This window comes from Tubulanus polymorphus, chromosome 4, assembly GCF_964204645.1.
Source record: "Tubulanus polymorphus chromosome 4, tnTubPoly1.2, whole genome shotgun sequence".
Classification (NCBI taxonomy): domain Eukaryota; kingdom Metazoa; phylum Nemertea; class Palaeonemertea; order Tubulaniformes; family Tubulanidae; genus Tubulanus; species Tubulanus polymorphus.
The window spans coordinates 6,491,656-6,635,834 of record NC_134028.1 but is presented as its reverse complement, the minus strand read 5'-3'; the positions used below and the strand labels follow the sequence as shown (position 1 = coordinate 6,635,834).

General features: G+C 38.7%; 10 protein-coding genes across 15 annotated transcripts in view; 4 read left to right on the top strand and 6 right to left on the bottom strand.

Annotated features, from left to right (window-relative positions):
• Positions 1 to 10,627, bottom strand: part of LOC141904633 (cAMP-dependent protein kinase regulatory subunit-like) — an 80,527-nt gene extending 69,900 nt beyond the window's left edge. The window contains exon 1 of one of the 2 annotated variants that reach the window (XM_074793256.1): positions 10,453 to 10,627. In XM_074793256.1, the coding sequence (XP_074649357.1) occupies positions 10,453 to 10,620 (168 nt within the window). In that variant the 5' untranslated portion in view covers positions 10,621 to 10,627. Of the gene's footprint in view, positions 1 to 5,564; positions 6,479 to 10,452 lie in introns of those variants that run through there. The other variant, XM_074793255.1, reaches the window with a different exon arrangement.
• Positions 10,628 to 11,751: 1,124 nt separating this feature from the next.
• LOC141903682 (leukocyte receptor cluster member 8 homolog) lies at positions 11,752 to 21,226 on the bottom strand. The gene is made up of 12 exons (XM_074791909.1): positions 21,096 to 21,226; positions 19,847 to 20,162; positions 19,132 to 19,360; positions 18,717 to 18,999; positions 18,367 to 18,510; positions 18,071 to 18,262; positions 17,433 to 17,687; positions 16,452 to 16,707; positions 15,887 to 16,021; positions 15,609 to 15,807; positions 14,861 to 15,068; positions 11,752 to 13,845 (listed from the first exon to the last, which is right to left on the bottom strand). The coding sequence occupies exons 1-12, from the start codon at positions 21,143 to 21,145 to the stop codon at positions 13,686 to 13,688; spliced, it is 2,427 nt and encodes an 808-aa protein (XP_074648010.1). The 5' UTR covers positions 21,146 to 21,226; the 3' UTR covers positions 11,752 to 13,685.
• A 2,285-nt stretch (positions 21,227 to 23,511) lies between these two features.
• On the top strand, positions 23,512 to 27,307 carry LOC141903487 (uncharacterized). Its single transcript, XM_074791609.1, has 13 exons — positions 23,512 to 23,583; positions 23,686 to 23,801; positions 23,909 to 24,063; positions 24,159 to 24,237; positions 24,360 to 24,514; positions 24,619 to 24,662; positions 25,274 to 25,375; positions 25,502 to 25,579; positions 25,797 to 25,905; positions 26,022 to 26,212; positions 26,547 to 26,875; positions 27,008 to 27,165; positions 27,269 to 27,307. The coding sequence occupies exons 1-13, from the start codon at positions 23,512 to 23,514 to the stop codon at positions 27,298 to 27,300; spliced, it is 1,620 nt and encodes a 539-aa protein (XP_074647710.1). The 3' UTR covers positions 27,301 to 27,307.
• Positions 27,308 to 27,795: 488 nt separating this feature from the next.
• Positions 27,796 to 30,922, top strand: LOC141904597 (plasma kallikrein-like). Its single transcript, XM_074793210.1, has 7 exons — positions 27,796 to 27,889; positions 28,548 to 28,663; positions 29,250 to 29,347; positions 29,453 to 29,739; positions 30,192 to 30,334; positions 30,415 to 30,478; positions 30,731 to 30,922. The coding sequence occupies exons 1-7, from the start codon at positions 27,796 to 27,798 to the stop codon at positions 30,886 to 30,888; spliced, it is 960 nt and encodes a 319-aa protein (XP_074649311.1). The 3' UTR covers positions 30,889 to 30,922.
• Positions 30,923 to 32,534: 1,612 nt separating this feature from the next.
• LOC141904546 (QRFP-like peptide receptor) lies at positions 32,535 to 66,591 on the top strand. 2 transcript variants are annotated; one of them, XM_074793143.1, is made up of 7 exons: positions 32,535 to 32,581; positions 44,911 to 45,513; positions 60,298 to 60,728; positions 61,331 to 61,429; positions 61,684 to 61,795; positions 64,257 to 64,382; positions 65,485 to 65,619. In XM_074793143.1, the coding sequence occupies exons 2-6, from the start codon at positions 45,090 to 45,092 to the stop codon at positions 64,355 to 64,357; spliced, it is 1,167 nt and encodes a 388-aa protein (XP_074649244.1). In that variant the 5' UTR covers positions 32,535 to 32,581; positions 44,911 to 45,089; the 3' UTR covers positions 64,358 to 64,382; positions 65,485 to 65,619. The 2 variants fall into 2 exon arrangements, with proteins under 2 accessions (XP_074649244.1, XP_074649243.1); XM_074793142.1 differs by lacking the exon at positions 64,257 to 64,382 and having other exon boundaries at positions 65,485 to 66,591.
• A 2,567-nt stretch (positions 66,592 to 69,158) lies between these two features.
• Positions 69,159 to 102,771, bottom strand: LOC141904547 (uncharacterized). Its single transcript, XM_074793144.1, has 4 exons — positions 102,325 to 102,771; positions 76,117 to 76,233; positions 71,743 to 71,880; positions 69,159 to 70,785 (listed from the first exon to the last, which is right to left on the bottom strand). Exons 1-4 carry the CDS (start codon positions 102,731 to 102,733, stop codon positions 70,493 to 70,495), a joined length of 957 nt encoding a protein of 318 aa, XP_074649245.1. The 5' UTR covers positions 102,734 to 102,771; the 3' UTR covers positions 69,159 to 70,492.
• Positions 102,772 to 105,683: 2,912 nt separating this feature from the next.
• LOC141904034 (eukaryotic translation initiation factor 4E-binding protein 1-like) lies at positions 105,684 to 109,473 on the top strand. Its single transcript, XM_074792476.1, has 3 exons — positions 105,684 to 105,946; positions 106,882 to 107,040; positions 107,434 to 109,473. The coding sequence occupies exons 1-3, from the start codon at positions 105,814 to 105,816 to the stop codon at positions 107,496 to 107,498; spliced, it is 357 nt and encodes a 118-aa protein (XP_074648577.1). The 5' UTR covers positions 105,684 to 105,813; the 3' UTR covers positions 107,499 to 109,473.
• Positions 109,474 to 110,849: 1,376 nt separating this feature from the next.
• On the bottom strand, positions 110,850 to 119,873 carry LOC141903541 (coiled-coil domain-containing protein 6-like). Its single transcript, XM_074791682.1, has 9 exons — positions 119,652 to 119,873; positions 118,796 to 118,945; positions 117,962 to 118,090; positions 117,733 to 117,836; positions 117,137 to 117,297; positions 116,463 to 116,619; positions 116,104 to 116,231; positions 115,833 to 115,972; positions 110,850 to 115,263 (listed from the first exon to the last, which is right to left on the bottom strand). The coding sequence occupies exons 1-9, from the start codon at positions 119,871 to 119,873 to the stop codon at positions 115,180 to 115,182; spliced, it is 1,275 nt and encodes a 424-aa protein (XP_074647783.1). The 3' UTR covers positions 110,850 to 115,179.
• A 292-nt stretch (positions 119,874 to 120,165) lies between these two features.
• LOC141903786 ((E3-independent) E2 ubiquitin-conjugating enzyme UBE2O-like) lies at positions 120,166 to 133,111 on the bottom strand. Its single transcript, XM_074792100.1, has 19 exons — positions 132,899 to 133,111; positions 131,240 to 131,413; positions 130,146 to 130,246; positions 129,750 to 129,819; positions 129,391 to 129,564; positions 129,161 to 129,276; positions 127,923 to 128,713; positions 127,419 to 127,530; positions 127,183 to 127,291; positions 126,825 to 126,956; positions 126,351 to 126,484; positions 124,981 to 126,005; positions 124,138 to 124,238; positions 123,961 to 124,023; positions 123,269 to 123,472; positions 123,067 to 123,124; positions 122,858 to 122,979; positions 122,692 to 122,771; positions 120,166 to 122,271 (listed from the first exon to the last, which is right to left on the bottom strand). The coding sequence occupies exons 1-19, from the start codon at positions 133,106 to 133,108 to the stop codon at positions 122,004 to 122,006; spliced, it is 4,044 nt and encodes a 1,347-aa protein (XP_074648201.1). The 5' UTR covers positions 133,109 to 133,111; the 3' UTR covers positions 120,166 to 122,003.
• A 2,689-nt stretch (positions 133,112 to 135,800) lies between these two features.
• Positions 135,801 to 140,390, bottom strand: LOC141903558 (aladin-like). Of its 4 annotated transcripts, none has more exons than XM_074791725.1 (14): positions 140,373 to 140,390; positions 139,870 to 139,986; positions 139,410 to 139,534; positions 138,943 to 139,078; positions 138,805 to 138,851; positions 138,520 to 138,678; positions 138,349 to 138,432; positions 138,147 to 138,267; positions 137,562 to 137,747; positions 136,879 to 137,066; positions 136,446 to 136,513; positions 136,290 to 136,365; positions 136,117 to 136,201; positions 135,801 to 136,038 (listed from the first exon to the last, which is right to left on the bottom strand). In XM_074791725.1, the coding sequence occupies exons 2-14, from the start codon at positions 139,981 to 139,983 to the stop codon at positions 135,883 to 135,885; spliced, it is 1,545 nt and encodes a 514-aa protein (XP_074647826.1). In that variant the 5' UTR covers positions 139,984 to 139,986; positions 140,373 to 140,390; the 3' UTR covers positions 135,801 to 135,882. The 4 variants fall into 4 exon arrangements, with proteins under 4 accessions (XP_074647826.1, XP_074647827.1, XP_074647825.1 ...); XM_074791726.1 differs by lacking the exon at positions 140,373 to 140,390 and adding an exon at positions 140,192 to 140,355; XM_074791724.1 differs by lacking the exon at positions 140,373 to 140,390 and adding an exon at positions 140,211 to 140,355.
• Positions 140,391 to 144,179: the final 3,789 nt, after the last annotated feature.

Below are 144,179 nucleotides of genomic sequence, written 5' to 3'. Positions count from 1 at the left end.
GTTTTGCTTGATTTTTTCTCAATTTTTCTGACTCCCTGAGTTTTCCAGGACAAGATGCCACCCAGAAAAATGAGATATGATAATACAAGATAGGCCTATGATAAGATCATTTAATTACTCTCCAACCATTTGCTTGGTGCGTGGAGAAAAATACATAACAGACTGACTGTACTGCCATCTACAGAGGAACTCTAGAACTAATGCCCATTGATTACTAGATACCCAATCGCTGATCTACATTTAGGTCGAATAGCCGAGGGTTGAAAAATGTCTTCCACGGTTTTTCCATATATGGAACATTTTGTAAAGAAGCAAACAAAAACTTAGCAGGAGAGTTGATTCCCCCAGTAGGACAGACGCCGCAATAATTAGCATTCCTGTCATAGTCACGCAATATCTCAACGTCTGATAATTGCATTCAAAAATTCAACGAACTCGTGAAAAATGTCGCCGTCGTCGCTGCCGCCGGCGAGAAATACATTTCAAAACCGGAATCCCGTAGGAAATCAGAGCCGGCTCCGCTGCGTGCCAAGGTCGACTTATCGCATACATATTAATGTATGGTAAGCGCGACGAATTCAAATGCCGACTACAACACAGTGATAACACAATTTACCATCAAACATGGAACAATTTTTTTATTGCCGACAATTTTTTTCTAAGTCGCCATCTGACTTCGGAACGGACTGAACGTAGCCGGAGCTAGGTCGATGTGTGTCGATGAATTCAAATATGGACGTAATGTGTCCATGTTCTTAAAGTCTTAAAAACACTCTCGTTTCATGCATCGTTACATCCTCCGGACAAGCGCATTCAAATTGGTTATTATCAAATCGAAAATAACTTCATCGATCCTCGATATCATATCATTGTTTGTCGAGAACATCGAGCGATATACGTGCTATTTTTAAGGTGCCAGTTTCTGGTTGAGTAATAATGCATATGCATCGGCAAGGAAAGCAGTGTAGCAAAGCGCACTGGAGTTCCCCTGCGCACACTTGGATGTACTTCGAGTTGTTTCGATAATTTTCAAACAGTCAGATATTTGGCAAAACATGCTAAACTAGGGACATTTTTTTGCCATAGCAGTTACTGGATGACCTCGACAATCTTGATTTCAATTCCTCAAATTCATCGTTAAACGTAACAATTACTAGGCCTATACAAACGGAAGTAACTACAGCTTTCCACTAAAATCACCGACGCAAGCGAATCCACATCTAAGAGGGATCAACTAAATTAAGACAAATTTATTCACCGAATATACCTAAACGGAGATTTGATTTTCACTCGTAGACAATCAAAGCGTATGCCTGGGTGTAGGCACGTCAATATAGGTTTATATATAAAATACACTAAACAAACGTCTAAATTTAGATACAAACAAACTCAGTTCGGTGGTACACCGTATCGACTAATGAAACTAGTATTGTATCGATTCGGCAATACCTGGAAAATGTAGTCTAATAACTCAAATATCCGTGGTGCTTTTAGGGTTTCGAACGCTGTAAATCTCCTCGCTAGTGGATAAGATTTAATTACTTGCTAACCGTGATTCAGAGAGGCAAGTTTGCCAACCCGGTTCATTCGAACCAGTTAGGCGGTTCCAAACTGGGCTAAAATATTGTAGCCGAGCAAGCTAATATATGAATAACCTAAAATTAGGAATATCAACATGAAAATAGGCCTCGTTTATGTGAGATCAAAGTAAAAAATGGCTTGTATCCTCAAGCAGGGTAAGGTCCCTATGGATCAGTCATTCCTGGATATAAGGAGTTAACAAGGATTCAGTTACTAACTTGGTAACCGCCTAATTGGGTAAAAAAAATTACCGCAGGTGCCTAAGTATCAATTTAGGCATAGTCTACTGTACAACTATAACCAGACAAAAAATTTTCATAGTTTTTGGCATTTTGTTCAAATCAAAGGAGTATCAAGCACCTTTAAAGCATTAATACCATTTTGAAGGAGTTTTTAAGATCAAGGAATCATTGGGATCGTGTCAAGCTGGATAACGTTTCTTATACACCCAGTTGTTTGTCAGACCAAACAGTGCGTGCGTAGGCTTATATAAATCAATTCGTTAGTATTTTACGCGGGTAATTCCGGTACGACGGGCGATAAAACACCTCAGTACGAATAACATTAGCATTTCAACTACGTCGGTCGAAGTGGTTTTAAAATCTCGCCGACTACTACGACGTCAGATCGTAAATAAATCTACAACGAAACCGCCACCGTTTCTGTATTTGCGAGTCTGTATTCATTAATTTTGCTGATCCGGCGCGACGAAAATCTTCTTAAAAGCCGTCATTTTAAGTCACCTGATTATGAGACCTGTATTCGGTAATAAGAGCTCGCCGGTGACAGTGTGAGAGAGGGAAAGCAGATCGTCGCAATAATTACGACGTAGAAATGGAAGCCGCCGATAATAAGAAGCTTTCAGCGGTAGTTGTAACAACAACTAATCAAACTCCTGTAAATTCGCGCAGCGTAAGTATCTATTTCTAGAGAAAAATTGATATGAAATGAAGAAACCTATTTTCGTTGTCAGGACAATTCCCCCCACCCCATTTTTTCTCATAATCTTTATCAAAGTAAAACCACACTATCAACTAATTCCAATGAATTTGGGAAGATTTTGATTTATTCTGGGTTCAGTTTCTGAACATTTTGGTTTAGTTGCTGTCGCTAACCTGGATCTGCTAAAACGAACTATTGCAGCTTATAACTAATTGTAAATTTTCCTTAGATTAGGAGAACTTTCCTTAGATTATGAAATACAATCTTGACAAGGCATTGAAAAATCGGGACAGTTCTCTTGGGGGCACTTGTTTCAGAGTGGTTATCAGAAACAAGATTCGGGATTTCATAAGGCGGGGATCAAAGCTAAGATACGAACACATTTCCCATAGGGCCTACAGACCACAACAGGCTAAGATTATGATAAGTATATAAATGAAGAAGTCCCAAAATTCAAATTCATACAATAGAATTTATCAAAATGAAACCACAACTTTTCGGCTGTTGACTAATAGCCATCATCAGTTGGAACAAAAATACATAAAGTATATTATGTATTTTGGGTTGGAATGATAAGTATATTTCACTGTATATTTTCAGACAAATTGGTGTGAAGAAAATTCACTAGAAGAACCACAAATAGTTAGAAATATTACCTACATCTAAATCCATGTCGAATGTCGAGAGAATAGTAGCGTTATCCCGTATTACAGACAATTTAACAACAAAACATCGTGGTATTCCAAAATGATAAAATTGAAACCGCGCGATAAGCTGACCACAGGTATGTTTAACGCTACAGCCGGATAGATACTGTCGCTAAGTCTTACCAAGTCTTACCCTTACATCACATGCCGGCTAAATTCGATAAACCTATATGGAATAATCGAATTACCGATCGACTAATGGTTTCGACAGAATCCAGATTCCCATAAACTCAACATCATAAGCCTATTCAATTGTACGAATCCATAATCACCTGTATTTGACCGATCGATAATATTGAGGAGAGAAAAAACAACAACCAGAAAATATGACAGCTACGTTTTATCGAGTATAAGATGATTATACGCCTGAAGTCCGTATAGCGTAAAAACATCAAATTCGAAACCGGAATTGCGAATACGCTTCCGAAACTGGTGCCGTACGTCCACTCGGGGAACGCTCCCCGAGAACCAGCATACGACGACGACGCACTTGTTGACGGGTTCGTAAGGACCGCAGTAAATACTTTACATGCGTGTGATACGGATAGAAGACGAGAAGACTTAGAAAATGTCATCCGAAGAGACGAGACTCGGATGATTACGGCGCGAGTGGATGGAAATCAAAGGCGTAAGTCGACGAACAGAAAGAGACACGAAGAATTTTGTGGGTTTCTTCTTAAAGACAAATACGGGATGCCCGTCCTCGGAACGAGCGGGTTCATTACGTTCATCAAAGACACGTTGAGATGAAAATTACGAATTCAAAGAGTTCAGTTTATCCAGTAACGCCGAGGTTCACATTTATACTTTGTAAATCTAAGACTTGAAAAAGTCAGGTAATCTACCTTTCGGATCTTAAGGCCTTAAATCTTCTGGGCGATTTCGTCGGCTGATTTCATCCGATCGTCGTAAGAAATAGAACATGTCCGATTGCAGCTTACGACTGGTCGCCATCAGTTTTAACGATCTTAACTAGGCCCTACGCTCACGTCGCAAATATTCCCTGACTGAAAAATTAGCGTCTGGTTCCCGATTCCCTATGACCCGAAGATCAGGTCGGATCTTAAGCCTAGCATACACCGACACTGCGATTGGAGACAATAGTTGCCGGGCAGTTTTCGGCGCATGAGAGCAACTGGCTGCATACAATGAGTTGCTCGAACGTGCTGATGTGAGCTAGCTTACGAATGGTTAGCGTCAACTGGTTAGCGTCCATCTATCTCCAGTTCCAGCCAGTTGCCCATGTTCTACTTTTGAGCAACTAGTTGTACTCAGTTACTGTCATATCAGTGATGTGGGCGCTCTATAATCAAAAACACATGGTTGCAACTGAGTATAAGCAATTTGTCATGTGACTCGTGACTCGAGATGCCTTTGAGAATATTTGCTAGATAACACATCTCAGTTGCTGTCGATGTGTGCGCTATGGACCTAGCCACCGCGGAATTTTATTAAGGACCCAGACACTTGACGGCCACTATGTGACCATCATCGCATAAACGGCATTAACATTCCATCTGAGCACAATCGAAGAGAATCGTCGAAGGAATATACAGCAGTCGACTATAAATTAGTTATCACATCGCTGACTGGTGCCGATATAAAACCATAATGGGTTTACGTGTATATACACACACAGTGAATACATGGGAATTCCTGCATATACAACACATATAACAAACAGGCCGTTGGTCTCTTACTGCAGCCGGAATATCAATAGACCCATCATACTGTATTAACAACATCACATCTATTAGATTGAAGAATTAGCCGGGATCTCGTCGACCGAGACGATAGTCTGGAAAGGCGCGTCACCAATCAACCGTAAATACCGGGGGCCATTAATTAGATCATGAACTCTCGACTGAACTGTTCAGACCGCACTTAATACCACGTCAAAGGCAGTGTTCGAATGATATTCAGGCCTGTGCCGTTAATTACGCGCCGCCGAATTCGCGAGAACCCCGCCACGCTAACAGAACCAGTTGGCATTCCTACGGTGGAGTCGGCGGCTTTAGTAAGCTTGCGTTAGCCGTTATTCGCTACGCCAATATGGGAAGTTTTTAAACGGGTAGAAGGCAGTTAAGCAGGACCCCAGCATCGTTACTATTAGTCTCCTTGACCCAGTTACACATTTTTGAGTTAAACTTAACTCTGAGTTAAAACCAGTTCATTTTCAATGAGTTAACCCAGAGTCAAATCTTAACTCACAACTGTAGAACTGGGTCCTTAACTTTCAAACATTGGCAATTTACTATCTCATTCAATCATTTCCCCCGACTTATTTCACCGAGTATAGAGTGTACCCTCTTCTTACTAACAAACTTAAGATACCTTTTGTTCATCAGCAGTACCGGTTGATATGGCAGGAATAGTCAAGGTCGCGACGCCGCTGGTATTCCCATCTTTATTCTCCTTGTCGTCTTCCTCTTCGACACCTGTCGTATTAGCAGCAGTCGCGGCAGCGCCGTCGTTTTTACTGGTGCGTCGAAAAACGACCGGAATTTGCAATTTATTTCCCATTGTTCGCTAGATCTGGTCGAAACGATAACGAATAATCCTCAACGCCCTGAAGCTCTCTCTCTCAGTCGTTGCGTTGGAATAGATCCGATGGTGGTAAACCCCGCGCGCGTGCGTAGTTACAATATACGGAATCAACAATCAACAAACCAAGACAAGAGCCTAGTTTATGCCAGCGATGTCCGCGATGCCGACACGACCACCACCACCACTACCGATACAGCGATAGAGGAGGAGATATTAGCCAAGATGTGTGTATGCGCACTAGTTACTTTTACTCCAGCGTCACGAACAACGACGACGGCCACGTTCGAGCTGCAGCAGTGTAAGCAACACTCACTCTCGAGGAGAATAAAGACGGCGAGGTTTTTAATCAATTTTTTCGTAGCCGATACGCACTTCGCACACGGTACGTACGCAGAGTGCGAGTAGAGCTTACTTACGCGTCGATAATACAGGCGCAATAGATCACGGGCGTGTTCTACTCTACTAAACGCGTGTGTTGACCTGAGAGCGATGCGACGTGACGGCGCTGATAATCCCTTATCGAACTGCGGATATGATTTCTAATATCTATCTTCTATCCGGTCCTACTCGCCTAGCGGTTACTACTACTTGGCTATATACGAATAACGACAACTTGTTCACGCTCGGAGCGTCTTTAGAAGTGTGAATGAATACCACACCGACAGTTCAACGCTTTCAACTGTTTCCTACACTTGCGTCATAATCGCCGGATTCAAATTATCACTTTCCAGCACTGCTGACGATGATTGTATATAGAGATGAATAAAAGATGACCTGAATAAATCGGCAGCCAGAGTTAAACGCTCCGCTCCAATTACACGAAAAACAATCGGCAACTTCGTCGATTACCACAAACGGTGCTGCCATCTTTGCAATACACAGTGAACTAAACATCCAGCTATTTCAACCAAGAGAGCGTCAATTTAAATCAGTACACTTACTGAATAGCCTAGATATTTCCTGCAAAACTCATCAACAATGAATCATAATGCATGGTTAGTGGCAGTCAGCCTGAAGCAAGAACTTGATAAAGAACAATTCTAAGAGAATTTTTTTTCACAAAGAACATTAGATATCAACACTAAGAGCCCTGTCTGCATACAGGTATAAGGCTTATGGCCTTCTTTGATGGTAAAACAATCATTAGTCAGTACTTTTGAACATAATTCAAAAGTAAAAAGATAGCACTCTCCCCGTAATCCATGGACGATGCCAGTATTTTTCAGAATCAAAAAGTATAAGGCCTATGGCCTTCGTTGATGGTAAAACAATCATTAGTCAGTACTTTTGAACATAATTCATAAGTTAAAAGATAGCACTCTCCCCGGAATCCATAGACGATGCCAGTATTTTTTAGAATCAAAAAGTAGAAATTTCTTGTGATGGCATAGTCTCCAAATATTGATCACTTTTCCACATTTTCAGGATCATATCTGAAAAGTAAGCACTTACCAGGACCTACACGAAATTTTCCACACAAAAAAACTACTTTTCAGGCCATTGTCAGATTCGCTATAAACCCTATCATTTATGAAATGATTCATTCAGAAACTTTGCCTGAAAAAAACTACAGGGTGGCTTACAAAAAATTCACAAATTTCTGTCAAGTACCTTCTCGAGCTAGGTAAGAGGTGACCAGATTTCATACCGTTTTGAAAACTATACCTGAACTGAAAACACTTAACACAGTTCTATCTATTGTTACGGGGAATACTGAAACACAGGTTGTCGAAAATGTATTTGAAATCAGTGGCTTTAATCACGTTTCACAGAATGCCACACGGCTCTGTGAGGCTTCTCGTCTTTGTAAAAAGCATCCGAGTCCACACACACACACACTTCATGGCTTCTTCAATATTAAATGAAATTCAACGCAAGTTTTGCGTTCAAATTCTCGTTAATGTCAAATCCGATAACTGAAAAGTCCATGATGTCATTCGTCGACTGCAACACTTGGAATCTAAATGTCGCGTCGAGATTTCAGCAATAAAGACGAACGCTTACAACAAATTCTCACCGACTCATTCTAAGAAACTGTTGACACATAAGCTCTCGAAATATGTTTTCCATCCAGACGATACTACGCGAAGTGTTATAGGCCTATGGAAATATTGCCTTACTCAGCAATGTATATTATGAAAAATATTCAAACTTCCACTGAAACTTGTCATCTAGGGAAAGGATCTAACTTTTGCGATGAATTTTTTTTAGACGCCATAAAAACTGTTACGATAACGTTGATTCCTACTATGCATTATTTGAGCGGTTCTGATTGAGTCCATGTTTGCACTCTGTCATCAACGTAATTCATATAACATCATTTATTATCGGCAATATTAAGCGATACACGTATTTTTTATCAAGGCGTCTATAAGTTAGTTTTCTAGTTATTATTCACACGTCTCAGAGTCCGCAGCGAGAGGGGATATATTGTAATCAATTCATACATAGGCAGCACATCTAAGGCAGTTCTGGTATAAGTTTGAAAGGGTTAAAGTAACTTTCTTTTTAGCAGAGACGCCGTATTCCTTACATACAAATAATATCCCGGAATACCAGTTGAAGGCTTACACCAGGTTGTATAACGCGAGAGTGAGAGAAAGAATGAGACGAGAGAAAGAGAGAGAGGGTGGAGAGGAGAGAGAGCTCTGAAGCGAGTTCGATTTTTCTTTCCAAGAAGCAGCATCCTTTGACTTTTTAAAAGTCATTAGCATATAGCTGCAGGAACCAATTTATTGTGTTTCATGTCGAAAATCGAAGCAGTTGACGCCAGGCTATAGGAGGCCTATATAAAACATATTCATTTCTTAGCTACAATTGAAACTGATATAGGCCTGCCTACATTCAAAGAAGCCATCGTTAAGTAAATACCGGTAGATATTGTCTAGGTAACTGATTCTTTCATTTGTAAGACTGTAAGGGGCTTTAATTTCAAACATCACACCACACATATATATATATATATATATATATATATATATATATATATATATATATATATATATATATATATATATATATAGCTGCCTAAGTGACGTTCTACCTCCTGGTTAGCGATAAACAGACAACAAATGACCCCCTGGACGGTGAACAAAATCCCCCCAGGACCAAATAGCACTTCTAAAAATAGCTTTGACTTATTCTAATCAGCAATTAAGCATAGAGGACAAATTTGCCACAGTATTAAAGAGCTATTTTTTTCCACTGTCATATACAGTCATATAAATCGATAGAAATACTCATATATACTGCGTGAAAAATGCAGATAGAAGTGACAGATGGTACTAGAAAAACTATGCGAATATAGATTTTAGACCAGCCCCACCGTGTACGCATAGACGCATAGCTCATTCATAAAATTCTGAAGTACAAGCACTGTAGCATTTTAGGCACAGATACCTTGACTTCGTTATTCCAGCGGCTAATTTTTTTCCTATTCATACAATTTCTGATTTTTACTAGGTTCATAGCAAATTTCGCGAAAATTTCCCGAGGGCTTTTCTGAAAAAGTGTCGATACAATAAAAATATGCTTCGGGGTGCAAGTAAGATTGCTTCTTCTGGCTCGCACAGCACGGCAGCATACAAAATGCTTTTCCAGCTGAATGTGTCGAACATATCACCAGCTTATCGTGAGAATTACCACGTTAATTTACTGCTTACCAGTGCAGTTGAAGATTTACGCATAGCCCGCATTCTTCTATCAACAGCAGTTGAAATCATTGTTTGATCGAATATATCAAATCTTTCAAAATAACTTTTCTGGTAGCAAAATAGCCATACTCAGGGGTGGAGAATAGATACCAAGATTAAATAAAAATCGACTATGGGTTAAAAAGATCGCAAACTAACTCTATATCACAATCAGGAGATACAACTTTTCGAACTCTACCTAGAGACCAAATAGGCCCTATTTTAAAAATATCTAATGACCTTTTCTAGTGTTAATTACCCTAATAACAAAATTGGTGGCATCTCATAGTTACTATATCAACACAAAATGTGTGTGACATTTCACTTTTGTGGGTCTCTGGACTGTCCTACATACAGTTATCTAGGCTAAATGCCTGGGACTAGTCTTACACGCCTGATTAGACTACCAAACTGATTTCGTTTGAAGTAGGAGTTTACACATTTCAGTAGATTATTTTAAAATAACAAAATATATTGTACATGGCTGTCGTGTCACTGATTTGGTCATGCTGATAGGTCAAATCAGATCTTGGCAGGAAAAAATTGTCCAAGTTCTAGGTCATGTTTTTGAGATACACAACTATAGGCCTACATTAAATTTTCTAATGTACCACTTATAAAGACCTTAGTCATATTCGCTGATCAACAGAAGCCTTTTTGTTTTTATGTCATTACATTAGTAGTCATGCTAACTAATTAAAGTCCAGTGATAAATTAAAACAGACCTATCTATCTTGATTTGTTTGAGTCAGTAAGTCAATCAACAGTTAATTAAGTCATGTCATCATGCAAATTAATACACCATTAACCTTTAAAGTCCATAGTTCATTTCATTGCCATTTCAAGTTAAAGAGGTAGCTAGATTTGAGAATACTTTTAACGGTTTTTTAGTCGAACATGATAACATCAACAAAACTTCAACAATAAATTCATTGAATTTCTTTTCAAGACTTGACAACCAGAGATATCGTAAATTTGTTTACCTTTTCGAGTCGTTCGAAGTATTCCCGTAGAAATTTCAGCGGCTGGTCGGGCCGACTGACGCATAACTGCACGATACATTCTTTCAGAATTTGTTGAATGTCGTGTTTCTTGACGTAAGATTCGACTTCTTTCAGACTATGTTCATCATCAGTGTTAGTAGCCGCCATCTTGATGCTCGCAGTTTTCCGGTCGCACTACTTTCTCTCCATTAATCAATGCGCTACTCGCTTGCCACTGTAAGCGATTTTTATTGCCTCACCTGCCAGGGCACAGTTTGACAATTAATTATCAAAAATGTCCACCGCGACCATAGCTATTCGGTCACAGCTACTGCTTACATATCTACCAACTTATCTAACAGCCCCAAAACGTATGGAGAATAAGATAAAAACCCACAATGTACAAATTAAGAGAATTGTAAAATCGAGAATTTATTTATTGAAACAATCTAAGATATAAGAACACACGTTTCGAAGACACCTGACGATGATCTCTAGGGTGAAATCGAAACGTCGTGTTCTTATATTTTAGATTGTTTCAATAAATAAATTCTCGATTTTAGAATTCTCTTAATTTGTACATTGTGGGTTTTTATCTTATTATCAGTTCACCACGTTAGGCGTGGTTATCGTAATACTACGGCCGTATGGGGAAGCCTACCAATCAACAAATTACATCAATTTCATAATTGTCTAACTTTAGAAATCTAACTTACCATCTTCAGTTCATGAATGTAATTACCTAGTCAGTGCTCCACAATTTGTTAAAACTGCTATCTGAATAGGGGGTGCTTGATCTCAATTTCCTCTTTTTGTTAAATTCAATAACTCAATAATCTGTAACTTCCAAGTGCTACCCACACTACTTTTCTGTATTTTCCCTTTTGTAAGGTACAAACGTCATGCAGGCCGATTCAGCTGTGCTTTGGACCTGCATAAGCCTATAATCCGTATATTGTATTGCACATAACATTTACTATGTAAATAAAGCCTATTGTATTGTAGTCTCAATAATCAAAATTAGAGTCATAGCAACTAATTTCTACCAGGTACCCAATATGGTAAATACTTTGTTGTCAGGGATAAAAAGACTTCAACAACAATTTCAACCTAAACTTCCATGCCAGGAGTTCACGCACCTTAAATTCAGTCATCTGTTAAACATAATCCTCGATCCCACATGTCCGAAGTAAAAAATTAGAGTCTGTCAAATTTCCAATGCTGGATTATCTTCAAGCCGATAAACAATAAACTAAAAGATCGATAAATACTGAGACTATTATAATATTTATTTGTTTATATATACACGTTTTCTAACTAGTCAAATAAGGAAAACAATGGTCAAAATACATGGGCAATTTACATTTTATAGATAATATTACCTTGGTTCAGAACCTGCTTTTGGATTTTACAACAAATTCTATAAAGACTTAAATCATCATCCAAAAATGTGTGTGAAAGCAAATAATGCACGTACATGTGAAATACCGGTAATAAAGATACGCAACCATTCAATGGCCGACAATGATTGTTTTTTTTTTTGTTTTTCGAAAAACTGTTTCCTGAAAAAAAGAGAAATTCATCCACTACGAAAGAAAAATTTCGAAAAAATATATATATCGGTAATCAAAAACTGGAAGAAAAATTTTCATTAACATCATCAATTTCCGATGGCGAAAGACATAAATAACTACATCTATCAATGGCTGGGATGAGCTGGCTTTCGACTGTAGAGGCCGACTCGGAACTTTCTGTTTTACCAAGGCGAGGAAGTCGACCGGGCTCCTGGAAATTCACCGAGTGGTACACACGCACACATGTGAAAGCTTACACTGGCAGGTGAGTGAACACATTCACGCCGTCACACACAACTACACTACGTATATCATCATCATCATCATCATCATCATCATCATCATCATCATCATCATCATCATCATCATCGACGAAAACGATAAGACGATTTTTCTCTGCAACTGAAGAAATCAAACGAATCAAACGTTTCACATATCACAGTCTCAATCCATACATGCGTAAAGTTAAATGAACATAATCGAACTTGTAGAGAACACGCGCAGAAAAAGTTATTTGCCGATCCACAGCGGTGTATCCGTCAATAATATTACACATCGACTTATGAGTCTTCAAGTTCATCGAAAACTAATATATAATCCCCAATAAAATGTCCAGCAGTAATTCAGCGCAACAATTTGCAACAATTCGAAGTCCGATTTTCCATTCGCGCAACAATTCACAAAGTCCATGATTCGTCGGTAAAAAAGAACCGACGACCCACCCCTGACCAAATATTCACATCTAACAAACATCCATAGCTAATAATTTACTGATTGAAACTGGTGTCGTAGCTGATCAACACGAAATCCGATGATGCTTATGTTTTTCGAAATGAAACGGAATATTCAAACCGTACATCTGGTATCACGACAGCCAGTTTCAATCATTACAATCGATAATACATTTCTCGTAATATATAAATATCAACATTAACAGGAAATTTCATCTATTCATCTATTTCATCCCAATTCATCTATTATCAGTTCCCACTAAATCACAAAATCCAATATTCATCAGCAACAGTTTGTATCCAATGACGTAGCAAGTTCCTAGTCACCATTAGACACAACTCAGTAATACACTTAAATCTAATCCGATGTCATTATCACGCAATCCAGAATGATGTATTGTAGCACAATATCAAAAGTTATCAACACTATTGTATTAGGAGCATTGTAAGTCCGGTACAATGTTTCATCACAAAGTCTAAGTCATCACAACATCCAGTAATCGCTAGCCGTATCAGAAACATTCTGCAGATTCAGTTTAGGCACAATATCATCAGCGTTACTCGCACAATGAAACGTAATAGGCGCACGATACGGTCGTAATTTCTTTTTCTGAAATCTTCACACATGATAATAAAGAACAACATCAAACAGAAGGCGGAGATATTGACCGATGCCGAAGTGATAACGAATTATTAAAACAGGTGACAATATATTAGTTCAATCATAGCCAGAAGAACTACTCATTCAAAAACCCGGCCAATTGACGCGGCAATGAATGACGTTTATCATACACATGGATGACCATCATTATGGATAGAGGAGTGGTACGAGACGTTTGGTGGCAGGGCGATACGTTCGACCATCTCGGCATAACAACGACTCACGAGTGAGCGGTCGTTATCGCGGCAGTCGCCGAGCCGATTTTTTTTACGAGGCCATCACCCCGGAGACGCTGAGCTTGCAATCGACTTTCAGACCGTCGGGCGTCAACAGCGAACCTTTTTCCTTGAGGAATTTTATGCACAATTCCGTCGACTCAAATGCAAGCTCTTTACAGACGTAACTGACCGGTACCGTTGGTCGAAACCTTGAATATCAGATAAAACAATATCGTATTAATACACCTTAACACAAATATATACATACACACATAAATATACACCGGCAATCCATCTTCAGATGAAAACCACCCAGATACTTACCGCGGCTAGAAATTCTTAAATAAACGATTTTCAATTTTAGCAAGCGTCAATACAAAGCATTTCGGATTACAGAGCGCAAATTTTTCGGAATTATTTGAAGAAAAAAAATGTATTGGTTAAGCGAAGATGAATTTTTGCTATTTCTAATTCGAATTATTTGAGTTATTTTAGTCGAATAAGATTTGAAATTTGATATTTGTGGCTGAAAGAAACAATTTTTTAATTCAATATCTCAATTGACGATACAGACACACCCCCACCCCCACACACACCCCCACCCCCACACCCCACACACACACACTTTCAAACAGCAGAGCACAGAATACCCACTTATCACCCAACAATTAATTCAAATTAATGTAGCACCCAATATGGTAAATACTTTGTTGTCGGTGACAAAAAGACTTCAACAACAATGTCAACCTAAACTTCCATGCCAACCATTTCTTTACGGGAATCAGAACAAAACGATGCAAGGAAGGACACAGTAAGAACAAAATGAAGCTTCATTCTATGTATTCTATTTAAATGCACTACCAGTACCTTGGATACAGATAATAAATGAAAGTATCAGCCGAATAGCTTTTATCTCATCATAGTACATGTACTTCAAAGAAATGCTAATCAATGACCCAATAATAGTAGAACACAACTCCCCTCCGGAGATGAATACAAGGAAATCAATACATCCATTTATCTGGAATTCTGTAAATGGCATATTTAGGGAGGGGCGAAATTCAATAAACCTACATTCACGCTAACATGCATGCATTCGTTCGCTGATACCAGGGCTGCCACCACCGATCGATCCAAGCGACGAAGAGACGGCCCTGGTAAGCGAGGAATAAATGAATAAATGAAACGATAAAGACAGAAAAGAAATACGCGGGAAATACATACGATTTGACGATGAGTTTCAGGGCTAGAATTCGTTCTCGGTCGACGAACCAATCGACGAGGAAACCGGACATTTTGGGCGCTATCGTGTAGAGTTTGAAAAACTTATGATAATTACTGAGCTGCCACGCCGAACGCAAGGCGAGGGCGTGAGCGATACAGATATCCTCGTGATCGCTCTCCGATAATGATCGTAACACCGTGATCATATCTATAGTACATTGAGTTAACGACGAATAACATTCATGGCTCGGTCAATCGAAAAAACATACCCAGAGTGGCCAATTTTATTTGATTAGCTTTATCCCTGACTATTCCCTGTCACGTTCGTTGTTTTCTCTGACTTGATCTGCTAAGATCCCAATCAATTAACGCAGTCAAATATGAAAGATATACCCGGTTGACGGAATTACTGTATATACAAACAATCCAATTATCTCATCAATCTTCCCTGATTTTTAGCTTATTTAAAAAAATTCCCAAACTTTTTTTGAAGAAAATTAAATTCCCTGACTTTTCCCCAATTTCCAGGAAAGTAGCAACCCTTATACTGCATAAACATGATAGTAAAGTTTTCTCTTGTAAAAGTCAACCCCGAAAAAAGTACTCATTTTCAAGTCTAGAAATTCAACTTTTATACGAGTATAGGGTCATAAACATTGAAATCATCAGTTAATGGAATTGTTGCAAAAATCAAATAGGAAGGCAAAATCTCTTAATAATTGTGCCTCTCTTTTTTTCAAAAGGATACCTAAACTGTTCTTGGTGAAGATGTAATATAATATTCTATAGGCTGTAAATTCCGTTCGATTTCCACTGAGGCCCTCGCTGTATAACGCTTTTAACTGCGTCTGACATTGATTGTACTCTTCGTGGTCGCCTTTCTCCATGGCGACGCGAGCGTGAGTCTCGTAAACTATCACCGTGAAATCATTTCTTATACACTGAACCTGAAATAACCGAAATGAAAAACTTGCAAAAAAAATTCTCGCTTCGACTCTACTCGAAAATGTGATCTCTTTAACTTACCGTTAGATCTTGTCTGATAGATTTAAGCTGTTCACACGCGTAGAAATAGTCCTGATTTTGTTTCCAATGTTCTTTCACCATGTTTAAAGATTGACGTAGAATATGAACGGGCCGAACCGTAGATGCGTCCGGAGCCTGTAGTAAATAAACAATCGAATATCAGTGAGGGTGAAAAAGAACTATAAGCATCAATTCCATTAACGGCACTATAGGGTTCACCGTAGGAAGGCTCAAAGTATTTTTTAACTATTTTGTAAGGCAAAAAAGCGACACTGTCTTAGATGATGTCATTATTAGCCCGTCAAATATCCTGCTTTAATTTAGCCCAAGTTTTTTACATTTATAGTTTATCCATGAAATTTGCAAGAGCGATTAAACAAAAAGCTATCTGATTGGAGCCACAAGTTTCCGTGCGGTCTAGTGTGGCAGGGTTCCATGCCGTGGCTGAGTCTAGCGACGCCATCAGGTTAGAATCCATGTCGAGGGGAGGATGCGTCTACGGGACTGGCAGAGCTCTCTTATAAGACAAGCTTCGAATTAAAATCTGTTAAGTCGATTCACTTACGGTGGTGAGCCTGAGGTATTTTTTCGTTAACGACGTACACGTTCCGACGATGTGAATCCGTTCCCAATCCAACTCATCGTCGCCGCCGCTTCTCATCGCGTTTCGATTGGCCCCCAACGACAACCGCTGTTTGCGCTTGACGACGGGCTTGTCGTCCGGTTCGTCGTCGTCGTGGAGATGATCGACGAATCGCGCGGCTCGTTTTTTCAACAACTGCTGTTTTATATGCTCCGAATAATCGACTGTGAATTTATTTCTGAAACGAAACAATTATTAAGAAAATACCATTTTACAGATCAATTCCTAAATCATTGGTGATTTAGAGAAAAGCCAGGCTCGCACTCGAACCTATCATAACTAATGTATGCATGAGCTGAGGCAATGAAATTCACATGCGTTAGTTCCCATGTACCGGTATTTTGAAAGTTGTATCTAGGGCCAATAGCTAAATTTTGTCAAGCCAACCTGAGACCATATTCAGGCCACTGTCACTGAAAAACAGTTTTCAGTGCTAGTTCACCTGCTGGGTGATGCACTGGGCCCATTCTTTGCACAACTAGACCCCTCGATCGACACATTATTAACGAAACTTAGTTGCTGAAAGACAGACTCATAGGCTGACAGACAGTATGAAAACAAGGGTCTCGCAACGGAAGCCCAAGAACCAAGCTTCATTACCGGTACTTTTTTCTCCGAAAATTTCTCTTAATTGACACACACCTACGGCGATTAATTTTCACTAAATAGTATTAAGAACATTAAGCACGGCGGTTAAGCCCAATGCCATGACGCAGGGAAACACGGAAACATGAGACGGAAACGTGTTCCCTAGTCTTTCCATGCATCATGCATCATGAGGAATGAGAAACATGGTTTTGGGAACGATCCCAGGGCAAGATAATTAGTAGGTTCAACAATTCTGTCTGTAACACTCATTCAACATATACAACAAAATCTTCAATCGCTCACACTAATACTTACTCGTTTTGATTCTTTTTCTTGTTTTTCTGCATTTTTTTATTCGGAGTGAATTTATCCTTCTCGCCGTCGAAGTCGGCGTCGTTGTCGATATCGTTATAACTCTGACCCCGACCGCCCCGACCCTTACCACCCCGACCTCCTCCTCGTCCCCGGCCGCCACGATTACCCCTACCCCGACCTCGAACCCTGTCATGGTCAAACTTTGAAGGCGTTGCTTCCCGGTCCTCGTCGTCGCTGTAAGATGAACTCGTTCCGCTGAAAAGATATCATCAAAATTGCGTGAATTTCAAATGAAGAAATCATTCCTCATCCATTTGAATATGTTTCGTTGGTTCTTAAAGCAAATCTTAAAATATATTTTAATCTTATCCAGAATTTAGTAAGAGCGTACTTATACATTAACATATAAATCATGTAGGCTTAAATAGAATACAATTTTCAAGCTGGATTTCTCTTAAAAAACCAGATTCAATAAAAATATCTTCTTCAATCCAAAAATGAACTGCATTAAGTAGGTTATACTAATAACTCATATATTTTGTAGATTTTTGAGTCGTAAGAAACCTATTCATCCCAGGTGATCCAACAGTAATTCACCATCAGATATTTTTGCTTTGATTCATCACTCGTCAACCTACCTACTTCTCCTACGTCTGTGCCGATCATCTTTCCGACGATTCAACGGCGACCTCGACTTCGAGCGATCTCTCGACCTTGACCTCGATCGAGTGAAAACGTTACGCCCGCTGATGAATCCACCCGAGTCCCAACGTCCCGCCTTCTTACGCGGTGACTTACCTAAATCTTGCGAAGGCGGAGCTTTCCTTTTACTGTCAATTAAAATTGAAGAGAAGCATTCAGTTTTACGCATTTATCCGGAGTATGATATAGATCAAAATCTCTGATCCTGATTAAGCCGGTTTGATGAACTTACAATGGCATCGGGTGATTCGCCCAGTCAATAGTATGAACTGAACCGTTGTTAAATGCTAGCGTTAATTTTTCGCGTAAGAAATTTTCGATGTCGTCTTTTTCGGAATCGTTCGACGCCATCGAAAACGCGCGCTGCACGAACTCCCTGAAAAGGCCAAACGTTTACGCATTAATTTTTCCACCAGTGCCCTAAAATCGTCGAACCACTATTTCAACTTTCTTTTTTAGGAATTGAAATGGATTGACTTGTGTATTTTCATGCTTTGAACAGCCTGGCTATAGTATAAGCGTCACTATATAATTATCAAGTTGCAAAATATATGGACTAGTCCCAGATAGGATTACACTTACTTGAGATCTTGAGGCCATTCACCGGCTACCCCTCCACTAGAACTACTACTAGTCGCATTTGAATTCTTTTGCGTTTGTTCATTGTTAGTATTCTGTGCCGTCTGATGCCCCGTCGAGCCTAACAGTCCTCGAGTATTGTTATCATTCGTAAATTTATTGTTATTTTTGGGACTTTGTTGTTGAATTTGACTCCATCTACTCTGATACCCGCTACCCCCCGAGCCTCCCCCTCGTGGACTGTTCCCGAACCCACCGCGGTTATTGAATCTGAACCCTGGCCCTCCTGAAAAAAAAAGAAGAAAGTGTTCTATTTACAATCAGAGTTTTTAAGGAATTCACATTGCTTTCTTCGCGATACATATAATCTCTCTCTTCAGCAATAGCACCCACAGTCCGCAAATTCAAACCAGCTTACCCGGAGACCTCTGCCCAAATCGTGGCGGACGATTCCCGAATCCGAAGCGCATTTGCCCTGCACCAGCCACTCCCCCGGTCGATTTTTCCTCTGGTGGCAAGGGAGGGGGAGGTGGTGGTGGACCCTGTGGTACCGGGACTGTCTCATTGTTTTTCCCGGCATTCTGATCGTGGTGTTTTTTTTGCTGTTGTTGTTGTTGTTGCTGCTGCTGCATCCCAAATCCCCACGCCTGAAATCAATCGAAAAATTCCTGTATGAGATTTTAACTGCCACTGAAAAGCTAATAGGCCTGTAATATCATCAAATTTCAGGGCCCAGTCGTATACAGCTCAATTGCTCAAAGGTCGCTTAAACAGGGTGACCACAGGTGATGACTTTCCTCTGCTAAGTATCCATCAATTAAATGCAAAAAATCTTCAAACATATACGGAAACTGTTTGATTATCTCAATAGGCCAAAATTTCCCAAACTTCTTACTTCTTTACAAAATTCCCCGACTTTTCCAGGTCCGAATCATAAATTCATAAAGACTAGTTTTTGTCGACATTTATCGGCAGGTGAACTTCAAACAATTGAGCAACAGACGGCCAAATAGTGTTTCATAACCGATCCAACAAATCGAGACCGGGCTATATTTCACTGCTCCCAACTAAGACCACAATCTTTCCTTGAAAAAGTATTCATTTCAGCATAATCATCAGTTTTGTAGACTTACATTATTAGGGGGTGGATATTGACCGGGATACATCGGATATCCTCTCGGTGAATAAGGATGGTATCCCGGATAACCCGGTGGATATCTCTGTTGTTGGAATCCGCCCGGGTATCCACCCATCATTCGTTGTTGTTGTTGTTGAAATAGTTTCGCCTCGGCCGTGCTTTTTTCGTCCTGCGAAACTTTACCCATTTGTTTTTGCACGGCCTCGAGGGCTTTCTGCGCTTTCTTCCACGCGTCTCCGCCGTCCGCCGATGACGAAACGCTTCCTTCCGCATTGTTCAGCATATTTCCACCGTTGTTGAACTGTTGCGCCCTGAAAGAAAAGTTTAATCTGCATGATATGATGATTCTGCAGTGGAAGTACATACCGGGATTCTCTTCTTAAACTATAGGAAAAGGCTATCAAAGTGTCAGAATAGGAGACCAAATTATGGTTAAAATTTTCATATTCTTTAATTGTTTCGAGCAAAATGATGAGGTTTACAAATGTATAGGGCTGACTATGGATCAGAGTTTAGCCCAAACAAAAGGGTCATCCTTATTACCGAGATGATGTAATTTACTGAGATGAAATGAAATATAACATTTATTTATTCCTTATCGATTTTAACACTTGAAATCATGTTATATCAGTAATAAATACCTTCTAGAGTCATATTTTACATATTTTTCCAGATATTTTGTAAAAAAAATTTTGACTTTAAATACGTCATCTCGGTTAGCAATAAAATTTCATTGAATTTGATTGATCGACGATCTCATCTCGGTTAAGTTAAAAGTTATTTTTCTAAAAAAATATTCGACAAAATATGTAAAATATGACTCCAGCAGGCATTAATTACTGATATAATATGATTTCAAGAGTTAAAATCGATGTTATATTTCATGTCAGCTCGGTAAATTACGTCATTTCGGTAATAAATAAGGAGGACCGAAACAAAATGTGAAATAGATCCTACACACTCCAAGTGCAACTGATTTGGATCGGCGGTAGACATATGGTGGATGGCTTAAGGCTGAATAAATATCATATCATCAAAAATAGAATCAGTTCCCCTAAAACTGATTTATTATTGCAGCTGGAGTCAATTTTCTTTGATGATTTTCGAGAATATTCGAATCGTACGAATGCGAAACGTCATCGACTTCGTTCGATACGACGATAGCCTATTCAATTATTGCAAAACATACATTTTTATCATTAATCATCTATGTTAAAAAAAGATACGGATTAATGATCACGTACCATTGTGCAGCTGCAGCTGCAGGAGGGGCTGGCTGCTGTTGCGCCCACATACTTCACTTCGAGATGTTCTGTATAGAAATTTCAAAAAATTATTTCTTTTAATCGTCAATGAAAACTGAAGCAATGGCGACTAAACCTAACTACATTCGATATATATACGCGTACTCGGGAAAAATAGTTCTAGGATATGGTGGCAGCACCGGTCGGTTGTAATAATTTGTCATAATTTCTGTAGTATCTCATTATTCCTGAAGATGACTATTAGGATATAGTCGAAACGTTGAATAAACTACTATCTCGAAGTTTCATTTTCGGAATTTTTATTATCATTGTGGGATTCTCTCCTCATCGCGTCAACACGGATATTGTGTTTTACCTATCGTGACCGGTCGGTTATGACGCACTTGCCAGTGGTAGAATTGTGCGGAACGCGGTCTAGCAGCCGGCGGTCGGCGACGAATGTGTGACCGACTAAAACGCAATTGGCTCACGCAAATCCTCATATTTTGGCCATATATAATTTTCGATCAACATATTAACTGCACATTCGGACTTTTTGAAATATCGATCATTTTCCGGTGGATGATGGCCATATGGCAAGGCCCGGAGTCGGGTAGAAGCGAGCTAAATTTACAAATTGGTACCAGCTTTTCTACGTGGCCTACCGGGAACATAGCCGTTGATCGAGAGCCAAAACACCCCCCCCCCCCCCGATTGTAGTTGCGCAAATATCACCGATACGAACCGCCGAATAATTCTATTTCACATATTTACGGGGCAATTTAGCGTATATTTTCTATATTTTCCACGATAAAATGAAGATTTATGATCATTTGTTCCCCGTGAAGCGACTTTAATTTGTTCACCTAAGCACATATTGTATCGAAGGTGAGAACAACAACAGTATTTAGTGTGATAGAGATCTACGGGTATCCATGGTTCCTGTGTTCTTGGTTACGACGACGACTTCATTCGTCATCCTACAATCTCATCAAATATTATCTTATTATTCGCGCGTGCATCTATAAACAAATATCATGTGATCAACCGATTCGCGTCATCACTTGGAGGGGTTTGGGTCCGGTAAACAGACATTACGTTTATTGGAGTACTGTGTATTCGTGTAAATATGTCCTCGGTTTTAATGAACAATTTACTGAAATCGCGATGGACCGACTTGTACGGGTCGCAGCGAAAGGAAGATTTCAAATCGCTGAAGGATATTTTGACAAAAAGTCACGTATTCAGGAATGGTCAGTATAACATTGGCGAAAATACAGCGCGCGAATTTTACGAACCGATTTTGGATTTTCCGGTAAGACTTTTATAGTAGTTTTCGACGATTTTCTGTTTACGATAAGAGTGGATATCATTTTCCGAGTAATTCTATTCCGAGAAAAAAAGGAACGTCACAACCAATGCCATCGTATCAATGTAACCGAAGACGTTTTTTTCTAATACTAAGAATTCATTGATATTTCTAATCATATTTTCTAGACGGGGAAATATGGCCACATTCCAACGCTGACAGCTTCGTCTGGCAATACTTGTGTAAGTGCTCCTAACCATATTTTCGAACACACAAAACCACCTTGACAATAACTTCTATTTGATACCTATTTCCTCATTTCTCTTACGATTGCAGCTCGAAAGCCATTTCAAATTTGACGATGGAGTCGAAAACGATGCCCGCTACAAAAAGTCTGTTACTAATAGCGACTTCGCGAAACACGAATCGAAAAGGGTAATTTTGACGCAAGCAAAATTGATTATAGTTCTTAGCAAAACCTGATAAAATCATTAGAATCAAATAATAAGTCGTTGATCTTCAATCTCGTAACTACTTTTTGCCTGGAAGTTTAAAATTTGTTTTTTGGCCAATACCAGATACCTGTGAAATTTTTCGCATATCATTTGCATATTAATGAATTGAGCATTTATGTCATTGTAGCCGTACGTGTTCCGGGCAGACAACGCCATCAACTGGTCGGTACGTATAGCCAGGCCGTATAGTCTGAATAATTCAATAATTTCTTCGCTATAACATCCTTTCTTCCGTCAGCAAGTTTAGTGTAAATTATTCACAATGCGATAAGTCCGTTATCCGCGGCCTGTGAACGTGGTGAAATCAGCCATCAATTGACACCTAGCTTTAGCATCTCTGCAAACCAACTAGCCAGTGCCTTGTCGCTAGCGAACCCGTTATTAGGTTAAACCATAGACTCTAAAACAATTGAAAACGATTCGTTCCAAAGCTTATTGGTAAAAGCGTAAAAACGTACTCGAACTTATGAATTTTACGTTTTCTTTTCGCCAGTCCCTTAGGTTTTATTCTAAGATCGTTGGGAAAAGCGCAAAAACATGCTAAAGTACCGTACTTATGTATCCTCCATCATTTTTTGTCATCCTAAAGGATATGTCCCCGCATTACAACAATACGGAACAAACAAGAAAATCAGAATATTCTTCAAATTACGAAGAAAATCAGGTAAAAAATCTTAAAATCTAAATACTGAAATCACCCTCCACAAAATAACGAAAGACATTTTTCGTTAAAATCTAAGCGATTTTTCTCTTTTTTTCATCGTAGCTATTGGCAGCCGGCAACGGTCCTTTATTCCCGCGTATCAATACATGTAGAGTTAAACTGCCCATTACGACGTCATGTCCGGTAAACCACGTATCACTGGGCACTGATACGACTAGGTAATCATCTACAAACATAAATACGATGACATATCGATTCACCCGAACTAAATTATATCGATTGGTGATTTTATTTTTTCCCATTGTATCTTATCAATTATTCGTAGTTTTGAAACCGAAACTGGACAAGCTTACTGTCAACTGCCAAGATATGGAAGGCGTGCCGCGACCGACAACAGCGATATCTCTAATCTTCAGGCAAAAATGAAGGAATACGAATTGAGTTCGAGCGTTTTTCGCGATGGAGATTACAACGACAAAGGTATGAAATTATTACAGATAAATCTATCTGACAGATTTCTTGCAAAAATTAAACAAGCAACGATTAGTTATGAGTTGCGATTTGGTTCGTTGTAGGGTTAAACAAATTGAACAGTACGTTTATGCGTGATTTTGGACGGCCCAGTAACTCGGACACTGACATAGCGATCAACAGGTAGAGAAATGCGTTGTAGCCGATGATGTTCTCCATAACTCAAGTATTTCATGCATCCTTTATCATGCCTGTCATTTCTCGTGTTAATATCTATCAGTCTCGTGTTAATATCTATGGTTTAGAAATGTCCGCAAAGCGATGTTGATAAAGGCCGCAACATCATCTAGTGATACGTCGTTAACTTCTAATGCGGCTGACGATGATGGTGATAAGGATGCCGAAAACGATGGTGACGATGTACCCGGATTGATACAGTACTCGTTACAAAACAAAGAAGGTTGGTCTCTCGACGAGAAATTATCAGAGTTAACTTTTTAGCTGTATCTATGATACAGCTGTATAGAATTAGCATCATTTGTCTGAATCGACGTTTCGTTACAGAAAAGACCCCCGAGAACCAGGATCATACAGTAGCTCATATCAAAGTAAGTATTATGCCAGTAATCGGATTACGTGATGGGATAGTACAAAGCGTATGGAATTAAGTGAATTTTATAAGCCCACTGCGCGCACTTACGTCGCCATTATTTTGAAAATATTCGATCCAATTACATTCCTGTACGATATACCCGTGATCCTCGTATCCGGAGATTTAGCAGGCTTTAAAAGGTCAAACAATGCTCGTATTTTGGAAAAAAGCAGGAGCGTTCCTGGGTCATCTATTGAGACAATTCAGAAACTAAAATTAGTGCTTCTTACTGCGTACTGTCACCGATAGAAATATCAATTATTTGTCATGTTTTCTCTTTTCTTTGTTAATTTCGCTTGTTGTTAAATAAACCACCCTTGATTTCCATTACTATTGTGATCTTGAGTTAAAGTTAAAGTTAAGTTAACCAACATTCGATTACAATAACGCGCCAGAATACATCTAAAAGAGTAATACATCTAACAGAGTAATCAATGCTAAGTTTGAACTACCCAATTACTGTCTCTATTTATTTCGAATTTGCTTCGTTGTTTTTTTATGATAAGAATGGCTTTTAGTTCACATTATGATAACTCCATATATCCATCAATCTACGATCTATTTCAGTTAGGTAACGAGGAAGGAACACCTGCTAGTATTTATTCAAACGACTTCTACCCGACGGTAAACGTTAAACCGTTTATTCAACCACCACCGGAAGATTCACAGGTGAAAAACGCCTATTAACAGCAGATTCGCGTTGGCTGATTCGTGCAATATAGAACAAAATCTGTCTGGCCATATTTCCTAATATTCCTTTTTGTATATTTTTTCTACCTTCTTTTAAAATCGCAGGTTTTACAACGCGATTTAACAAGTAGTAATGACGCTAAATCGGTTTATACACAACATCACTGTTTACACGGGCTTAAGGTAAGAATTTTGATAAAATCTTCTACTCGGTATTTTTCGACCTCGTGTAATACCGATCCTGCACTTGCGGATGGGGTGAAATTTACTGTATCACATGGGCGGGACGCAAAGGGGTCAAAAACACTTGGCCCTTGTGTACTGTATATAATTTGTGCCTTCCTTATTCAAAGGTTTTTTAATATGAAATATTCTCACACGGTGTAACCTTTTTCATCAGATGAACGCGCCGAAAAATACGGCTAAAGAAAATATGATCCGTCGACACGCAGTGAACGTAGCGATTACTCTAGATCCTCAGCAATACAGCAAAGATCGTCAGAAATCCCGTTAGTATTAATTTCAAAGTTAGAAATACGACATTCACCCACAGCGCTTCGGAAATCGTATCTTACTCCGAGTTGCTGAATTAACTGAGTTTGTGCGTAATTCTTTTTCTATGTAGTTTCTCAAGATGTGTACAGGCAACCTCCGATTACGTTCCGACCACTTCCGCCGCAGAGAGCTCAAATTACTAAATACAATCCCTTAACGTCTGATGACGTGTATGCCAGGTCACATAGCAGAAAACTGAGTTCGGAAAATCAGGTACACAATAAACCGTTTTACAGTTGTTGTAGCAGCTATTTCGTTCGGGTAATTTTGTTCTGCGTTGTTGGGTAATTTTTTTCGCTTTTTCAACTACTTGTGATGCGTGTTTTATTATATTTCATTGGTTCTATTAATGGATTTTGACGGATAACACTTCAAAGAATTCAAACATTTTAGGAACTGTTCACATAAACGCCCTCTTTCAAGCGAAATGTATACTTTCAAATAAGTTATTTTCTATAAGAATCTAATGCTGGCTAGAGTTCAATTTTATGAACCTTGATTTTAAAATCTACTGATGATGTAAGTTTTGGTAGGTTCTAACGGACATAAATCATCAGATCCCTAAAAATTAAATGTTTTATTCTTTCATTTACAGAACAATTTCGTCGGTGCATTCATTGACCCATCGATCTCGAGGACAGGAAGACAGCAATGTTGTGATCGACGCTCTGACGCCAGATCCACACATTTCATACTCGGCTACGATTCATCCGGCGAATCACGCTTCCGCACGGAAGCTAAAGAAAACTTCTCCGGCGAAAGTAGTTCCGGCGTTCATTCACCACCAGCGGCAGGAAAAGCAGAAGAAGTAGCGCCGTTTCGATTCGAACATTTTGGGATTAGTGACAATATAAGTGACGTTGGGAATAAATCCCAGCAACAGTCGCTAATGGGTTCCGACTATAGACCCCTGGAGAAGCGCAAGTAAGACATCAACCATAAGTCAGGGGGCCAGGGTAATTTCGGAGCCCAAGAGCCGTTATCACGGCTGTTTGTTTTAATTCACGATGGACTTTTATTGTCATAAAGATTTTGGATTTCTTTTCTATTGTTCAGATTTACGAATTCGCAGTTATTGGTGATGCAACAAAACGCTAGAATAGAAAGTCAAAAGATAGAATCATCGCACCTATTCCATACTGATAATTCCGGTTTGAACAACTACGTTTCCATGTCGATGGTCGACTATTTACCTCCGATCTATTCCGACACTGGTAAGTGAGGAAGACTTATGGCAGTTCAGTTTTTAGATGCAAGTATAAACTAAACTATGATTACGGTCCTCGTGATGTTTGAATAAAATCCTAACCGTTTTAGGTCGAAAATTCAACATGATACAAGTGCGTTGAACGGTCTGTGTATTCTGCACTGAATCAAATAAATGTATTATGAATTGTTATTTTCAATCGTTCAAACTAATAAAAGCTGTTGATAAAGAATTATCACTTGTTCAGACTTTTTATTCGGATGATGAATGTTTTAAATGTTCGCCGATGAACAGAATTTGATGAACAAACATTGTCAGACGTCAGCGATTGGCCTTGGTTAGACCCTGAAAAGTTATCGGCGTTCTGACTACAAAGTTAACGGACATTAAACTGACAAATAAATCGCCGCAAATAATATTGGAATTTACCCTTTTGCCCGGCTTGAAATTCAATTTTGTAGAATACACAATGATTTCATTGATATAGACCTTACATTTAGAATTTTGACAGCTGTTTTGCTATTTGCCAATGAATTTACTATCTGAGTTTGCCATCGGTTGATAAAGTAACCCGAGTTTCCCTTTATAGTATAACGTTGTCAGCCGAAATATTACAATATCAGTTCTGATTCGTGACATGAATATAAATCAATGTCGACATGACAGCGCTCCAGTCACATGGATATGTTTCGTTTTGTTTTGTTTATCCTGCGTAGCCGTTAAAAATATCGGTAAGTTTCCGAACCTTTAGAAAACACTCCAATGGCCGGTTTATGAATGCACCTAGAATATTTTGCTCATTTCGTCACTGCCCATCCGTGCAAAAAATATTCATAGTCAGTGTTGATACGTTTTGCCTGATACCGTGCCAGCGATGTATGAAAAAGGTGTGTATTGTTCTTAACATCAAATAACAAAACAATAGGCTTAATTTTTGCCTGGTAAGAAAAATTACACTATTATCAAATCATGTATCTGTATATGGAGGGGGTTAATAGGTCTCGACCCTCGGAAATTTAGTGAAAGTGAAATCAATCATATTGATGGTGAAACTAACCGCGATTCAAATCTTTATCGATTGTTGTTTTGGCGTCTGCCAGCAATTACTGTATGAAATACCCAAATTTTTATGAATGAAATTCTTTTCTCTCGCATCCAAAAAATTATATCTGGGAAAACAATGCGCTTGACCCCCTCCGCTCAGATTTCTGGATTCGCCCCTGATTTGGTATATATTACAACTGAAGGATTTAACGACATTTAACATTTGTTTTATCCCATGACCGAAATTTTCAAAGACTAACGTATCGGAAACAGTCATTAACCTATAGGTGATAAATACAAGACATACATTGTTTTCCTCGGAGTGTATGAAACCGTATATTTCAGATGGTTACAATCTTCGGCCGAAATGTGGAGATGCGGCCATACCGTCGAACCTAGAAAACGGCCGTTTTAGAATAGTAGGAGGAAACGAATCTATTCCAGGAAGTTGGCCATGGATGGTAAGTTCAAGTTGTACAGCCATCTGGTGAGAGTGTCTGCCGGTCGCGTGACGTCACAATCACCCTATGCATATTGTGAAAAACCATACCTGATAAACCTCAATTACGGGTTATTTCAATAAGTAGCACCAACACTGACCTATTCCACTGACGATAAGGAATTTACCCGCAAATAGTAGCTCAAAATTGAATTGAACAAATTGAACGTTGCAGGTATACGCAGCAATCCTTATATATTATTTTGGTTTAAAGTCCATTTTCATAGCCATTCGAAAACACGGTAGTGCTCAGCCATGGATTGGCTTATCGTTGCATTTCAATATTCCATCCTCGAGTAAACATTCAGATCTACCCCCAAAAAAGTAATTTCAATTATTATTAATGAATGATTAGTCTAAAAGCTTCGGTAACACATTTTCTGAGACACCTGTAGTGTATACGTGATGTCAAGTATTTAGATACCAGCGAAACCGTACGTTCCAAAATTTAACCTCACCGATTCAGGTTTAAAGTTTCGGATTTAATCGTTTCAAGTGTTAATAAACGTTGTAAATTATTAGATAATAATCACGAATATCTTACGCAGGTGTCATTGTTATTTAAACCTTGGTATGATACCCATCGATGCGGCGGGACTCTGATTAACGCCAATTACATTTTGACTGCTGCACATTGTTTTAACGGGTAAAAACATCAGAATTCATGTTTAGAATTATCAAATGTTTTAATACATCGCTAAATTGTTTTCGTTTTTTTTAAATTTTTACTTGATTTTTACTTGATTTTTAGATCGTCGTTAATGTTCGACTATAGCAATGCTAGTTTATATACTGCCGTATTAGGAAACCACGACACCAGGAACACGAGCGGACCCATGACGCAGATGATCGCGGTGGAAAACGTGACGATTCACCCAGAATTTGGACTCGGGGGAAATGATTATAATAACGATATAGCGATAGTGAAATTGAAATCGCCGGTAACGTTTACAGATTACGTTTCGCCGATATGCGTGTCATGGAAAAAGCCCATACCACGACAAAGCTGCGTTATAGCGGGTTGGGGATTCACTCTTGGTATGTACGAACACCATGTTGGGATTATATAGAGAATCCCACAGTAATACAACGAGAAAAAATGAAGCCTGAATCGTTTTCTTTGAGCTCATACATTTTAGTTTATTGCAAAAAATGTCCGAAATATTTTTTTCGTTGTATTGGTGTCGGATTCTCTATATGTTATCGTCACTATAGTGTTTCATCAATGGTTAACGTTTTACTATCTAGCTTATCGATTGAACGTGTCGATAATAAACAAAATAAGTTCAAAGAACACGTTTTTGATTTCATTTTAGCTCAAAGAAAAGAAAATTATTGCGGACTTCATTTTTGCGTTATATTAGTGTATATGTTATCATCGCAACACGGATACGAATTTACAATGTTTGTTTCATTACCGGTAACCATTTTGGTATGTTCTTCATAATGATTTTTGATATATAACTAATCAACTCGTCGGTGTGTTACAGGTACTAGTCGGGATGGAGTTCTTAATGAAGCTACAGTGCCCGTGATAGGCGGTCAAACATGTCGAAAATATTACGGGGATAAGTTGGAACCTAAGTTGATGACATGTGCTGGATTTAACAATGGAGGTGTGGACACCTGCCACGTAAGTCAATCACCCAATAACTATAATCCTGTTTGAGATATATAGCCGAACGGTAAGAAATGTTCAAAATTGTTTTGTAGTATGATAGCGGAGGACCTCTAATGTGTAAGCATCCCAGGACAGGCTCAAAATGGGTTTTACAAGGTAATCTAAATGTGACAATAGCAATCCCTATGATAATCATGACCTTCTTTGAAACTAGTAAGTCCCGTTAGAAATCAACTTTTTACGAGCTATTAGAAATGCTACAATCATATTAAAGATAAGTATTCGACATCGATGTTAGTATTCAAAGTAACCCAAAATGCAGTGAAGTAGGTCTTGGGGAGCATTTCAAAGTGCAAGAAGATTCGAAAAAATGACATTTGAATTCTACCATTTCTTTTTTAATTCTAGGTATAACTAGTTGGGGCGATGGATGTGCCTTGCCTCGCCGCCCGGGTGTCTACACGACCGTATCGCGATATGTGCCGTGGATTCTGGCTGAACTATGTCAGCCGCGCAAGATAACGCGAAACAAGTCGTTAGTCAGCGTCTGCAGATCTATCAAATAAATCCGCGCCGTAAAAGAAAACGATATCTCATATTCTCTCACGAAATACAATAATACCTCAAGATTTTTGAAATGCTTTCTCGTATTCATTTGTTCTATCAAACGCGTTTACACACGGCTGTAAGACAAACCTGACGACACTTCCGGGAGATCTCGGAGCTCGCAGAAACTGCCGATACCCACCGCAGGCTAAAATGCTTTTATGAAAAATGAAAACTCTTGATCTCATTCCATAAAACTCTCATAATATCAGGAGATGGTGTATTTATCTTATATTTGTTATGGTGGGTGGCGTAAACAAACCTATTTGCCGGTAGTACGACGTACTGTACGTACTGTAACTATACGTTTGGATTATCTATAAATTTGCTATACTAAATAGACAATCTCCTTCGTTCATCTTTTTCATTCGTACCATAAAACATATTCGTCGATCATTTCCGTCGGCGAGCGAAATCATTTTGTTGAAGATTTTCGTAATAAAATCACAATTATCAAGGCGAATAGTAGTCATAACTACTGCGAATGAGTCGTAGAAATTCCTGAACGGCCAGCAATACGCTTCCAGTTCATAAACAAACCTATAAAGCTTATATTCAAATGGTCTTCGCGATATGTTCAGAAATATCTAGATAGTGCGGTTTTGTCTACGAAACTGTGAACCAAATATTGTCGCAGTGGAGAAGAATTGGTCCTTGAAATTAGGTGTGGTAGCCGATCATGCAACCGCTATAAACGGGTGTGAATATGTCTATAGGGGCCAAACGGGGCAAACAAAATTTCATACGCTGTATCAAAACAAATTCACAGTAGGCTGCACTACTCATGTGGTCACAATTTTCTTCGCCCCCGATAGCTCCGGTCTCCACGAGTACAGGACGCAGTTCCACAGTTCTGCGTTAAGATTTGACCCAGAGTTAGCTCATCGAAAATGAACTAAATCTTAACTCGGAGTTAACTTCTAGTTCACAACTGTGGAACCGGGTCCAGGGTCCAGTTCCACAGTTCAGAGTCAGTTCATTCATTGAAAATGAACTAACTTTAACTCAGAGTTAACTCTAACTTACAAATGTGGAACCGAATCCAGATTATCAAAGTTCATATGGTCTCCACGGGCATGGGCATATACCACATCATTTTTGATTGGTCTGACTAAATTCCATGGCCAATAAATCGAAAAGTTCTGGGCTAAAAAATCACTGATGGTTTCCACGGGTATTACTCTAGTATATACTGATTTGCAAACATTATTAACCGGGGAATGAGAAAATTCTCTTTCGAAGAAATATTACTCACATGATTCCTGGATTTGTTAATGTATGAAAAACGATAGGTTCACTAGGAAATTAACACGGTAGCAAGAAACACTCTCGGGAAATACAAAATGACCTTTCTAGATTCATTAGGCCGATGCTAAGGATTTCGGGGTTTCTTTTGATTTTCGACACGATAACTTCGTGATAAAAGCGAAAAACTATAGAATAGTCGTTAGAAAAAATTTTCATCCCATATCGTAATGTTTTTGTTCAGTAATCATACGGGTACTAAAAAAATTGCAGGCCTGTATTTCCTGTATGTTTTCCACACTTCTCAATATATACATACTGACTGGTGCTATATACGTTACACAAATTATGTAAACCTACGCTTTAACCATTCCTTGATCAACACTGGCCTATCTTCCGAACATAAGGGTAAGTGCGTAAATCAGAATCGACAGCAAACATACTGACATCGGTTCCATTTAGGTTTTACATCTGTGCATAAAAAGAAAAAATGGCGTATTTCTAATTCGATTGTCCGGATACTAGTTAATATATGTGAAGAAATACCGTTAACTGCGATGTAATCGATATCGATAACACTTAAACGGGATTTCTATGAAGGTAAATCCCATTGACATTGACTTGTGGTGCAGTGCTGTGTGCTTGAGCCATTTGTGTATCACAAGTTGATGAAATCGACGGGGAAAGAAAATATTCAATTCATATTTATACCGGTTTGATAACATACAGGGAATGACGACCAGGAAATATATTACCGGTTATCAGGTTACGCATCTATACATATTTCCGCCGGTCCAGCGTATAGACATCCATCCCATAAATAGCCGTTTTTTACCAGTTTTTATCGCTGTTTGATGTGGCGTTTAACATACGGCAATAAATCCCACTGTTTTTACCGCAGATTGTGAAATGTAGTTAGAATGCCGTAGAAACATCAATATTCAAACGGCAACAAAGAAAGCGCAGACGATTCCCATTTATTTTCTTTCCTCAGATATTTAAGTTCTTTCTTACCGAACTAAGTTCTCACGTTCATTTTCGCGTTCTATTTCCTTTTTAAACAGAATAATGTATCGATGAATTAAGCCTAACACACACGGCGCAGGGAAACGCGGAAACGCTGAAACGCGGAATCAAACGTGTTTGATCTCGGAGACATTGTTTTCCGAAACCATGTTTCTCGTATCTGGTAAACGCACACGACACTTACGAAACACTCGGAAACGTGTTTCTATCTTCTTGTTTCCGTGTTTTCCCTGTACCGCGTGCGTTTGGCTTTATACATTAGATAAATAGATAAAAAATATATAGATAAATCGTATCAAGACGGGATTCAGATTCTTCGAACGTTGGTGTCTTCTGATCCGAGGGACCGCAATGTTCTAAAACCGGGTTTTTACAGCTAGTAAACAACCAGTTTATATCAAAATTGATTTATCTAAGTCGACCGCGACGGCATTGTGAGGCTGACTGCCCATACGGACATTGACCGGCTCGTTGGTCGAAGTTTGATAAGTATTTGGCCGTAACGCCCTCAAACGTTTTCAGCAGATATCAGCTCTCGATGACGCTGCTAACGGTAATTGTGGGAATAACCGCACTTTGCAGAAGCAACACATCCTTCAAGAGGCTCTCCAAAACAGAAGCAATTCGGGCAATTTACAGCTCGGTTTTGAGAGCACCGGTGGTAATCTGCGTCTAACTCATTCAGATGCGCGCGGCTAAATTGAGTCGAGAGGTTGGTTTTATTTGATTAAATTCGCTGACATCGATAGACCCGGAGTTTGATGGCAACAGTTTCCGATTGTCAAGAGGTGTCTGTCGGTGACATTTTTCTGCAACTCGATTATCCAAAATACGGGATTCAAAACAGGAAAACGCCAACTGGCGCTACTTTATCGATCAGTTCCGGCGTAGGAAATTGACGATCTATCAACCGCACACAGGACGAAGAGAAATGTCTGCCACTACAGAGGTAGTCGCACAAACAAACACAGCCTCCGGTGCGTGGAAAATCTTTCAAATGGCTGCATTACGTTACAATCCAATGATGCTCTGGAACAAAAATTATCATAACTAATGGCAGACGCTTCCCATCAAGTGGAACGTTGATAAAGCCTTTATATATTCGATGTCCCATTTGCACTCAGAAAAAAATCATCTATTACTTTCGGCAAGGGGAATATTGTTTTATCATTCATAGGATAATATTTGTGAATATGGACGAATCCATTAGTACGACGTGAAACAGTCATCGGGCAGCTTGTGGAGGCTAACTGTAACCCTCTTCCTAAGGCGGCGACAGTGAAGACACACGGACAGATAGAAGTCAACTGTGAAACTGATTTTATCATAGAATATTCTGACTTTTATAAACCATCCCGTGAATTGTACAGTTACAAATTGATAGGCACTACACTGAAAATAAATATATTCAGTCCTGAAAACTTTGAAAACATTTGTCAATATTGGATAAAAGGCTCTAGTTGATTGTTGAATAAGTTTATACTGTCACAGGTTTGTTCTGTTGTACAAGTCTGAATATAAATTGAGATTCAAAATCACGGAATTAATATCAACAGTAATTCCCGACATTCTCCTTTTTAGGGAAACATGTGAAAGTCTATCATTTTCGAGGTTCGTTCGAAAATACCAAAGGCTATACACTTGGTATCAATAACGAGAGGTATTCGTAACTTTCAACAGAGAAACCAGAGAGATTATAAACAACCACTGTTCAAACATCCTAGAATCGTCCGCAGTTTTGTTAATTAGTCTGTGTAATTAGCCCAACGTGTGAACGCGCGGTGGGAGCCTTGCGTTGAAACATGTTTTCCTGACAGAATACAAGCCAACAGAAACTCAACGGTAATCAACGAGTTTATGATATGCTAAGTTGATATAGTCAGTCTTAAGTAACTCGGCGTGAAGATTCGTTTATTTTAAAAGAATATCGAAACTCATTGTAAGAATATAGAAAGCACTTGCCCTATAATCTGGAACAAGGATCTTCTGTTGGCCCACGAGGAATGCCTTGGTGCAATTTCATTTTCGAACTGACTTGTACCAAGAATTTAGTTCAATTGTATGAAATCAAATTCTAGATTAATGCAAGAGTTGGTGAATAATTGGCTTGGGTGATTTTTTATTGCTTACAATCGGTTTTTGATGCGAGTATTCCAAAGACACTTTCCCCGTATAAAAAAATTCACCAATTTACTGCCGCTCAGCGCATCGAATGGAATAGCTAAGCTCGATGAAAGCTAAAATCTATATTCTGATGTCTTTAACAGAACGAATTTTTCCCACTACGCAAGAAAAACACATTTTCACTGATTACTCGTTTGGATTATAAGCTGTTTACTGGTTACCGCCGCCCCGGACGAAGGGCTCTCACATTTCCCCAACTGTCTCCACTGTATATATTCTCTATTCAGTCCTCTTTAACGCTTTTTAGATGAAGACCGAAAATTCACAGTTTTGAATAGAATTATTTGTGTTTTCTTCGAATTCTTTTTCGTCATTCTCTCCATTTGTCTATGAAGATAGTGAACGATTTGTTCCTGTTTCGTTTCACAAATCACATTAATATGTAGAGCATTTGCTGGACTTTCTTTTTTTGGCCAAGAATCACTACAAAAGCAGGGAAAACGGTCAAACTGAAATACTGCAGCGCTAATTAGCTTTATGGTTACCCAATTGAACAATCACAGAAAGTTCTCGGACATTGTTTTCTCTGAAAAAGTAACTTTCCGAATCAGTTCAATCACCTAATTCGCGATTGTTCAAATTAACTAGACCAGGCGAATAACGATCAATTTCCAAATCCGCAAAAGTGTTTAATTACAGAAGCCCAGATCCGACTCGATATCGTCGATCCCGGGCAGAATTAGGGATTAAATTTCGCGAGATTTCTTCAATTTGCTGGGATCGTTTCATGTCTGGACAGTAGACATAAATCCGCCATGTTGATTCGCTACATCTTAACAAACTAATCCGGCGCGATAGCTTGTTGGGATATGTTGTCGATGAAGCGGACGCGTTTTTATTCGTGGATTTATTGATCTGATTGACCACACGATACTAATGCTTATCTTGCTTGCGACAACTGATTACACGGAACTACCCCTTCTTTTACTACCACTACACGAATGTTTACGTGGAAGCAAATCCTTAGTTTCACCGTCGATGATTGGTTGGCGATATCTGTCTTTTTAAGCTTCAATATTCCTTCGAAACCCCTCAAAAGCACCCTACAATAGTTCAAGGAAGAGACTACCCGAAAGGAACAAACTGCGATCGTGGCGAACCTGGTGTCAAACCAAATTTGTAAATGATTCGCCGATGGACTCGTAATAAAAATGATTCGTCCCAAAAGCGCTTCTACAAAAAAAATGAATCGTAGTAACTTCTGGTCTGGCCTCAACGATTAACCGCGCTAATGTTAAAAGCCACGAAGCGAAGATGTGAACTGTGGTCCGGACTGATGGATGGGCCAGATCTGATATGTATTATCCATCGTTAGTAAGAGATGCAGAAATGGCCAGATTTCCAATTTGTTTATCAGCGTGTATAGCAAACCTCTCCTCTCTTCCTCCCCCACTCTCTCCGCATAGCTAGATAATCAGATATCTATCGCATATTAGTCTTTATGCATTTTGCTAAATAGACTTACCAACAGCGCCATTCGACCATCAATGGCGAATCCATTTCAGGACAAAATTACAATATTGTTAGTAAGTGGACCGTCATTAGATAAATTGATATCGCTAACCAACTTTCGAAGGCTTCATTCATTGATTGACCTGCTTTTCTCAAGTTTAAACGATAAGGGCAAGTCTTGGAGATCGAAATGACCAGTGTTCAATTTTGTACTTGCTCAAATAACCGATAAAATCGACCACGGATTCTGCTTGTTAGAACGGTCGATTGTTTGTTTTCTCTGTACCCTACATGGCATTAATTGCTTTATCGTTTTATTTGTCCGGAATTGGCGGGTTTTTTTCCAACGGTTGCCTCAGCATCTGCGGTCGCCCGCAGGATTCTTCAGCGTCCGTCCCCCTCATCAGGTTTCCAATAATGATATTGGACGGGTTTCGTTGCTCAAAAAAAGCGAAAGCCACGCCGCGGATGGTTTAAACGATGCCGTATGGCAAACGTTAGTAACGAAGCGACATCTTGGTGAAAGATAAGCTTATCTTCCAAGCGAATTATTGAATTTGCGTCTTTGGAATTTTCATAAATCATCGGTAGAAATCACGAATCAAACAGACAGTCAGTCGAACGATTGAAGTTTAATACATTAACAATTGATACGGAATACAGACGTATGTTTGATGTAAAACCACACGGCGGCTCCGATGTAAATCTATCCGTCGAAATCTGTATTCATTTTTATAAGCATAATATTGAATATGAAAAACGTTAGGCTACTTTCACCTTAAAAAACTGTAAGGAACGCTAATCATCGGAATGAATGACGGTTGATATATCAGATTTCAAATGTTTTCAGCATGGTTTTTCGATTTCACATTGAAGATAGTCTGCAGGGTACGAAAAAGTAAACAATCTATACGGATGACGTGAAACCATGCGAATGGACCATGAAACTTCAATGAAAACCACAGCAACCTCTTCTGGAGAGGAAGGACTTTTGTGCAATCTCCACCGAAAATACGGCACCCATATTTAATAATTTTGATGGGATTTTTTCAACTGATTTGATACGTGGAAAGGTTCTTTGGATTGACTTGCAACTGTAATTTTTGATAGTTCGCTTGTTGTCATATAGTCGACTATATCCATAAAAGTTTTCTCCAAATTAAAATATTCGGGGTAACTCGAACCGGTTGACATTGGACGCATTATTTCCTTTAGGAACAACGATTTCGTGACATTTCGAAGGTATGCGTTTTCACGGTAAAATAACCCGTGACAGCAGACGTGTGGTCCAGTGTGTGTCCGCATTAACCATTCACGCGGCGTTGTAAGTGGACACCATTTCGGCAATATTTCGAGGGCCTTTTCGCCGACATCGGACATTTCATGTCAAAATCACCACTTCACATCGCGGTTTCATTGTGCGCAATTTTCTGTCGTAGTGTTTTAGGAGTTACTGGACAACTGTTATTAAGAGGTGATATTCACTCGAGTCAGTTCTGCGTATATTGCGAATCGGTAGCAATTCTGAGCGCGACCAATAAAAGCGAGGACTATATAGCAGCTAAAGAAGAATGTGACCAGAATCGCGAATCGATGCTGCACAGCTTCCACGCAATCTACCTACGATATTTGCAAGAATTGCTTAAACGAGTACTGAATGAAGGTCCTCGAGCATATATGCTCAATGCACTTTGTTTTTCTTATCTCTTCGACATCGCAGATGAATATATACTTGGACTCGAGCATCGCGCAACAAAAATACAACTTCAAATCGACGTACTCACGCGCAAGAACAACGCAACCGCCTAATTTGGGCTCGTCCGAAACTTATGTGGTAAAGGAAGCTGTTTCATTTTTTAGGCGACCCGAATATGTTATATATTACGATATAGTAAATCATTTGTTATTATATCATGTATTACTTTATTCCAAAAAAGTTCATCGGACCGATCTAATGGATACCAGTTTGTGATGTAACCTCTTAATATCTATTCAAGTATTTTTCAATTGGGTCAACTAACCCAGAGCTTAAAACTGGGTAGAGAAGCACATTAACCGGTTTCGGTTTTTCTCAATTTGTGATATTCCTAGTTTTAGGGGTTAGTTTCATGCAAGATGATTATCCAGAATGCCTTGTCAATGACAACATTTTTTAATCTAACAACAAACCCTACAACATCAAGGATAGAAGTTATGATCTGAAACTGGCATATCGCTCAGAAACCGTAAATCAGTGAGTGATGTCCACTTGTATTTTACGCATAGGGCCTGGTTCGTCTGCTTTCTGTAGTAAATTCCTCAAATTCTTCAGGGAGAGCCGTACAGAGAGAAAAAAGCAGAGAATATTTATCGCCTGTTTTAAATCATGGTGTTCTCACACGGCTCGGTAATCGTCGACTCGTAAACTTTCTGTTGAGCGCGAGAATTTTCCGAAAGCTATTCGCCGTCGCTGAATCTACTTTCATTAGGAATAGGTCGTTATCATACTTCTCCTATCTCGGTCCCATATCTAATAATTGATATTTACCGCGGTTCGTTGGAAACTAATCGAATCAACCCCGAGCCTGCGACATTTTTATAGATTACAGATAAATTTCAAATAATCCCGGTGGAACTATGAATTCATTTTTGTTGATAGTGTGTTCATAATTATAGCCAAAAGGCTCACCATTTTTATCGGAGATTTAGACGGTATCAACAATGGCGCTGATATCGCTGCCGAATCAAAACGATATAACACCATAGAAGAAAAATAGCGAAAGAAAAGAACGTCGAGTAAGACTATCGACCAAAGAGAATGAAAGGAACAAACGTCTGCGGCATCCGTATTGACAAAAAAGCATTCTGCGGCAGGTGAGCATTTCGGCCATCGTCAAACGTGATCACCGCTCGGTTAAGAAAAAACTGATATAAAAAGATCTCGTAACGTCAACAGTAGCATATGGCAAAACGGAAATAGATGCTTTAATAGTCGACTAGTTGGCTTTATGCGGAATCGTTAAGCCATCAACAAAAGCAACTATCATCCGCCTATAGACACACGCTCGTCGTAGGAATATGATGCACAGAATATCCCTCTCATCTTTACTAGGATTTATGACGGGCGAGGTGACGTCAGAATGCAAAGTATGGATAGATATCCAGGGTCCACTTGCTGCTAATAGTCCAGATGACCTGACTGACAGGCGTGGCGGAGTCGGCGAAAGCGAGGCGGTTTTTGGTCGAAAGCAAAGAACGAAATTTGAAAAGAAAATCCATTGATGTCACTGTTTTGTAATTTGAATGACGATTCATCGAAGATTGTATACATTCAGGGAAATCCCTTTCCTCCATTGAACACAACAACATTCGAGAAGACTCTTATAGTTGAGACAAGAAAACTCAACTTAAAGTTTATTGATGCCTTGAAAGATATATCGCTTAATATTGTCAACAATAGATAATACATGCATCATATTAATAAGTTATTTCGGATTTGAATATTGACTTGACCGGCAATCAGTCTAGGCCCGATATATTGATGACGTTGTGCATAATCATTGTAATTCATCAAAAATAAAATGAGTCATGAAATATATTCAATTACCGCATAAAATAAACGCCAAAATCCTATTGTTATTTGGAAACGCAAATAATGATGACGTAGCGCACATCGACTTACACAGACCACTAGGGCGTACTCCTTTATGACCTCCGAAGTCTCCATCCGAAATCTCCGGTTGGCTCCACTCAAAATCCAAATCACACCACTAATATATATGACCAATAATAGAGTACGATTGGAGGCAAACGGATTCTCCGATCTGATACAAGCGTACACATGACGCATACTAGGTGTCAATGTATATAAACATTATTGTAACGGTTTTTACGGCGTCAAAAATGTTCAAATTACTTGTAACAGACTGAAATTCTTCAATGAAGTAAAGATTTGACATGCGATCATTAATCAGATATGAAATAATTCGAACTATTTGAAAGTACGCACAGTTAAAACGCGCGTGAATAGTGCGCACCAATTCACCGGATATTGAAAATTGATTCATGTTTGATACGGATGAAGTTTGAGACATTTTGATCGATAGAAATCGAAGCGAGCCTTCGGTGGCGTGAAAGTCGTTTCGACGAGAAACAATCATTACGGAGCTTCTGTTATACACCCAGCGTCCCATAAACGACCGGGTCGGTTTGATTTATTGCGCGGTCGCTGTAATAGTTATAGTAATTACCTCGACAGTAGTCGGTAGCAAATCGCTCGCGACAGCTGTATTAAATGACCCGTCCTTCATTAAGAGTCAAGTGGTAAAAACAATAAAGTTCACTATAGCGAATTCTACTTTCTAGGGTACAGCGGTAATGCGGTACGAAGTCGCAGGATTTCTTTGGATCGATTTTATTTGTTCTAGTTCTGAGTTATTTCAGTTTGCTGTCAATATTCGTTCATTTTCATTTATCGTTTTTCTTCAAATTTCAACTTACAACCATAAAAATGCTCTCTCGCTCACTTGTAAATCCCAACTTTCCCCGGAAAAAATGTCAATTAAGCCTAACGCACACGAATCAGGGAAAGACTGAAAGACTAAATCAAACATGTTTGATCTCGGAAACATTGTTTCCCGAACCAATGATTCTCGTTTCCCGTAATAAACAACACCCAAGGAAACGCCCGGAAACATGTTTCGACCCTTGTTTCTGGGAAACAAGAATCATGGTTTCGGGAAACATTGTTTCCGAGATCAAACATGCTTGATTGTTTCTGCGTTTCCCTGAGTCGTATGGCTTTAACAGGCTTTATGGAGATATTCTGAGCGAAATAAACATTCAAAACTTATAGAGATGAACCCGGTACGTAGAGATGAACCCGGTAAGTCAATACGAAATTAAATGCTCTAATTAGCCCAATTCACATTTATTTGCTCATTTGCATCGGCGAAATTCTAAAATTGCCACTCGACACCAGGTGTTTGGCAGTAACGTTAACAAGTCATCGATTACGATCATACAAGAACTCGCGTCGACGTCGTATGCCGACGAAGACAACTCATCGCCGTGTTTAGATTTCGTCAGTCCGATAATCATTGTAAATATTAATTATATCCATGCGAAGCTATTCGGAGATGTTGTGGCAAATACGGTCACCAGTGCGATCCTAAATAGTCCACGAATTGCAAACACTCATAGATGAGAGCGGATTGATTTACAGTCTAATGAAAATGAGTCTAGAGGGCATTCGATGGTTACCAACATCATATTTCATGTTTGCTGATCGCCGAATAGACGGCTAAAGCATCGGCGATCCTTCCTGCTTGTATGTTTCTTTCGTCGGCTCGGTGAAAGTTTTATGAATCCCGCACCTGCTCGCTCCTCGGGACGCACTGCGCTAACTCGCGCGCGCGGTAGCGGCAGCTTTATCGGCGATTACTTCTTGAGCGGTACTACGGAAATTACTTCATTCGATCGCAGTCGACATCGAAGGGAAATCGGCCAATCAGCTCGTTTGTTTTACGATGTTAACCTGACGTCGTTCGCGTGGTAATCACGATAGTTTGAACTCGCAAACGCCGACCGTCGCCAGGCGTTCAGAATAAGACCTTTATCAGAGAGTTTGAAAGATATTTCAGAAATCGGATTATCTGCCGACCGGCCGACGAATCATAAATTTGACCGGAGCCATAATTAGAATGTAACATGCATCGAAGTCGAACGTGAGGTAAGTCACTTTAAAGGAGTTTCGTCTTCAGGGTATTTGATTTCAACACCCACGGAAAACACGTTTCTAAAAGCAATACTTGTCTGATATCCTTCGAAATTCATTGACTGTATATTTGGTTTAGTACCGTCGACTTCTTGACCATATAGACACAACATTGATGGCCTTATTTGTTCAGTGAACGTAAGAAAAACTTTCTCAATGGAATACTTCACTGATTCGCAATATTTCAAAGGCACTGTTTATATAAACTTGTTAATATTTAAATGTTTCTGCAGTGTACTACCCTTCGCGATGATTTAGCCACAGAATCTGAGAAGATCGCGGTCATTGCGAATAAGTGACCGTCTATAATTGAAGCTTTGGGTCACAGAGTGCCACAATCATCTCACACCCTGCCCCTGTAATCTATAACGGCTGATTCTAGCGATGTCGCAATCCCCCAGAGTCTCACAATCCAGTCAGCACCGACCAATCAATGCATACCCTTATATTCGGTGCTCTACTTATTCAGACTGGGCAAAAAACGGAAATAAAAAGCCTTTTGCTTTCGAAGAGACTCGGTATCAAAAGACTCTTCATATGTTTACGTGGTTTCAGCGTATTCCCGACGCCAAAAACCAGAATACAATTTTTAATTCTTGCAAATCTCAAATAACATTGTTTTATCCCGACAAACGGATGGTTTCATTTTCTATTCGTTATCACAATTAGCAATTTAGACTTGCACTCGACTTGCCAACAAACGGAGTTTGAATATTAAAAGAATTTGATCGCAACAAGTTGAATTATGATTAGCCTTGATTGCATTATTTTGCATCTGATAAATTCGGTCTGTGTAGTGTACATCTTCGACGAGTAACTGAATGTAGTATCGCAAATCTGCATTTCATGAAGAAATATATATTCTTCCCCTTACACAAGAAGCACGCTTCTTCATCAAGGGCCTTTATATGTTCTTGCGCTATTTGCAAGATTCATGAAACAGAATTTGAGGCCCTTAAGAATGCACAGCACTCGGCCTGCAAACGAAGGAGTCCCAGTCAAGAATGTGTATCTACACCACTTGAAGACAACTTAACTCCAAGAATTGGGAGGTCTAGCAATCAGATCTAAACCAATGAATATCGGTAAATTTGTATGTATAGGAATACGAAAATAAGATGAATATACAGATGGTATATACAACATGGTTATCATGTCGGGGAAGTTATATATTGCATTATACCAACAACTTAATATATTCTCCTAGAAATCAGGAACATTTTGTCTGACTATCATACGGACAACCTATCCGTTCACGAATTCGTCTGCCAAGGAACAACTACCAAAATTAATATGAAAAATTAGGATGCACTAAAATAGTTAAACGTAGAAAGTTCCTTTTCAGGGCCATCGAACCCTATCTATCTAAAATTGAATCTTCATTCTATAACTTGGACAGATCTGGGAAAATTGGTAGGCCGGGCTCAAGAAGAAAAGAAAAGTCATTTCTTTGGTTAAAGCAGCCATACAAATGGCCATTAGTGGTGTTCCATCATTGGTATTCGATATTTTTAAAGAAAAATGCAACTTTCGAAAGGATGAGTGTAAAATTCATAGGTTTCCACGATCTCTGTCTGACGAAAAGGGCAACCTCGATGGTATATAAGGCAGGGTCCGGACCCTGAGACCAACGCCTAGATCCGCCCCTGCCATCCGTCTTTAGTAGACTGCTACATTTTTTTGTAAAAAGTTATGTTTCCCACCAGATCCAGACCAACTTGTATAACTGTGAGGAGTAAAAAACTTATCCTATACTACTACTTTATTGACGAAAGAAAGATCTTTCAAATTCATATCAATTATCAATATTTCCCAGTAAACATAGCAAAAAGTAAAGGCCAACATCTTGATTTTAACGGTTTGTGACACAGCCGAAACATGTCGCGTAAATAAACTGTTAAAATCAAGATGTTGACCTTGGCTTCTTTGCTATCAATATTTTCATATAATGCAACGCTAAATTTCTTAAAAATCTGCCATCGCTGTTACAAACAGATCAGTGTTAATTCGATTTGAAGAAAGCGGCAATGTTAACCTGGTAATCGTTGCCAGTTATGCAATTCTTGTCTAAAACTAGTCAAGATAGGAAGACGTTATATCGGCCCAGGGCTTAAGAATGCATTATGTCATTTCAACTCGGTGTTGTTGCAAAATGTTGTTTTTTTAAATTATTTGATTGATTTTTAGAGAAAGTGAATTGAGCAATGAACGCTTGATTGCGAACGGCATACACAATTCCTATCCATAAAATAAAGTGTCACTTCAAATCGTGCCGAGTATCGCAGTTCATTAATGATATCGGATATTTCGTACTTTGTAGATTTCATCGTGGATATGGGAGCCGAACGGACGCGACGTCGCCGCACCTGGTGAATATACTGTCGTAAAGGTGTCACAAACAACTATCCCGTGTTAAACTTAGCAGACAATATTTACGAAAACAATATATTTACGAAAACAAATATGGATCATGTAATCTATTTGTGATCTTTGACCAGAATGGATCTTCTATCAACTGTGTCGCCGTTGTACGCCGGAGATATGATCGGCATCTCACCAAAAGCCGATCAACTATATGAAATTAGTCAGCAGAACGATACGAATAGTGCTGATTTCGAGGGCGAATACTTCTACGCCAATATATCGTTTGGCGACATTAAAACTGTGCCCCCGTGGAAGGCGGCGTTGAAGATATTTTTCACCGCGGTTATCATGTTGGTGTCACTTGTGGGCAATTTCATGGTGGTATTCGTGGTGATGCGCAACAAACGGATGCGAACGACGACGAATTTCTATATCGTGAATTTGGCGGTCGCCGATCTTTTGATAACGTTGTGTTGCACGTGGGTTAAATTGGTGGACGATCTAACTCCGATTTGGGGTTTAGGATCGTTCTTCTGTCGTTTCAACAGCTTCGCTCAGAGTAAGTATTAACTATTGCTTATATTCTAGTATACGTACGTGTGTTTTCCCTAGATTTTTCTTTGCGCATTCAAATCTATAAACTTCGGAGGAGAAAAACTAAACCGCGATCACACGAGCACTTTTTGCCCGGAAACTGCTCACACGGGTGCCAAATGGGCTTGTGTGGCGCAGCCAAAAACGTCGGACCAAGCCCTAGCCAGATTTTAGCACGGGTCAAATGATTGCGTGTGAATTGCAACTGGTTCCGGAGTGACTCACTTCACTTTGTTTAAGCATCGCTTAGTTTCGAGTGAGTGGTTTGTTTGTGTGTGTGAACGCGCTCTCGAATTAAAGCACAAGCCAAATATAAATGTGAAAAAAATATATAAATACGTTTGTTACATCACCACATTGAAATACGCCGCTGCGCAGACCCTTTCTAGATAATTATCGAGCTATAACCGATATCTTTCGTATTGCGTCTCCATCCGATCGCCATCAACGCGACTGCCACGGATGATTTATTCTGCTTTAGTCAATCGGTAGCGTGGCACGGTCGGAAAAGTGGTCGGAAGAAAACGCGTCTCGCTATTTCTATAGTATAAGCTTGAAAAGCATTCCGATGTTGTAAAAATCAAAATGATAAAAAGTTTTAAAAAACATTTTTTTTATAATATCTGTGACTATCTGTACTTTAAGTTATTTTCCTATCCCAGTCATATTCAGAATATTTATATGAATATATACTTTCTGAATTAATAACAGCGCTTCACTGATGAGTTTTAAAATTATGAAAATAGGTAAATAGCCTGCACGTATTGATCCCTGTTTTATTTTATTACCATCGCGGGTCCCGGGGGTATTTTTTCAATGTTTATTATCATCCGGATAGTATGGTGGCTGACCCGGGCCATGTATGATAATCCCGCAAATTACAATTTTTCAGCTTAACCTTAAAAATTCGTTTTAACGATCGTTAGGTCGGCGTTATACGGTGATATAAACTATAGTATTCTGTATCGACATTTCATCCCACCTGGGCTATTCCAAATGAATCCAAGTTTGTTGATAGAATTGCGATCTGTTGGACGTTGGATTTTGTTTTACTTGCTCCGAATCAGCCATCATTGGCTAATCAGGCACCAGCCAGCATATGTTGGAACGAAACGTTGTCAAATGAACCAATTGACGGTGTCGAAGTGTCGGGTTGCCAACAGCGCCATCGAGTCTACAGATATGCAATACCGAGGTCAAAGTGTCTCCTGCAGAAACTACCAATTAGCCACTGCATATACTCGGCTCTTCGTTCGGAGATTAATTCGGATTTGTATTCAGTATTTTGCCCGAACTCTAAAATGGAGGAGACGTTGATATTTTACGTTTCGACGAAATTGCATTCACAACATCTTCATGTATTTTTCTGAGAAAGAAATTTTTGCGATGCGCAAAATGTATTTCGATTATTCCCGATCGAGACTCTGTTTACTGTTTTGCATAAGTTGTGTTAACAGACTACGATCTGTTTGTTTATTATAAAAGAAATTTGCGCGGATATCAGCTAACACTTGGGCAAACGATTTTGCCATCGGGTGCAAATAGCGATGTGTCACGGGTTTGACGTGTGGGGAATCGTCTAACGTAAAAAAGTCGTTCCTGGCTTTACCTCAGGTCAAAAAAAGAATTTTCTTTAAATTTCTTCGAATAGCGCGATTATCGAATTTGATCTTAGAAGTGTTTAGGAATTCTTTCAGCGTCTTGGTTACGAAGATCGCAGGTATATATCGCACATCGAAGAACGGCAACTCGAAGATGCGATATGAACATCGCACCAATTAAAATGCAACTACCATGTATCAGATACTGATCAAAAGTCAATTTTCTCGTTTTGGTTCTGATAAATAGATGCTGAAGTAATGGGGGTTTTAAAGATCTTTGTGATATGTCTTACGATGTTATTAATGCAGTTCGCTCTCCGACGAACCAAAGTTCCGACAGTTTTTTTTCCGTCAGCGTTATCATCCGACGTTATAGCGTTATTCGCTTTAAAACAACGTCGCTTTTCATCAACGTAATGCATCAAAACCAGTAATCCGTTTTCCGTAGAGTGAAACGTATAAACCATCCACAGGTGCACCGTTCCTTTAAGACTAATCACTGCTGTTAAAACCACTGTGTTCATCCATCGTGAATAGAGTAAAAACCGATTTATCAATCGGTAAGCTGTGTGACCTCTTAATGACCTTCACGGGGATGGCAGCCGCCAAAGGTCTCCGGGCGCGACTTCTCCATCACGACACAAAAGAAACTTTCCTCCCGTTAGGATGGACATCGGCATATGGTTGGATGGTGCGACCGAGCCCCGAGCCACGATGGACCTTTTTATCATTGCTTGAAAGCGATGATAATACGTGGCTAATTGACACGGAGAATATTTCCTAGACGTGATTCTGGATTACGATAATACGACATTTTCAATACAGTGTCTAGTCTTTGATAGGGTTTTAACGGTTACTCGCCAACTTCTCGTTTATAAAGCCCCCTTACCCCCGTGTGGAGAAAATATGGAAGAACGAGTTTTTAAGATACCGGAGATGATGCGTATGTAATCTCCGGATAGGAGACAGAAACAAAGTCTCCTCAGAACCGGCTAAGAGAAAGTTCATTAATCCCAGTATCATACTTATATACAGTGTATATAGTTCGTCACAGTCACAATATGAGAAATCTATACCACCGAATATAATACCTCTTTTAGTAAAAATGATGGTCTTCATCATACGTTGATCTTTATGTCCGTCTTTCGCAGAATCTGTTCCTGATTACCGAAAGGAAGTGACTCAATCGCTATTAACAGATGGACGGATGCGCAGAATTCAATCGATGTTCTAATTAATCATTAAACTTACTCCACTGTCGGTTTATATTTTGAACCTATCCCACCGTTTAAGATCAAGTGTAGACCATAATAGTTTTTGTTTTTAACAATAGGTAATGTTAGATAAACACATAATGATCATTCTTGAGAAATTTTAGCTGTGATTGATAGATTACTGAAATATAAACGATTGAAAAGTGTAATTTCAAAGGAATTTTCCCATCGCGTAGTTCATCTGACACCCATGCAGATGGCGCTGATGATGACATAATCACACGCTTAAAGGGGATGAATTCAAACATAGAAGGTTCGCTTACACTTCTATGATTCAAAATAGTCAAAAGTTTTTCCGCCGTTGGCGAGTAACGGTACGATAATTCTTGCAGCGCATTCGACTTTGTTCATTGAATTCTTCTAAAAGCCTCCTCAGCTAGATTGAGTGTCTCAATGGCCATTTTCGCATTTTGTAAAAATCATCCCCAACGTGGAGAAAATATGGAAGAACGAATTTTTAAGATACCGTAGATGATCCGCAGCATTTTTATCAATGCATCTATATAACACTGCCTTACCGCATTTTATCACTGCGAGGGAGCATGTCATAATGCCTTTATTTGGAGATTTACTAGGTTCACTTTTTATGAAAGTTGATATTATGATATTCAAAAGGCCGGTTGCACATATAGTCAGTTGACAAGTGAGTTACTACGTTCTGCAAACATGATTTACCATGATTTTAAGAAGCGCTGTAATGGAATCTACGTTATGGCTAACCGCCGGGTGGCCCCACGGCAAACCACCAGTAAACATTTTTGCAGACGTGGTTCCTAGAATTAGCCGGATGGATTCTGCGCGACCTTTTCTGAGACCGCCCACGACCGTACCGCCTATTCAGAAGCCGAACCACATTATTTTGATCCCAAGTGGATTCGATAATCATTAATTAACAATAAATAGATAGAATAGATTCCTGCTACTAAAAGCCTGTCGGCTTGTGTCCCCTACAGGGAGAGCACATCAGCACGCTTTACTTATGACCAGTTGCCCGGTGCCGCTTGATCTAGAAAAAATCTCATAGAACTCTCCGTTTCTTTGGGACTGTAAAACGATCGCTGTTCCGTTAAACTGATTATTCATCGTTTAGAGCCATGAGATTCGAGTCGCTTAATGAATTCCAGTTCACGTCCACTCATTTTTGTCTGTTAAATGCTTATTCTGATATGAAGCATTCTGTATTCAAAAGGATGCGTTGTTTATTGGGCGATTAGAAAACGATTTATCAATATATGTTCTTAGTTCAGGCCGGTATGCAGTCACTATTTTGAGAAGGGGCTGTGAATATAGCTTAGGTGGAACTCATTTGCGAGCGCCGCAGGTATTTTGTGGGTTCTCCCCGAGAACACTTTCAAAAGTTTTAGCGTTTTGGATGAATTTCCCGGCCAATTCAAGAGATACTGAAATAAAAAAAAGCAGATGAGAATCAAACCCCGGACTGTGCGGAACGATCAATGATATGGAAATACATTCAACCCCCGATATACCGACCTCCCATTTACCGCCATCCCCGCTTACCGCCAGGTGTACATCTCAATACAAATACGTAGTAAAATACCCCCGATATATCGCCATACTCTCTATACCGCCAAAATCGTTCTGCACCGATGTAGGCGGTATATTGGGGCTTGACTGTATAGTCTAAGGATTTTCCTTAACAAAAATAGAAGAACTAAAGACTGGGAGAGGAGATGGTGGGTACGAGCCTATTTGTATAATCGTAACTACGAAAAAACGTCTGTCTCCCTGTATATGCTCAGATTGGGAAGGCCCGATTTTTTTTTCTGTTGTGCATTTTAATGTATATATTCTAGCGCATATATACATATTTAAAATCGCCGATACGTTTTACAAAGGGTTTACGTATGACTGATCTATCGGAACTCACACGAGATTCTCTCCACACTTACGATGCTATGAATTATTAAAACAATACCGATCCCAAAGCTGGGAATGTAATACAAACCAATCGGCGGCCACTAAACACCGTTACATTATTCAGGCAAAAATATCATCATTTGAATCAGAAAATTAACGAGTCGAAAGGAATGCATCTCAATATTTCAATCTTTTTTCGGTTAGAATATGAACACAACGCTTGAAAACCTATATGGAATATATACAAATCGTTATAAAAGGAACAAGCAACGACAGACAACATAAATAAAATCAAGATTACAAACATAGAAATAAACAACAGTTTACAAAACTAATTAACAAGAATACATATTTACAATGCGGATGTTTTTGGAACATACATTCTTTTGTATAGTTCAGCGGATTTAGAAAAGCACGACCTACGTATGATGATAGACCGCACGACATACAATATAATTTTTTTGGAAATTTCCATTACGAATTTTTAACCGAACATGGAAAATTCTGTACGGGTTTAACGGTTTGTCTGTAAGTTGTGTGTCCATTTCTGCCCGCGTTCCATCGTTGAATATACGACGCCATATATTACACGAGTTTGTGCTTGGCATCTGTGAATTTCCGCACACGTTATCGGGGCAGAAGCTCTTCAATAATTCACCAGAAAATCTCGACGAGGCATTTTGACTGACGCGATGAGGAACAAATCTAGTTCCTTATGTGAGCTCCCCGATAAAGACTTTATCTGATCTTTGACTTCTGACGTAACTTGCAGCGACTAGAAAGAAAAAAATTTCTTAAGAATTCCGGTTGCCAACAACGAGAGTGAGTAACATGGAATGAGTAAGTACGTAAAGATTCCTTCCCGTTAACAAACTCGATATCAGAATTTGATATTGAAGATGTATGCCCTGTATATATAATAGATTTACATCGGATGCATTATGCCAAGTTATATGTAGCTGTCATGTTGAAATATCGTCGAGAATAACTCCTCGATGTACTTGAAGATACGACACATTTCGTAAATGCTTACACAGCGCATTTTGAAGTGTGAAAAAAAGTTCGCATATTGTATCAGATATTGTAATAAATTTCACAGCCCGAAGTCATTTCCTGTTAGAAACAGTTGTAATAAATACACAGCAGAACATTTTTCTGCTGATACAAATTCTCTTTAGAATCATTTCATCCTTATTGAGGATCTTCTTAACGAAACCGTGATTGGAAGGGTGGATTTTGTGTTCCTATTCGTCGTATTTGAAGGTGTTAAAAAATGAATAACATGAATTTATCGTGGTTTTCAAGCGGTTAATCAGTGATTGTCATGGTTGGTTTATGTTGAACCGTCTTGAGCTATAGATAATCTTGCGGTCGACGGATGAATATAACGCAAATGCGAAGTGAGCATAGATATTCAATGATTCACGACTGATCTTCACTCGATTACTCTCGATTTATAGTTGCACTGATAGATTGGGTAATTTGAAATCGTCGAACAAAACCTCAGACATCGCTGCGTTATAAAACGGTTATGGCTGGCTGCAACTTTCTCGTTGTTTTCGCTATTTTTGATCGATAATGAAGTAATTGGCGTAGGCCTGTGAGAAGCGTGCTCGTGAGCCGGGTGTTCTATTTAAACTGCTACTTCTGTCACGGCTGGAATAAGTTCAAGCAAAGAAAATGATTAGTACTAAAACGAGTATCTCTCGATTTAGTCCCGTTTTACTGCAATGACGTTTCAACGCGTTGCCACGATCTGAAATCTGGGGCCGGTTGCATAGTCATGGCTTAGACTTAAGACCCGTCTAAGACCAACTTAGTTCTATAGCCAATCTAACAACTTAAGACCAGTCTTAAGTTTTAAGACCACTTTTGGACTTAAGTCACGACTGTGCAACTGGCCCCAGCTGGGATTAGTTTACATATCGGTCTCGGATCACATCGTGCCTATAAGGCCCTTGATCATTGAAGATGACAATTAAACACTCTTAGCGGTGCTGCATGTTTGAAGCAGATGTTGAAATACGAAGGACCTCCAACGAGGAACTTGATTTCCAGCAGAAATTAAAGCTAGCTTATATACAATTAATTGATATGCGTGGCAACTGATAGTTTACGGATACGTTATACTCCAGCAGCGTAGTTTAATTAGCCAGTCAATATATGTATTTACAATCTAGGAAATAGGATATATGTATTTACAATCTAGGAAATAGGATTTGGAAGCATGGAAATAAACGTGTAGATTTCGGTGCGCGCGTGCTTGGAAATTTACATACACATTTTTACACACCGGTACGATGATATTAATTGGGACTCGAACCCTGCCTTATACAATTGGTAGGTTTGGAAAACATCGGCCATTTTCATCGACAAAGAGGAGCCAATGACGAAGCCCTATGCAAATTATGCTGATGTATATCCAAGCAATAAGTTATAACCGTGAGAATCTATTTCGATTTGTTAATGCCAAGATTTGCGTTCTAACCTGCGAAGTAAGCTATTAACGGCGAGAAAGTACATTTCCCTCGGATTCCAGCGAAAAACTTTAAAGCAGCTCACAGTCTTAGAATATTCTTGAATTAACAACGAACTTCTATTTTTGTTTGTAAACAGAAGTTAATTACGCCAAAACTGCAATGTTTTTCCGACTCCGTCAGATCACAAGAGGCTGTTTGTTTCAAGCTGGGTTGAAACGCTTCGCGATAATTTCTTAGGATTACATTGTCTAACGGGAACCTCGTGCGAATGCTCATTGAGCTAATTCTGTACCTACCTCATTCCACGTGTTCCTTCAGCAAAGATTAGGCCAGACAAAAATGGAGACATGCCTCAACTAACCACTCTTATCGGTGCACTTGCTGCATTGGCGATATTAAATGTTTTGAACAACCTAAATATTTATTTAACCGTACGATTTTCTGAAAAATCCATGCAATATAAATGATCTCCACTTGTTTTTTTTTCTAAAAGGTTGAAATTAAGCGTGAGTCTCAGTCAACTTATAGTTTCAATTTCCCTCTTGTCAATTCTTTATTATTTCTAGTATCTAAATGCTTGTTTCCCCGTCATAGGTATAATATCATGATTATTTGTCATAAAAGAGATATTTCTTTACAATTTCCCAGATGCATTTTTTGTGTTCGACTGAAGAACTATTAACACATAAAAATTACTAATTACTCAAAGCCAGGGAGTAAATTACAGTTCATTACATTTTACATAAGAATCTCTATATGAAGATTCTCTCTATACCGAAATATATAATATTAAGTAGAAGTAGTAGTTTATTCTTTATCAAAGTGTGTACTACACTTGTATGGCAGATAATCAAAATTACAAATCTTAATAAAATAATCGAATACAAATTACATGTTCAAAAAAACAGAAATATCAAGTTGATAGGGTAGCTATATTTACTCGGTTTCGTCGCCCCGAAGCATTCTCCGTCTTCTGAACATTGAAATCAAATATTTTCCAACCGATCTACCAACAGATATATTGCTATACCAAACTTTAAACTATCCAAATTATTAACAGCTTTCTTTGCTAATGATTAAATATCATCGTTTAGAACAGAGAATTTAGCACAGTGCGACACCGTATGAAAGTTGTTCTTCGTTATCATTGTCGAACACATTGTTGGTGCATTGCTGACTGTATCGCCACCGGGGGAGCCGCGTGTTAAAAAAAACTTATCAAGTATCGACTTCGAACCACGCCGTGTTAACAACCCCTAAAGCTGGAACGATACCTGAATCTGCCGCCATGAGATAACACTCGTTCGGTTATCATAACAAACCGGAGAAACGACTCCTTTTCCCAGAGTGCGAACACCGCGAACAACGGATTCCGGTTTTAATCCCTTTCTAATCCTCCCCTATACATCAACCCAAGAAACGCGAACAAGCTCGACGCAAACCGTTTGACGTTGAACCAAAACACTCGCCCGATTCAAGTAGAGTCAAAGGTTGTAAAAGTTTGAACGGGAACGACTTTAGTTACTTCAAATAGTTGCCGCACAAGCGACCGATGAAATAACTGTCTATTTCTGGTTTCCCTAAAAATCAAAGATCGTAGCTATCGATTCCTCACAGATTTCTGCCAAAGCGATATTTTTGATACCACTATGACGTTTCGACGGAAATTCCTCATCGACCGGATGCCCGATGTTTCGTGCGCAACAGCCAATCGGCACTACGCGCACCTGAACGGGAGTCCCGCCCGCCAAACTCGTAATAGTTTTAAGATAAATCTATGGTGCATGAATGGAAATATCAATTCAAATATATTTGACATTTTCTAAAATTCTTTATGGGTGTGTCAGTGGTTACTTTGATGGAAAAAATGTGTATATGAAATGCCAATGAATTTTACTCGATGCTTCCTCGTTCATTCGCCCGATGAAGGTACTTGTAGTGAAAGCTCGTGCGTCGATAAACTCTGAAGTTTACCTGTAAAGTACTATCCGTCTCGCTGTATTTACAACACTTCCTGCACGGGGAAAGCACCGAGCAGGTGAACCAGTATCATGTAGTACATCAAAAACGTCATCCGACCGTTAGATGCGGCTTGTCCGTGGCGATCCCGGGGTATCGTTTCGGGAACTTGCTTGCTCATCATGACGCTACGGATTCCTGAAAATCGATGACTTCACGGCCACATTCACGGAGTAGCTGTGGTTTGAGACGCGATGCCGCTTGATGCGTGATTCAAGTTGGCTACGGCTAATGATCTACCTGCCCGTCGGTTAGGTTAGTCGGTAACTCGGCCTGCTTATTATTGGGTGGGTCGGTTGGCCGGTGGTTCGGGCTGCTGCCCATAGGTCATTTTACTGCTATGGCACACTTCTCCCCTTTCGAGGAAGTTAATTGAAAAATTCCGACTCAGGGATTACTAACTGTTAATCATCGCCACTTATTTCTTCTCTAGTCTAATATGTTTTGAACTTTATTCAATCAGCTCAATTTTCCATTTCATACGGCCGTATTTACTTGGCCCGTGGGCAATCATTTCATCAAACTAACATAGATAAATGGAATAATATCAAAGATGACAGTATTTCTTTGAACATTTTTCTATCATTCCGGTTGCAAGTTGTTGTTTTGTTTCTTCAGACATGCAACGATATTAACTTAAACAGTGCCGAAATCACAATGTGTGCGGCGGTAACAAACCAGTAGGAGACTGGACTGAGACGACAAACCTTCTGTAATCCGATCTTATAATGTCTACAGCTATCATGTACCACGAAAGACTGCTAACTGCGTTGATTGCCCTTACTGACAACACACATTCCAGAAGCAGAGAAAGAAATAATTGATGTGGAACAATTCGACGCAATTTTATGGCCGAATGAGTTACGGAGATCCTGTTGAGATATGCGTGATGGATTCAGTCGGTTTAAACTATTCACCCAAATACCAGCAGGTCCCTCTATTAGTGATCCTTGAAACTAACTTCTCGAAGGCCTTTTGTATTGGTAAATCTCGTTGTGAAGCGCCATTTTTCTCCGCTCTCTGTTAAGTAGCTCTGCAATTTCCGTTCAAAATATCTTCTGAAGTCGTAAGAATCAGTCCCTTTGAAGTTTGGTGGGATTAATCAATTATTATTTCATCCAATGTATAAACAGTATGAAGGTCTAAAGCGAGAATTGTGTTATTTGCTTTATTGCGTTTAGGTCTTCGTATGGGGTCAAAAATAAAATTCACGTTGAAGGTCATCTATTCGGAGATATAGTTCTAATGCACATCATAAGAGTTTGTTTAAAGTATAAATGTTTGCATCTTGTTCACGTTCGGTAAGGCTTCCCGAAAGCCAAGCTTCACGCGGTTTAGAACAGGTAAAGATGCGAGCCCTTATCTCACCGCATAATAACGAGGTATTCAATGGTAATGCCGTCTTCGATCAAGGATTTATTTTAAAAGTGTCGAATGCAGGGTACCGGCAGCACAAGATCCCTCGAGATGGTGACACTAATCATCAGGTTTTCCGTTTTTAGGACAGGATTCTCAGGCTCACAATTCATTAATACGGACCATAGTAGCGTTGCCAGTGTGTTATTTGAACGAAGTCAAATGATCAAAAGATTCTACTATAAAAACATATAGAGGCACATAAACTAGTGATAGTCTGCATTTCATTTTTTTTTCGTTGGAGCATTACGCGGAAGATCGAATTATAAAACCTGGAAATGAATTTCACTAAACGTCTCGAATAACAAACTGCCGACGTGCTCGTTGGGTGATTAATATTTCAAAATGGCGTCAAATATTTATCTTAGGTAATCAGATCTGCAACTGACAGCAGCTGATGATCTTAGTAACATTGAGGAAATTGTTCGGTCAATTGAGGTATAAATCATTGCGACAGGCGACGGAAAGACACTTTGTCACCATCACACACCTATTTGCGCTCTCCGCTGCCGACAGTACATAGTTTTTTTTCGGTCGAAAACATTTTTACTTACTACAAATCTGTAGACGAGTCGGTAGAAGAAAGTTACTTTTTCTTAGCAGATTTCGTATCTAATCATCAGAGTCACGGGAGTGCGGATACGAGAATACGAGAGTGCGGATGTATAGGGTCTGATTCAGGGAAGGGTGCACCCCCAAAAGAAAGGGCATATCATACAATTAAAAGGACTCCCCAAAAGAAAGCTGATCGGAAATCATTAACTCATTTTTTGGAAATAGAGACATGATGAAGCTCACAAATGTAAACTTTTTTAGGTGTCGATTTAATATTTTTCATTTGTCCGTATAGAATATCGGGGCAACTTGACATTTCTAGGATAGGATGTGCCTCTCTGCACTCTACCCTGGACCTGCCCATGGTTCGATGTTCGAATTAGATTGAAAGGCAATGTAATCTGGCGCGTATTGTTCGAATCGCAGAAAGCAACAGGTCATTTTTGATGCGGAGAATGTATACTAGTTTTTTTTCGCTACAGTCATTGGTAAAACGCTGTAGATCGATGGACAAAATACACAAGCAGACAAAAACAAAGGCTATAGAGAGTTTTTAGGACGAATCAATCACCATAAAGTACTTTGACAATTTGTCCTTATCACGTGTCTAACGTCTGATCAAAGCATCGCACGTCGCTGCTTAATTTATGAGCGCAAATTGGATTGTTACAGAAAGTTACCAGCACCCGATACACAACGATCGATTCATTCAGTTTGCGCTATGCGAAACCACATATTGCTTCACAAATTAAACTCGACCATATCGTACGCGGTCTAATTGAATCTGTCACCCACAATCATCAGTCATCCGAGTGTGAGAAAGAGTCGCCATCTATGTATTCGCCGCATGGAACTGTTCCGCCACAAAGCGGACCCGTCTGTATTCCTGCCTATTTCTCTCTCAGAATTTTTTGAAAGAGTTCCTTTCAAAACATCGAGTATTTAAATTTTGACGCCCTGCAAACCGTTACAGTAATGTATTTACATAATGATAACTACTATGCGTTATGTAAGAGATGCTGTGTGAGTCGATGCGCACTACGTCATCAATATTGGCGTTTCAAAATAACAATTACAATTGTGAATTATAGGATGTAATTAGATATATTTCTTGACTCGTATTTAATGAATTTGAATAATGAATTTTGAGCGGATGTGCCTTACGTCATCAATATTGGGGCTAGCGTGTTGTCGGTCAATTCAGTTCGTTATTCCAATTGAAAATAACTTTATTCATCCTTGATATCATATCATGTTATATTCATTGTCGATAATATATGTATCATGTATGTTTCTTCAAGGCGTCAATGGACTTTCCAGTTTGTTTTCTTGCTAGATGTCCATTCATAAACTGCCGTTGTCTACTTTCTTCCGCCGTAGAATGTAGGTCAAGATGGGTTTTTTTCTACAGTAAAAGGTCATATTCAAGACATTTTTTATCTTCTGTTTCAGAATATTATACGTAACTTACCGCAGTCTTTGTCGATAAAACCGATTCCTTGTAGAATCAACAACAAACATCCAAAGAGGAGCTTACATTCGTTTTATCCACGACTCTTTGCCTTATTTTTCGTAAATCCTCCTTAACATCCATTATGATTTTCGACTGGGCGTCTGATAACAAAAGGTAGACGACTGATATGCATATTAGTAACCATAGTTCTTAATGACACGGGTCATCCGATTGCCTCATTGGAAGCAATGTCGAAAGATCATTCGTGTGGCTATTCCTTACTCGTGGTAAGATGATTTTCAGTTCAAGTTCAAATTTAGTTCACGGGAAGCATATTGCAGGTTATATACAGAGATGAAGAGACAGCCAAAAAACAACAAAAAAACGCGTCAACTCCTAATACATGTGCATGAATTGATTTACTAAAGTAATTAATATTTCTGAAGTCAGATTATATAAAATCGAACATGATGTATAGATAGGTTATTTCATACTGGTAGAAATGATGTCCGATATGTGATATAAATCTTCGATTAAAAAGGGCGAATTGAATAAATAATTCAGTGTTGTTACATCCGGTGTTGTTTCGCGAAGAAATTGACAAATCATCTCGTTTTTCGTAAACATTCGGGAACCATATTTGGGAGATACATATTCAGTGATGTTTGGACGTTATCTGTGTAATATCGGTTGATAGATGAGATCTGATTCGTTGTGTGATGATTCTCTTTTGGTTTCGAACGTGACCGATCCAGTTCTCCCGAGAAATTAATTATCGCCCTTTGCCCCTTCAGCAATCTATAATGACTATTCAATTGAAGATGAATCGAATGGACCTATTTGATTTTTTTCATCAGATGTCCGATCTCCACCCGATTTGCGTCCGTCACGAGCGGATGATAATTCGTTGTATGTAGATCTGAAGAAAAGATAAACTTTTGCGTTGAATTTCCTAAAAAAACCTGGAGTGTTTTCGTGATGACGAATCGATAATCGTTATGAAATGCGAATCTATTTTCACTGCTGTGACTTAAATTTCCATTCAGCTCGGGCGCTTGGTCACCACTACTGGTTTATTTTTTCAAATCCAACCGGAGCTTATTTCTAACGAACGGTAGTCACGTCCTGCGTCAAATATCCAACCGGGTAGACGTTTAAGACTGAGATAGAACGATTTGTATCACAAAGAAGGTCACATTGAAGGTCACATTGAAGTTCATATTGAAAGTCATATTGCATATTGTTTGATTCGTTTCTGTAAACGCATTCGCCAAGTTCAGCTTGTTCGTTTAAACGTCTGACGTAGCTCTCAAACTGCTGACACCGCAATCAGCGGCTTTCATTCGGTCGATTTACCTTTGTATAGATTAACATAGATTTCTGTTCATATGATTGATTAGAAGACAAAACTACAAAATACCAGCGCCTTAAACAAACATAATCGCATATTCAACTGTTATCAGTCTTTATTGTCTTGTTAGCCCATCAGCTTTATCAGAGTTCATAGTTGACCACATGCATCATTCACTAAATCTACCTTTTTCCTCTCTGTTTAGGACGAGTGGGTCGCTTGCCAGGGTTTGATTGCCTTCCGCTGAAGCTCACGCCAACACAAACCCTTCATTGCCCTATCACATTGCCCAACATTTCTCGGACGGACAGGTTGCCGCTGACCGGCCACCGGTCTATATATTAAGCCAATCAGAGGCGTTGTTTTTCATCGGTAGATTTGCTACGCATCTTATTGGGTAGATATATAGACTGGTGGCCATTTAGCGGCGACCAAGAATCTAATGAAGGGTTTGCAGCCAGGGCCACCTTCGGTTATCTGATTAGTCGACTATGGTCGAACTAAACGAAACCGAACGTCCGTTAGTCGGAACTATATTCTGGAAATAGTTCGAAAATCAAGCGGATTCGGTTATTAGTTACGACCACTAGTCGACTAGATACGAAACCGAATTTGGCCCAGGGTTTGTGTGGGCATGCGCTTCGGCGGGAGGTAGACTGCATGAGACGTTCTAAAACTAAGGCATCGATAATTTGTTCTCCGTATTCATTTTGTATTTGCAGTCGTTGTGTCCGTGTCCAGTATTCTGACGCTGATGTTGATCGCTTGCGATCGTTTTTTCGGCATCATATTCGCCATGAAGGCTCACATGACCGAACGTCGAGCCAGCGTCTTCATCGTATTAGTTTGGATCGTATCTACAGCCGTCGCATCTCCGTTACTCCGTTACCGTAAAACCAACAGCAGGAAGTGGCTCGACCATCACGAGATATGGTGCAGCGAAGTCTGGCCGACTACTGTCAAGAATGGAAGCGTCCATACAATCGAAGGCAAACGTATCTACAACGTGATTACGACGTTGTTCTTGTTTTTCATCCCGATTATTGTAATGGCGGTGGCGTATGTTTTGATCATTCGTCGTCTTTGGTCGAGTAGGATTCCGGGCGAACAGTTAGAAAGTGAAAACAGCGTTCAAGATAAAGTCAAGAAAAAGGTGAATACCGTCCATAAATTCTTTGAATATATTTATGATGTAATAAAACGGTAAACAAATGGTTGGATACGGGAGCACTAGCAGCACGTGCCCCCGTCGCAATTTTCCCGCGCCCTTTCGAAAATACAATGGCAATATCTTTCCACCCGACAACAGTCTGCAGCGAAAGACTTATATTCTCAAAAATGTCCCCCAGTTACCTAGAAATTGTATGAAATTGCACTGAAATTTCAAAGATTTCCAGACCATTGTTTTGGCTTCTGCCCCTGGATCCGCACCTGAACAAATGTATATACAAAGTCTCGATTAATTAGTCTCGAACAATTATTTAGACCATCTATGGTCGACCATCACGACATTTATATGGGCTCATTTCCTAGACGACTTAATACATTTCAATGAAGTTCATTGTGACTGCTGTTCAGTGGAAGTGCTCTCCCTCTAAAGTGTAATGAAAATTGAAAAAAAATTGTACTTTGCAAGTGTCCTAATCATCAGCAAAGCGTGTTGACATAGCAGGTACACTATCCTTAGATTTCAGGTTGGTTCGCGAAGAAACTTCCGAATGTTTCCGAAATAATCCTGTTTATTCTATTTTTCAGGTTGTTGTAATGTTGATAATTATATTGTCGGTTTTCACTATTTGTTGGTTACCGCTGCAAGTATCCATATTATACATCGAATTCAAGCCAGCAGATAAGGTATAGATAATAGACGAAATTCTCATTCCGTCGATACTGTTTTATTGATGAGCTCGACTTCATTTCATATTCCATTATATCAAATTTGTTTCCTTGAAATTCTTACAAGATAACATCGAGAGGTTGAAAAATAAACTAAAACTGAATTCTAATTCTGAGTTCCATCAGTTGCAGGAAACCTTTTTACTTGATCAACTTTTTTTCATCTCAAATTTTGGTTGATAACGCATTTTCTTCGTTTGATTGTCTCATAGCCATACGGCGACTGGTACGAAGAGTTCACCTTCTTCGCTTCATTCATGGCGTTCTCGAACAGTGCCTTAAACCCGATTATATACGCCGGCTTCAACGAGAACTTCCGAAAAGGTAATAGCAGTAAGCTAAAAAGCTGGAATAGTAAGCTAAAATATCAAATGTGCGCCAGTCCATGTTTTATGGATACAGGTTTGTAACTTCTCTTGGTATACATCGATTACATTACCTTGTTATCACCAATGTAATTTTCTAATGTAATTTAATTCGTCAATAAAGAATATATAATAACATAGATACATTATATATTTCATAATTATCCAATTTGAATTATCGTAGTTATGAAAATTCCATCCGAAACTGTTTGGTTGGGAGTATAGGACCGGCCCATTTTTGTTCGACTCGCAGAGAGCCTAAAACCCAGCGCTTGCTAACTTAGATTTAATGTCATCCTTTACCAAATCTTATCTAAATCTAATTCGTCTCTAAAATGCACTCTAAAATCTGAAAATGATCATGTTCCTGATACCTCCGGACGAACTGCCATTCCGACACTTACTCAGTCTACGCAGATAACGAGTAAAATTGGAAAGAAAGCTCTGTGAAAATCTGTGTTGCTGAATGTCGGTCGGTTTGAGGTCACGATGACCGAAATTTCAAGAGATTAAAAAGTTAGCAATTAGAGCGATAACGTCTGGGAGGAAAAAAATTAATCATTGCCCCGAGTAATTTCATGATCGTCTAGCGCCTATTTTCTAATAGCAGTGCTCCGAATAAATGTCGGTTCAATTCACCAGTGATCAATATCTATTCTCATTTAATAGTAACAACTCCCGGAAAAAATAGATATTGGTGATTGTAAACAGAGGTTTTCAAGTCAATAACTGCCGTGTTAGCTTCAAACGGGATGATAACTCAAATTTTGAAATGCCTGACTTATTCAATCAGATGTATTTTGAATTTCTTGAGCACCGAATTTATGATATCTTTGTATTCGAATCTGATTGCATCTGTGTTTGAAATTATGATTATCATGAATATAAGCTTACGTTGCATTGAATTTGCCTTCATTTTTTATACTTAGGATTTATCTACATCGCACGGAGCCGCGGAGGTAACATGGCGACCAGTTTAATATAGTTTTCTTTTCGTTCGAACGAAAAGATAATTTCGTTCCCTCGAAAAGAAAAATATTTATTTTTCACCAAGTTATCACCGGGGCTCCGTAACATCGAAATTAATATGTGTTTTATTTGGGTTTTTTGTAGGCCTGATAGGCATAGCCGTAGTAAGTTTATTTTCAGGACAAAGATAAATCATGACCTTAAAGAGCTGTATTAATTACGCTTTTGGAGTGACAAACCTCCCACTACACTAGGGATAGTTAACGTCAACAATTAGTCGTGTTTTTGCTCGAGGGTATTTTATAAATACCAAATCCACTTTATCTTAGATGAAAAATTAGAATATGTGAATGGGATCGAAATCTTAACGGTTTATCTTTACGATATCTACCACGCTTCGATAGCCAATCCCCTATTTTAGACTGATTCGTGAAGTGGGTCGGTAATAAGTGACTTACATGATACAACAAGAATCAGTGCTGCCGCATGTATTTCCTCCCCTCCATCCGCAATCTCTAACCTTTCGAAAGTTTCTGTATCAGAAGTTTCCTTGCGGATATGGTTTTTACGGCCATCTGATTTCTAAAAAAACGCCCGTATTGAACGGGTTTCGGGTTCTCATCAGTTATTCCGATGTTACCTGAGATTTCTCTAGCCCGTATCAATGTTCATAATCTCCGAGAAACATCTCTATATGAGATTCTCCAAGTCGTGATGAATATTTAAAAGAACATTCGCCAAAGAACATAAGTCAGGCCACGTTGGCGATGACGCACGAGCGGGGCTTATCCTAGGTATTTTAATTATTAATTAATAAGGTCTAGAATTACCGGCGCTCCGTTTATCCAGGACTTCGAAATCCGGCGCAGCTATTTCTGAACAAATAAGAAAATCCACGTTTATTCATATCGCCACTCGACTCGGTTGCGTTCTCATCAAACACACATCAGCATTTCTGATTAGCGATATCAAACTTCTCTCTCGACGAGACGCGCGCGGTATTCAATGAAATCTGTCGGATAACTTCGTCTTTAACAAAAAGTGAAACCGTCGCTTTCTCGGTTGATTAAACAGTAATCAATTTTCGCATTGAATATCAATATCTCTGTTTACGAAGTTCATAAAAATGTTCTATTCAAAAATGCTAATATTAGAATTAGACGTATTGCATAAAAAGCATGTGCTGACGATGGGTTAATGAAACATGTTGTCACATTGACGAAAAAACCGATACCCTAGAGAAAAAACTGTAAAAGAATGTTGACGACTCAAATTTATGAACCATTTTCAAAAAGGTTAAAAAAAATCTTCTCAAAATGATGGCTCATTGCTTTGAGTCGACAACGTTTATATCCTTTTACAATTTTTTCCTCAATCGTGGACTTCGTTCGTCGACTGAATTGGACAGTGAGTTGTCTATGGAAAACCAATATGTTATCGTTGTTCTGTAGGGATGTATTCCGTGACCAGCGAAAGACGATTATCTTACGGGAACACAGTTACAACTCGTGTGACCGGCGCGAATAAAACGAAATTAGGCGAAATTGTTTAACCTCCAATCAACGCACGCAAAATATGTATGTATACGTTCGTAGCTTCCACGATAGGTGGCGTTTCGAAGGATTGTCCGCGCGGATGGTCGATTGCGCGCCCGCGTCGATTGCGTTGGACAATCTTTCCGAACGTTCCTTCTGCGCGCCTGTTGAATTGCACCGTTTAACCACAATACACAATGAAAAAACGTTTGATTCTAATAAAACACGCTAACTCTTAAAAACTATATGACGCAAACCAAGAAACTAACCTATATTATTACTAATACTGAGTTTATCTTAGGCTTAGCAACGCCACGTCTTCGTGGAGAACATCTAAACGCCAGACTATATTCTGACATTAACAAAAACATAATCCGGGGTATTTAAGATTTTATTTTATAAAAGTTTAATGCATTTGGTAACCATTTAGTTCATTTCTTTTTCTTGTCTCGTTTTTTTTTCTCAATTTAGTTTCTTATCAGTTGATCATTAGCACCGTGTACACAACAGGCACTTCCGTACAGTTGTAGTAAGTTGAATAAGTATCTCAGTTTTCTGTTTTGTTTTTCATCACATTTTATGCTTATTTCATAGGGATATTCCGACCGAAGTGATTGGAGATGGGGTGTGAACGATAACGCTCCCCATTCAGTGATAGCGGGTGGTGGTAAATACTTGTTCAAAATAAATAGCTTTGTGTCGTACCGTTAGGGGGCGTTCGCATAGCCGGCACTAACTTTAGTCGCTGATTGGCATGCTCTGGCGGTTGGTCTGGGAACTAACTTAGATCGTTCATTGTGTATAGCGGAGTTGGTTATATTAGTTTGAAACAATGTTGAGACGAGAATTCATGCATCGTGATTTCGAATGGAAATATGCACATAAGATAGCAATCTAAACACATGAATATGTTTTCCAATGAAACCATGAATTAAGTCCAAGGTGGAAGTATGAATGGTAGATAGTTAAAACTTTTGATATCCTAATAGCACTTTGTAGTAATCAAACCTTTATACAACGTACGTGGTTATAGATTGGATGAATCAAAGTCGGCTTAGTTTTAAATTATTAAGCCCCGACTACGGGATCGACCAAACAGAATTCGTACGCGCACTCGGTCATCATCTGATCTTTCTTTTTGCAGGGTTCCGCGATGCGTTCAAATGCTTTCGACCGAAGCGTCGATACAACTCGATCGAAATGCGGCACGATTCTTACCACAGCCAATCACTGATGTCACATACGCAAGATACAAGTCTCACTAAAGTCTAAAGTAATTGACCGTCATTTTCTGCGATCGATCGAAGACTGGTCTCGCCTGTAACACGTGAAGGGGAGTCTTAACATTTAAGACGATAAGACTATGCCCTGCAATGGGCCTCAAGTTCCATCGTCACGAGGAAACATATATCTGTGAAGATAAGAGATCGTATCTATTCATCGGAACTGAAATACCGGCGATGAAAAACGAATTTCGCCTTTTTACCTCATTAAAGACAAGCAGTTTGTTTATAAAAAGGGATTTACGATGTTCCTGTGAGAAATGGAAAACGACCAGCTTTGTTAGAAGCAAAATACACAAGAAATGTAGTTGATTAATAAAAGGTCTTACGCGCACAATTACGTAGCGCCAGTTTCAAAAGTGTTCTGGCTCAACCTTCCGAATGAGCAGTTGAAAATGAACTAATTATCGAATGAAACTGAATTCAAACTGGGCAAAATCATGACCAAACGCATCTCAGAAAAATTTTCAATAAGTGTTTCCACGAAAACGAGATGGGACTCGTTACGGATTTTTTTACGATTATCAATACGTTGTTAACGCTGTTATAATGTGTAATCTTCACGGAATATTGTGAAATATTTCAAATATGTTTTATGTTGGTAAAAGACCAGTGTATTCATTGTAACAAAATAATGTCGATGGTATTGTAACGTGTATGGGAAAAAATACATCGTTTTGTCTATAAACGTCATAAGAAGCTACTAATGGGGCACACGAATACGATAGTACCATGTTTTGATTTAGTACACTCTCTTTCAGGGTTATTGGGCACTTACTTGATTGTATACTTGATTGAATATGTTATATCATTTCTTGAAATATTTGTATATTATGAAATGTGTAACTAGTGCCACTCGTATAGCCGAAGGTCGCGTCTTGTTATTTTCCTCATTTCTAAACTGTTGTTTATTTCATATAGGAAATCGTTGTAGATATATTTATATCCAGGGTGCAGTATGATATAAGCGACCGTATACATATACTGTATTGTATTATTTGATGTCGTTTTGACAATAAAATGGACCTTCCTATGAACTATTGCGTCTGTCGTTGAATACAATTGTTTCGATTCCTATCGTTTTCGAGTAGAAATGACTCCACCAAATCCCTTTGTGTTTTTCATTCCGACTTTTGAAATGCTTTACGTTGAAATAGTTGATACTGAAAACGATGCGATGACTCACAAAATTGAAAACTAAAAACACCAGAGGATTCCGCCGTGGTTAAGGATAGAACGGGGTACTGCAACGCCAGCTATCACGCCAGATTGCGTGACGAGCTCTCGGGCCCATCGTCGCGAAGTCGGTCATGTCGGCCACCACCGCCGCGTACATGCCGTTCTCGTCAAAATTAGTTTATTATCGATCAGCTTCAAACTATAAATTTAGGCTCCTGAACCCATACATAATCAGGGCCAAATACAGATTGAATTAATTCCGTGATTGGAGTAGTTATCATTAGTAATCGATTTATTTATTATAAAGAAATGTAGAATAAATAGAACGCAGAAGACCGAGTAACTGCTAGCGAACCTGGTGGAATCCTCGATTGCCACAGTACCGCTGGAGGTTGCCCATTAGTGGTACTTCCATCGCTTCGCAGATGAAGTAAGAAGCGGGAATGAGTGGTTTTCATAATCTGGACTTGTTTAATGTATAATCAGTAATATATTCATGTATCTTGTACTTTGATAATCATGAAATAAATCAAATCAATCATTAGCCCAGGAATCATCTAATGGCGCGCGAGTTTCTTGGTCATTTGATGCTTTCTAGACGGTTCGACTTTATTGAAAGAAACCTTACACTCGCTAGCGATCCCCTCAATGGATTATAGTGATCTCGACGATAACTTTGAAACGATCAACTAAAGAAACACCGGACAGCGACAATTGTGAATGGGATAAGTTTTTATTGGCATAAAAACCGCACTCTCAAAAGCGAAGGAATGAATATTTTGTATCACTCAAAGCCGATCATTTATATGATATTTCACTAGAGGTTAAAACTTCATAACTCGATATATGAAATATATTTATATGGTAACGTTCCATTATTTGACAAACCAACCATGAGTAGAGGTCATAAAACACGAAATCTTCAGAAGCCTTTTAGACCAGCAACGCTACAAAGAATTTTAATAATCAAAATGATGAGCTAGACATTTTAATGAGCAAAAGAAAAAAATGATTCATCAAGATGTCGCAATTTATCAAAACTATTCATTTTCGGATGTGAAAATTCATATTTTATTTGGCGTTCTTTCTGTGTAGATCAATAGTTTAAAAAAATCATAACTATCGAAGCTGCGAGAAAATCTACAAGTGGAGATCAACGATAAAAAACACAATCCTTGTAGGTATTTGAACTTGAGTTCTCAGGTTCAAATCCCTCTAAATGGGACCTGAGTCATACATCAAGCGTCTAAAAAATAGTCCAATAGTCGTTGAAGTCGACATAATTAAGCGACATATCCTATTCCTAATGGTTGCGTTGGGAATGTTTCATTGAACTCTGTACAAACGGTTTATAAATGAATGAATAATGCAAAATGCTAGTAGTTAAAACCAAGCCCATTAACAACGACCCGAGTGTTTTAGGGGGTGAGTTTGATATTGTATTATCATTAAATGTGTGCGAAATATTGATATTAAATCACAAAAATAATGAAAAACCCTCATATACAGAGCACAGATAGAGAGACCCATAACCATTCTCTTACAAAATCACTGAGGCCATTGCTTTCAAATGTTTTAAATGGTCATTACCAGGTTGCTACAACCATCATTTTTGTAAACCGAAGGAACACTTTTCGTAATCCTTTTTCAGCTCCGATTTCAACTAATTACGTTATCATCAGGGCTTCACAACACGTGCTATCCAGGACTCATGTCTTTGATTATGATCTAAACTTTAGGGACCAGTTCCACAGTTCTGAGTTAAGATTTGACTTAGAGTAACCGCTTTGAAAATGAACTAATTTCAACTCGGAGATAACTCTGACTCACATCTGTGGAATTGGAGCCAGGATTTAAATGTGTGGGCACCCTACATGGTACCAGATACGGAAGAGCATTACAGCCATATGAAATCTTTCATTTCTAAGTAGCAATTTCGACTCAGTAACTCGAGATTTCGACATCTGAACTCGAAATTTCGACTTTTACCTCAAGGTTTTTGATGTACTTGAAATCTCGACTATCAAACTCGAAATTTCGACTTAATTCAATCGAAATTCGTAGGTAGTAGAAGATTTCGTCAAAGCCTTGTTAAATGGAGGAGGCTGTTTGTCTTTACGTGGCCATTTTCGCCAGTCGGCTTTTACATTCAAGAAAAAGTGATACAAACGGCATCGAATCGACACCTAGATCCACGTAACTATGGAATATACATATATATATATATATATACATATATATATATATATATATATATATATATATATATTGGATGCATAAGAGATCACAGACGTAGAAATCTATAACATTTCGATATTAATTTCATGAATAATAAAATAGAAATGATTTCAGCCATTCATCGGGATTCATCGTGATTTTCCAAGGGAGTGAATTTGGATTATGATATAGAAAAAGAAACTTTATTAAGCGAATACGCTGGGAGTGCGTGAAGTGGCTGGCACGACTATCAGACAAATTCTATGTTTCAAAGGTCGAGAAAAAGTATAATTCTATATACAAGTCCGAGTGCAATAATAGATAGTCATAGAAGATATGTATTCACATGATAAAATGTATCCGAGCATTTTTGTATAGAAAATATTTGGTATAACGTTGTTTTTTGGAAACATGTTCAAATGCTTGCAAAACTGTACAATTGCGACAATCGTTTCTTACGACCAGTTCCCATGTATATATTTCATGGATATCTCTTATAGTTTCCTTACAGCGCGAGACCGTCGTCTGTCAATGGCTTGCTACGCACGTTATTCATGGACAGCTACGCTACATTGTTGCTCATCAGTAACTTCTCAGATCCTTTTCAGCTGGATAGACATTTTCATCGATGGAAAAGAATCGCCGACACTTTACCTCTCCGAGCCGTATATATTCATTTTTACATTTCGAATCGATTTCAGTTCACGTCACGCAGAAGGACTGATGACGTCACATCCGCCGGAGCTCGTGACCGAACAATAAAATGTCGGCTCATTTCAAGAGTAAAATCTGCCGAGCACGACTCGCTAATGAGACCATAATGCATAACGAACGTTTTAACGCCTTAACTCGTGCACTAGTGATGTATACTTTAAAAGCGCGTACTTTTTACTCACTCCCTCTCTCACGGGATATGACCACGTTGAACGCCAGGAAAAAAAATAATCGATTTTTTGCGGTTAATCAAAAACAATTTCGAAATTATTTCCTACGTTCGTAACTAATGGAATGTAGTAGATGCTTATTTCTCACGCTGTATCTATCAAACCCATGAGGTATATATACATAAACGGCATCGCCTTCCTGTACCCTGCATACGAGTAGAATAACCCTAGCTAACTATATCGTTGCTACGCGTCATCTTGAAGGGCATCCAAATGACCTGATAGATTACAACGACTTAGAGTACACAATTCGAGATTTCTAAAACCACATTCGCAATTGATATTGAAGAGTTGCATCTGATCTTGGCCACTGCTTTGGACAATTGTTCAGGGACTACTTTGGAACTCGGACAAACTTTTTTGGAAGCTTCATCTTAATCTGAAGTATTTGTTTTCTATCGGACTGCGAGAAAAATCCGTTTAACGACAGTTAAACATCTCGTCCATTTGCGCACGCGCGTCACGAGCTGCCATTTTTACGTGTGTCACTGTACACAGGTGTAACTTGGTGGAACGTTAGAAAGGGTTGTCACAAGAAGTCCGTGTCTTTACCGGCAGTGTATGCATAGTAGGCGCCTCGGTGTTTGCGTCTAGGTCGATACCGCACTTTCATATCCTGTGATTTGTGCAGCCAAGTCCACGACGTGATGAAACACAAGGCTACGCAGATCCACGCCAGCACGAACGACCAGCCGTAGCTGTAAGTCCTCGAATCATTAATTATACGTTTGAACGGTAATTCTTTACCATCCATTATCTCTCGTCTCCTAATCAGATGGCACTTTATGTGAAATAACGCGATTGCTAAAGTCAACGTTACACCTGAAATGATAACAAGAAAACTAACTTGAATTTTCATTGACGCCTTGGAAAGTAACATATATACATATTGCTTGATATTGTCAAAAAATGATATAATATCATAACGTTATATGACATTAAGGATCAATATAGTTTTTAGGATTTGAATGTCGAGAATTGAATTGAATTGAATTGACCGGCAACCAGTCTAGCCCCAATAAATTGATGACGTAGTGCACATCCTCTCAAAAATATATATCAAAATTTATCAAAAATGAAATAGCGAGTTATGAAACATATTCAATTACAAAATGAATGCCAAAATTCACAATTGCAATTGATATTTTGAAACACCAATATTTATGACGTAGTGCACATCGACTCACGCAGAACCCTTGAATGACGGATACTTTGTAACGGTTTATAGGGTCTTCACTAAAGTCTTTACTGAATTTAGATGAAAAAAATCATAATCATTATTATTCCAAATTTCGTCATCAAAATTCAATTTACATGATAACATCACGGTACAATATGATAATAGAAAGAATGCATGACAGGACCCTGGACGGAGTCATAAAGACTCTACATCCTGTCACCTTGTGATGCTAATGAAAATGATATTGAATTACTTAGGCTAATTTATTTCATCATCTAAGAGACGCCACTAGTTCAAAAGCAACATTTATAGTTTTTAATTATATGTTTAACAAATATACGATGTTGGGCCGCATAGTTGATAAAACTTTCATCTCCGCTGAAAGTGTATGCAGAGTAGTAGGTACTATATTTTCTAGCTTCGGGGAAGCTACCTCATTTACTTTACTTGACGCTCGTGACGCAAGTGATCTACGCCTATGACGTCTGTGTATAAAAAAAAAGATTCTTGTGGGGATTCCAGATAAGTTTCAACCTACGCCCCTGGTTTTGTTTGCCGATAAAACATAGAAACTGCATTTAGAATTTGGGGATATTTACCTGAGACAAGTGCTGTTACAGACGCTATAATAACCGGTCGTTTATATTTAGATATCGAACCATACGTTCCGCACACCACACTGACTACTATCGACACTATACTGCCAACCGATAACGCGAAAGCCGTTCTTTCTAGATCTGAAAATAAATTATTTTTCTTTTTTAGATATGATGGAAATAGTGATTACATTCAAAAACTGAATTGAACTTCTAAACATTTTCGCACCAAGCTGAAGAAATAGAGAAAGGCATCTAGTTCGGTATTGCGGTATTTTATGTATTTCTCCAAAAATGTGGAATGGTATGATGGGTATGATAAATTCACGTTTCGCTTAAGGAGCGGCATTTCTTGTTGATCTCTAAAAGGGGAAGATTTCTCCTTTCGTGTCTTAGAAAGCCAAGGAACAGAAAATCATTCATCGAATCGGGTCTAAGCTGGTTCAACTGAAATGTTTTCGACTGAAATCCGGAACACGCGGGTTCAGAAACCGTATAGTTATGGATAATGGGGATATTTCATCGTCCACCAGAATCCATTTACGCGAGATGAGTTCAAAGCTTCCATCTACTTGTCGGGCCACTTCAACGTATACCGGTCAGGAAACCGGCAGAAACATGAAAACCGAAAGCCGCAGTCGTTTCACAATGTCGATTTGATCATCGGCACTCTACCGGCTTTTCATAAAACGCACGTTAATAGAGTCATACCAATGTGAAGTGGAGCCGTAATATGAATTCTGCGCACTTCAAGCGATTGCCATTTAGAAGCGGAAGCTCGCACGGCATACTGGGTACGGGTTCTCAATAATTGATTTATAAATTTCACTGATTAACAATCCACTAAGTGTGGATCGGAACCGTGGCACGCATATTCATGTATATGATTATGGAAAATTAACATCGGTTGTCAAACCGCGCACTGTGGGTGCGCTCCGACGCTGCTGATTTCTATCGACTATATCCGACGAAAATTCATTAAGATTAAGCCATCACAAAATTTCACTGGGGATTGTCACAATACGATACCAGTATCCCTGGTATCTGGTATCATCAATCCACTTTCATACTGTGACAAGCCCCTGTGCTCATTTTTAGCTAGCAAAAATGTTGTCGAAATGAAACAGCAATCCCTTCGAATATGGTTCCTGTCGGAAATGAGTTTCCTATTTACCCTCCAAACGTCTGACGTTGTCAGAAACTCTCGTTCTCTTTGTCTACGATACTAGTGTAATAATGAATAGCCGTCGGGGTTTTAGGTTCCGACGTCTGGAGAACGAAACGCGGGTCCTCTTACTGTCCGCGCCACATCGCCTCTCCCAGTTGAAATATACGCGAGGCCACTTTCAGCGGTGGCAGTCTTGGGTAGTTCATTAATAGCCGGCTTCCAATTATTGGCATGTACTGCTGAGGACACTTATATGGTTTACAGTTGGTTTTAGACAGTCAATAAACAGCCATACACGCGTCGTGCTGAGAATTTCCATAAATTCTCTTGATTAACAGACTGTAACTTGTATTTTAGTAGCCGCTCGAATGTCAGCAAGTACTTTCACAAATTCCCGCGCGTCGCAGTCATTTACGAGACGCAACTTTTACCGTGAAGCTGAAAAGATTGTTTAATTTCGCAGCGCATGCAACATTCTCATTAGGCTTAAAAAGCGCAGTTATTCAAAATGGCGGCTGTGATCTACTAGCAATAATGGCCGACAATATGATCACGCGCACCAGGGTGGCGTCGTATAGATACGATTCTCTTGATTTCATTCGAATCTGTTATATTATCGAGAAGGATCATTAATGACGCTGAAGGGATCGTTAGTGAATGTCAATATATAAAGCCTCCGAATAGGTTAACAGAGTTGACATTATGAAATCGTCGTATATGAGGAATGTTCATTTAGGTAGACCTAAAGATCGCGCTCATCATCTGGCAAGACAAATAGCCTGTATCGTCTACTCTTATATAGCACACGTTTTTGCAATTAGTTTATGAGGCAATTACTATGGATGCGTGCCACCCGCGGTCCGGTGACATCAGAATGTAGTTATCAGAATTGGGTCCGTGGCTGCTCGCATGAATAAATCACATTCTGGATGGCACTAAGCCGTCGAATTGACTTACAATGCACCGTTTCGTGTACATGGAAATTCCTCGTTTTAGTAAACCCCGATCCCGGCGGACGGACACGGTCTTCTTCGCGCTGTTTACCAAAATAGTACGTCACAAACAGCTCGAGTAATTACTTATCGCCGTCCGTCGGGACGTCGTCTTCGCCGCAAAGAAGTCTTTAAGGAATCAAAAGCTTTTTCGACGCTGGAACGATTTTATGCCTGGTCACGTATAGGCATTTATAGTGCAACATGCCCGAGACAGCAAATTAAACCCAGAAGGAAAATGCGAATTAGGGTATGATCGGCGAGCTAATTTCATCATTACCTGAGAGCTATCCCGCTCCCACCTCACACAAGTAATTAGATATAAATTGGAAAACGTACGGTGTAAAATTAAAGATATATCAGACTGGTGCGGCGTGGGATATCGAACACACCTGAGATCTACGACAAAAAAAGGAGCGAACATAACGTCAACGCGTAAGAATTAGACAGCGAGTAAAAAAAACATTGTGTTGATTGATAACCGCGAGAAGAAAATAAAGACATGTTTTTTGTGTTCTTTTTTGCGATTCACTTCATTTGCACGCAGCGGCAAAAATTGATTTCAAAAAGAGAATCTAATTTTAGTTTTAATCGCTGCTTTCAGCTCGTTGTTGAATGCTCATTCGATTCTGATATTTGAATTAATGCCCAGAAATCTCTTATTTCGCGAGATGTCGATCGAAGATCAAACGGTCGATTTTTGAAATATTTGCGAACAAAAGACCAAAAGAATCAGGATTCCAAGCGCTTCGGGCTTGACTCGGTCAAAAAGTATAAATCTACGTACAAGCGAGTGATTATTGAGTTCAAAAACAGAAAATCAAATCACCAGAGATTGTGCTATCCGCCGTAACCTTTTCTATTCTAATCTTCTTTTCAGGCAGTCTGAAATGTTCATCAAAGATTCGATTTTTATCAGCGTAGCTTTCGTGAAAATTGATATTTTCGCCCACTATAGTCAAACGAAAATAGAAAACTAACATCTTTGAGTCATGTGACGCTCATTACGAAGTAGGCTTATCGATCATCTTTATACCTGACAGCCATTTTCAAAATCTTGATTTTGAAAATGGCTCATAGTTTTTTCTTTTTTTCTCACTGTGGGTTTATCAACTTGCTGACATTAGATAGCTGTAGTTGTTCCACCCACCACAATGTAAATTCGTCATTATTTTTGTTCTGACGTTTCGGGAGGATTACTTCCACCCATTTCCAAATAAATCTCTGAAGATGGGTGGAAGTTATCCTCCCGAAACGTCAGAACAAAAGTAATTGTTTGTTCAATTTAAATTGTGGGCGAAACAGCTATCATCCAGACTGAAAATAGTCTCAACTATCTACAACATAGATACCTGTCATCGGTGTTCTATTTAATCTTTAGTTTTAAATAAATGCGATACCGACGCGATTTGTCTTTAAATATCGTTTTGCCACTTCATCTAGAGAATTACTTCACGCAAGCACCGCACGACCGATCATATTCCAGCTGCTAGCCACGATTTCGGCGTATCAAAATCATTCAAAACATCACGAGAAGGTCTCTGAAATCGTTACTGAATATATTTCGTGAGGAAAATAAGTTTTCATTTTGCCATACGTGACCGCGAGATCAGTTGAATCCCCGTTGACATTCGGCATGACAAGAAAAGACGATGTTGCGTGATAGTCTAATTGGCCTAGGATCATGTTCTAACGATCGGAAGTTCTGATAGCTGAACTCTTAAAGGAGACCGACATTGATATCGCGCTGATCCTATACACGGCAGAAAAAGTCAAAAGTGGACGCTGGACACCGAATACACGAAATCGTAAAAAAACGTTTACAAAACCAATATCGCTACTAAAAAATCATCGCGCGATTCTTTTTCTCCTCAAATCATGGTTACCAGCTTTCTCAACCCATACCCCGTGCACCGACTATCTCTTTGCATTGCCCGCATTCACATAGACGTGATGAAATCTCAGACATTTGCTTAAAGATTTAACCCTTCGTTAGTTTATCATCCGCAACCGTATTTATAAAGTAAGTAGGTTTTATTTGAAAATAAACAAGACATTTCTACAATTTCGTACAAGGTAAGTACGTACGTGTCAAGGCAGAAAATACGTTTGCAAATAGTAAATAGAAAGAAAGTCTAAGTTGCCGACGCTAGCAAAAAATATTTTGAGCTTTAATATCACAGCAAAATGAATTTTGAAAGAGCGATGATTACTTACATAAAACAACAGGTAATTCTCGAGCGATGTAGTCGTCTGGAGGTCGGCCCGATATTATAAACTGGTGACATCTATTCACCCGAACGGCTGCTATACCTAATCTACGTCTCACACCAGCTGAAAATATATAATGATGCACATCTATATAAAGCCTACCCAAAAATTTGTTTACAATAATGACGCGTTCTGGCCCGAATCCAAGTGGCAAGCAATCAACTCGAGTTCACTCGAAAAAGAACTTGTAAAAAAGGATGTTTCAACTGAAAGTAAATCTCAGCGCTTCTAAGTTCATCAGGAAAAAATAGATTTTCAGACGAAAAAGATTCTTTTGAAGTAATGCATAAACCCATGATTTATGCAACAATTCATTTTTGAGCACGAACACCTGAGGTATACATGTAAAAAAGAATCTTCGTTCGATAAGGTCCGTCAGTTCATATACAAAATCATACTACGATAGTTTCTTGGTGAATTGTGATGATTCGATCTCAAGAATGTATCTACAGGAAGCGTCTGGGGGTATATTTTGTAAAAAAAAGTAAGCAACTCGAAATGAATTAGTTTTCTCAGTGAAAACTAATTTTGGAAAATTTTCGAAATTGTCTCTTAATCTTACAAAATGTCCTCAAGACGCTTGCGTAAAACTAAAACTTTTGCAGCAATTAGAATTCATCGCTTCATCGCAAAGTTGATTAGATTCAAACCGTACAAATGAAATGGAAGGAATCTATGGCTCACAAGGTGCTCGATAATTCTTAACCAGTTTTTGACCACTGAGGATAATTAGCATCGACTGCGACTTACAAGATACGTAAGTCTAAAACGATAGGAATATTCAAAGCATTTTGCGGCGAGAACTTGTTCAAGATGATTCTTCCGCATAAATAAGCACATATCTAGCATTTTGCCGATGAAGAGAGATGATTTTGCTAATAATACGTCACCGTGTCAGTATGTACTACGTATTTGTGAATGCTGATCACGCTGATAAACCGAAAATAAAAGCTTCATATAGTAGAATATATCGTCGTTGTTGGAGCCATGCATCACGATTTCTGGGTTTCTCGTTTGACACATTCTACGCGTTTTTACCATCGGAAATCAATCCACCGGAGACGGACTGTTACCGATTTTTCCAAAACAGATATCGAGCAAAATATCGCAGGGCTTATAAATGGCTGTTGAGAAATGAAGCCGGTCAGTTATGCCGTAATAAGAGTTTCCACTAGGACTACGAGCAAAATTATTCGGTCAAATTTTGGGCCCCCCTTGCCGTTCCGGCGAACATCGAATTTTGTAGTAAGTCGACTAGTGGTCAGAGCTAATAACCTTACGCGCTACAGTTCGGTCTTAACGCATTTCACAGTGTCGGCCATCTTGGAACTAGGTCTGGTCGACAGTGATCGTGTTCAATCCCGTGGTTTCCGGACTATAGTGTATACACGGGGTTGACACGGCCTCTGTAGTTCGGCTCCAGTTCCAAGATTGCCGAAACTGGGAAATAAGTTACGACCAAACTATAGCGCGTTCGGTTGTTAGTTCCGACCACTAGTCGACTAGCGGAGAAAACCGACGTTCGTCCTGACAATCGGTTTGAGTTCGCAAATAGTCGACTAACTCCGATAACCGAAGTTCGCCTACGTGATCATCCAGACGAGATGAGGGAACGTGCCGCGATTGGTATCTCATGGCGGTCCACGGCCGCCGATAACTCGAGATTCTGAAGCAATATGCTTACTGCGTATCGCGCACTGAATCCTCACGATTGAATTATCATCAAAAAGCCTCAATGTAAGCTAAATCTTATTGGCACAGATTGGCGAGTTTGGAGTACTCAGACTACGAGTCGACTTGACTGAGAAGGATATACGAAGCAAGCGAGTAATTTGATTGTGACATAAGCGGCTTATGTTGTGAGCGTAAGCGACTGCGGCGAAGATGATTTGCATAACTAAATATCCTCTGTCGATCTCATAACGCAAGCCGATGGTTTAAGCTCACTGGCGTCACTTCGTAGATCCTTCTATTACGATACTCTACTCAGAAACCTCGCAAAAAGAGAGGGAAAAACATCCATCTACAATGCATATGATATGGGCGTATGCCTGTATAAAGTATTTGTATCTTGATTTCTTTGAATCGGGTGAAAAGATTGAGTCTAATGAAATCATCTAGGGGTGAACATTACGTATAGATATTCTTATGGCAAAATACACGGTTAGGAAATGATAACTGAAGGCGAATAACAATTGAAATCTAGTATTTGATTTTTGACACCGTTACAATATTGTTTGTATACATCCATACGTAGTATACGTTATATAAGGGGATATGTGTGGGTAGATGTGCACTACGTCATCAATAATGGCGTTTCAAAATAACAATTGCAATTGTGAATTTTGCCGTTTATATTGTAATTAAATATATTTCCTCACTCTTTTTATTTTTGATGAATTTCGTTAATTATTTTTAAGAGGATTTGATGTGCACTACGTCATCAATTTTTCGGGGCTAAACTGGTTTCCGGTCAATTCAATTCACTTATTGATATATTAAAATCCAAAGAAACGTTATTGATACTTAATATTATATGATTTATATCATATTATTTATCGTCGACAATATTAAGCAATATATGTGTTATCTCTCAAGGCGTCAATAAACTTTCAAATTAGTTCTCATGTTTATATTGTCCATTGAACTTCATTCATTTCATTTTGTTATAATATCGATGAATTAAAGTAAATTTATTCAATAATATCCTTACGAAAGCGGGCCATATCAGTATTCACCTGTTGGAGCTAGTTATGCACTTGATCAGAAGTTTCAGGCGATAGGAAGTCAATTGTATCATTCTGCCTAATACGCCTAATACGTCTAATGCGTGTATTCCGACTAATTGGGCCTTCATGCTGATGATATGCTGCAGTGCTCGGGGAGCTGCTGTAGAACTGCCCTGCTCCCCCAGTAGAATACCGTAATGACGTTTGAACGACTAATTCTCCATCAATTAGCGTAATGACCATCTATCGCGAAGTGATGTAAACCGATGTTAAATGCCGAGACGTTTGGGAATTAACCGTCACCCAGAAGCGCCAGCATTTGTGGCCGAAAAGAAAAACTGATCGATCGCGCGCGGTTTGAGCGCAAGGGATTCAATCGACACGTTACAAACACCTCATCGAACATCTGAGGTCATTTTGGAAAAAAAAACCCGAACAAAAGAAAGATTATACCTTTCTAGTTACTATCGTAGTTTTGCTCCCTGTGGCGCCAACTGCTGTGTCATATACCCCCTACTGAATCAGAAGTCGTTTGAAATCACATTATTAAATATTGAATAAACGAATTGAAATGACATTTTGCCACATTTTCATCCTCCTATCAACGAGCAGTCATAATGAATTTGAAATTATTTCCAAATAAAAAGCGCACATTTCTGGCATATGAAATACGACAGCCCAATAATTCTATCACAAGCTTTCGTTTCTGATATATATATATAAATATATATATATATATATATATATATATATATATATATATATATATATATATATATATATATATATATATATATATATATATATATATATATATATATATATATATATATATATATATATATATATATATATATATATATATACATACATACATACATACATATATATATATATATATATATATATATATATATATATATATATATATATATATATATATATATATATATATATATATATATATATATATATACATGTAAAATATATCTAGCTATGATATTTGTGAGCGCGTAGGTGGTGGAATGATATTAGATCAAGGCTCAAAGCATAAAACTAATTACATTTCTGTACTGTATAGGCGAAGCTTATCAGGGACATACTCTAAGTCATTAGTCTGAAATAGTCTGGATATGCCAGACGACCTTACAACAAGTTGCTTCGGTGAACGGAGAGCGATTTGAAACATTGTTGCATTCAACAAACGTAAAATGTTTTATAAATTCCGAGACTAACTTCAAAATGATCTTTTTCAACTTTGGATATCCTTTCGTCTACATCCGAAAAATCTGGAGAAAACATATCCATCCACTTATCATATTATGTCCACCGATATTTTGTACATAACCGTTGCGGTGTATATATAACAAAACGCGACAGTAGCGTGTCTTGGATGGCGCAAAAATGATTAACGATTTTATTCCGTAAAAATCACAGATTTAATCGGTAAATACCGCCGCACGAGAATAAATCATGATGAATGTCGGTTTATAACGACCTGAAGAAAGTGGCCGTATTTCTTCGTTTCTTTCCAAATCGGTTCATCTGTGACTCGAGAGTTAGGTTGTGCTGTCGTGTGTGAGACTCGTGCGGGAGCGAGCGTCTTTTTGCGGATACGGAGATCAGCAGTTAAAGGATAGCCTAATTAATTTGTTCAAAGACATCGGTCTTGGAAAGCAAACGCGGATTCCATCACTCATCAAAGTTTCCACCGTCTACTAAAGGCTTCCGTCATTCTCTGTCATATGTGTCAAATCAATGGAACCAGTCTACATCTGAACACACCGATAGACACGGCTATCTGTCTTGTACACCGTATTCAGGTGTTCTAACGGTTCTGGTGATGCCACCGATTCTGTCATTTCATTTCAGGATTATCTTCCGATCGATTTTCTATTGATTATCAATATCGATTTGTAGTCAGTCAGACAATTGGATGCAATACCAGTACCATCATCATCTCACAGCGTGTCTGTACCTCTGAACAGCCAGTTAATGTGCTCATTTGCTGCGACTTCATTTCTTATGAGCAATTCCACAAATAGGATCGGAAGCGGGTACGCAGCACCGTAACGGCGATGACAATCGTAATGCAGGAAAAATGCAACTCTCGTGATCTATGCTGCCATCCAGATGATCTTATCTTTATGAGAAGTTCGAGTTATGACCGCTTTCTACGAGTTTAAGTCCAGTGACCCCAAGTTCGTATACCGTACCAGGTTCGATCAGGTCTATTTTTGTCACACAACAGCCTCTGGACAAACTTTCATTTACTTAGCTCGATGCTGTCAGTCCTCAAAGGAATTGCGGTGTTCGTGTTAGGACCACAATTCAGTCAATAATGGAAGAGACAAGACATATACCGGTATTGTGTATATCGTATTTATCAACATGAGCCTTGGGGGATTGAACGATCGCTCCACACCTGACCCTTAGATCTTACAAGAACTATACATGTCGGTACACGAGTCCCCCGGTAAGTCGACATCAAAGTAATGAATGTTATAATTGATTGTGTCACTTTTTGACTCAGCTAGAATAATTACTGACAGCAATTTAGATTCCGCGATGACCAACGAAGCCGTACAACGAAGGATTACTATTTGCCCTTATGCCCTTATGCGCTTCCATTAAACTCGCCAGGGCAATTAATCGAAGGCCTACTGACTTGGATATTTTTTGCAATATATAGATGTATATATATATATATATATATATATATATATATATATATATATATATATATATATATATATATATATATATATATATATATATATATATATATATATTAGGGATCGGACCTCCTTTGTGGACATAACATGACAAAACACTGTCCGACCATTGATTTCACTGACCAATCACGTATATAGATATAAGTAAATATATACGATGCGCAAACAGTAACGAGCTATGCGTGCGATTTGTCAAGGACTGAAAAGAAAGACCAATTATCATCGTTAGTCATCCGATTGATACGACAACAATGGACGGATGCAGACATGGTTGACTCACAGTGGTAAATCATCACAAGCCAGTATATAGTTCGTCTGCGCGCAGGCAGAATCCTCATAGGAGGATATCAATCGTTTCCTCGCCGAGACCTGGTTCAGTATTGATTCAGCGCTGCCGCCGTCCAGCAACCAAAATAACGCCGACGAAAATAGAGACGATATGCGTGTCTAATATGGGGAGATTGTCGCAACGTTTATGTTTGACAAACAACAGTTAAAGAGTATAAATACCGTTCAGTTACCAAACGGATTCGTTAGCCGCTGAGGTTGCAATTGAAGTAATGTCCAACGCGATGGGTACTTCGGAAGATAGAAACGATTGGGCTAGACGTGAAAGCGTCGTTATATCTGTATCGCATATACTAGCCTATTCTATCGGCTTGGGAATGATAGAATTACATCGAGATTTACGAAATAATGAGTTTTGAGATTTTGATGATGATGAGCAAGGAAATCAACAAATTCCAGCCGACATTTAACTGACATTTTGGTACGAAATAATATGGTTGAATATGATTGTGGTATATTGTATTGCATGTATATACTTGATCGTCAGTAAGACAGTTTAGAACGACGAATACAAATATATGCAGAGTGAGGTATTTGGCCAAATGTAAGAAATGGGAATTGACAAAAGGCATTTACGAAAGTGGACCAGGAAATGGCTTTTGGGGTTCCCAAACTTCTAGGGAATGCAAGACCCAATAATTCTCGTTAATTCCTGTCCAAGTAACACGTAATATTAAACATTGCATAAACCATAACTGCGACGGTTTTTATCACGTTCTCGACAGTCACATTGTGTTTATTCTGCAGAGCTATGCTCGCAGCTCTGTGTGTTTTAATCGCTTTCGTGTTTTAACAACGAGTCTGACATTTGTCGAGACTGTGTTGCTTCCTATTAACTTTCGATTTCGAGTGGTGTGCGTGGTTGGAACACATGCCGGGCGATAACTGCGAAGAAATCAATTACTTCCGTTTTTCGCCTCTTCATAGAGATTGGCAGCTATTCATAATCTAAATCTCGATCGTCTGCAACGGCTGAAAGAGAGTAATTCACGAGAACTCAGCGAAAAATACATTAATGATTAGGGGTACTTGACGTTCTATTGTTGTACTTGATGTGACCTCATCTGGAAAAGTGATGTTCAGATGCGCCCGAACGCGCCATTTATTATACAACAATATACTGATAGAAAGTGTAGCAGTGTTGGTGGATTTAGTATGCAGACTGGTTTAAATGTCAAAAGGCTATCAGTTTATTAGGTGAAGGAATCGTATACATACATTAATCTCGTACTCAGGGATTATAGTAGCCAGTTTATTGCATATCTGATGTTACTTCATGTGATGTACATGTATTTCGTTGCGTTTTCTCAGCGTGAAGGACGAGAAAACATGAAATACTACAGAAATCATTTTCGTAGAAAATAAAACAGAAATCATTTTCGTAGAAATTCAATCATTTGTTGAGTAGAATAAAATCCTCAGTACCAATTAGATATTCTTTACAACGATAGAAGAAGAAACGATTTTACATACTTTTTGAATTAACTCAATCGAAATTTTCATATCCAATCATATACAATCCAGCTTGCTATCATTAATTAGATCAAAGCAAAACCATTTCGTACTAAATATGATATCTTTGCATATTTCCTTCTAGCATTTTTATCTATGTCATTATTACCGCCTGCCATGATATACATTATTATGGGCTGTCCACAAAGACGTCCAAGGTCGAGGGGAGAGGGTTGGAATTTTGTGGACAAGGGGGCTATTTGGATGTGGACATCTTTCTTCTAAGGGAAAGTGTGATCACCAATGATACGTCATCTTGTAATGGATAAGTAATGTAGGCTGTGTTCTCTAATGACTTATAGTTCATTCACTTTACTTCAGCTTCGAATAAGAGGAGAATAGTTCACATACATATGTTTTCAAGATAATGTTAGGAATAACAAACAGTAGTCAACAGCGTTTAATAAATGATTAAGTGAATGAAAAAAAGTTTTGTATGACTGGATATCCGATACCTTTAAATCGCGTTTTTGTCCGACGGACAATATAGGCATTCTGCGGACATGGGGGAGGAGGTCAAAATTTGGCAATTTTGTGTGGACAGCCCCTTGCTACATAATCACCAGTGAACCGAAGGTCCTAAATACGCCACGCACTCCCGTTTGGGGGTCACGACGCCTGAAATACCTCCAAGGGTCGAACTAACATCGATGGTAGAAATGTTTCGTATTCAGAAATACATATTTAGAAAATGTTTCTGAGAATATATATTTCTCGCGTGAGAAAAACTGATCTCGCTCTTTCAAGGTGGTGTTTCCAACAGTAAAAGGAAAGTTCTTTTATATATATATAAGTAACCTGTTGCATATATATTTATACGTCGAACAGCTTTTTCCAGTAAATGAACAAGCATCAGCAACTAAACCTCCCCCGTGGCAGGTTGCATAACCCCTTGCCATTTCTAAACAGAGGCTTTATTGTCTTAATCTGTAGCTATGTTTTCCGAAGATAACGTTGCTTAAGACGATTCTTTGTGTTCCCGTCTGACCTTCGCGACCTTCAAGCGAGCGCCAGAACAGTTTCTACGAAAGACCAATGAGCAAAAACATTGACATAATAAAGAAGAGAGAGAGAGAGCGTCCAAAACAGTCGAGCGGGTATATCATCACCCTGGTTGCGGGTATGATTTATCATTATCCTTTCGATAGAAATTCCTGACGATGCTCCGCGGCTGCCGCACCATCGAAAATCATTTATCAACGCATTTCCGCATCTATACGTATCTATGATGTACATCTTCGGCAAAAACGATATATATAACGATACAATATATGCATATCATATATTCTTGCAATATGTCATCTAATCAAGTAGTCAGAAAAGCTGATTCATGTGGTCCGCGTTTTTCGAATCAATTCCTTTCTCAATTATCAATTTGAATGTTTCCTATGTCAAAAAAGTTGATAAAAACATTCTCCGTTTAATGATAAGTGTGGGTATGGATCCTGAGCTAGATGGAAGTTGAGTATGGTGGTTCGGGGGGATTTTATTACTTGCGTGAATACATTCACACGGATCGACCATATACATGATGACATAAAGGTAAACCTTTTATATTGACTGAATAGATGATGCTGATATGAAACCATATGGATATCCGATCCATCTAGTTAACTGCCCTAGCCGGATTTCATTGAACAATAAGCTGACTAGCACGATTCGTCGCTTTCTCGTTCATCAGACCAGTGCTGATATTATTCGGTTTTGTCATCAGATATATTGGTTGCCAGATTTCGTGCGCTTGACCGAATTCAATTCCTGCAAAGCCGGTAGTGTAGAGGATAGAGGAGTGGCGAACCATATGGGGTGTCTTCTTATTAGGCCGTGGACCCACATATTGTATACATCAAATCCCTTCTAAAACCACGCCAAAGATACAAGATAACTGTCATACTCTTCAGTTTAACAGCTTCCTCCCACGAGACAAGCAACAAATATATCTGTAGAAAAAGAACATCATTAGAGATTTGTCTGGAAATGAATTGACGATTTCCGAATTCAAAACATCATGAAAATTCTGATTAAAACACACGAAACCATCGCGATACGAGAGTAGACGCTATCGTTTTGCAGATGCAGCGATTTATGCATCATTTGGGAAAAAATGTTTCAGACAATCATTTTTTTTTCTCGCAGAAAAAAAAAAGAGGACTGATTATTTTGTAGCTGTATTGCTGCGGAGAGCGAGGGGTATTATCCATCATTATCTTCACGAAAATCACGAGGAAAAAGATTCGACGTTAGTATCGATCGAGAGTATCTTTGAAAAGGTTTCTGGAGACACGGGAATTATGCCCGAGGTTGTAAGCGATGGTATATGCCAGTACGGTTCACTTGGCTTTTGTCATTATTTTCCTTTGAAAAGTGGTGCAGCTTTTCATGGCTGAATAACTGAAATTTGTAACCGAAATGGTGGTAGCATACACTCGCAAGGATAGAACATACGGCTCTGCTGTTAATCTACAAAGCAGCTCAAAAAAAGAATATTTTTCTACGAATGTTCCCTAAGCAATCGGAAATGATTTCTTAGGAGAATGTAAATTATCGACAATTCGGTAGTATATCATGGATTCTGCAGAAATGGATTTGTAAACGAACTCAAGCATTCTGATAAAACCGCTTCGACGATCGTCCACAAATCCAATACAATATGTAGGTCTATTAAATAATCGGAGGTAAACTATTTGAAAAGAAATCCGTTGACAGTGAAAAATCATTAATAGCTGTCTAAAGCAAATGAAATATTAACATTCTAATTAAAACGATCTATCATACTCGACAGGTGTCTGCTATCTCGTCTGTACTATACCGGCGGATGAAAATACTGAGCACTAAACTCTGCTCAGTACTCAATACATGTCATCGGTTTATCATTTGCTCGCTCGCTAAGCTGCTTGCATCATCTTCAAATAGCGTCCAACAACGTTATATATCATTTGTCCGTTTAGAATTACCAATACGGGCTATGCATGTGTATATTTCGGTTTCATTGTTACTCCAGAAACAACAGTGTCTGTCACGTAGAAGACGCATTTTTTCGGACAAAAAGAGATACTTCTGGCGTTTCTTAATGCTTGTTTACCCGATGCACAATCTGCGATGGTTCGTGAATGGCGTTTTGCATCGTCACGTGACTCGGAGCAGACGTATGAAGCTGCAAATAACGGAAATTACAAATTGACGACAGCGATGAAAAACAAGACCCAACAGTCGTATAGCAATAATTACTCCAACATCGCGTTTGCTCGGGCTATTACAAACTCCTCTTATTAGTTCAGAGACCTTTTTTTCATTTTACGAGTATTTCTATGAAGTCTGTGCGTCATTTTCGCGATAGTGAGTAAAAGCTTCTAGTAATCTGATTCAAGATCGAGAAATTAAGCCGAAAAATTTTATAGAGATGGCTCCCAAAACTATGAAATTTCAGTAGAATATCTTAGCGAAGATATGATGATAAGGCAATGGAAATGCTTCTGCGTCGGGCTTATTAATTTCAATTGTGAGTTTCCGTCGATGTTGTGCGCGCACCTGCCACAGGGCTGACATTCCGGTTATCGATGCAGGTGAAAGAATGGTTTGATAATCTTCCTTCTCGTTGAACCGAATGTAACATTTCAAAAGCAAAATTTACACAAAGCGCCGGAATGAACATTTCGCAGAAGCGATATGATTTTCTCTCTTCGTCTGTGTCGTCGCCATAGTGATTGATGGCGAACAAATCTCTGGAAACACGTCAAAATTTAGGTAGATTTTCGACGGGGAGTAACGCGCGGTCTACGGGTCAGACGGAGGCCACGACAGAGCTCGTTATTTTATGGTAATCCATCGCGATGACCAGATCGTCGACAATTTAGTAAATGAACTGTGCGATGCTTACGCAGTGAAATGGCCGCGCCTCGAAACGTACCATTTCAATGAGAAATTGCTTTACGGTGACACGGGATTAATGAGCAATTATTTATCGGTTCGTTCAGATTCATACTGTCAATCATTCATTGATTGCAAGACACGTCATAATAAATTACGTGCGCAAACACGGTGACAGTTTTTCTGTTGGCTTCAACTGCGACAGCGAGGTTAAGCTGTGTCAGTTTTCATTTCCTAGTAGACCGCCGCTGTCGGCTGCGAAGGACCCTCGCCTAGCACGCTGCGTCTGGCATTTCGTGTCGCCTAATCAACACATGATTAACCTAACGAAATGCCTTCCATATACGACGACGACGGCCACTTGAACGAATGCAAGATAATACAATCATTATAGCGAGCATATGTGTGTTAAAACGCGGCGACGAGCTGCAGGCTATACCCAGACAATCGTTACTTACCAGCGCGACGTGACGCGCATGGTCAAAAAACGCCTAGGCGCGAAATCAACGTAAAATGCTCGTATTTCATCAACGATTTGTGAGAAAATGGATGACGATGAAGTTCGAGTGTTGGATACCAGAATAAGATGCTTAGAACAGTGGATGAATGTCAAGTGTATAAAGCGTTTATCATTTATTTTCGCTTTCTTTCCCTTTGCTGATTTTTTTCTCTTGAGGGTACCAGCAATACGCGGCCTTTAGGCTTTGTGGGCCTGCATGTACTTTGTAACTAACTGTATATATATATCTTATCATCGTTATCATTATCAATATTATCATTAATATTATTGATATTATCATCATTATTGTATCTATAGTGCCTGTATCCACAGGATGTGATCAAAGAAACCAGAAGTAAACCAGATTTAGAAAAAAACAAATGTGATTTAGACGTCGTCTGAATATCGCTAACCGTATATTCTATGCTAATAAAGATTATTGTATTGTATTTTCAAGAGGCATATAGTGAAAATCAGATCGAAGAAAAAGCAGTACCACTGTATATTCGAATTTTAATTCCGTGTGGAATTCTTGAGATAATGTGCTCCAGGGTTCGGGATCGTTGCGTTGGAATGATAATGAAGTTTTGAACCGGACTGCGGAGTGTGTGTTTAAAAAACCCTATATCTGAAATATGAACCTCCGCACTCGTGTGTTTTGCTATGTAACAATCATCCTCGCTTGCCAGGGGTCCAGTATCACTCCCGAGCGAACAGCTTTAGCGTAGTGGGTTCGAATCCCTTTACGGGTGAAGATGTGTAACAATGGGTTTTTTAACAATTCAATATGGCGTATCCTCGCTTGCCAGGGGTCCGGTATCACTCCCGAACTCGCTTCCACCAGCGAACAGCTTTAGCGTAGTGGGTTCGAATCCCTTGACGGGTGAAGATGTGTAACAATGGGTTTTTTAACAATTCAATATGGCGCATCCTCGCTTGCCAGGGGTCCGGTATCACTCCCGAACTCGCTTCCACCAGCGAACAGCTTTAGCGTAGTGGGTTCGAATTCCTTGACGGGTGAAAATGATATGGCGGTGCGACGTGTACGTATATGTTATGTCGAGTTTAGAATCTGTCCCTAGACGACGAATTCCTGGATCGTATAATGATCCTTCCGAGGAGCGCATCCTGCATGAATAATGAAAAAATGTAATTTAATTTCATCGTTATGTGCGTGATACGTGACGAGCAGTTGTTGCGAAATGTGTGTGTGTATGGCGCGCGCGTTCCTCGATACACCGACGTGTGTCCCAATGTACGCGTTGACGCCTCTAATTAGATCGTGCACGACTCGCACGCCTGTGCCGCCGTAAAAACTACCGATACAGCTTTATCAAAGCTACTCGCCGCGTCAGGAGAGATGAAGATAAACATTTTAATTCAGTTTCCTCTTTGAAGGTCGGAAACTAGTTTGAGTGCGGTTGGAGGACGTGTGAAATGCGTTTCGTCAAATTTGCAGAATTTGAATCGTTCCTAGTTTTCAACGAGAAAAAAACATTCGGAAATATTTTTAACGCACACGAAATGGGAACGGCAGTGTAAAGCGGTGGTTGTAACTACAAGAAAATAGAATATCGCTAATTCAAATGCGTTTATAATAATAATAATAATAATAATAATAATAATAATAATAATAATAGTAATAATAATAATAATAATAATAATAATAATAATAATAATTATAATAATAATAATGATAATAATAATAATAATAATAATAATAATAATAATAATAATAATAAAAATAATAATGATAATAATAATAATAATAATAATAATAATAATAATAATAATAATAATAATAATAATAATAATAATAATAATAAATATAATAATAATAATAATAATAATAATGATAATAATAATAATAATAATAATAATAATAATAATAATAATAATAATAATAATAATAATAATAATGATAATAATAATTTTATTTTTCCATTTTGAATTATAATAATCGTACAAAGTAATACAAATACAAAAATTCAAGATGGAGGGAAACATGAAGAAACCTGTTAAGGTTTATATGATATTCATGCCACCCTCGTACACCCAATCACACTCTCTTTCACACCACATTCACACAGAAAATATTTTAGTGCCAGATGGCAGAGACTGGCAAAGTTATCGAAACATTAATTGAGAAGATACTGTTTGAGAGCACGTTTAAAAACTGGAGGGGATAATGATCCAATGATCTTCAGTGAGTAAGGTAAGTTTCTAAAGGCTGAAGCGTCTACCTTGAGGAAATTATCGTGATAAAATTTCACGGCAAATATAATGAACAATATTTGCATTTACATATTTACGAGCAGGAAATACGAGTTTCCCAATTCGCTGTTTACCCAGACAACACATTACTCCATTGAACGAATACCACTGGGTCATATCAACATCGCGTTCATATACAATTCCATTTACGGATGCCCAGAATGAAGCGCGCAATATTTCATATCTTAAAAACGACACCGGGGACAGAAATATCCCCCAGTTATCTCGATATATTGGTCTTCTATTTATAGGTACTGTTTGTATTCCGGGGATGCCGTAAGGGTTTTCTATAATCGATAGAATAGAGGCCTACATTTTTCGACGGTATTCGGCGAAGCGGTGAATAGATGATTAAACTGATCTTTCATACATAAATAAAAGCCAGCCTATATAGGCTTACAAGACAAAAAGGAGTTCTGTTGGTTAAATGCATTATGGCGGTGCATTACGCAGAATGGACGCCTCATTTACAAACTTACAGATGTGATTAATAATGTGATCATTCGCTAGAATCAAGGACAATTGGTCTGCAGTGGATAAAATATCCATATTAATGTCTAAGAGTTCCTTGATTTTAACGAACAATGTAATACGGTAATCACTATGCTAGACATTAACACTGTAAGACAGATATCTGCGACTCATTCGCGAAACTCAGAGCCCAGTTTCACAAAAAATTCTAACCAAAACTTTTAGTTAAATTGTTCTTGGTTTCTTCATTCTTTTTAATGAGGACAACAATTTAAACTTAAGATAAACTTTATAACTAAACTATGATTTTCATGAATTTTCGAAAGTTGATTTCATGCTTTTAGTATATAGCGTGTCTGGTGGTGATTAGAGAAATCGTACAAATGAAGTTCAGTAAACGATGAGATAACGATGTATATATGTGAAAAGATAGATGAAGAGATATTTTTGGATTATGTGATGTATTTATACGTACTCGTTTTTTGTACTTCTCAAGTTATGTTTGTCTATAGAAACTCTCGAGGCTAAATGCATTTTCTTATACAAATATATATATATAACAAACGGGTATATAGAATAGATTGTATTTTCCTGTTATCGTCTATGCGATATCCAAGGTCAAGGTCAAATCACCCTCTGTATTAAGTATCTTGTTGAGAATGTTACCTGCTAGCAGGTGTCAGAGTTATACGGTGTACTGTGATAAGGTTGCGAGCTAGCAAAGACACATCGTCCCCAAAATGCTTGCTTCTAATGTGTTTTTTTTTACCGAATATATTAGAATGTGAACACGATAGTGACTGCTATATGAACGGCGCATTTAGAACGTTATTGCAGCCTCAAACTCTAAGCCGAAATTAAAATTCCACTCAGTGCCGAGTTGCACCGTTGTAAATTCACGATTTTGTCTAATTAGCGAAACAATAAATTATAAAAACCAATAGGTATACGCTATTCAAATCTACTTACGGCTTAAATTAAGGCCCATTAATTCGCATAATAAAAATTCTGTTTTGACATCGAAATAAATGATATACCAGGTACCGCTAATGTATATATCCGAGTACAATTATCATTTTCAAAAATGGGACTGAACGTAAAATATATTAGTCTTACTTTACTGCCTTTCAGGTTGTTCACCTAAAAAAAAGGAATGAATTTTTAGGGATGAATTTTGATTCAAGCCATATACGATTCATCGAATTGTTCATAGAATGAAATGATGTTCAAGATTATTGTCCATTGCTTCAACCGTCCTTGAACAACGACACCACGCAACTTGACAGCGAGAGAGAACGATATAAGCTATATATATGACATCGGGGATTTGAGGAGAACATTTGATGAATATTCGGATGTAAATAAGCGAACATATATAAACCGAGCGAGCGCGGCGGTAATCCTACGGCGATTATTTCTTTAATCCTAACGAACTGTTTTTAGTTCCGTCTACGCGCGCAAGAATTAATCCGGTAGCATTTGAAATTCGCATTCACGTCGCGAAGTCTCGCGCTCACATTGACAAATGACCGCCATCGCGTTAATCTATGAGATCTCTAATATAAGAAAAAAAACTTATACGAACATCTCACCGTCGAGACTTTCGCCGTGTGCTACTTCGTCCTTTTCGGTATAAGTAGCACATTTTTCTGGACTGAACTTATCGAATAATTCCTTATCGAAATGTGTTTTAATTTGACCATAGAACAACAAAACATGGCTTCAAATCTTAGATGAATAAATTGCAACACACACGACGCAGGGAAACACAGACACACGGAATCAAACATGTTTGATCTCGGAAACTTCGTAGTTCCCGAAACCGTGTTTCTCGTTTCTCGCTCAACGCACACGATACAAGGAAACGCTCGGACACATGTTTCTGTTTAACATTTCCGTGTTTCCCTGCGTCGTGTGCGTTGGGCCTACCTTACGTAGATTACTGAAAATTATGGATTTGCTAAAATGCATTATTCAAATTGCTTCGTAACCGTATTATGTAATTTATTAAAAAATTATTGACTGTTCATGTGATTGTATGCATTATGGTTCCAAAAACAAATTATCATCATTAAATTAAAAAAGAATAATCTGCAAAAATACAGAATATAATTCTACATGCGTGGAATTACGAATTGTTTGCAACGATTCTAGGCAATGAACGAGTGCAAACAGTAGGGCATATTATTTGAATAGGAGGTGATGATGGACTCTGAAGACAAAGCTTCAAACGCTCGCATTTCTACCTATATTTCACAGGTAAACGTTAGTTCGCGACGGGTAAAGCATGATAGATGATGAACGGAATATATTATCAGAGATGTGTATATTGCTTTTGATCGTTTCGGATTCAAAAGAAACGGCGTGAAATTGAAATTTCCGGTACAAGATTAGGTATCGAGTAGGACATGTGGCGTCATCCATCATCATCAAAAGCTTCACTTCATCATATCTGTATACATCATACTGCTGATTCCATATTCGAACCTGATTAACATGAAGTGCTATTCTGTATTCATTGATGACTACTATGCCTTATTTAAGAGCTTCTGCATGAGTCGATGTGCACTACGTCATCAATATTGGCGTTTCAAAAATAACATTTATATACATTTGTGTGAATTTTGGCATATGTTTTGTAAATAAATCTATTTCATATTTTTCTCTTATATTCCATGAATTTTAATAATCTTTTAGGACGAGGATGTGCAAAGTGAATGTTAAAGTGAAAGCCCACTAATGATGGAGCAAAGAAATATGCGGGTGTTCTCAGTTTCGAAAAAGCACGTCATATTAATGCAACATCAAAGCTGTACGACATAACCTTCATCGTGCGTGATGTAATTGTATTGCATTTTTTTTATGCCGTTTTGAATTTGAGAAAATTCGTATAATTTGCAAACGATCTCTTGATGTTTGTTCGCGATATCCGACGGTTATTCTGTAAAATTGTTCAATGAATTCTGTTTATTTATCTATCGCCGAGAAAATATTTATCAAACGCAGTTCACTTCTTTTTGTGTGTCGTGTGAGATGACGTTGAGCGTACGTAATAGGAAGTGAGTTATCCGCAAGGGCGATTTTTATTCGAAACTTTAGAAAAAAAATCTAATACCACGTGGAACCCATACGCATTAACGATCCGATAAAACCAGCTCTAAACCGCGCGAGCTCATCGAAACGACCGTAATGTTATTAATGGCACTGAGAATCGGAGACGAATCGCGATTATTCTCTAAATTGCGACTGAAAGCCTACGGCTACCGTCGGCACGAATCTACGAGCTGGGAGAGAGAGAGAGAGAGAGAGAGAGAGAGAGAGAGAGAGAGAGAGAGAGAGAGAGAGAGAGAGAGAGAGGGAGGGAGGGAGGGAGGGAGGGAGGGAGGGAGGGAGGGAGGGAGGGAGGGAGGGAGGGAGGGAGGGAGGGAGGGAGGGAGGGAGGGAGGGAGGGAGGGAGGGAGGGAGGGAGGGAGGGAGGGAGGGAGGGAGGGAGGGAGGGAGGGAGATAGAGATAGAGATAGAGATAGAGATAGAGATAGAGATAGAGATAGAGATAGAGATAGAGATAGAGATAGAGATAGAGATAGAGATAGAGATAGAGATAGAGATAGAGATAGAGATAGAGATAGAGATAGAGATAGAGATAGAGATGAGAGATAGAGATAGAGATGAGATAGAGATAGAGATAGAGATAGAGATAGAGATAGAGATAGAGATAGAGATAGAGATAGAGATAGAGATAGAGATAGAGATAGATAGAGATAGAGATAGAGATAGAGATAGAGATAGAGATAGAGATAGAGATAGAGATAGAGATAGAGATAGAGATAGAGATAGAGATAGAGATAGAGATAGAGATAGAGATAGAGATAGAGATAGAGATAGAGATAGAGATAGAGATAGAGATAGAGATAGAGATAGAGATAGAGATAGAGATAGAGATAGAGATAGAGATAGAGATAGAGATAGAGATAGAGATAGAGATAGAGATAGAGATAGAGATAGAGATAGAGATAGAGATAGAGATAGAGATAGAGATAGAGATAGAGATAGAGATAGAGATAGAGATAGAGATAGAGATAGAGATAGAGATAGAGATAGAGATAGAGAGATAGAGATAGAGATAGAGATAGAGATAGAGATAGAGATAGAGATAGAGATAGAGATAGAGATAGAGATAGAGATAGAGATAGAGATAGAGATAGAGATAGAGATAGAGATAGAGATAGAGATAGAGATAGAGATAGAGATAGAGAGAGATGAGATAGAGATAGAGATAGAGATAGAGATAGAGATAGAGATAGAGAAGAGATAGAGATAGAGATAGAGATAGAGATAGAGATAGAGATAGAGATAGGATAGAGATAGAGATAGAGATAGAGATAGAGATAGAGAGAGAGATAGAGAGAGAGAGAGAGAGAGAGAGAGAGAGAGAGAGAGAGAGAGAGAGAGAGAGAGAGAGAGAGAGAGAGAGAGAGAGAGAGAGAGAGAGAGAGAGAGAGAGAGAGAGAGAGAGAGAGAGAGAGAGAGAGAGAGAGAGAGAGAGAGAGAGAGAGAGAGAGAGAGAGAGAGAGAGAGAGAGAGAGAGAGAGAGAGAGAGAGAGAGAGAGAGAGAGAGAGAGAGAGAGAGAGAGAGAGAGAGAGAGAGAGAGAGAGGAGAGGAGAGAGAGAGAGAGAGAGAGAGAGAGAGAGAGAGAGAGAGAGAAGAGAAGAGAACTCATTATTCACGAACTGTGAATCCCGGTGTGTTTTCATACAACAACAGTTCGTCGTCGAATCAACGTATACCGACTTTTCGCCGGTTTTCAATTCGATTAACACGAGTTCAGTTTAGTCCTCCCTTACTCAATAATATTCAATGATCGCAAATACTTCGACGAATTTGCCGGGTACGGAGACGGAGTTTAGTACTGATAAAATTGAAAGATTTATCCAAAATATGATTTGATTTGTGCGTTTATTGGTACCAAGTTAGGATGAGTCAACCGAAGACCATCCAGATCAATTTTATCATACTCTGTTCCAATCCTCTAACCGCCGCATGAGGATCGTACGATGATAAAGCCAGTGGGTTCTCGGAATTAACAGCTTTGGGTATCGAGGACAGCAAATAGAAACACTGACGTCGAGATCTTAGATGTTTAAAAGCAGCGTTGAATTCAATTTAAAGAAGTACTTTCATGATTACATCAGCGTCCGCTTCCAAACTATCCGCGCCAACCTTTGGGAAATTACATTATCATCGTAAGCATTGTTGATATTTTCACGATTAATTCCGCTTAAGTTTTGAATACAGATATTTGTTGTGACATCACGTGACGAAACGTAGAAATGTAAAAAGTCTGTGTAAGAATGGTGCTCAATGATAAATTCCTAACCAACTGCATGATTTATTGAAATACTTATATTCCTCGTCGTCACCGGTGGGACTTGCGCGCGCTCTTCTTTTACGCCGAAAGCAAAAACTTCAAATGAATGTATTCAAAAGCCGGCGTGTATATTTGCAAGTGTTGGATGGGATTATTTCCCGGCGGAGGTAGACGACGTGTGCAGGAATGAAATGTAAATAGTGCTTGTCATTCGTAACAAGTAAAAGACTGTTAAATTATTCTATTCAATTTTCTCTTCTTCTAGTTTTGGTGTTCTATTATTTATATTTGCATAATGATTCATCACGCGCGCTGAAATAATTCCATAGAATGCCAAATGAAATTTATAAATGACGCCGAGAACTCGCGCGCGCGTGGCTCATCCATTAAAATAACCGCGTTTCTCGTTTGTCTGGTGTTAGAACTACGTCGAAATGGGAAAAGGCTACATAGATTTCAATATCATTTTGTGCAGAATTCGTAGATTAGCTAAGTCAGTAGCCACTCGCAAACTGCAATGTTGAGATAGTTCTGACTACCGGAGTGAGCGCTAGAGTAAGAAAGTTAATTGAAAGTTACTCTAAATCTCGAAAATAACACATCGCTTAATACTGCCAATAATAGATAATACCGTAAGTCATATAATATTAAGGATCAATAAAGTTATTCTGGATTTGAATATCGATAATTGAATTAAATTGACCGGCAGCCAGTCTAGCCCCAATAAATTGATGATGTAGTGCACATCTTGCACATCTGTGATTTGTATAGTTTTCATTGAAAATCTATTCATTTGAGTATCATTTCAAGTTCAAACGATTTTCAATGGAATGTAAAAGATATTGAACCCGGACTACTAGCGAACCTGGTGGATCCTCGCTTGCCATTAGTGTAATCCTCGATTGCCATAGTAGCATTGGTAGCGCTCCCATTCGCGGCGCTGTCGGTTGGCCGCTTCAAATTGACAGTAATTTGACGAGAAATCAGTTGATTTTTCCCCGAAGCAGACGAACGTGTGTACAGGTATCAGTGATAGTGAGATAGTAATGATGATTAAACAGCCACTGGGGGCTCACTGGTTCAAATACAGTCGTTCATCAAAATACACCACACGCTGTCGATATCTTCGAGCGATTTAAACTGGTGAAATATTGATAGTCCTAGATTATAGTGATCAAGCCTATAACGGGTTAGATTGAACCTTCAGATTGATGTATTGATCCGAGATCTCCCGTTCGAATCGAACAATGATTCATTTTCCCGGAGTTTCTTGGCCGAATATTGGCGATGAAAATAGAAACCTCTATTATCGAAACAAGAAAATTATTCTACATGTTGATATGAACTTATAGTTTCGTAAGAGAAAGTATATCTTTACCACTATTTCTTAGTTGCTGTTATAGAAAGGAGAGCTGCCAGTTAGTGCATTTTAGCGAGCAATAGCTACATACATTCAGAGTCCAATAAAACCATCGTTAAAGCGAAGTATATATATAAAAAACTATACACAGAACGATAAGTAGGTGTGCAACTGACATTATGTACAATCGAAAAATTCAAGTGCCAGGTAAGATGGCATTAAGTTGACTATTTCGTCATCAACGCCGAATAGAGTAAGACATATAGAGTACGTGTTATGAATTATGTATTAAGCGAGTGCGTAAGCGGTGTGTATGCATGTCAGAAAGAGCAGGTGTTGAAGACAACAACTCCTTTGCACGTCGTACAAATTATATATCTATGACTGGAATTTCTTGCCGGCGCTATTCGAATGAGTTCCCGTGGGTCCTCTAAAAATACAAGTCGCAGTCTTCAATTCTCGAAAATGTTTTGCATCGTTTCAGGCGAAACTATCGACTTTTTCGACCGAAAAAAAAACGAGAAAATCTTCCTATGAATCGTTGTAAAATAACGAATATTCCGTTACCGAAACGAGATCGACAATATTTTATATACACTGACGCAACACGCTATCGTCAACCTTAAGAAATATGTACACATACGAACATTTTCTTCACCTAAAAATCTAATACATATAAAAGAAATATGAAAAATAGGTCTTGCATATATTTCAAATGATACGATTGTGGGTACTGGGTGAGAGTTTTAATCAGGATTCAAAAGGCTGGGTACGCCAGTTTGCTTTCGCTACTAGTAACTTCTGCGAAGATGAAATGACGTATATAATACGTATAGATTTTGTACTTGTGTTACATCGCTTGCAAGAGGCGATGGAAAAACTGTTTTCTGGCGGCACGCGATTTTCACACAGACTTCCGCGCGTATCTTTTCCCGTCGAGAATATATTCCACTGTTACTTATACGTAACTGTATAAAAGGTCGGGGTCCTGTCGAAGATAAGTCGATAAACTAGAAACGTTCTGCGATCATAAAGTATGTAGCTCGTGTCAGCAGATAACCCTAATACTCAACGCTTCAGACGTTACAACATAGCGTTCACGCGCTAAACGCACTTCCTGAAAACGTTCGAATCGCTACAAGAAACGTTTAGTTTTATGTTCTACGAAACGGATTGTTTTCTTCGGAATTAATTACAGCGTGGCTAGCGTCACGGGGAAAGATTATCAGACGCATGTACACAGTCGCTGCTTCGCGACAAGGCCGGTACTAAAACGACGGTTCTCTCGCCCGTATGACCATTCTGTTCTTATGCCGAGATGGAGGAAGTTATTACCAAGTGTCGCTGTCATTTGAGTGTTTTATGGTTTTTACTTATCGTCGATGCAGACTCACCGTGCGCTCAGCCAGGTGTGAGTGTCTGCGCGCTACAGATTAATGACCAAACGATTTTAAGAATCTAACTGAAAAAAGTCGCGGTTTTAAATACGAGTCGGTACATATGTATATGGTCTAATGGCGCTTGAAATGTGAATTTCGGGTTCTTCAATGCATAGAAGGTCCAGAGTAATTGCGGTCTATTTCATCTCTCGTGCCCCTACCAGATCTCTCCGCTCTAGTTATGATTATACAAGTCTTTTAGTTATGCCAGTCTCAAAGCGTGCTGGTGACAAGGCATTTCAATTTATAGCATCCGTCTTGTGGTACCAACTACCCTTAATTATTAGGCAAATTTTAAAGAAGAATTTGAAAACGTATACTTTTTAGGAAAATCTACAATTAATCTTAGTCACCTGTAAATTCTAACTTGATTTATCATTCTCCAAGTGTTTTGAATCATTAATTCATGAGCTCATGTTTATTTTCTACCGATATAAAGCTGATCACCGATTGTAGTGAGTAGAGCTTCATAAGAAAATGAATTATCATTATTATTATTGTGATACACGTAGGCTCGGGTTCAAAACCGCTAAATAAACTGTACCCCACGTGAACCGATGACAATCAATGAAAGGTATAAAAATTCATCGGAACAGAAATGATGGGATATATTCGATGTCGATTTTGTAGCGTACGTTGATTGAACGTGTAGTATATTGTACCATCAGCGCGGTGAACGTTAAGAAGGTGGTAAAAAATGCAGCGAGGAAAAAATCAATTAGAGCTGTTAGGGAATAAATGAAATTGAACGAGCCAAGTAGAAATATGATACGTACATAACGTTTAATATGGGCACAGTGTTTCGTCAATATCGTAGTTTTCAAGTACAATTGACACCGGGGAACTACTTTCCTCGATGTGCGCGCGACTATATGATGTAAAAACGCTCATGCTGTTGGATAAATGGAAGGATATCGGTCTTTTTTACTCAGTGCATGCACAACATGTGGCGTTTTAATGTACCCAGTGAGGACACGTGTTGTCTTTCACATCAATTTCAGACTTCTGACATATTTTTATATATCATATCATATTTACATAGTCATTGCCATTGCTGCTAATGATATCGGCACGTTTTTTTTAACGTTCCAATCATTTCATTAGAGCACTTATGAAAACTATATCGACCGCCTAATTATTGTCCGATTCGAAACCTATATAATGAAGTCTTTAATCACAAAGCACTACCACTAATGGATTCGAATTTTACCATTGATAGTTTCGAATGCCAAATAGAATTCGTAGAATCTTTTTGACCAGGAGTGGGAAATAATCGATATCCAATCGCCAAAAGAGAATGGAGAATTCGAGCTAGACACCAGCCTAAAAATGGAACCTCTTCTTGCAGCCATTTCTCCGAGCAACTTCGTGGCTTAGATGCGGCAAAAAAAGTGTCTAACATTATAGTCTACATAGAGATTTCCGTAATGCTCAAAAGCGACCCGTAACGACTCAATCATGGGCAACAAAAATAGAAAGGTATCAATTACCGGGGACGTCTTCGATGCGCATGAGCCGTTTCTATCACCTTCGTAATTAGATTTAACTTGTGAAATGTGTTATCTTATTATAAATACACAGAGACATAGACGTCTATCATCGTTAACGAGTCTGCGGAGATTGTTAATAGGGTGAATTTTTCCCGCGCGTCGTCGGGATTCAAATTCTAAAAATGTATTATCATCGTTGCGTATAATATCACTAGCAGACGATGTAAATACCTGTAACAGCGCTACGGGTTCCAAGTAAACGGACGAGCGATTTTCATGGTAAAAAAGATATTTTCTTAGATCTGGACGAGCAATTTATAATTTCTGCGAAAGAAAATCACAATCAAGACATTCTTATAACTGAGGCCAACGTATCAGACTCTAAGCTACTTCAAGTAAAAAGGAACAACGATGAAAATGTTCGGGAAGAAATTGATGTTTTGTTCAGAGTATGATTGACCTAGCGTCCGCAGTGGCTGCAATCGTGCTGGTTTCGGTCAATCTTTCAATTCGTTAAACATCAAAGGCATGTCAAATGAAAGACTGCTATAATCATAACTATAACGATAGATCATACACAATAGAAACCCGATGTTCGAAAGATAATAGATACAATATACAAACGTCGTCGTGTGTTGTTCATCTGCGTATACGTGGAAACAAACGATAACATCTACTAATTTCATATAGAAAGGCCTGAAAACTGACATATCTCGCCGTGTCATATCATTCGACATGACCATTCGACCCTAAACGGATTATCTTGAAATGATTCCATCTTATAAAGTCTTTCCCGTCCCTTTTATCTTCTAATCTTTTTCGTCACTTCTCCGGCGATGATGATATCGTCGCAGCTACGCGGTCGTTGTCTATAGTGTACATCTTAAATCTCCGACTGCCGCCGTCGTCGCGTCTTTTACGACAGAGTTTGAATCAAATGCACAATCGTGACAATCGGATGATGCCTGTGAGTATACATATGTATACATCAATAGATTGTTATGACGAATCTCTTGTCATTGATTCTCGCAGGCTTGTTTGCTATCGCATAATGACTAATTAGACGGCATGGAATAATGTGTACGACACATACCAGTAGTAATTGCTTTCATGTTATTGCAGACACCAGTAAATTACAGCTGAATGAGCCAGTACTGTGTTCATGTTGGCTATTTCACTATCCACGTCCGTCCTGTAACGTTTGCAACAACGTTTTCATAATTATGTCGTTATGATTGTCCCGTATCAATCAAATGTATTATTGTTATTGCTTTATTTCACAACTTACTCTCTCTCTCTCCGGGTGCTTAGCCCTAACGATCAAGTATTCTGTCCACAGCAGCTAGAAATTTTATCTACGGACTCGTTTATAATGTAGATAAACCGAAATTCGAGTTTGTCTATGTGTTTACGAACGCCATTTCTGCGTCAAAATGTGCAAAATATCCATAAACCCAATTCTTATTCAATTAACAAGATCTGCCTTATAGCAGTATCATCGTGGGTCCGTAAATTATTCAATAAATTAATTCAATCAATCAGAATTATGATATTTCCTTTTAAGTCTGGCACTCATGTGTTCATCCTGGATTTACTGATATATGTTGTAGATTAATACAAATAATAATGTCCACTTATGCGTCGAAAAATTCCTACCACATCACGCGGCCGGAAATATTTCGACAAATTGGTTCTCATATCTGTCGAAAGTAGTGAGCGTAATTCCAAAATCATTAAATAGGATTTTCGATGAATATGATAATTTTATCCGTCTCAAAAACCTAACAGGAAATTGATAATCAGTAAGTTTTATCGTCTTCATTCAAAATTGATTTTTCTCAAATGGCATATTCGCCAGAAAGCCAGCGATACATAGAACCTACAGGTTCGGAGAGACTTTCATATTTCTGTCCGAATTCAACAGATCGTTTAACAGCTATCAGCTGCCAAATCTGAATTTTATGAACGATAAAAAGTCAAAAATAAATCATGATAACAATAATCAACAGAATAACAAGAAGGTTTTCAGCGAAATAGCAGAAAACTCTAAAAATAGCTTACCTTCCAAATTATCACAGTCACGGAATAGGTTGCCATATTGTTCGTACAGAACGATGACGTCCATCATATTTTTATGTCTTTCGACAGTTGTATTGTTTATTTGTAGTGTTTCGGTAAGGCTGTAACGTTGTATGAAAGCGGGAGGCTGATAGTCGGAGTCATTGCCCGAATATTGGTTAATCAATTCGGGCTTGGCGTAATCGTTCGCCAGATAGTGAATCGAAAAATAAGACGTCGTGTCTATCGGAGATTTTAACCTCGTCCGATTAGAAGCTTTCAGATCGTTTTCGATGTGCGAACGGTTGAAGCCACGGTATTCCCAATAGTCAGTAGAGACGGCCACGATTAGAAGTATAGCTACGTTGCCCAGAAGAATTATCACGCTGTACTGGCATATTTGGTCAATCATAATTTTAACAACTGATGATTAAGTTTGTGTTTTACCAATCCCCGCATAATCCAAATGTGGAACGATGAAATGAGCAAAACGACGACGATTCCTCGACCAAAATCAACTAAAATCTTGACCACACGTTCGTAAGCGCGCCCTGCATTTTATAATATGATAGATTCCAGAGTTTCGCTTCATTTGCATACATGAATTGTCATTGACTGTCCCAGCTATTCGCAAAAATAAATAATATGGAAAGCTGGCGCGATTTAATGGCAGAATATGCAACATGTGTCTGTCGTTGTTAATGTTTGTTCTCTAACCCAAAGCGCGCAATGAATTCTATCTCCGACGCTATTCGCTGAAATTACATTAATTGCTAATTAAGCCTGGAACGTCCCAATAATGAAAATCTCCCTCGGCGAGTACACGCGGAAAATATTCGAAATATCATTAACTATTCTGTCCGTAGAGAATAATATCATTGTTTTAGAGCGTTACTCGTCCCATTTCTGGCCGGCGTCAACGGCACGCCGTTTCCACGGACACGGTTTCGATATGGACACCATGATTGTTGTCCGTTACCCGTTTGACGTCAGCTTTTGCGAATAGAGAAATACACGCGCGTCGACGAAGAAAAAAGCGCTCTAAAAACTGGCGTATGTATGTTCAGAGTGTCGATACAAAATAATATAACCTTCACTACTGATCAATACCATCACAGCACTAGTATATCAGAACGGTGACACGCATAACATCCCAGTATTTCCAACTGGTAGCCAGATTATCCTGATAGTATGAATTATTTCAGATCGAAAATATCTAATTGATTTAAATCGTTATTGATCTGCGCGTTCTTGAAATTCACGCGTATCCGTTGAGATAACCGTTTATATAAATCCGAAAGAAAATGACCGTTTCCGTTGTTGAAAATCGTCCGATATTTTTAGAGCACCGTTGATTAACATCCTGCTTGTCAGATTACCCTCCGATGACAACTTTACTCGATTACGATCGTGTCTGTCAGATAAAACCGCTATAAATTTCCGCGCCGTTCTACGCCAGCGTTAACGTTGCATAACGTACGGCCGCTGCCAGCGTTATTGCAGCGTTCACCGAGCGGCACCATCCGTATCGAACTGTCCGCCGCGGCGACGTCACCGTTAGCTGTATATGCGTTCGTCTAGGTTATGTATTTACCGCGTGTTACTGCTTAACAGCCTATCGCTTCATCCTCTACGAAACGAAACAACGCAATTTTATACAATAAACTCAGAAATGTTGCCGCGCTCATAATGTTCATTTACATGACAAAACGAATATTCTATGTACCCAGCTGTTGCGTTCTGCCCCGACCGTAGTGGTTTATCGCTGGTGTGGGGTAATAACGACAGGAACCGGAGCCGTGGTTGGTGGCGATGATCAAGTTTTTGATTTTATGTAACCCGAGCGTTTTTATTGACCAAATCGCTGCGTTAAGCTTTGGCAGTCGGATAGACCTTAAGCCAGAATTCAAGTTAATTGGTTTATCTGTATATATAAAATGGTTTTGTGAAATGTCCGACAATGAAACTTAACCACAGTCCAGTCGCTGACTACAATGAACTTTGTCCTTAATATAACGTCTAATGAGCATCTATTTCAGTATCTATTACCCTTTTACAAAAAGTTCCAAAAATTGAGATCACAGAACATTGAGAACATCCAAAACAATCAAAAACTGAGATTCCGTACAATAATGACTAAAATTTTCCTGTTCCAGGGCTGCATATTGAATGTACTTATATTATAGTCCTTTACGACGCGTACAGCTAAGAATTTACGAATAGATTGCTCGGTCGCTATGATACAAGTTACTTTCAGATTTTTATTACCTGGATTGAAAATGATCCCTCCTGTATTCGCGCGCATGTGTTACAATCTCTTCCTCGCAATCATCAACGACGACGACGTCGTCGCTATTTTATGATATGATTCTTATAGCTAAAAGCAGACGCTTGCCTTACCCGTCTCTCTAGATCGTCTGCAACACAACGCGCAGATTCAAATTATTCCATCATCTTTCGACAGACGATAATTCACCCGATCGATAATAACGGATGAAGAGATATAATATTAATGTGTGTATCACCTTAAAAAAGTGGTAGCTGTAAAAGAGCGATTTTTGCCAAAACCGGCATCTGATCATAATTGTACGGCGAAAGGGATTTTTAATTGCTTGAATATCTTACTCTAAATATTCATATTTCTTTAGAATGTTCTATTGATTTCATTCTATTTTACACGAGCAATAAAGTGATATTCTGTTGATTACACTACTTTTTTTTACAACACAGCCTTTCGCTCATGCTACCTTCTATTAAAAAATAGACGAGCACTGTGCGGAAACCGTGTGCGACACGACAATGCTGCTATTTTTATCCGAAGTGACATTAGCCTCGTCTTTTCCTGGAAATGAGTAAATATGGAATTAACGCAGCGTGTTGACGAGACGCCAGGTAAACCTTCCCCCAAAAGAGAAACGCAAGTAAGACAACTACTCAACCCTCAAACTCTCCCTCAAATGTACTTTCTGTTATCCAGCGTTAGACAACATTTGAACATCGAGTCATTAAATCGTCCTCACCAAAGATCAGTCTCAAACCGTCGGATGCGTGGACCCTTGCACTTAGCGGTAAGATTTCCTACGTACGGCATGTAATTTTTCGGTTGAGGACTCCGCAAACGACTGTGGCAATAGGGGATTCCACTTGTGGTAAGCGAGGATCTGCTAGACCGTTAGGTGCTGCACTCTGCACTCCGTTCGGGCTACGATGAATTTACAAAAACAATAATTAACAATAAATCCTAGGTCATAAATCAACGCTTGATAACCTCGAGTTTTGTTATTTATCCCTGAAATTGTGAGAAAATTAATTTTAGATAAAATCGTGGTGAATGACGTCATTTGTCATTCAGCGCGGTATCTTCCTCGTGGGGTAGAGTAATGGTGGAACGTGAAGTACAGTTTGGATTGCGACGATAGAAACAAACGGGGAAATAATCGGGTTTAAAAGCAGCGAATTTTGATAATTTGCGTCGACAAGGAATCTGGAACGATGTCTAAGCAACATGCAGCGCTGAAAAGCCGTGAGATTCCGATTCGAAGGGTGCAAGTGAACGATCCATCGCAGCTACCAGCGGACTACGCGCAAACTCCTGGAGGCACGCTATTTTCGACTACCCCGGGAGGTTCGTATTTAACAGATGAACTGGTTTTAAAACGATTTTATTCAATTGTCATCGCTTGTCATTCGACTAACGTTCGGCAATAAGGTTTCGAATTTAGTTTCGGCTCATGAAAATGGAGATATTTGGATTTTGGGCTCTGAAAATTAATGAACTCACGCATGCATATCAAACATAACACAGTGAATTCTAAACATCATGGCTGGATTCCAAGTAATCGGTGTAAATAAATAATAAGGTTAAATGTACAAGGACGGGACTTTGCTCGATCGAATTGTAATTTATTCTAATTGCCTAGCCTATAGGCCAATAAATTGAGGCAATTGATAGATAGTTTTACGGTGCCTATGTTTTCATGAAAGGATTAAGGCTAAGAAAAATAAATTGATTTCTTGTTCCTCGAAATTGGCCTGGTCATTTTGTATCCAGCAATAAAGATTTGTAATCAGTACATTTCTATAACTGCCAGGTCTATTATTATTAGCTGGATCGTAATTTTTTAGGCAGCCGGCTGGGTCAAGGTATCAATTTTTTTAGCCTGGAAATTTGACTTTAATGATACTACATCAGAGCAAACCTCATTCCACGTGATGATAGCTGTTAATCAACAGCCGAAACGTGGTTTCGTTACAATTGATTTTATGATATAAAAATCTACTAAAAGGGACTTCAATTCGCAGACATTCGAGTATTTTATCCAACTACTAGTGCAAACCTTATTTGTTGCTTCTTTGATTCAATAGACACCATTCTCTTCAATATGCAATAATTTGCTGTTATTGCAAATGCATGGTGTGACTCCTGAATTAAATTTGATTTTCTACATTATTCGCTAAAAACACCGTGACATATGTTTGGATTGTAGCCAAAAACGTGCCGTTAGCCCTTATCAATTTAAACATGAAAGAGATATTCTGTCTATTTTTTTTTTCGATTAGGTACGAAGATCATTTACGAAAGGAAATTCTTGATGAAAATGCAACACTCGCCTTTAGCGAAGAGCCCGCCACCGAATCTTCCCGAAATACCCGGTGTGACATCGCCGGCTGCAGCTGGCGATTACCCTCGCGAGAATGGATTACCGAAGAAAATACCCGGTAAGAATCGGATTCGAGGAAAAAAAAATATTTTTAAATTTTTGAACATTTTTTTCAACTGACAATTCCTATGATATTTAAGGTCAGGGCATGGTTTTACAGATCAGGCCTGATCTGTATCATAAATGAAGCTTAGCCCTTTCAGTCTGACTACACCGCTCGGTGTATAAAATCAGCGACGGACTTTGCTAGTACGCTGCATCGTAGTGTATTGATGTTTTAGTATTTATTGAAAGATGGCAGCACCTGTTAAACATGGGGATGATACACCGCACCACGGTGTATACGGACTATAGTTGTATGCCCATTATACAACAGTGGGATGGAATTTTTTTGATTTTCAAATCATTTGGTGCAAACTATTCTAACAACATTAACTTGTTTGCATTGCAGAAAGTGATGAAGGCGCGGAAGGCAGGATGACGGACGAACCTTCGCAGTTCCAAATGGACATCTAAGATTTACCCAAAATGTCTTTCAAATAAATAATTATACACTCCTTCTACATTAGCACGGATTTAAAGACAAGAGTTTGACTATCAGCATGGACCACATAAACTCAAAAGATGCATCAACATCAACTGTTTGTAAATCTGTGCGCCAAGTATTTTACCCTTTCAGAGTCGAACGTCGAATTTTCACGCGTTAAATCATGCTAACGAATTTCGTTCGGTTCGAATGTGCTCGGATTCTGTGCTGAAATTAACCCCCTAAGATTGTGCCGCTAATTATTTTCATGACAATATTTCTGCGCATTGATTACGATTAAGACGTTTCGTAGAAGTGCGTTTTCTTCTAAATACTGTGTAACAAATGCAATCAAGACGTAAAACATGCTCTGTTGTTTATATAAATCATGTATATACAGTAAACCTTGCTGCTTTATATGGACTTATTGGGACCACATAATTTTGCTGGTGTTAAATTCAAGTCTAAGAAAATGTTCTTTAGTTGGATATTTGAATATCAGACTTGCAGAGATCTGAATTCAGTTCGTTTTTGCGGGTAAGGTTTACTGTAGATTTCAGTTCGGTTGTGTTCCATAATGTATGTGCTTGCTCTAAAATAAGGTTCAGGGGGAAACTCAAAAAATATGATATCGATGTCAAAATTAATACTGGTTATAGATATATGGGAATAAAAAGGATTATGGTTGAAAAAAGTAAACGAATTATGAATGTTTCATCAAAGGTTAATAAGTTAGTTTTTGTTCATGTTATCAATTAATAGGGTGTTTGAAGAATTTGTGCATGTATGTAGTAGAAAAAAGTGGGTCACAGAGATGGTCTGTAAAAAAAAAACTAGGATGTATTTGAATACTTGACCTGTATAGTCGAAGAGCTCTTTGTATAAGGTATACTATTGGGTTTACCTTCATTCAATATTCTGATGACGATAAGTACCTCCGTTAATTAAAACTGATACTGAGGTGATCGCGGAGATTATTTACATGTACGTATATATCCTTCCAGATAAGATGGCTACCAACACGAATCCCCTATGACATCATATTAGGTTGGTTGTCTATTATTAGAAGACCTTCAATTGGTTTCTGTAACATCCACGTTGTAAGAGTTGCCATCTAATCTGCGGGTAATGCATGTATTTGAAACACCAGTGTTTCTAAAGACAATCACACTGGCTTATATGGTATGTCAATTAAAATTTGGAAATGTCATCGTGATATGAGTTTTGGTTATCCTGAAACTCTGCTTTAAAATACAGAGTAACCTCGCATAAGTGATATTACCGTATTAAACCGGTTTCGCATTGTCCAAATCTGTATGGATATAAATATCTCAGCCGGAACATGCTGGAAATTGTCGTAATAAACGACTTTAGTCTTAACGAGGTTCAACTGTGCATATATCAATCAAATAGGCTAATAATCGAATAGTAAAAAGTTTTATAATTTTGTAAAAACAACCTACACATTGTGCCGATAACTCGAGTCACACACCCGACCATCTATACCCCATATATATATTAACCTTATTGGTATAATTAAGCCAGTACTGAGTTCTACAGTTAGAAGGGTCAAAATCATTTCATTTTCAAATTGAATTCGCAACTGTGGAACGGGATCTAAGTTGGTTCATCGTAAACTCGGATTAAGTGCAGTTGTTGTGGGTCTGACGGTTTCCCAATGAATCTAAAAATGGTATCAGGGAAATAAATTGTTGATATTTTCTGATTCATAGTTTTGTTTTTCACTGCAAATTGATTATAATTTTAAACATCGATTTTAGGTAAAATAGTAAATTTTGTCCGATTGCACCATCTAGTAAATGTGAGATATGTACCATGCTGATGTGACTGCGATATTATACAAACAAGCGTATATTCTGGGCTGTCGGCAAACTCACCAAAATGTTAGTCCATGAACTTATTTGTAAATGTTGAAAATAAAAAATTAAGATATTTTAAAACCTATGAGTCTTTTTCTAAGGATGTTGTTCTGATTGTTGTTGACATGTTTTGGGGCTGCTGAGCAGTTAGTTGGTTACGATAGATAGATGCCTTAATGACAATGTAATTTTAATTGTCACTGTCATCAACTATCCAAGGGTTACTCTAACCAACTGCCCCCCCCCCCCCCCCGAAAGTATTGAATGCCTGATGGAGTCCAGGCCTACACAGTGACTATTACATTGACCAAGAGAAACTGGAAAGGACTAAATAGTTGTTTTGGGGATTGAAAAATGTCATCTACTCTATTAATCTAAGATATCTTATCGTATTAAGCTTGGCAATACGGTGAACTGATACATGGAGAAATATTCATAACGTTGTGAATTATTGCATCATTTTGTGAATTTGATAAATGAAATGGTAACCACTAGGTAGGTGTAACAGATGTGCATTAAATCCGCTCTTGACAGTCAGATTTAAAAATGTTTTTCAGTGTCTGATGCAATTCATTAGTTGCGATATAATAAAATACGTACATTTTCATAGTATTAAGCTATGAATTGATTCTTAGAAAGAACGTAATTTTCAAAACTGAGGAATATTTATTGCGCTTTGGTAAATGCGTCACTGCACTGTAAGGTGCTGCCGCTATGCACATCATTAGCGGATTTTTCAGACACTAACATGGACGGATTTGATACTCATTTATGACTATAGTCGTGTGTTTAGCATTTTAATTACCTGAAGTACGAATATTTTCAAGAAATAAATGGGAGGGTAGGAAAAATTTGTACAATTAAATACGTGTTTTTAAAATGGATCATACAATTAAAATTTCTTTTATTTGAGTGTGAATTTTATTCAAATGATGAGAGAAATGAAACAAACTTTTTTTGCAAATCACGAAATTGAAAATTAAGATGAACATAAGAATTTTTCTAATTTGATGATTTTTGCATAATTTTGGGATCTGCAGGGGCCCACTCTAAGCCCTTAGAACAAATATGTTCTGAAAAAACATCAAGGCACAACGTTTTGGCTTGTTGATGCATGGTCATTTCAAAATTAAATTGCTAAATCATTCTCTATGAAAGATCATAAATAGATTATATGCCTACAATATGCAAATACTAAAATAGTTTGTGAGGAATGAGGATGTGCAAGTATGAATGTTATGTCTGCTTTTTGTTTTAATATTTGTTGATGCGTCGTCAAAACGTATTCATTATCGCAAATTGTTGAGATGATTGCTCGTAGCTATTCGTCACATCAATGGTGCGATGTGCAAATTAGCGCTTTCCGTCGTTGAGAAACTACTTGCAACTGGGTTGATAATTACCACCGAAACTGACAGCTACCCAATGAAATGGAGATAAAACATGATTTTTCAACTATAATCAGCCATTTATTTTCACATACGCTTATCAATTATATCATCTACAATAAATATCACATCAACATGTCTGTCTGTCACACCGACTGGTTTCGTCCGTTCGTGTGCTGTTAGACTGGTTCTATACGCCGATTATATTTTCGGAGATTTTTTTTAATCATCATATATAAAATGAAAGCATTTTTTTTTTCATTGAGACAAAAATTACACGAATACAACAAAACACTAACAAGCAACGGAATATCATCGGTATTCGGAATATTTTTCCCACTGAGTTCGGTTTCATGAGAAGCTTTTTCCTTTCATGTTTAACCTTTCACTGCATCTACACCGCAATGCAATGTTTTGATGTAGTAAGTAATCATTTGATATCTCTAAGATGGCAACACCAGTCAAACATAGTGTAATAGTAACTAATGATACACTGCACCATGGTGTATACGCGCTAAAGCGATATGCCTTGTATTCAACACATTGGGGTGGAATTTTTAACAATTTTTTCCAGCGCTTAAGGGTATTAATTAGTCAGCACTGAAAGGGCAAACAGAATATAAGTCAAATGAAATAAACCTACATTACTAGTTCGATAATTTCATCGGCTTATGACACAAAATCCAAAGGTTAACTCTTTATATATATATATACTGAATACATTCAGAATCTGAGAAATCATTGAAGTATAGCGACGCTGAAAATATCTATCAATATGAAACTAAAAAAAATGTAATAAACTACAACGAAATGAAATCGTTACGGTAGAATAGGTCTACATTGATTAATCATCTATCAATCAAAAGGCTGGTGAAAGACGGAAAAAAGCACATGATTTCTTGCATGTTGCGATCAATGTAGAGCGACATCTACCCAAAGCGATTCCAACACATGATTTCGTGGCTTTCTTAAAAAATCTAGCATTTATCGATAAATAGACTGCGATCAGTCAGTTCATTAGCTTCTTTTATAACAAACGAAATACCTAAGTTAAAAATCATATTTCATGAACTTGGAATATCCAAATACAAAGCAATATTTTGCATGGCTCACTAAGATACCAGTAAGCTACTAAGCCGTATCATTTAAGTTACACAATTACACTACTTCACACGTAGATTTTCTGAAGTAATCGCTGCGTATTTATTTCGGTTTTTTTTTTCAGCGTATATTCATTTGATTGCGGGGATTATTTAGCATTTTATTATCATACAGCACAAAGTCACATGAAGCATTGAATATACAACGCAACGTATAAAACCCAAACATCCTCCACGCGCGTGTGCAGGCGTCAGTGAAAGAACTGAACTCCCTCCCCGAGTCAAGCTAATCGATATTTCTTCATTCACCATACGCAAGGCATTCAAATAGGATTCACGAAATAGGGGTTAGTTGTGAGTTGGGCATACTCGGTCAAACCCGCTTAATCTGGATCGACTTAATCCGGATTTTGGTCTAATGCGGACAATATTTGCAGTCCATTTGTTCACTAATATACAACAAAAAGATTTCTAATCCGGATTTACTGTAAACCAGATGAATTTTGTTAGCCAAAAAAATCCGAATAAAGCGGATTCTACTGTACCATGATAAGATTTAATGGATTCACCACAAATCCGACAAAGCCATTTGCTGTATAGAAGCATGGCGGGGGAGGGGTGTCCATGTCCTTCATTAACGGCTGCGTTAATACGTCTTGTTTATAAACTTTTAAAATTTACAATAACAAATATAGTACTTTACTTTACCTTACACCTACACCTACCAAATGCAGTTTTATCACGCATTTCTACCCGACCCTACCAATCAACAATTTGGGTTCAATACAGATTTAAACGTTTTTGCGGATTCAACTGGTTTGACAGCTAAAAATTGACCACGGAAGAAAGCAAGAGTAGGATTGTACAATTGACGTGTAGGCCGAAAAATATCAGAGTCAAACAATTACAACAGAGATCAGTGGAGTCTACTGGATATTTCAGTTTTAAAAGAAACCACACTTTAAATAGTGTTAAGCTCCATACCAGTAACTCATATACATTGTACAGAGGAAAAAATTTTACAATGAACTACAGGGGACCATAAAATCTGTTGGTTTTAAATTAGGGGTCAAGGGACACTACGCCCACTTGGCGAAATGCTTGAAAATCTGACAATTTCAATAATATTAGTTCGATAAGTTCAAACTCCTATCCCGAAGTATACCCATTGCAATTTCAATGGAAAATGGCAAACCATTAGTACCAGGTAAGCTACAGGTCTCGGAATTCAGGCCAAGATTCATTTTCTTAGGCACAAAAAAGTTCACAGGCCATCTTGTTTCTGACCAACCCAATTTTCATAAGACGATGGGCCCCAGGGGATACATAAACATAGGAAAGAAACTTAAGAAAATCGATCAAAGCGTCTTCAAAATTCAAAAAGAAACACCAAAGCTAAATTTGGCGATAAACGTATCATACAACAGTATTTCCTACTGGTATGGAGCCAGTTCTACAGTTTTCAATAAATCGAAATCTCGAGGCAAAATTACGCGGGAGTCAAATTTTGCAACTGGCAGATATGAAAACTATACACTGTACAAAAAAAAAAACAACATATCATATTCTCTACACGTAACACTTTAATACCAACAACAGCGGTACCCATGAAAATAGATTCCATATATCAAAGATTACCACAAACCTTGTCTTACTCTCCTGGCAACGTTAATTGACTAGCTCAGATTGTAGTCCTACTATTTCGCCACTATCTCATCTCTGCTCTGGTCACGCTGAAGCCACTATGAAATCTCGGCCGAATTTTTTCACCTCTGACAAAATTCTGAGTACCGTAGCCGTTTAAGCGCTCAGTAATTTCATGCGTTGCAATTCAACTGAGTAACACAGATAGCTGTCCGTAACAATACGGACCACGAGCCACCAGCTATCTCACTAGATGGTAGTCCATAGGACAACCCAAACAAAATTTAGTTCATTTTTCAGTGAACTTCCATCTAGATTTTTAGCCTCCCATAAAAAAACATTAGGCAAATGGAGTCTCTTGATAAACTCATACCTGATCTAAAGGATTCAAATATAGCGTGATTTTTGTTCACCATGCATAGAATTTGAGAAATTATCGATAGATTTCATTTGAATCTGAGAAGAAATCCGGCATCGATGTGTGAAGAATGCACTTCACTAGCAAACCTGGCAGATTCAAGCAGAATCCTCCTCAATCGCCACGTGGAGCGAAACAAGGTTAACTGTCATTGCCAACTCATGAAAAGCAATTCAAATTCAAAACTACCACATTTCGTTATATACTAGGTTTCAGGACAATTTCCAATCAGGAGTACACAAACTCCATTGCTAGATATATGGTTGCGTTCTGAAGCAAACTCAAAACTGGGAATGGTCTGCGAGAGACTGTAAGATTGGTTTTTTCGACATCAATTTTAGCCCACGTTATTCAGCACACAGGTATTATATATATTTATATATATATATATATTAGTATATAAGATATGATTTCACAGTACAGGGGAACTCGGGGTCAAAGGACAACTAGACTCTACGTACGTCATGTACTAATGTTGATTTCGTGTTGCGCAGTATTTTTCAGGAGACCCGCTTCCACTGTTGTGAGTTACGGGATCAAACTGCAGAGTCGAAACACCGGCAGTTATTCCAAATCATCATAGCATGGTTTGTAGCAGTGGGGCTTAAGCGAAAGTACGGTAAACACTTTTCAGCACTTTCGGTACGGAATCAGTGGCACTTTTTACGTTAATCATGCTGCACTAGGACAGGTTAATTGTCCAGGGGCCGGTTCCATAGTCGAGACTTAAGTCCAAAAGTGGTCTTCAGCTGTTAGATTAGCTATATAACTAAAATAGTCTTAGACTAGTCTTAAGTCTAAGCCCTGACTACGGAACCGGCCCCAGAAGTGGCACTGAACGCCACAAGTAAGCCCAAATCAGGGCCTTAACAAATTGTTTTTAGTAACACTTAGCAAACTTACAACAAACCATGTATAGTCGAATCAAACTCACAACTACAGGATTGAATCCGATTAATTACATTATATGTTCCACCCTAGACATACTTTCCGAAAATTTTTTTCAGTAACACACAGCAGTCAACGTCGTGTTTTGAACACAATTTCATCTATATTCATTTCTTCCTCACGCAGATCGACCGAACGCGTAGAATACGAGCAGACACCGCACAGCGACCGTATTTGGCGTCAAATTATGCGTCGATAATAAGCGGTTGCCAAGCAACGGGGTTTAAACGGTTACCCTTAGCGATTAGAGTGAAGCACCATGCGAAGTTTGTTGACAACGGTGACGACGATACTTATGTTTTGCCCAGTCGGTCTCCGGGTACAGCAGGTTTCACAAATTTCTCCTGCGCAGCTGACATCGAAACTGGGCGCGGTCTCTGCGCGTATGAAAATAATCAAAGAAAAATAAACATTTACGGTGACAATATTTTTCTAATAATGCTGCATTGTATGCATGTATAGCTAGTCTAAAATAGACCAGCAAATTTTTGCGCTAAAATCTGAAGCTGATCTTAACTCCAGATGCTCATTTAAATCATTCTTTAGCTACATGTATACATCCTTATCATTACTCCTTGAGTGATTGCAGGAACAGAATTTTAGCTTTTACTTGGCATACTACGCACTTGCAACATGAAAACTATGGCTAATTTAGGGCATGAGTGCGCAGTAGAAGTTCCATAGGGCCTAATATGAATCACCAACAGAAATAGAAGATTGATAGATTGTATATATTGTATTGAAGTGGAGAGCCATTATGGTTTAGCGGTTTAGGCACAGAATGCACATCGGGTTTCTAGTGGTAAGGCCAGGATAAAAAGTGTTAAACAGAAATGAAGCCAAAATTTTACCCGATAACCGAATAGAGCAATACCGGACCAGGCGAAATGTATTTTTATTTTACCAAATTCAACGGAAGAAAGACAGCGAAATGGCGGATACTTACACTGATATTTGACATGCAGGAGTGTACCGGTGGTGACGTGCTGGGCAGATATGTCGACGGCGATGAATGGTATATTATCTGTCCACAGTTCGGACACCGCATTTGACCGGGTGGACTAAATGCCGAGCCGTAGTTCAAACCTACGACGAAATAAAGACGGAAAACAGCCATAAATAATTTGATTTCAAGAGGGGAAGGATCGATTTCCACCGATCTCAAAAGCGGGCATCGAAATGCGACCGACTTTGCACAATTCAGGCGAGAATCTGACCTGGCGATAGTGGTCTCGATGGATTTGGCGACGCGTATGGAATCGGACTCGACACGGTTCTCGGACGGACCACTGTGGACTCTTTATTTACTGGTTGGTCTTGTTGTTTCGTCATTTCATTGAAATGTCTGGAAACATACATAAACAACATGATAATGAACAGGTTTGTCCTATTGACATCGCCGAAACGAAACAACTCATACACCATCTGTAGTTCGAATGGGAATTACATATTAAATAGGGTATCTTTTGTTTTTATAATGTAAAGCACAGCAATCATTTCTATAGTTCTGCACTATATAAGCGAATAAATTATTATCATTGTTATCATTATTATTATTATTATTATCATAAGTTACCGTTCATCGTCCATTTCTAAACTAGATTCACTCTCAGATAGGTGGCGACACAAGGCCTCGCGTCGATCAATTTCCATCTGTAATTTACGCTGTAAACGCAAGTTCTCTTCTCTGATCTGACGTTCCTCATGGATTAAATGAGCCATTTTCTCTTCATCTGCAAAACATTTCATGAAACGTTCAAAATACTCTACATTCTGTCTGAAAACTTAAGCCAAAATGTAGCCCTATGGAAAACACTGTTTAAGAGTTTCGGACAACATGGATATGCAGGGTTCAAACGGATCAGGGAATCTGATTATGATGACCCTTGACCAAGAATCCCATGATTAAATAAATCTTAATACCACAGGTATATCCTCAACAGTGGGGGCTGTTTCTTTTCAAGATATATCAAATCATTTTCGGCATATACTAACTGCTGTAAGAAATTCGGACAAGACCAAGACCAGACCAAACTTAAGCCTAGCTCAGGTCGACGAAGATCTGATCAGATCGATGGATCGTAAGCAGTTAAGTCTGTGATCTTTTAATCAGGAACCTTTTCGACATAAGTCTACTTACAACCATGACAATTGTTAGACAAACGAAATCGGCAATACCGCAATTGTCTACTACTGCTGTTCCAAGGGCCACAAGTCGACCTGAGCAAGGCTTTAGGAAACTCTACTTACTTTCGGTTTGAGCTTCGACGAGTAGGTTTTTCAACTGATGAACCTCACCGCGTAGATTCTGTATATGTTGAGTAAGATTGTCAGCTTTGTTACCTCCGTTATTGATATCATGCGGCGAAGCAGGAGCCGAAACCGGTTGATCCAATTTCTCTTGTAACATTCTACAATCAATTCAACGCAAGTTATCAACATATAGTTAAGTGAAGTAAAATTTCATTGCTCAGTTTAACACCTGATTGGGCTAAAAAAATATTCAGACATCGTTTCTCCTTTCTGCTTAGCTTAAAAGTTGATCCAGCCAACCGCCTATCTATACTACCCTATACATAACATTTCTTTTATTCATGGTCAAGCTAGCAATAACACACCCGCAGTTAACCGATTACAAATTTTATTGCAGTTTACAAAAGTGACCCGGCTGACTGATTAAGGAAAAACAAGGTATCATTTTTTAGCCTTACATATCAAAATTGCGATAAAATCAAACAAGATAATGTATGTATAACATAAGAGATAATAGAAATATTTACGAGATTCTTAAAGAAATAGATTAATATTTACGATGACTAATTAGAAATCGAACTCGTATAGCAAACCTTTTCTCGGCTTCCAATTTCTCCATTTTCTTCCAGAGACGGTTGACTAATGCCTCCTGTTCCTGCTCAAGAGCGTTCTCCAGTTCAACTTTTTCTCGACGAAGCTGAAAATAATGAACAAACTCAAAACATAGAACAACGGGCTGACCGGTCTGAGAAATTTCTAAGGGTACTTTATAGATAGTTGCCCATGCTTCTGGATCCACGCAGCGATAAATAGTAACCTAACCTGTTCTAATGTCGACTGTTTGCCGACAATTTCAGCCTCAAGTTTTTCTATTTTCCTCATCAATTTGTTCACTTGATATTCTTGTTCTTTCTCTAAACTTTGTTCCAGTTCAACTTTCTCTTGACGCAACTAAAAATCGAATACAATCATTTTTTAAACATGTCGTCAGAGAAGTCTGGGCTGACGAGATGATTTTACCTTCCCGAACCCAATTCCAACTGATCAAAATTGCTCTGTTGTCACGATTTCTGAAATTGACGTGGCGTTAGTTCATATGCCCAGCTCAGGTCAACTTACGACCCCGACTAGACCATCATAAGAACAGTAATCGTACACATGTGACCATTGATTACTGATTCATTTGTCTCGCGATCTTAAGAGCATTATGGTCGACTACGCCAACGCTAAAAGTGATGTGATGCAATCATGGTTCCTACAGAACCATCGATATGAAATTTGAGGGGTATTTGAGGGGCTTTCTAGGGTAAAATCACCAAATTTGAGGGTTATTTTTCACGACGAAAACCTAATTGATACAAAAACAGTACCAGTAGAAAACTTGGCATACTTATCAGCCCATACCAAGCAAAATACATTTAGGCACCTATGAATAACCTTATTATTAAACTTAACTATATTCGATACTAAATTAAATTTCCTGTTGATTTTGATTTGAGTGAAGCCAATACTCGTCGCTGATTGGCTACGACGTTAAGATCAGTCATTTGAAATAGAACTCGTTCTATCCTTACGATTCGGCGCATTTATGAATACCACATCTAGGGAGGCCTACCAGATCTAGGTCGGGACCATATCACCTTCACAAGAACCTACCTGCATCAGTTTTCTGGATAAGTCATTCGTTAGAAATTCTTCCTCTTGTTCGTAGTTCATCGCTAACGTTTCCTTTTCTTTCTTCAGCTTCTGAATCTTTTTCAGTAAGGTATTGCTGATAAATTCCTCTTCCTGCTCGGCTCGAGCTTGCTACAAAATATGAACAACATTCCAATAGATAGTCCAAGTCTAAGTTTCGTACTAATTGACAAATCATTATTATTATTATTATTATTATTATTATTATTATTATGGTATTTTAAGTTCCAGAATCCACTTAAGTGATCATTGACACTTTATTACTGAATAAATCTAATGTGGTGAAAACTAATGTGTTTTGAGGCTTCTCTTGAAGACAGAGATACTCGAAGCCGCTCTTACATGGAGAGGAAGGTTGTTCCACAAACGTGAAGCAGCGACTGAGAAGGCTATGTCTCCAAGAGAAGCTAATCTTGAACGGGGTTGAGTAAGCAAAAGATCATCATCTGCTGAACGTAACATTCTAGTCGGGGAGTAAGGTCATCTCTGTCCTTAAATTTTTAGATTGTCGTAATCAACATAAGGATGATGAATGCCAACTCGAGTCTCCGGGGCGAAATTATCGACCTCAGTCCATAAGGTCCAAAAGTGCAATGTGACCTACAAAATTCACACTCACACTCACAGCACACACAGTCACAGTGTTTACTGCGCCGAGGAACCAGAATTTGTATTCTACAACTCAAGCACGAAAGGATAACCTTACCATTGAAAATTAACTTAAAAGCTTGTTCCACTTCAAATAATCTTTATTTGGTTGGAGAGTTTGATGTTCTAAAAGTTGATTTCACCGAAAGAAATGAAAGTGTAAACTTACGATGGTGACACTTGCTCTGCGAAGTTCGCGATTCTCTTCCTGTAACGTTTTACATTTCAACTTGTACGTATCGAGTTCCATCTTCAGAACTCGATTTTCTTGTTGTAAAGATTCTATTCGTTTGTGCAAATGTTCGCTGTCGGCAGAAGACGGCAGTTTCAGCACTGGGCCGCCGTCGATTGAACTTGTATCGCTTTCTAATTCACTCGTGCTGTCCGCCATGATGATTGCAACTTTCATTAGATGTAGTTCCGTAAAATGTCAGTTGGTGGCAGCACATGACGGTGCTTTAGTTTAGCCAGCTGGGGTCGCGAAACTGGACCCTAACGTTAATGCAGTTTATCTCGGATCGAATTAATCCTTAGAGAAATGGAAAATGATCCGGGTTCCAGTTTTGAGTTAAAATGATGAACGACTCTGCTGAACATTAAGGGATTAAAATATTCCAAGTCCACTGAAAGACGAACCACAAAAAGACAATACATACATAAAACGCATTTTCAGTTTTTGGCATTATCATTTTATTTATTCTTTATGGAATTTATCAAGAAAACAACAAAAACAAAACAAAAAGCGAGAAATATCGGAGACCCGAGATGACATTCTCAGTTCATGAGTTTGCGACTTCTGACTTCATAAGTTTTGATTTTTGACTAAATAAGTCTACAAGAATCAAGCTCATACTGACTTCGACCCCCCCCCCCGCATTTCACACCCCAGCATCGTTTACCTACCCTACAAATCAATTAAGTCCAACAATAGGCCTATCATCATTTGAAAGAATATTCATTAAAAATATCAGTAAAGTATGTTTGAGAATCCCTGAAACATTCTATACCCATGATCTATGAACTACATGTATCTCTTAATTTCACATTACGATTCAATGAATTAATTGAATCAATCAAGCCTAGTTATAAGCGGAAATTTACAATACGGGATACTGTTCACACCTCAGTCACCCTTAAAAGATATGGTACCATTGATTCACACACCCCACCCAAAAATGACATGGAACTGCTCAATCTTTATAGAAATGGACTATGATCACATTAAGTCCTTAAAAGTTGGTCAAAATATCTTTTAGTAAAGAATGTTCTTTTACATATTATCTTCAACTAAAACCTCAGCAAGTAAGAACTCGCAAAACTCATAAACTCACAATATCATCTCAGGTCATCCGTAATATGAAAAAGCCTAAAATTGACAATGATTGAAGATGATTAGAGTTAGCTACGTATTTCTACCCCGTAAAATCCACAGGGGTGTGGACCGGTAAAACTAGAGATTGTTTTCAATATCACACATGAATACATGATTCAATATCACCATATTTCTCTATATACCGGGGTATCTGCATGTATATTCAATAGATAACCTCATATTACATTCAATTGTACCTACAGAAGCCCCTCTACGCAACCAGTCATAAATTCATTTCTTCAATTTTTTGTCAATATCAAATAAGTTAGCACATCAATCGATCAATTCAAAGCGTCTTCATAAAGTCTATAAATCCTCAGAGAACAGCTTGTTTCCACTACCAATCACTTTTTCGAGATATAATTCCTAATTACACCAGACAGTGTAGCCTATAATTTTCCTAAGAATCTTGAATAAGTAAAATTTCAAAAAAAATCTTTTCTAATCAATATCTGTCCAAGATCTTTAAAGTTAAAGTCTCTACATATATTCTTATACCATATACTGAACAAAAAAATACAGGTGTTCAGTGAATTAAACCTTAGGGATCAATCAATAATACAGTGAAACCTTGTTAATACGAAACTTGTCGACAAAAGTGAAATTGCTGCGTAAAACAGATTTTTTGTCATCAAAATATTGATTGATATGAATATCTTAGCCGAGACATGCTGGAAATCATCGTAATAAACAGGTTTCGTCTTAAAACAGAATCGCATGAAACGAGGTTCCACTGCATTACACACCTGGGCCCGGTTTCATAGACTGAGTACCATAGTTATCCCTAGGGATAAATCCTCAATCTGGGTGACAACCACTATAGTAACAACAAGAAACACTGGTTATAACTGACAAATTTCAAAATGTTCCCAGGGACTATTTTTCTTCCATATCTATGAAACCCAGCCTTGGTATACAAGAAATTGTTATTCCTATACCCACTTCTTCAACCGTCACATTTTCAAAGGACAAGTACCAACCGTATAAATTCCTTAACTTCGTCACTATCCCCAATATGGTACTCCCGTTAATAAATGAAATCAATGATTATTAAGTAAAAATTCTCAGTAGAAGACACTGTTCAGTGATATTCAAGTTCTTCATTATTGTATAGACTCATTTAAGCAGCACCATGTAGTAATTAAATCATTAATCCAGACTAAGTTGATGATTAAATCGAATTGTCGGTTTCTCCTTTTCTTTCAACTTCTCGTCGAGAATATCCTTGAATTGCTCTAAATGCTTTTGAACGGAAATGCAAAATCCTTTCGACGCTGGCACGAGCGGGAAATCCGGCGGACTGCCGCAAACAGCAGCCCCGCTCGTCGGTAACGCGACACCTCCGCACGCCCCGGCGACGTCATCGTTAGTCGCGATACCGGAAAGATTCAACCAGCCTTGAATTCTATTCACTAATCTGAAATATAAACGATACAGAGAATTAGAAATATTCTGGACGCGGGTAATAAAACTTCAACATCAGCAGGATCAGAAATGATTTCACTTCCGACTTGAATGAGTCTAAATTTTCACGAAGAGGCTCCACGATAAATATTTAGAAGCAAACGAATCTCCGTTCTGTCTGTATATCGAGTCTATTCTGAATCTAAACCAGAACTGAGCCTTTACCAGATAAGACTATCGGATATCTGCAACTGTAGTAGTTCACCACTCACTCAAATTAGAGTAATTTGACATGAAAACAGAGTTTTAATTGAAAATAAACTAGAAATTCTTGAAATAGAAACTAGTATTTTGTCATTTATCATAGTGGAGCTCTTAATTTGAGTAGGAACTACTCTCAAATAGTAGTCATCGTCAGGTCTGCTTTACATACCTGTATCCGTAGCGATTGAAATGCTCTTCGATTTCAGTTTTAAATAACTCTGGTGGATGTGTCAACATTTCTTTCATTGACTGCAAAACATGCACATGAAATGATAAATAAACTATCAAATTTCAAGAGCTTGAAAAACGTAAGACCATTCACGGCGGTACGTTACCTGAACTAGTTTCAAGATCGCCATCTCGTTGTAAACTTTACTGTTTTCACAGCCGACTTGCGTTCCTCTCTGCCGATCGTAACCGGCCTCGTTGTAGTACGGCTCCGAATTCAAAATCAAACCTAAGATCCCGAGAAAAAAAAACCCCAACAATCGGTGCTGTAGATCTATACAAAATCTAAGATACTTCAAAGTTTTTTAATACATACCTTGTATCGAAACGAGAACTTGTAATAGATTTGAATGACTATTCCATAATTCTGTACCCTGAAATAGATAACGGGCATGAAATGACTTTTTTGCAAAAGATCCTGCCGAAAATGACTTCATCCTTATCAAATGGACTTTTCAGGCTATAAACCGACTAGTACCAAAATCTGGAATAGCTCCGAGTTTTCAAATTTAACACACCTTTCCTTCCCATGTTCCCAGTAAACTGACGCAGACTTTTCCCTCTTCGTACAGATTCGGATTGAGTCGCCCTTCGCAGAAACTGACGTAGTGAAACGACGGCGGAACAGACGGATAACTATTCGCTAATTGTACGTCGAATAAAAACAGCCCGTCCTCGTACGGAGTGTTCGCCGGACCGACGATCATCACCGAATATAGATCCTGAAAGATACAAACAAGATAGGCCTACGAGTTTACTATAGTTTTCAAGGGAACAGTCAACTGAAAAATAATATACCAAACATTCAAATTAGTGGATGCGCATTAAAAGCCAATTCATCGAAACATACTCAATTCTGAGTACCAATTCTGTTCAAGAATAGTACTCGACACATTTCCAAGGCCAGGTATATTCCATTTAGGGTTGTGTACTTGCCTTACCACGTACAAGAGCGTGATAACCCGGAGTTTACCAGAGAAAAAGAGCCACTCAATATGCACGTTGGCCATATTTATTTGATGCAACGAAAAACCAACGAAACTTATCCATACACAAAGGATACCCGAAATTGGGTACCCTACACTTGTTAAGTGCCGTACCCGGAATAAGGTACATTTCTATAAATTTGCCTTAAAAGACTAACAGGTCTTAACTCAGATATCATGAACTAATTGGCAAAGGTGGGGCACCAAAAAAAATGAATACAAACCATTCGGTCTTCGAATCCTTTCACCATGATACCGCGAGGAAGACTTGAACGCAATAACTTTATCTGTAAACGAACCGGCAAAATTACAACAGTATGAAAATCTAAGAAAAAAAGTTTGACGCATTAAAGTTTCATCTCAATTCAAATTGTGGAGGTTAAAAAGACCGACCAACCGACCTCTTTTTTAACGGCGTTGAAGAAAGCTTTTCGATCGTTTGGAACGTGTTCTCGGGATTTAAATCGGTGATGATCGGGAGCAGTTTCTAATATCGTAAACCCTGTCGATATAATACGAGCAACGTAAGTTTTACAGTATTCGTAAACATCAAAGAACTAACAGTTTTTGAAAGCTTTCTATAGTGTTTAGATTGAGAAGACATATCTAAGCATTAACCAACAGGGGACGAAATGTCTGCATCACTTTCATATCCCAATTACTTTAGCCTCCTAAATCGGTACTATAAGCTAATTTCTATCCTTTTTCGCTACCTAAACTTGGTTTCTAATTCCGTAAGCCTGGTTGATTTCGGAGTAGTCTTTACTGTACAACTACAGACCTGACAAAAATTTCTAATTGCCTATTTCTCAAAATTAAAGTAGTTCAAAAGGAGTTTCGGGCATTTTGTGCAAATCAAAGGAGTTTCAAGTGCATTTAAAAGCATTTTCCATTTTGAAAGAGTTTTTGAAGGAGAATCAAGGAGTCGTATGGACCCTGACCTGCTTATTAATTAGTAACTTTCAGATGACCTACAGTTTATTTGCACAAGAGTTTTACGATTACTTACTATGTATCCGGTAGTTGATGAAAGGTTGTTTACATTCTAACTCAAAGCTAACTACCAGGAATGACAAATGGCATACTATACCATCCAAATTGCTTCTAGGGAAGAGGGCTTATGTTAAATTCCTAACTTACACTCCCCTTATTCTGACATACTAGCAGCAAAAGTTCTAGACTCAACGACCTCGATAACTAGATAGAAAATAATTAAGGGGCACCAGGTATTTTTCGAAACTTACGTTCTTCTAATTCAGGCATTGGTAGCGAAGGGTCCGGACTGAGAGGACTCAATAATTTTGACGCCGTAATCGGAGTAACAGGTGTAGGAAGCGACAGCGACTCTTCGATCGCCGCGACCGCGTTACTCACTAACCCCGCTATCGTATTCTTCACCGATATCTCCATTTCCTCTTCATTCATATTTTCCTCTTCATTATTCCCCTCGCCGCCGCCGTGACCCTGCCGCTGCGACCACACCTTCTCCATCCAAACGCGATTGAGTTCCGTTTGAAATTTCTCGATCTGCTCTTTCAAACAGTGACACGCTTTCAAACACAGTTGCTTCGCTTTGCGCGGATCGATCTGCGACAACGGCACGTCGGTTTCGCGTTCGTCGCTCGAATCTTTCACGCATTTTCGCTCGTCGAGACTTTCGTCGCCGACCGTGGCGCAGTCATCCGCTGCTGATACCGCGCATGGCTGCACGATCGCCAGATTCTTTGGTCGCTGCTTCGATGAACATTTTCGACTTGTCGTGTCGCTTTTTTCATTGCAGCTATCCGTCGAAACGGCACAGTTTTTATCATTCTCGCAATTTTCAGTCGATGACAGCAAATCACAGCATCCTCCATCGCCGTCTGGAAGACCGTTATTCACTCGTTCGGCGGCGTTCGATTCGTCCAATTTTTTTCCAGCGTCGTTCGATTCCGGAACGTCCGAGCAACCCGTATTCGCGCGATACAATTGCATTACCTGCTTTTTCATTTTCAGAACCTTCTCTTTGCGCACCTCTTTTTTTATCTTGTTCATCGTGTTGACGAGCGCCGTGTTCGGATCGCTGAAGAAATTCAAACCGCTGACGCCGTCGTATTCCATGCAACACTTGTTCGCGCGTAATATAGTCCGGTACGAATCCGCGAGGTGGCCCTGGACGTCGTTCTCGTTTTGGAAGTACAATTCGAGTTTTTCGATGAGCTCGCGCGCGCGATCTAAACTGTCGTCGATTTCGATTTTCAGTTCGGCTTTCATGTCGACGATCACGACGCTGGAATTAAAAATGAAAGTCTATAGATTTGGCATCGTCGTTACCGGGCTCCAACGGGTTTAAATTCCGAATTGAAAAATCCGAATTAAGAGTTCTGCTCTAGTTTAATTGAAAATGAGCTAGAAATTATTCTGATGTTTAATTATTTCGATAAATTTTGTAGAAATTGAATTCTTTAGAGTAGTCTCTAAAATACTACACTCAAATATTAATGGTAGTCAGGTCAATATACGCATGGTACAATTTCTATCAATAATACATACGATTTCAGAAGAATTATGGATTCATTTACATCGTTTATCGGTATATACAAATTCATCGCGAAATTTTGAAAAGCACAAGTACCCATTTTTATCTTGATTCGCATCGTCTTGCGATTCAGGATCGGTTTGTTCGTCTTCCGTCTGCCAGCTATCCACGCTACTATCGCTGTGCTCTGAATCACTTTCGATATCGTCTTCACTACTCCCTAGTGACATCTACAACAACAGTATTTCAGATATGCTTTTTGCCCGGACACAAAATGAACTAAGTACTATATTCAGGGATGAAAACAGCCCTTATTGAAAAAGTCGGAAAATATTCTGAATTAGAGCCGCTTCTCGAATGAGACACCATATTGGTTTCTCCGACTCCACAATTGTTCTAACTACCGCCAAAAACCATCTTAAGGAGCACGCCTAACTATGGAGCGCTCTGCGTGATTGAGGCAATTTACACTGATCTCAGGAATGAAGAAAATGGAAGAATAGGTCGGAAATCTGTCTATGGTCGGAAGATTTTCGTCCCTGAATATTGCGGCGTACCTGACGTGCTTACCTCATCGTTGACATAGTATATTTCCTGAGGGTAAGCACTCGATATCGTCTTATCCGCCCAACTAATACGTATAGTTCCATCCGGTATGACTTCCATTATCTGACCAGCTGCGGCATGCGGAGAGTTCATTCCCTGAAATAGTAGAAGAGAATCTAACCAGTATAGTTACGGTACATCTTTACATTGAGTAGAGCTTTCACAGGTTTTTAGGAACATTTCATTGTAATATGAGACTATGAAAATTACCTAATCAGTAAATCTTAGCTTAGTCAATCTTTTGAGATTATTCTTTTAGTGAATAGTTTCAAAAAAATGTTGGACCTAACCCGGTGCTTAACTCAACCAGGAAGTCATTTACCTCATAACCACCGACTCTGACAACCACTTGATCAGGACTGAACTGGTAATCGGGATGTTCTTTCAGATCGTAGAAACTCATCTCCTCCGGTACAATCGATTCATCTGGTCTGAAAAATAAAACCGGAGATTAAACCCGAGCCAGATTGAGATAAATATCTAAATTTCTTAGATAATCTTCGAAGGAACTTAAAAAGATCTAAATATATCACGATGCTGCAGTTAGTTGATCATCACCTGTTAGCTTTACCAACTTGGTACGGTTTGCACCATTTGACCAAACACGTCCGAGCTTCGTGATCAACTTTCATGACGACACCGTAGTCGTCAGTCGGACAAACTTCATCCACTAGAAAAATGTAAACAACGTAGAACAACTGTAGGACACCAATCAGGCACCTCTATCAGGCCTCCTTCCATCCATGAGATGTGCGTATAATATATAGCAGAATTTAATAATACTTTGTAATGAGTCAACAGTTATTTTTTGCAAAATTTGTCAAATTTCCCCTGATTACTTCAAGATTTATCTGATTCCCTGTATTTCTGGTTTTCCAGGCCTCATTCCATCCATGATAGCAGTATATATAATAATGTTTTTTTTACACAATTTGTCAAATTTCCCTGAATTTTCCCTGATTATTTCTAGATTTTTCTGACTCCCTGAATTTTCCAGTGTCCACCCTTGTCATAGAAAAAATCAATCTATTTATTCGTCCGCAAATATCATTACAAATTTACCTTTATTCCGTACGACGAAATCACCGGGGAAGAATTCTTGTTCGTCGATGTGTTGAACGGGATAAAGTTCGGGCGATTCGATACCCGTTTCGACCGTCCCGTCTTGCCACAAAACGTCGACGAACGAACGCGTGTATAGAACCTCGACGGCCACGCGGTCTCCGGCGCCGACGACTCGCGGCTCCTCTTTCACGAACCGTCGCAACGATCGGCCACCCTTTTTGAAACGGCGATTTCGCAATCCGCGCGTCTTCAATGTCGGCGGTCCAGTGCGCCGGTTCGTCGATTTGCGTCGTTTACTCGCCAGGTCCTCGCCCGATTCTGCTTCGCTGACATCGTCGTCTTCCTTATCGGCGTCCATTCCGTCATCTTCCTCATCGTCGTCATCATCGTCACCTACGTCAGAAGCGCCGTCGATCAAGCCGTTCACTAAATCCCCGCTCGCGTTGACAGCGGCCTCATCTACGCTGTCGGCGGCAGACGAAGTTCTCATGCTCATTGAATTGTCACCAGATGGCGCTGTCGTATTATCATTGCGACCGGAAGCATCGATCACTTCGGAATTGGGTAATATATTGCGAGCGTTTCGGCGATTATCGTTTTTAGTCGTCGTTGAGTTCAACAATTCCGGTTTCACGCAATTTATGAATCCCGATTTCGCCATCGTGTTCAAAATGTTGCTGTTTCGCTTCGCTTGAACTTGATGTAAAACGTCCGATTGTTGAACGGTGTAATAACTTTTATCGCCGATTTGAACGGTCAGGTGTTCGAAATTATTGAATTTCTTCAATCTACAATTGAATGACAAAAAGAGAAAGAAAGTGAGAAAGCGTCCTATATTCCGACAGTTCAAAACCATCTATATTTACTGAGAAATAATATGTAGCTATGAAGCCCAATTCATACACGATGCAGGGAAACACAGAATCAAAAATGTTTGATCTCAGAAACATTGTTTCAGAAACCATATTTCTTGTAAACACACATGACACAGGGAAATGCTCGGAAACATGTTTCTATCTCCTGTTTCCCTGCGTCATTTGCATTGGACTTAAGAAAACCTAGGGGCTAATACCAGACTTTATTGAACGTCTTACAAAATTTCTTATTCTTAACAGCTTAGGCACTTTAAAACCCATATTTCCAAAAACATTCCTTATTTCCATCGTTAGTAACTAACTCCGGAAAGTAAATTATATCTAAAGCATGTCGACACAGATTCAGTTTTCTAAACTCACTTCTTAATATCATCACCTTTCAATATCCGGGGAGGGGGTGTCAGTTTGTCGTCGGGATTTTCGACCGTAGCGTAACCGCGACACATCCAATGCACCTCGACGCTCAAAATCTCGATCTGTTAATTTGAACGATGATATTAAGATAACCAAAGCAACCAAAGAGTTAACCCTTTCACTGGGTAAAACCTAGTGTCGCCCTTTTATTCTTTTAGCCCAATTGATCTACTTACATCAATAACCGTAAGTTTGAATGACTTTTCATTCGTTTTCTGGGCAGCAGACGCGCAATGTACTTTCGTTTGATGAATCCACTTCAACTCGGAATCGTCGTCGATCTGCATTAAATGCCAACAGCCTTCGAGCACTTGTCCGAGGTAATGATTCGAATTCGAAAACGGAGATTCCTGTGAATATTCATTAATACAGGTCATAGAAAATTACCCTTACTTCAACATGAATTTATATCGGTAGTTCTTTACGAATGGAATAGATTTGCGATATATGGTATGCGATAAACATGCACTTGTCATAAAAATCCAATCAAATATGAATCAGGCCTAATTGATATCATCAATTCGAGCTGACTTACTGAATCACGTTTTTCATGGATATCGTACAAATCCGTGAAGTCGCTTAATACTATATCAGCCACCTGTAAACTGTTAAATAACATTCATCAACACTCTCCTTACATTCTAAGGGCAGTGTTCTCTCCAGGTTTTAGAGGGACGGCCACTCCTTTTAGGCACGATGTTATACACTAAACAATGAATGCAGCCCCTTTAAAATTCCATCATATGGAGAACACTGCTTCGGGCGATTATATCCTAAAATCCCCCAAAACACCCATCTGTCAAAGATGAAAACTTCCTGTTAAGAAATAACAGTAAACTTCGCAATTTACTTGCTATATTTTGATATTTTTCTCTTAGTTGAGTGTAAATTCATGATGAATGATTAATTAAGAAGAGAGACCTGTACTTACACGGCTCCGTCATTGAACTTGACTGTTACCAGTTGCTGGGGATATTCTACGTTACCAACCCACGAGTCCATCGTCACTAAACCCGGTTCAAAATCCCATTCCTGTAATACCGATAATACCTTCTCTCGTAGTTTCACGATATAACCTGTAGCCTGTATCGCCTGTAGCCTGTATCCGATACAGGCTACAGGTTATACGTCATACTATGCAAGCAAATTTTATCCTTCAACCTAAATAAACTCCAATTCGGTAACCGTCGGTAAGCAATTCTGGTCCCAACTGTAACAATTCAGGCATAGTTTTCTGCACCACTACAAACATTTCTAATCGCCTATTTCTCAAAATAGAGTGTGTTTTATAGGAGGTTTGGGCATTTAACTCAAATTCGAGGAGTTTCAAGCACTTTTAAAAGCATTTTCTGTTTAGAACGAGTTTTTTAAGGAATCAAGGAGTCAGAAGTACCATGTTGTGTCACATAGCTTAATTGTACATTTGAATTAAAAAATAGCGGAAATAAGTTTTCTTATAACCCCGAACTCCCCAATACAACGGGCCTGCTGAGTGCTGAGTGCAGGAACCCACAAAGTAGTCCAGGGTGCAGAGGGGAAATTGAGGATACGTGCTGTATGGGTTAAAAACGTTCTTTTCGTGGACAGTCAACAATCAGTGTTCCCTCAACTGGACCACGCTTCGTGACAATATTGAATAGGCCTAAATTAACATATATAGTCATTATAAGCCACACACGGAGACGATTTGGCCCGGGCCAAATTGGCATGGATCAGGCTCGGGCCAAATTTGGCCCGTGCCTAATTAGGGAGCGTGTTCAGACGCAAACGATTCACTCGATACTAACCAATGCTCGAAGCAAAGTGGATCATTTCCAGTGCCAGTTGCAATTAATTCAAACGCAATCATTTGTCTGGTGCTGAAATTCGGCTCGGGCCCATTTGGCACTTGTGAACAGTTGTGCCGGGCCACAATTTGGCACGGGCCAAAAATGCTCGATCGCGGCTATAGACTGTGTTCACTTAATTGAATATAGAGTTTAATTAGTTGTATAGTCGTAGCTGTAAGAATTAACGAAAACTTACGTGTATAGAAAACAGGTTTTTACTGTCGACATTGAGTATGACGGTATCGGTAGCGAGCACTTGTAGATGTGTCATCATGCGAATATCTTTAACGCATCCTCGTTGACTGTTTTTACCAGAGATCATACGTCGCACCGAATCTCCCGGCATCAACGAACGATCCGAGCAGTACAGCTACAAAATATCATTAGGATTAAGCCCCGTTAATTCATCGTTCTAAAAACAAAAATTTTAAATTCAATAAATAGTTCCTCAATGGTTAGGAACAGCGTTCTCCGTATACTGGAAATAGGGGCTGCATTCATTAAAAAGTATGACATCGTGGCTGCTGAAGTAGCAAGGCTTTCGATCCCACCCAACAAAATACAGAAAATCAAGCTAAATTTTGGTGTAATCTTCTATTTTTCACATTAGCTCGATATAGGATTGAGTTCAAAGCAATTATCAGCATTACTAGAATATTGACATCCACTTTGGTAGGGGCAGCAGATTTGGGGGGGGGCTGATTTTCTGATTTTTTGGATTGTAAAAATGAAAGGGATGGCCGCCGCTCTAAAACCTGTTGTGGAGAACACTGAGAAGGGGGAAGAAACTTTTCAAAACTTTTAAAAGTGACTATTAGAGGCAGCTCCAGGTGGCTATGACAAGTGCCCACCAAAAAACATACATTCATCATTTTGGCTGGCTTTTGGAAGGGCATCCTAGATCTACATGTAGGCCTAGGCCTACCAGGACGTAAAAACTGTTAGGCCTAATATCAATATCAGAATGAATAATACAATCTAAATTGCTTTCTCATTGGAATAATACAGCAATCATCAACAGGTTTCTATGGGTCTAGATATCCAGGCTAATACCCGGTACATCCTTGATTATTGTTATTATCTTGAAGACTAATACGATGAAATTATTAATTTTTCTATATTTTTTCTAAAATGGTTGCAGCTGTTCAACTCTTCAGCAGGCACCAGCTGTTGTAAGAGATCATCAGCCTGGTAGGCCTAATATAACTAGACACAGATCATTACAATAAAATTAAGAACTCATAGGCTTATACCATTGGTCCCTATTAAAGAAGACGCTATGGGCTACAGGCCCAATAATTAAATCTAACTTCACCAGGGCCTATCATTACCCATAGAATAATGAATTCAGCAATAAGGAATTCAGAGGATTTTGAAAGAGTTCTGGGATTTTGAAATAAAGTTATAGGCCTAAAAGAAAAAATGAATCGATTACCAGGGCAAAGAACAATAGCCAACTTGACTGGAATCCAATTTGGAGCATTAAGCCATAAGGCCTAGGCCCTATCTAATCCGGTCTGGAAGATTTATGCTTCACTGATAATAAAAGACTAGTAAAATATGCCAAATCCCTCAGTTCTTTCACAAACTCCTAGCTAGTGGAGTGCGTCCTAATTTTTTGTCACACCTCATTGACTCTTTAATAAACTGTCAAATTAATTGTGAATAAATGACATGCATTAAAATTTGCGACTACCAAAAATTAGCAAGCTAGGCCACCCGGAATGCTCTCAAGTCAGGTTGAAATAGAATTATACCATGATGTGACACACTGTGGTAGTAGTGGATAGGATACGTATATCTAAGTAGCAGCTTGTGGTCGCGCATGATTGAATTTGATTGATTTGATAATTACCTGATTCGGATTGACGACTTCCTCGTTGCCTCTCGGGTACCAGGCGACGCTGACCATGCCTTTTTTGAGCGTCGGGTATTCTTCATCATTTTCATCCTCTTCGTCGCTGCTGACGAATTCGCCAGTTTGAACCAGCAAGCCGAACACGACCCCGCCTTTCGAGTATTTGTAAACCTCATCCTCCGGAAACACACTGTACTCCATCGCCATTAATTGAAAGTTAGTCTCTACAATTTCTCCACCCAGACGCCGTTCTATATTCGTTAAATCGTTAATTTATTGACAAATGTATGAATACATGATCTTATAATCAAATCGGATGCCTCTCTTTTGTATCCGAATCATTTTTTATAACATAATTTATTGACAATTTCAATGATTGATAATAAGATCAATAAAATCTAAATTGAATTTCAATGAAGATCCGCTAATATCCCAAGGTCGTTGCCCGAGTTTGACAATCTATGGGCCCAAACTTGCTATTTTTGTCTCCCCGACGACAAATAGCGGCGTTGGAGTAAGGACTTTTGGTTCATTCAATAGTCCACGTTGAAATTTAAGTTTCGAAAAAGTCAGCCTTCCACTGAGTTTGCTGCGTGAAAGAAAATACGCCTTCAAAACGAAATTTCGGATCATCGAAAGTCAACCCTGGTAATTGAGTATTAGATATCAAGGCTACTAAACATCAACATGGCTACCAACATTGTCAAAATTTTCAGACTGTCAAAATCGATTGCTACCGTGCGAGCCAATGCCGTGACGGTAGTGCCAGTCCGTACGTCAGTTTATTCGTCATCAGGTAGTCTGTTACACGAACCAAAGCGCACTCGATTAGGAGTCTTGAAAGTGATGGTGGCTGTTATTCCATTTCTCTACCTCGGCGCCACTGCTGCTAAAGAAGGCGCCGAATTCCTCGAGGAAAATGATATTTTTGTCCCATCGGATGACGACGACGACTAAATGAGAAATTTCGATCACTGGGTAAAAAAACATTTTGAATTTTTAGATTAATCCCAGATTGGAAGTTTAAGAATTGATTAAAGTTTCTTAACTTTTAGTCTTCAAAGTGTTCTGCTGTAGGGCCTCTGTGCTCTTCACAACAGATTTAACCTGTTCTTCAATGGCAATAGTGACCAAAATTTCGTCTGCTGATTTTGCCTATCGTTTTACCAAAGCGACTGAGGTTTTGGTCGGCTATAAAATTGTACTAGTACAGCACGGCACACTACTACACGGTACATAGGTGTTAATTGATTAGCGGAAGATGGTCTACTCTAAATCATCTAGAATAGGTTAATGCCATTTGGTACAGGGTGTGAACTATATCTTGGAGCGAAAGGGTTAAGGGTTTCCATTAAGTGATAGCCCCATAATATGTATTAATCCATAAATCAATGGTCAAGAATTCGATACAATAAATCCAGTTGTCGAAATTCTTTCCCATTCGGGACAAAATATTTAATTGAGATTCATGTTCATTTGAATGAGGTTTCCTCTGTTATGAGCTGCATGTGTACCTAGATAATAATGGTTGTGTGTCATATATAGGCCAATAATCTAATTTGATTTTCTATTCAATTTCAGCTCTGAAAAAAAACAGGAACTAAAATATATGGTGTGTTGAATCCATATATTTTGTCCAAACATAGCCGCAATATTTAAGTATGTTTTGACAAAATGGAACTACTATACTGGATTATGATGTGTTATGGGACAAAAAACTCAAGATTCCATGGATTTACCTCGAATATTGTGCAGTATCTGGAAAGTCGAAAATAATACGTTCAAAAAGGTTTCTTTAGTACATACTCGTACCTCTTTGTATTGGAAAACGATGGTTGCAGTGATAATACCCAGTAGTCCATTTTATGACAAATAAATCCTAGTGAACGCGAACAGGCCATAAATTGTCCTTTGTGCCACACCTAGTATAACTCTTGACAGCACTAGGGCTCGTATTTGCGTTTGAGGTGAATAGTACCTAAAATCATCCAATATCCCAGGTACTATATAAAAAGAAATAGTACCTGGGATATTGGATGATCTAAGCTGCTATTCACCCCAAATACGAGCCCCTGTGCTTGACACTTAGTTACAAAGAGATTTTGTTAATATCCTTTGTAGAAATGCACTGGTTTTCATTCGACTAAAATACCTTTGAGTTAGAATCTCGATATTGATATATTGTACGATCTTCTTATCTATCTATGCCTAGAGAGCTCACTGTCACTAATATTGTATTATAAAATCACGTATTAGTTTTTTGTGTTTTCGTAATATCGGCTTCTATGATGTCTACACAGCCAGATTTCTACCAGTACAACATGTAGTTAAGATTTAATAGATCAGGAAGACCAAAATTGCCGGTTCTCTGGTTCTTCCATGGTAGCATTCTGTGTTCGTAATCAATATCTAGAACAAGTTCCTTTTCGACAAAAATCAAATTTTGACCACAGACTGTTTTTCATTTAAGGAAAGACATTTTTGTGTTTCTCTTCATAGAAATCTTTCGCCCAGTTATGAATAAAACTGTTGTAAATAATATGTATCATACATTAGTAATTTAAAAGCACAAATGCGTTAGCGAGCACCTTTTTTGGTTTTTTGTCATGATGTTGTCGATGTTTAATGAATGTCTAACCTACGTTTCTTTTTAAGTTTTTGCGCGTGTGCATATCTTTTGAAAATAAAACCGATGAAATATTGATATTCGAAAAAGTTGCTTTCCGAATTGTTTATTACCGGAACTCCCACCCAGGATTGGTTTCCTCAGAGAGAAAATCTATCGGTTCTTCGCAACCCAAGGAGTCTTCTGCTATTGCATTATCCACCGACGTTCATAATCCGCTTGTGAAACCATCTGCAAGTCTACCGTGAAGTACATGAAAACATGAACATGAAATTCTAGTAATATCACAATATATTTATTTGAAATGCACTTTAGGTTGACAATAATTTTAGAAATGGTAGCGTCTGAAGAAGTATTAACTCGGTGCTGAAGGATTGAGTCGATCGGTGAATAATTCTGTTTGATGTATGTGTCCGTTGGTCGGTAAATTCCGGTAAATCGAATGTGGATTCATCGAGTTCATGGGGATATAATACAGAGGAATAAACGCTACTCTTCCGCTTGACCAAACCTGTAAAAAAAATTTATGCAAATTAACTCATCGAGCCAAGGTCTCTGGACAGTAATTTTTTGGTGAGATAATGCTTACCACGGTCAGCACGGCGCCTTTGTCGAAATCGGGTTGAAAACTGATCAGATGAGGTTTTTCGCCCGGATGGCCTCGGATAAATCCACTAGAAAAATATAAGCAAATAATCATGCATATTCGCTTTTAAAGGTATAATGAAAAACGATTGTTTGCAAAATAAAATTCAAACTTACCAAGGAATAATTTCAATCATATTATGAACCTTTGTTCTGAACAGCACAACCAAACTCGAACCATTTTCACCATTGTCTGAGATGAATAATCATTCATAATAGATACATTTTTAAAATATCTTCTAGTAAAGGGTCACATGTAATTTCGATTCTTACCTGTGAATTGAACAGCCAAACGTTCACCAGTCGGATCCCAAACCATTGAATGCACCGTTCCTCCAACCCTGATCAAATCGAAAAGAACAAATAATGAATCTAATAGTTTTGCCAGTTCAGCATCAGGGTCAAAGTACAAAGCACCAAATCTTATCTAAATTGAAGATTTCTGAATTGTGCCGAGTGGAATACTGTTGTAAATTCTGCAGTTAGAGCTAACTGAGTTTAAAGCTGGATCTAATCCATTATGGTGAGATCAGTTTGACACTGGAGTTGAATTCGAATCAAGAATCCTCATGAAAATGAACTAATTTTCTAAGAATTTGAAAGTTCAAATTAATTCAAAGATGATACATCAAACTAGAGTTTACTACAGTCAGAAGTTTGAATGATGTAACAAGGTTTTCCCTAAATCCCTCCGGAATCAACAAACCTTATTGTTTCATTGCCGCCAGATGTGACTTCCACTTCCGATACGTCGATACAGCTGATCGCCATTTTTGATCCGCCGATCATCGCGCTGGACGTCTGCTCGATATTACCAAACGTTAACGAATAGATTGTTGGTTCATCTCTCGTAGCGAACAATAAAACTGTTCCCTGTGGATTCCAACAAGCAACCTAGCAATGAGAAATAACTCAAACGAGTAAATCTTAATAGATCGGTGACTGGGGTCCCTACAGATCAGTCATTCCTGGATATAAGGAGTTTAAAAGGAGAAAATTTCAAGGAAGTGTCTACATCACATTCATATCCCAATTACTGTAGACTCCCCCTAAATCGGTACTGTTTATCTCAGTAAACCCTGTACAACTTACAGGGTTACTGACAACTCTTTACTGTACTACAACAAACATTTCTAATTGACTATTTCTTAAAATTGAAGGTATATTAAAGGAGTCTCAGGCATTTTGCTCAGGTAAAAGGAGTTTCGGGCACCTTTAAAAGCATTGTCTGTTATGAAGGAGTTTTTAAGGAATTATGGAGTCTAAGGGACTCTGTTTGTAGACTCTTCTCGACTAAAGTCCTTCCAAGTTGAATTTTCATCTAACTCAAACACAAATCTAAGTATCATTGCGCATCAGAATACACCGTCTGACTCAATAATCACCTACCTGACATCTTCCAGCTAACTTCGACCACTTTTCACACGTCCACGTTTGACTATCCCAAACTCGGAAAATCGTCGAGGGCGTCGCAGAGAGTAATTTGCTGCCATCTGGTGACCAGCGTAACAGTGACACGCCGCCCCCTCCATATCGACGTAACGGTATACAAACTTCCGTAGCAACGTCCCATACCTGTATATTATATTAATAAAAAAAGTCATGAGTCATTTGGGGTCAACTAGGCAGTCCCTAGACTTCCGAATTAAGTGAGTTCTAACTGTAGTCATCTTCGGGAATACTATCTATATATAGGCCTATTAGAATCGAAAAGATGAATAAACTATTAACTTAAGGAAAATATTTCTGAATTCTTTTTTCATAGTTAATGTGGAGTTTCATATATACAGCATGGACAGCATGTTTTTCATCAACAGTTACAATAGTATGGTTGTTTCCAGTAGAACATCATAACAAATTTGCCAATTTGGATCAAATGTTATTTGGTTTGTAATATCCATTCAATCATTTTATATCCGAATTCAGATGGGATAACAACTAGCAGCAGTACCAGTACAATTTAAATTTATTTACCATCATGGCTGTATCAGCCGCTGATGCCGACACAAGAACGCCACCTTTTGGACACCAGGCGAGGCTTGTAATCGGGCAATGCCCGCTCTGACTGAGAACCTGAACCGAACTGGTTGATGGCCTACAAAATCAAAACGAAGAAATATTCTAATTCTATGAGCTCGGGTGGACAAGTCTCTACTGAAAATCATCTTCTAATTACCTGGTTGACAATGACATAGGATCTACATGCCAAATGAGCACACACGTCTGACATGCAACGGCTAGAATTGACGCCGAAAATGGCCTTAAAAAGAAAAGTTGATTTGCATTCAATGCTGCATGAAATCATGAATTACAATAGCGAGTTCTTGGATCTGTATTATCAACATACTTCCAAGCGACTTCCGATACCCCTTTCTGCAATTTGTGTTTAAGCGTTGGCACGATTTCCGTTTGTTTACTGTAAACACGTATTGAATCGTCTTGTAAGCAGACGGCGTATTTGATGATATGCGGATGCCAGACAAACGCTCGAATCGGACTGTTCAACCTGCAATGTAGAAATAGGCCAGCTACAGAATGAGAGAACCTGTCGACGAATCTCTGCAAGCCAATCCACTTAACGAATTATAGAAATCAAAATTTACGCTTTATTTCGAAAAAGTCGTGTACTCACCAATCTGCATGCGATGAAAATTCGGTTACCATCCCATCGCTCGACATCTAATAATCGTGAAAGAGTGAAGACAATGACCGTCGTTTCGAAAAAAAAATTCACCATAGTGTCAGTTAGATTGGTTTGTAAAGAACTCACCGATAGATGAGGGAACATCGAACCATGTAACGAATTAATCCATCTAACTGCTGCTAACAGATACGTGGATAGTTTAGATACTGAACTGTTCTCGTTGACGAGTTCTTCGAGGACTCCTGTTATACCGTGTTCGTACCTATCATTCAATAATAACAGTATTTGGTCATATGGTTTCATAGGTTATACAGTTTAGTTTTTGTACGAATTAGTCAAAAGTCTGTTGGCCATGTCTAAATAAGGCAAGATTTACTGCATCAAAACCCCGAGGAATATCTTCAAATTGATAATGAGCTGCAAGAAAACAGATTTATCTCAAAGAACACATTTTAATACTAGAAAGTCTGCTAGTTGAAACCAGTTTATAAGGGTTGAAATTGTTCTATTTTCAATTGCAAAGTTCCAGGACATTCCAATCAAATAGATTTGCGGTTGTCAGTATATTTCAATCAATCATTATTTCTAATTACCACGCATGCAGAATTCTTCTTCGCAGGGTTTCGTTGTGTTCTATGAACGCCGACCGGGCCGATTCTTTCGTTAAAGTCGGTTTCATCATTTCACGCGAAACGGTCACATCGGGGTAATTCAATAACTGCAATAAAATTCATAAAAGCAACGGTCACTTTATCGAGCTTCGAAATCTAGGGCCTAACTAATCTAGGTTTGAACAGGCAATCAATTCAATCTTTGAATTCATTTGTGATTCATAAATATTGATAAACCTAGGTTAAAAATGTAAATACAGTTAACCTCGCCTAAATCAGACATGGACAACTAGGACTTTTGACTAACTCAGACAAAAAGGAAATTATTTTTCTGACTTCATAACTTATTTTCCTATCTCTAATTTTGACGCTGCTTGCCTCGGACCAATTCTGCCAGTCCCAGTAGGTCCAAGTTAGACGAGGTGTACTGTAATATGTTTACCTTTGGAGTGTGCTCGATTTCATCATGCGGGATAACTGCCATTGTGCCGTCTCTTTCACATATTGTTACCATGCCTTCAGCAGGTGGTAGGTTAAACGCTCTTAAGCTGCTCATTCTCTGCAAAAAGGTAAAACAAAATTAAGATCATGCAACAGAATCAATTTCATGCAGTAGAAAAGATCAGAGCTTCTGGCAGTAGAGTAGTGGCAGAGCCCAGTAGCAGAGAAAGGGCCAGCCAGACAGATAGAGACAGCGCGGAAGAGTGAGAGGGAAGATGGGTTGGTAGTGGTAGCCCAGGTCCAGGAACTGGAAGAAAACGAACCAGAAAACAGCAATCTTACTATCTATTTTGTTTCACAATCTATGAAAACGTTTTAACAGTGATTTCTGGGTTGCTTAGACTAATCAGAAATAGAGATTTTGTGAATAACAGTTCATATCTCCCATCTATTTCTTTAGAATAACAAAATTAGCGGAAAAAATATTGAAATTAAATTTCATACGGCTACTTCGTCAACGACCTTGGTATTAGAAATAACCACCTGTACCGCTTTGTAAAGCAGATGGCAGGACCATACGGTAATCAGGAATATTCGCGGGCCGCCGCCGGCTGGGAACATTTAAGTCTTATGAATGAAAGACTGGTCGAAAAGCGCTAGATTCGCAATTACGACATATTTCATGAATTAATATCGATTCCCTCTTGACTGCGATTGTGTGCAGCCAGTCCGGGCTGCAGCAATTCACAAGACCCCGGGTCAATTCCGCGAGTCCCGACGCGATAATTCCAGTCGGCCGTAGTATTCAAGTTCTCTGCGATACCTGAGTTAGATAGCTCTGTCCCCTGCATTTCAGGGTGAAATTTCTTCGACTTGTATCTCAGGTTGGCAAGCTACGGTCGGTTTGACGACTCGGCAATACGACTACATCCCTGGTGGATTCTGTGGGACCATCGCGAGGACTCACAATGAAAAATACAATTTATTTATTGCTAAAATAGAATTTGATCACCATCAAACAAATAAAAACAGTCTTCTTAGAGCTTACAACCCGGATCTATTGGACGAATCGATCGTGGCTACGCCGTTGACCGAAGGACTCTTACACGTGTTAGAGTCCATCGTTGACCTTAACTAGAAATATATCAAGATCTCGTCGATGCTTTTATTAATTGTGAGAATCGTACGCACGCCCAGCGAGTTGTCATTGTAATTTGAAGAAAGCATTTGAGATGGTTTTCAAAAAACCATCTGCCTGACCGAGAGTCGATAGACCCCACTCGAGCAACAATGAATGGACAAACGGTACAATGGAAATGTCAGAATCAATTCTACTGCCCAAATCCCTGTTTCACGACACGAATTACTAATATTTATTAGAGATATTTGAATAGGTTTACGAAAGGGTCGATGATGATCCAAGTGAATAGTAAACTCCATTTTGTGTAAAAGGAATCGGGCACGTCGTGTGAGCTTCGTCTGTCATCCCACGCGGTTTCTATAACGGTTCATATAGTATTACTTGGGTCCCGAAAAGTACATTTTGCCCATCATAGACTTTTCTCCGTAGGCCTACACAGTCATATGCATCCAAAAAGAAATAAGCGATGATAAGAAATCTATCAAATTCTTTTTGGAAGCAAAAGTTGCGCTAAGATCATTTTCCAAAAAATCATTCGATGAACATGGAAAAAAATAGCGCAAAACCCATGATCATTTGTTCAAAAGTTCACTTTAAATTTTAAAATTCCTTGCGTTTATCGTCGTTTTTATCAGTTTCTAAGCCTGTAAAAATCGACGCTACCTAATAAACGGACCCGTTATCGCAAACACCGGTACAATATGGTGAGGTAGGCCTAGTGACAGACCTGGAGGCACGTCATGATTTTGACTTGTTAGGTCAGATGTTTTGTTTTGTCTATCGGCCGTGCTATCTTCGCGGGATTCAGAGAAATCAATTGTTGCTTGCGATATTAATGAAATCTGCGTGAATCCGCGACCAAGGTGACAATTAGCTACAATTTGATAATTTAAAGAATACTATACATTTCGTTTATATTACTTAACCGTGTCGTAGCTGTTCTCTGTTTAGGGCGCTGGTAACGGGCAATTATGAGGTTTTAATGGCGCCTGGGCCTATTGACATCCCGATAGGGGTTAAATTGCTATACGGTGTCATTTTTGAAAGGATAATGCTACATTTCAACTTTATGGCAGACGATAGATTATATTCCCGATAGTGAAGACGGATCTCAACCCGGATAATGTCGTTAGGCAAAATACGAAAGGCATTTAATCAAGCCGGACTTAAGCTAAGATAACCTTCACCAGTACACCGAGCACTACCGTTTTAGCTACTATTCCGACGTTCTCAAATCCATATCAAAGCACTTCCTGACAACGAGACGTAGAAATTGAGTATTCGTCGCTAATCTTTTCGGCTGACATCGCATCGTTTATTTGTTAATTTGAATGATAAGTGGCTTAATAATCGGAAAGTAAAGTGAGATAAGAGAGAGAGTGTTGTCGGGAAAGTCGTGGGAATTTCAATCGACTGTCGCGCGGCGTGGAGCGACCAGCGAGGATATATATAACAACGTCGTCTCTGGATCAGTGTTAAATTAACTTCAACAAACGACTTCGTCAAATTAAATGTGAGTAAATCTATGATTCAAATTCATTCTCAATGGAGTTTTACTTCAGCTTAATCCCTATCATAAGTATCAATAAGCAAATATTGGCAAAAAGATCGTATGAATTCGTATGTTGTGTTTCTAAATGAATCAAAAAATGCGGATGAAGTTGTAACTGTGTAGAATATTAAGTGGAAAATCAACAACAATTTTTGAGAAATTAAATCTAAGCCGAACAACTAGGGTTTGATATTTCGTTATATAGTTTCGAGTAGTACTTAGGAATCCTCATATGGTAGTGCTTATAGAGAAGCCAAGCAAAATCTGTGATTATATCGATTTTAAAGACACAAACTTTTATTAGCCTTTATTATTATAACCTTGGGTTATAAACTTAGTATTATAGTATTCTCCTCGCCAGAAGTGGCTATTCTACTGTTTCAGTAGCATGACACCCATTCAGTCGCTCACATACATACATCATTTTCATTCGAGGGTCCTCGTACAATTTCAAACTTTCAAAACACTATCGTAAATCACGACGGCTTATTTGATAAGCGTTATAAACCGCTTATCGGATATCTTCGCTGCTCGAGAGCGAAATCGCTTCTCACTTTTCACACTGTCGCTATCATCAGTCGCCACCCAGCTCGACCCGTTATCTGTCCCAGTAGCAGTTTATCGCCTGCCACGCTTGAACATCAAAGTGTAATTAGATTTAATGCGATCTGTCTAACACCGTTGATGCAACAAAGAAGTTTAATCCGGTTTTACTTACTTCAGTTATCAGTTCGTTGCGTAAATGATCCTAGTTTAGAATAAAAAAACGTTGCAAAAATTAAGATTATTCCTTCAAAGATCTACCAGAAATTGGAACCAGTTCTATATTTTTGTGTCTGTGCTATTGGTCTATTGAGCAAAATAAAAACTAAAATAAAATGCAGGCGTGGTAAGTTTGAAAGGGACACCATAAATTAAGAAATATCAAACGAAATCTACCAACCAAATAAAAAACAGGGTCAATCCCTATTCTAAGATTAGAAAAACCTTTGAAGTTCTGTTACGATGGGCGACAAATATAGAATCAACCCACACTCCCACAACCTTAACAAATTTATTCTGTAACTACAGTTGCATCAAGCTGCTTTTGCAGAACTGATTTAAAAACGTGTTACAAGTCTAAATCCTGAGTGAGGGTAAAAAACTCATTCAAGATCGGATTATCAAAATGCGTCTTCATCAGAAAAGAGAATTTGTTTCAGTGAAAAAAAGATGATTGCTTCTCTTGGGTATATAGAGTAATATTTATTTTCACCTGGGGATGACAGGGATGGTGCTTAAACACCTGTTGTCCCGCATCACCGCTAATGTGATCTTCGCCTAATTGCCAATTACCGAGACTAATTAAATTTGAGCAAAATTTTTGGCTGCGCCGAAGGTAGACTTCTTATTATTGCATTGTGATCCATATTCGGCGAAAACCCCGGAGAGAAGTCAAATTATAGCGTTACTTATTAAACACTTTGACATCTGTTCCCCTCGCTTCCCAGAGATAGTGTCACCTGCCCTTGCTAACCTCCGACGACAGCAGAGGATATCAGATGATGCCCTATATTTGATCATGTCACGCTACATAGTGACAAGATGGTTTTTAGAATGTTACATACATCATAAGTTG

Bases quoted from the DNA above. Each gene is read 5' to 3' on its own strand.
- LOC141903558 (XM_074791725.1), bottom strand. From the start codon at position 139,983: ATGAGCAGCTTAAGAGCGTTTAACCTACCACCTGCTGAAGGCATGGTA. The intron at 139,079-139,409 runs GTAATTAGAAAT...ATTGAATGATAG, and splicing joins AGAAGAATTCTGCATGCGTG to GTACGAACACGGTATAACAG. The intron at 137,067-137,561 runs GTAGGTGATTAT...TCTCATTGCTAG, and splicing joins AGTTAGCTGGAAGATGTCAG to GTTGCTTGTTGGAATCCACA.
- LOC141903541 (XM_074791682.1), bottom strand. From the start codon at position 119,873: ATGGCGGACAGCACGAGTGAATTAGAAAGCGATACAAGTTCAATCGAC. The intron at 116,232-116,462 runs GTAACTTATGAT...GTATGTTTCCAG, and splicing joins TTAGAAATGGACGATGAACG to ACATTTCAATGAAATGACGA. The intron at 115,264-115,832 runs GTAAGTATCCGC...TCATACGCGCAG, and splicing joins CCTGCATGTCAAATATCAGT to AGACCGCGCCCAGTTTCGAT.
- LOC141904034 (XM_074792476.1), top strand. From the start codon at position 105,814: ATGTCTAAGCAACATGCAGCGCTGAAAAGCCGTGAGATTCCGATTCGA. The intron at 105,947-106,881 runs GTTCGTATTTAA...TTTTTCGATTAG, and splicing joins ATTTTCGACTACCCCGGGAG to GTACGAAGATCATTTACGAA. The intron at 107,041-107,433 runs GTAAGAATCGGA...TTTGCATTGCAG, and splicing joins ATTACCGAAGAAAATACCCG to AAAGTGATGAAGGCGCGGAA.
- LOC141904546 (XM_074793142.1), top strand. From the start codon at position 45,090: ATGGATCTTCTATCAACTGTGTCGCCGTTGTACGCCGGAGATATGATC. The intron at 60,729-61,330 runs GTGAATACCGTC...TCTATTTTTCAG, and splicing joins AAGATAAAGTCAAGAAAAAG to GTTGTTGTAATGTTGATAAT. The intron at 61,430-61,683 runs GTATAGATAATA...ATTGTCTCATAG, and splicing joins AATTCAAGCCAGCAGATAAG to CCATACGGCGACTGGTACGA.
- LOC141903682 (XM_074791909.1), bottom strand. From the start codon at position 21,145: ATGTGGGCGCAACAGCAGCCAGCCCCTCCTGCAGCTGCAGCTGCACAA. The intron at 18,263-18,366 runs GTAAGTTCATCA...TTTAATTGACAG, and splicing joins GCGAATCACCCGATGCCATT to TAAAAGGAAAGCTCCGCCTT. The intron at 15,808-15,886 runs GTAAGTTAAAGA...CGGTTATTTCAG, and splicing joins CTATCAGACAAGATCTAACG to GTTCAGTGTATAAGAAATGA.
- LOC141903786 (XM_074792100.1), bottom strand. From the start codon at position 133,108: ATGGCGATGGAGTACAGTGTGTTTCCGGAGGATGAGGTTTACAAATAC. The intron at 129,277-129,390 runs GTAAGTAGATCA...TCAAATTAACAG, and splicing joins TCAAACTTACGGTTATTGAT to ATCGAGATTTTGAGCGTCGA. The intron at 126,957-127,182 runs GTAAATGACTTC...CTACTATTTCAG, and splicing joins TCAGAGTCGGTGGTTATGAG to GGAATGAACTCTCCGCATGC.
- LOC141903487 (XM_074791609.1), top strand. From the start codon at position 23,512: ATGTCCCCGCATTACAACAATACGGAACAAACAAGAAAATCAGAATAT. The intron at 23,802-23,908 runs GTAATCATCTAC...AATTATTCGTAG, and splicing joins CTGGGCACTGATACGACTAG to TTTTGAAACCGAAACTGGAC. The intron at 26,876-27,007 runs GTAAGACATCAA...TCTATTGTTCAG, and splicing joins AGACCCCTGGAGAAGCGCAA to ATTTACGAATTCGCAGTTAT.
- LOC141904597 (XM_074793210.1), top strand. From the start codon at position 27,796: ATGAATATAAATCAATGTCGACATGACAGCGCTCCAGTCACATGGATA. The intron at 27,890-28,547 runs GTAAGTTTCCGA...CGTATATTTCAG, and splicing joins CGTAGCCGTTAAAAATATCG to ATGGTTACAATCTTCGGCCG. The intron at 29,740-30,191 runs GTATGTACGAAC...GGTGTGTTACAG, and splicing joins GGGTTGGGGATTCACTCTTG to GTACTAGTCGGGATGGAGTT.
- LOC141904547 (XM_074793144.1), bottom strand. From the start codon at position 102,733: ATGATTGACCAAATATGCCAGTACAGCGTGATAATTCTTCTGGGCAAC. The intron at 76,234-102,324 runs GTAAGCTATTTT...ATATATTTTCAG, and splicing joins TGACTGTGATAATTTGGAAG to CTGGTGTGAGACGTAGATTA. The intron at 71,881-76,116 runs GTAAGTAATCAT...ATTTATTTTCAG, and splicing joins AGAATTACCTGTTGTTTTAT to ATCTAGAAAGAACGGCTTTC.